Source organism: Lucilia sericata, unplaced genomic scaffold, assembly GCF_015586225.1.
Source record: "Lucilia sericata isolate MDLA Ls3-8-SP2 unplaced genomic scaffold, ASM1558622v1 Contig000344F_arrow, whole genome shotgun sequence".
NCBI lineage: Eukaryota > Metazoa > Arthropoda > Insecta > Diptera > Calliphoridae > Lucilia > Lucilia sericata.
In genome coordinates this window covers 60,838-182,733 of record NW_023994364.1, presented here as the reverse complement: position 1 = coordinate 182,733, position 121,896 = coordinate 60,838, and the positions used below count along the sequence as shown (strand labels likewise).

Sequence of the window (121,896 nt, the reverse complement as noted above, 5' to 3'; positions counted from 1 at the left end):
CTGTACTACAGATCAATTTATAGTAAAGAGTCCAAATTATAGATCAATCTACAGTAGAGGACAGTTTATAGCCTAGAGCCTAGGCTTTAGATGATACTATTGTCCAGACTGTAGATTAGTTTATAGTCCAGACTATAGATTAGTCTATAATACAAATTTTAGATTAGTATATGGTCCGAACTATAGTCCATACTATAGATTAGTCTAAAGTCCAAACTCTAGAATAGTATATAGTCCAGTATCAGTATATAATCTACACTATATTATATATAGTCCATATTATAGATTATTTTCCAGTCTAGTCCAGATTATAAATTAGTCTATAGTCCAAACTATATATTAGTTTAAAGTCCGGACTGTAGATTAGTCTTTATACCACTTTATATGTCATTCTTTAATGCAGACTATATATTTTTCTTTAATACAGATTATAGACTAGTCTTAAGACTATAAATGAATTCATATTTAAGACTATAGATCAGAATGTAGTATAAACTATTTGTTAATCTACATACAGTCCAGACTATAGATCAGTTTATTATTAAGACTATAGATCATACTGAAGTCCAGGCTATAGACAATCCTAAAGTCCAAATTATTGTCCAGATTGATTTTGATTGGATTATTTTCCCCATTATTTTCAGATTAATGAATCTATCATTATAAGTTTTATAAGATCAGAAATTCTTTGTAGAAGTCGTATTTTATGTAAGGCACGCAATACAGATGTTCAAACAAGAAATTATAAAGTTCCATATAGTTGCTAATTTTATCTTAATCTGTTAATAAGTATCGTAAACTAATTAAACACTAAGCTATTAATAGGAAACTATTGAATGTCCTTGAACATGTGCAGACAATCACACGCTTAACTTTTAGCATTGAAAATATTATAACATCCATTGTAATGGCTAAACCGCACCATCATACATACATGCATACATCCATAGATTTATTCAATACAGCATATTTTAGATTGTCATCAAACCAAGTGTCACCAAGCTAATTTATCATTTAAATTTAACCATTTGAGTTCTTGGCTTATACACGCACTCATACAAGTGCAAAACTGTCGAATGTTTACTTAACAACAACTCAATTTGAGGCATTGAGGACAAGCAGCGCACCACACCATACCATGCCACATAACCATCTACCCACCCTCCGTTTACCCTCTATAACTTATTTTGATCGCTATAAGGCTCTCGCTTAATTTAATACAAATCTAATCGAATCTTATCATCATGCATTAAAAATATGCTTTATTATTTTATGAAACAAAAAATAAATTTATTTAGATTTTATTAAATATGTGGTGGACCGAATGCCTTAGAAATAAACATTGAATATGCCAGTGCGTCATCCATTATAATGCACGCTTTAATCTGCAAATGCGGGCGATATTTGTGTGCAATAAGTGCGTGTTAAATTTCAGTTTTGAAATGGACCAACAATTGTTGGTTTCTAGGCCGGTAGAAAGGAACTTTGTTTTATTTAGCAAGTGCAAATGTTTTAAACCTAAATACATTTTTGTGTTGTTGTGTTTTGTTTGATTTGGTCCTTGTTGTGATAGTAGTGGTGTGTTGTGTGATGCGGCGGTATGGTCGGAATGGTGGTTGTGTTAAATATTTGCAATAGCAGTACATACTACTTATTGGGTGGTGTGGCATGGTGGTTTGTTATAAAACTTGTCCCTGTACTCGTACTCGTATGCGAGAGTATGCATATTGAATTTATAGTTTATGCGATTATTTTTATATATTAGTTTCGGCGTCAGTTGGTCGTATTCCCATTAAGCAACATACATATAGTTAACTTTGTTTTATTCTATTATGAAATCATGTGTTTTTAATAGAATAGCAAATTTGTCAATTTGTATCTAAATAGAATGACAAAGAAACAAATTTTGGAAGAAACATTAGTCTATTAATAATATTATTGGTTTGGTTTCATTGAAACTTAATATGCAAAAAGTTTTTGTAAGCAAATAATTGATGCAATTTTGAATATTCCTTCACATTGTTCATAGTATATTTAATCGTTTCTTCTTTATCGGTATATAATAAAGATTTCGTTAACAAAAATGCACTTATCTCGTTGGTTTTTATTTCATAGTTGTCTATACCATAGTTATCCAACTAGAAATATTATATTTTATTAGGTTGCTTTCGGGAATTATTGCCTCATTCCTACAATTACAATTTGATATACCTCCTTCTTTGAGCCATAAACTTTCAAAATATTCCGCAGCTGACTTTGCTCCGTGCAGGTTTTCCCGTCAATTCAAATTTCAAAGACTTTGTTGGCAGTATCAGGTTCTATTTTAACAATCGCTCAGGCGATATTAGCCTAACAGATCTGTAACAGCACCCCACACGAAAGAGATCAATGAAATCAAATTGCACCTCTTAAGTTTGCAATATTTATCAAGGTTGTCAGATCCAGAGTGATTCATATTCATTGTCAATATTTTGATTAGAAACATATACATATGATTTAAGAGAAAACGAGCAATTGTATCACTCTATGAATAGGAAATTGTGACCGATGAGTTTAAGGAGTTAAAATTCAAAACTTAAACTCGACAAGACTTTATACAGTACCGACACTTTGCATGCAATTTTCTTTTGGAGCAAACTGGGAGAGCTGACTAGACGACTCTCTACCGCCCCTTTGTGTTTCTTACACGCCGGTGGTAATTTTTGTACATGTTTCAGCCGGTCAATGTACAAGCACTTTGCTCAAGTACTCGAACTATCTAATCTCTGAATATTGCTGCACCGTTGTTTAACTTCCAGCACCTAAAGACGTATTCGGTAGATCGAAACAAGAATCCATCAAATAAACAGAGGACTTGTTTTTACTCACAGAGAACACAGTGTGGTAAAACTGGCACGAACAGCGTAAAGCCTGAACATATCTGGACAAGGAAGAAAAATTCAATGGTATCACTTGTATAAGATACCTTTAATCCATAACCATTCAACTCAATCAAACTTCTCATTCATTTGACACACTCATTGAGAACAACATCCGACACACTCACACTATGTATACGAGTGGGTAAGTTCCATATACCCTACATCCATCCTGTATCATATACATTTAACACCAACTCATTTCCAACGCTTAGTCCAACTCCTCTGTGGGAAATCTTTTGACTTCGGCAACAGCACCGAACTTATCCCGAATTATAGACTTTACCGTGCATCACCGACTTTCTCTTTCCGCGAATTTATGTTTAAACCACAGCCACCACGTGCACTCCGAAGGGACCTTTCCAATAAACGGGACAAGACAAAGTTCGAAACTCTGCCGTGATACTAGTTTATGTGGTTCTCTAGTTCGATCCAAATCATTCCAAGGAAAGGCTGAGAATACATCACTAGTTTATAGTCCCAGCAGATTAAAGTAGCACATCCCTGGGATTACAATAACATCAAGATGGATTCTTTTATAAAGTTAAAATGGCCCCGGGGGGAGGGATGTGGGTAAACAAATAGTAAATTTAAAATGGTTCAATGTTTCCAATATCAGAATTCCATTAATCAGCATTTCTGAAGAAAACAAGCTAATTTTAAATATATACATACAATATCTACAAAGCCGATTATATATTTTTCAATTCATCTGAAAATATTAAAAAAACGTTACTTTCTAAATTCCAATTAATGATGTACATTGAATTCTTATTAAAAAACTTCAAATACAAACTGTTTAATCCAAAAATCCAGATAAATTATCTAACCATATATTCCAACCCCACTCAATATCCTTGTCCTCTACATTCCTTTCACAAATTACAACATGCAAGTAAATTGGTTAAAACAACAAAACCTGTCGTGCTACTAGCTAAAAACCAAACGAATGAAAATTTCAAATAAAAAAGGACTTTAAATTAAAAACCAAACAACCCCATCAACATTTAGAGGAACAAACATACAAAACAATTAGATTGTATGTAAGTATTTTACGAAAAAAACAAATCTGCAACACCTGCATTAGTTTCTTTTGGGCTTTTTAATACAAGCCAAATAAAGCCAATTTCAGTGTAAAGGATCAGTTTAGCCAGGCTGCACTCCTCCCTTTTGCAATTGCTAACAAATACTATACAGAGAATTCTATGGCACTAAGAAATTATAATGATAATGACAATGATGTACTTGTTGTTGTTTTTTTTTTCTATAGAAAAAGTATTAAAAACAACAATACACCATAACCACCAAATTCACCACCATTCAAAGGAAAACAAAACAGAACAACACAACGAACTTAAATTCAAACCCTAATTCCTATATATTTTTCCCTCATGTATTTATACACGCACTTTTTTGGGTGATAGATACTGTTAATGTAGAATAGATGTCACTATAGGATGAAATACAAGGAAAAATATACAGTTGTTAGAGCGAATTCCTTTACAAGGGTGCTAAAATACGAGTTAAACTTAAATGTCTATTAACTTTTTGCCTTAGCAAGGGAAATGTACTAGTATTAATGCTACAATGAAAAACACTCAGAAAAAATGTGACTCGAAATGTTTCAAAAATGTAAATAGTTGTCAAAAAGTTTCTTAAATTTGATATTTGACTAGATATTGTTTTAGTTTAGTATTGTAAAAGAATATTGTTTTCAAATTTAATTTTTTTTCAAAATGAAGGTTTTGAAGGTTAATAAGAATTTGTTTAATCAGTGTTATCAAATATCAAATCTCGCAAAAGTTAACCTTAAAATTGAAAATTTTAGATTTTGAAACTTGTTGTATACAAATCGTTACTTCTTATAAAATCTAGCTTTTAACGTATACTATTTAAAGACCCTGATATTTTTTATATAGCAGCATTGTTCTTACTCTTTGGTTTTAGTTTTTCCCTTGACAATTTTATGTTTTTATCCTTGAAATTTTAGAATTTGTTAAATTTTTTTGATTAATATTTTTCATGAGTGTAGCATTCAGTTTTTTTAATAAATCAGACAAACATACATGAACCAACACTTTTAGGCCATGACTTGTTTTCGTTATTTTTTAACCAAGAGGACTTGCTTACGACAAACGAGGGTAGTCTTGAAAGTTAATAAAAACAAATATCATTTATTATTGTCTGTTAAATGTATCATTCGGTTATGCGAAAAAATCTGATTTAATATAAGAATAAATAGACCTTAGACTAGACTATTGACTAGACTTTAGACTAGACTATAGACTAGACTGTAGACTAGACTATAGACTAGACTATAGATTAGACTATAGACTAGACTATAGACTAGACTATAGACTAGACTATAGACTAGACTATAGACTAGACTATAGACTAGACTATAGACTAGACTATAGACTAGACTATAGACTAGACTATAGACTGGACTATAGACTAGACTATAGACTAGACTATAGACTAGACTATAGACTAGACTATAGACTAGACTATAGACTAGACTATAGACTAGACTATAGACTAGACTATAGACTAGACTATAGACTACACTATAGACTAGACTATAGACTGGACTATAGACTAGACTATAGACTAGACTATAGACTAGACTATAGACTAGACTATAGACTAGACTATAGACTAGACTATAGACTAGACTATAGGCTAGACTATAGACTAGACTATAGACTAGACTATAGACTAGACTATAGACTAGACTATAGACTAGACTATAGACTAGACTATAGACTAGACTATAGACTAGACTATAGACTAGACTATAGACTAGACTATAGACTAGACTATAGACTAGACTATAGACTAGACTATAGACTAGACTATAGACTAGACTATAGACTAGACTATAGACTAGACTATAGACTAGACTATAGACTAGACTATAGACTAGACTATAGACTAGACTATAGACTAGACTATAGACTAGACTATAGACTATAGACTAGACTATAGACTAGACTATAGACTAGACTATAGACTAGACTATAGACTAGACTATAGACTAGACTATAGACTAGACTATAGACTAGACTATAGACTAGACTATAGACTAGACTATAGACTAGACTATAGACTAGACTAGACTAGACTATAGACTAGACTATAGACTAGACTATAGACTAGACTATAGACTAGACTATAGACTAGACTATAGACTAGACTATAGACTAGACTATAGACTAGACTATAGACTAGACTATAGACTAGACTATAGACTAGACTATAGACTAGACTATAGACTAGACTATAGACTAGACTATAGACTAGACTATAGACTAGACTATAGACTAGACTATAGACTAGACTATAGACTAGACTATAGACTAGACTATAGACTAGACTATAGACTAGACTATAGACTAGACTATAGACTAGACTATAGACTAGACTATAGACTAGACTATAGACTAGGACTATAGACTAGACTATAGACTAGACTATAGACTAGACTATAGACTAGACTATAGACTAGACTATAGACTAGACTATAGACTAGACTATAGACTAGACTATAGACTAGACTATAGACTAGACTATAGACTAGACTATAGACTAGACTATAGACTAGACTATAGACTAGACTATAGACTAGACTATAGACTAGACTATAGACTAGACTATAGACTAGACTATAGACTAGACTATAGACTAGACTATAGACTAGACTATAGACTAGACTATAGACTAGACTATAGACTAGACTATAGACTAGACTATAGGCTAGACTATAGACTAGACTATAGACTAGACTATAGACTAGACTAGACTAGACTATAGACTAGACTATAGACTAGACTATAGACTAGACTATAGACTAGACTATAGACTAGACTATAGACTAGACTATAGACTAGACTATAGACTAGACTATAGACTAGACTATAGACTAGACTATAGACTAGACTATAGACAGACTAGACTATAGACTAGACTATAGACTAGACTATAGACTAGACTATAGACTAGACTATAGACTAGACTATAGACTAGACTATAGACTAGACTATAGACTAGACTATAGACTAGACTATAGACTAGACTATAGACTAGACTATAGACTAGACTATAGACTAGACTATAGACTAGACTATAGACTAGACTATAGACTAGACTATAGACTAGACTATAGACTAGACTATAGACTAGACTATAGACTAGACTATAGACTAGACTATAGACTAGACTATAGACTAGACTATAGACTAGACTATAGACTAGACTATAGACTAGACTATAGACTAGACTATAGACTAGACTATAGACTAGACTATAGACTAGACTATAGACTAGACTATAGACTAGACTATAGACTAGACTATAGACTAGACTATAGACTAGACTATAGACTAGACTATAGACTAGACTATAGACTAGACTATAGACTAGACTATAGACTAGACTATAGACTAGACTATAGACTAGACTATAGACTAGACTATAGACTAGACTATAGACTAGACTATGGACTAGACTATAGACTAGACTATAGACTAGACTATAGACTAGACTATAGACTAGACTATAGACTAGACTACAGTCTATTTCATCCAGCACCACTCAACCAGCACACTTCTCATTCTTTTGACACACTCATATATGAGCAATAGTGATAAATTTCATTAAAAATTCAAATTTTTATTGAAAATTTAATTTTCTCAAAAAACCTAGTTCGTCGCAAAATTTTCATTTTTTTTTAATTAAAAATTGATTTTTTACCCGAAATTTAAATTTTCACTTAAAATCCAAATTTTCACTAAAAATTAAAAGTTTTTGTAATAATTAGAATTTTGACCAAAAACCGAATTTGCGAATGAGATTAATAAAAAATAAGTTTTTCTTTGCTTACATACAAAAAAATCGAGATAACAATATGTTAGAATAAACAGCAAACTTTTCCGGTTGCCCCCGTATATATTAACTAGATATTGCCTAAATCCAATAGGGTGGTTGATTTTGTATACGCACTGCTTGCTTACAGTCATCATCATGTTAATTCAGTGAAGTGAGCCTGCACTAATAACAACATTAGAAACTTGTCTTACGAGCACAAAGTGTATGAATACAACTAGTGTTTGATGTTGCGCGCTTAGTTAAATCCAACAGCTGACGATTTCTCAGGCGATTCTTTAAGCTTCTTGTACTGACGAAAAATAAAAACATCCAAATTACACACAAACACATATAGTTGCACAAAAAAAAATTAAACAATCGAAAAAAAAAAACACAAAAATAAATTTTGTATTTTAGTAAATTTAATGTATATGTAACAAATTTTGTTGCTGTTTCAGTTACAAAATTTAAAATGTATGAAGAATTAAAACAAATTTATAAAACTTCTTCATTGATTTTGAACCAAACAAGACGTGAGGTCAATTTCTGTTACTCAAAGATGGCAGTTGCAGTTAACTGCAATTGTTCAAAATGTTCTGCTTTTATTTATAAAAAGGAATTCATTTGTGGCAGTTAAAGCAGTTCATCAGTTTAGTTAGACTTTGAAAGAAGTTTTAAAAGTTTATAGTAAAGTTTATTTAGTTGGAAATGAAAATAGAATGAAATTGGTAAAATTGAGTTTGTTTGTGCTATTAGTTGTCTAAACGTTTGGTTTTTTATTGCAGATTTATTTAATTGTTTTGTATATAACATGGATTGAAGCCAAACCAGCTGGTTATCCTAGAGGAGGACCACCTGCACCACCGCCTAGACCTCCACCACCACCACCACCGAGACCACCGCCACCCAGACCTCCTCCAAGACCTGCTCCCAAACCGAATTATTTGCCGCCAGGTGGGGGAGGTGGAGGTCCTCCACCTAACACTTATTTACCACCTGGTGGTGGTGGAGGTCCACCTCCATCCAACTCGTATCTACCGCCTGGTGGTGGAGCTGGAGGAGGCGGCGGCGGAGGTGGTGGTCCCGTTATACCTATTATTAAAATGGAATCGAAAATTAGTGTAGACGGATCGTATATGGTAAGTGATAAAAAATTTCGGTCTTATAATAGAACAGAAATAGTTTTGATATATAATAAAGAACTAGATATATTTCAAACCTAAACCCAAGTATTCAAAAATTGTAAAAATATGAGATTAAAAGTGAAAAAGTTGAAACATTCTCAAAAAGTAAAGCATTGTCCAGGTTTAGCCTATATATCGAGTTCTTTAAGGTATCGTCCTGTAAATTATAATATATATCGATTTATTTGAATTTTTTTTTTCAAATAGTACGAATACGAAACTGGCAATGGCATCAATGTAGATGAAAGTGGTTACTTAAAGAATGCCGGTGGTGGTGAAGATGAAGCACAAGTAGCTGAAGGCTCCTTTTCCTTTACCAGTCCCGAAGGTGATACATTCGTAGTGACCTATATAGCCGATGAAAATGGTTTTCAACCGTCGGGTGATCATTTACCCACACCCCCACCTATACCCGTAGAAATACAAGAAGCCTTAGATAAAATAGCAGCTGGAGGTGGTCATCCGGATGATGGTGGGGGTGGCGGTGGTAATGGTGGTGGAGGTGGCAATGGAGGTTATGTTTATTAAATAGTGACTCCTTATTAATGCTTCCACATAAAGAGAAAGACAGAAACCAATGGCCCATAAAAAAAAGAATTTGTTCTAGATATTTAAGTTTAATTTAGTGAAGAATGCTCGACTTTTATTTAAATTGAAAACAAATAAATTATGATTTAAAACTTGATAAATCTATGAACCAGTTGTTTATTGTTTTGTATTAAAATTAGAACAGAAATTCTATGTTGAAAGTTTTATTATAAGAGAAAATAACAATAAACATAATAGGTAGTAGTTATTATGGTTATAAAAAAGCACATTGTTCAAATATTTGATGAAATCATGACAGCACAAAAGCTCATTTATTTAAGAAATCTTTTTTTTGCTTTCGTTTTGATAAAGATTTTGATGTAGATAAAGCTTTTTTATTGAAAAAGTATTTTTGGTAAGAAAAGCTTTTTTATGTGAAGAAAGCATTTTTGCTCTGTTTTGTGTGGGTAAATGATCACCGTGGGTAAATGATCTCTTTTTTGAACAAAACATTCTCGTAGAAAAAAGGTTAAAATTGACTTTTAGGCGTGAAAAGCTCTTTCTGGTGACAAAAGCTTTTCGTTTAAATACGTAAGCTTTTTTTGTGAAGAAAGTAAGTATAGAAAATGCTCCTTTTATTGAAAAATCTATTCACGGAAAACCCTTTTAGTAGAATAAAGCTTTAACGCTGTTTTTAGCTGGTGAAAGCTCTCTTTCGGGACAAAAGTTTTTAAAATGCGTTCTTATGGAAAAAGCTGTTTTTTGAAAAATCTTTATACACAAAAAAATATAAGTCTAGAAGGAAAAGCTTTTTTTAAAGGTTTTTTAAATAAAGTATAGAAAAAGCTCTTTTTACATATATCGTGAAAAAAAAATAAAGTATAGAAAAAGCTCTTTTTACATATATCGTGAAAAGAAAAATTGCTTAAAAAAGCTGCTTTGTTATTGAAGAAGTTTTTGTGTGAAAAATACAAATCTTTTTTTTTTAGTAAAAAGCCTTTTCGTTAAAAATAAAATCTTATTAATTAAAAAGCTTTTTTTGTGGAAAGGCTCTTTTATGGAACAAGTAGCTTTATAAAAGTTAAAACGTTTTTGTAAGAAAGACTATTTGTTGTTAAAATATTTTAGTAAAAAAGCACCATTTTTAGTAAAAAAAGTTAAAAGCTTTTTTGTTAAAAATATCGCTTTCTTCTTGGTCAAAGAGACTTTTAGGTGGAAAAGGCTTTTTAATGAAAGATATTTAAAAAAATTCCAACATTTAAGTTGTGTTTTTATGCTATGATTTAAACCATTCAATTAAAAGAAAACACTCTATACTAAAAAGCTCAGCTCTATTCTAATATTAAAATATAAACAATAACTTTTTGTATTTAATATGATTAACAGTTTCTCTTTAAATAAATTATAAATTCATTAAAAACTTGGTTATTTAAATAAACAAACTCTTTGGGTTTGTCTTCTTAAACAAATATTCTAAGAAACCAAAGAATTTGTCATACAAAAAAAAATTATGACGTCATTATTTTTAAAATATCTTCTACAACAGAATTGCTATTTTTTGCGATGAAACAAAAACAAGCCCAACATATTTTATAAAGATAAAAATAGAATCAACTTATGTACCTTCTAGTTGGGAGTATTGGAATCAGTAGTATTTTGAAAACGTTACAGTAAATACGCATATTTCTCGAAAAGCGGGGTGTTGAAATTTAAATTTACAATTAATAATTAAAGGAATTATTAAACAAAATGAAAGTTTTAATAGTGCGTAATAGAATTTAACAACTAAAAATAATACGTTCATTATTAATTAAACAAATTAATATTTGCAGTTTTTGATAAGTTTGGCACTAATGCAGCTTTATGAGGTTCACATGGCGGCAATTGAAACAGAGGATGGTGAAACTTCTTTGCACTTTGAGTGGGTTTAAACATAAAATTAATTAAAATTTTTCAAATATTTTACACATTCTTTAAATTTTCCAGTTTTAAAACCGAAAATGGTCAACAGCGTGTAGAAGATGTTAAATATGATAATAAAAAGCTTAGCTCAAAGTCTTCAGAAGATGTTGATAATGGCAAGCTAAGACCAGATGAAGTTACCATGAAACCGGTAGAATTCCGTGGTGGTTATAGTTTTATATCGGCTGATGGTTATGAATATACTGTAAAATATAAGGCCAATAAAAATGGTTTCCAACCTTATGTTACGGCTCATAAATTGAAAAATCCTCCAGCAGCCGCCACTTTATAAAAATCTATATATTTTTTTATTCATTATTCATATTAGTTTTTAAGGTTTTTAATTCTTGTATTTAGTTGTAAAAAGACGAAAAAACCAAAATTGTGATAAATATTAAAAAGAAAATGAAATATAAACATAAAAATGTTACAAATACCATGACATTTAATGTTTCGTATACAAACATACAAAGGTTCTTAATTAATTTTAAAGTTTTATTAATTATCAAAATTTTGTGTTCTTTTTGTTTTAGACTATTTAAAAATTATGAAATATAGCTGGTTTTTATGTCATTCTAGAACTTGCTGTCATTAGTTAAGCTAAGTTTTTGTTCTTAATTAGCAGCTTAAAAACATTGAAGTAAAAGGTTGTTTAAATAGAAGCCACACCGAGAGAATTGAGAAAAGATTTTTAAATGTTTTTATATGGAAGAATAATATTTTATGAAAAAAGCTTTTTGTGGCAGAAACACACAAAATTTTTACAGAACTTTCTTGATGAAAGTTTTATACACTGAAAATTTCTGTAAACCATTTTTCTGCTGATAAAAGGTTTTCTGAAAAGAGCTTTATGGGATCATAGCTTATAAAGAGTATTTTTCAAAATAGCTTTAAGCTAGGATATGTTATCTAGGATCACTTTTGTTGAAATGCTTTCTGGTAAATAAAAAAAGCACTTGCTTGCCAAAAAAGCTTTTCATTAAATTAATGAAATAAACTTTTCTTAATTTTTAAAATAATTTCTAGATCAGTAGGAATTTTCAAAAAGGTGTTTCATCCTAAATGCTATTTGTTGAAAAACTTCATGTTAAAAAAAGCTTTGTAAAAAATTATTGTATTACTTTTTGTTTTAATTGAGTTTTTTCTCACAAAAGCTTCGCAAATAAGCATTTTGGTAATTTGTTGCAAAAAGCTTTAAAACAATCTGTTCTCAAAAAACTGAATATCATGAGGATTCTTAAATATATAATTTAAGCTTTATTTGAAGCTGATTTCATACATTTTAGTTTGTAAGCTTTTCCATATACTTATGTTCGTAAATTGAAAGTTTAGTTTGTAATACTGAAAGCTTGAAAGCTTGTCATTGAACACACTTATTGAAAAACTCTTATTAGAGAAAAACTGTTTGAAAAAAGCTCCTTTTGGAGCTTGTTTGTTGTTTTCATTGTAAGTTTAGTTCGTAATTCTAAAAGCTTGTTAACTCTTATTTTGTTGTTGTTTTGCTGCCTTTATTTAAAGATTTATATCCTTATAAATGTTAGTAGAGGAATTTACGCGTACATTAAAGTTATTAATGCAGAATTCCATCGTGTCATTAGTGTTTATAAGTTAATTTTGATCTTCAAGTAATTTTCTGAAGGTCAGTTTATATGGGGCCTAGGGTCAAATGAGGCCCGGTCATTATAAAAATCGGCAGTATAATTTAGACTTATGTATATAAAACTAAGTTTTGCCGACTTTTGTTTACAAACTAAAACCTTTAACATAATTATGAGCTCAAAAGCCCTATTCGGGGGTCACGGGGGTTAGGCGAAATAATGGACTGATATTAATCATTTTCAGTAGACTTCGTCCTTGGTCTAAAAGAAGAGTATGTGCCAAATTTCAATAAATTATCTTGAAACAAACTTTACTTGAACAGAGAGACTGACGGACGGACGGACAGCCAGACATAGCTAAATCTTCTTTGGGTGTTACAAACATCAGCATAAACGCCACCATACACCACTATAGTGGTATAGGGTATAAACATTTCAATTTCTTAAAAGTAACGGTTATAATTATTGTAAAAGTCTAAAAGTATGCTTCATAATTGTTCAAATATTTATAAACTAAATATTTAATTTCTTTTATTTTAACTTATTTATATTCTACACCATTTCCTATAGTATTTCAGAAATTTGCAATTTATTTCAGAAATTTATAATTGTAATTCAGAAGTTCCTAATTACATATTAGAGATTTGTTTTTGAAAAACTTTTAGAAAATCTGAAATAGAAGAAAAATAATATAAGTGCAAATGGAAATGGTGTGCTGCTAGTTGTATTGTCTCTATTAGAGATGGAAAATGTTGTTTATATAATTTATTCTTTAAACTTTTTTGATGTTGAAAAGAACTTCTTCAAAGTTATAAAACAAATATTTGAAATTGAGAAAATTTATTGAAGTTTACTTAAGCTATCACTTCAATACCTTAAATTTTACTGTCCTTAAGAGTATAACATTTTCCAAACTTTTTCTCTTATAAATCGTGATAACATCATTTGTAGAGACTTGTTTTTGGCCATTAAATGCAAAAATACTGTATTACTATGTTATAACATTTCCTTGTAGAGTTACTTAATACTCCTCATGCAACAAACTTTTTTTTTAATAATTGTTTGATGCTAACGGCAAGTGTCAGGTCAAAGCTGAGGTAATACACACTTAGTGGGCACACTATAGCAAAAAGTTAAAGCAAAAGAAACCACAAGAACTTGAAAACTCAATAGAATGGTGTGCTTCAAAATATAATGGTTTTAGAAAAGATTAAATAAAATATCGCTAAAAAGCTCTCTTGCTGCCACACTTACCTAAGCTTACAGATAAAGAGCTAAATTTTCATTCTCTTTCAATGTCTGCTTTAAAGCAGTGATTAACAAACAGCTTTTTAAAAAAGCTGTCTTGCTCTCATGCTTCTTTATTATTAAATAATCAGTAAGAGAGCATATTTCGCTCTCTGTTGATGTCTGATTTCAAATATATATAATGGAGAGTATTAACATTACTGAGAGAAGTGACAGGTGTTATAGAGAGTAATATTAATAAGCACTCATAAATCCTCACTTTAAATGAGCAAGAGAGAGAGAGAGAGAGAAAGAAGAGATAACAATAGGTTATTCCCTTCATTATGCAAAAATCCGTTTTTAATAGCTTTTATGTTTAATTGAAAAAAAATTCCATTCAAATGTGGCATCATTTAATAAAATTAACAACATAATTTAAATAAACTATTGATTAATTACTATGCATAGCGCAAGATTACAATGGAAATAAACAATAGACTGTCAACACTAACCGGCTTTTGAAATGAAACAAATTTTATTTAAATCTAGTTTGAACTTTTCCAAAAAAATAAAAGTAATTTGTATTGCACACCAGTCTGTTTGTGAATGAAAGAAACTATCATAGGAAATACAGGTAGTATGCTTGATTTAATCACCCTAATAGTGAGAAATGCTTAAAATGGCTCAAAGTTAATTTAAAATTTAAATATTTTACAAAAGCTTTTAGATGCATTTTGAGGCCCTTAACCAAGTTCATTACTTAATATGTTGTTATTCAAATTTCAATCATATATAAATTGATTTTTAAAACTAATTTTGTGTTTATGTTGCATATGATTTGATGAATATAATTGCCGACAGCTTTAACTTCTATAAAATAGTGGCCAAAATAAAAGAAACGCATTGTTAAGTAGTCACGATGAAGAGTGGTCAAAAACAAAATATATGTATTTGTTCAGCATGTTGATTTGTTTAAAATGCAAAAAAGAAAAAAAAAAACTAAAAATATAAGATAAAACAAAACACATGTTAAATAAACTTTAAGGTTTTCATGAATCAAATAAAATTCATTGGAAACAGTATTAAACAAACTTGCGCTGCAGACATATTGGATTTTTTATAAAATAAACAACAAAAATCAATAAAACTAATAAAATTATTAAACATTAAAATAAAAACAATTTGTTATAAATAAACAAAAAAGTTGCTAAAAAGAACAGCTGTTACTAAAAGTTTTAAGTTATAAAAAAGAAAGCTAATAAAAACAAAATGCATTACTTTGCAAATATAGTAAGTTAAAGAATTTTATATACATATTTTTTGTCAATAAATTTAAAACAACAATTTTATATTTAAAATAGATTTTAATATTAGCCCTATACCACACCTGTTATGGCCTGTATCCCACTTATAATTATGTACAACAACAACAACAGTTATTACAACATGATTTACTACAACAGCAGCAACAGCTATTGCAACAACAGCAACAATTGCTACAACAAAAACAACAACAAGGTCAAGGTCAACCAAATAGAGTTACAAATTTAAATATTGTTTTACCCAAAACAATAGTAGAAGATTTTGAATATATACCCACCATACAGGGTTACAGATATAGGTAAGTTTGTCCCATTAAAAAAATAAACTTCCTCTTAATTTATTACTTAATTTACCTTTATAAAATAGCTACCAACTGCCAGATGGTTCGAGACGTGAGGAAAATGCTTTCATAACTGGTCTACGCATGGATGACTATTCTCGTTTGGATAGTAGAACTACCGATTTTACTGCAGTTGGTGTTGGTGGCAGACCAAAAAAGAATCGTAAATTATCACCAGGTTCTTTGAAATCGCTGTCTGGTTAAAAAGTATATTTTTCTTTAGATATTGTTAGCATAAGTTATTTTTATATAAATATGAATTTATTATCATAGTATTTTTCTTAGCAACTTTGTTGCATTTTTATTATTAAGTATTTCTTTTTGTTGATTGTTTTGTTACTCAATGTTTTCTTTGTCTTTTATTAAATATTTAAGGTGTCATTTGTTGTTTATTTACAAATTTAATATAAACATATATTTTCATATGCATATGTATGTAAAACATAAATACATTAAAAGCTAATAAATTATTTTCAACACAATATTTGCTAATCGTCTAATAATCATGACATTTTTAGGTAGCCAAAACAAAAGACTTAAGAAACGAACATGTTGTTTAAGTTAATGTAATCAAGACTTGTAGCTAAATTATTATATTTTGCTGCATATTTTGGGTGTACACATACTAAACATATGATGGTTAGTTAGTTAGTTAGTTCGTTAGTTAGTTAGTTATTTATTTAGTTAGTTAGTTAGTTAGTTAGTTAGTTAGTTAGTAGTTAGTTAGTTAGTTAGTTAGTAGTTAGTTAGTTAGTTCGTAGTTAGTTAGTTAGTTAGTTAGTTAGTTAGTTAGTAGTAGTTAGTTAGTTAGTTAGTTAGTTAGTTAGTTAGTTAGTTAGTTAGTTAGTAGTAGTTAGTTAGTTAGTTAGTTAGTTAGTTAGTTAGTTAGTTAGTTAGTTAGTTAGTTAGTTAGTTAGTTAGTTAGTTAGTTAGTTAGTTAGTTAGTTAGTTAGTTAGTTAGTTAGTTAGTTAGTTAGTTAGTTAGTTAGTTAGTAGTTAGTTAGTTAGTTAGTTAGTTAGTTAGTTAGTTAGTTAGTTAGTAGTTAGTTAGTTAGTTAGTTAGTTAGTTAGTAGTTAGTAGTTAGTTAGTTAGTTAGTTAGTTAGTTAGTTAGTTAGTAGTTAGTTAGTTAGTTAGTTAGTTAGTTAGTAGTTAGTTAGTTAGTTAGTTAGTTAGTTAGTTAGTTAGTTAGTTAGTTAGTTAGTTAGTTAGTTAGTTAGTTAGTTAGTTAGTAGTTAGTTAGTAGTTAGTTAGTTAGTTAGTTAGTTAGTTAGTTAGTTAGTTAGTTAGTTAGTTAGTTAGTTAGTTAGTTAGTTAGTTAGTTAGTTAGTTAGTTAGTTAGTTAGTTAGTTAGTTAGTTAGTTAGTTAGTTAGTTAGTTAGTTAGTTAGTTAGTTAGTTAGTTAGTTAGTTAGTTAGTTAGTTAGTTAGTAGTTAGTTAGTTAGTTAGTTCGTTAGTTTGTTTGTTTGTTTGTTAGTTAGTTAGTACTCTCTATGTATTCTGTTTGACCTTTCCTGACAAAAGCGGATATTTCACATCAATGGCATTGAGAATGAAATAATAGTTCTACGTACATTGAGACCCCCTTTCTAAAAACTGGCATACATCATGAACGGATCGTGAACGCACCACACTAAACCTAAAATATTTTGAGAGTCAGTCTAATTTACGCATGCATGCACTTCACAATTATACAAAATATACTAACAATATTAATCGCAAATCCTATGTGATCGTTAAAAATAATCACTAGCCTAACAGTATGCAAGAAATATCAAATTTTAAATCAATTTGTAGACGATAGTGCTATAATTTGTAATAATATTAAAAACACTAGAAAATAACCCAGTACACAAAAAGCAAGCCAAGCTAGAAACTTTATTTTTACTAAATTTTTAAATATTTTTTGGGTGCTTTTCATACAAAATTGGAAAATAAAATTTCCAAACTTTAAAAACTTTTTCACTTCAAAATTTCGATAATGTTTGACATGGTTGTACGCTATTGAAACTTTTGTATATATTTCACACGATTAATTCTATATTAAAATTTTTGAAAATTTAGCTCAAGTTAGAAAATATATTTCCTATTATCTTAAAGAAATGCCAAACAGCTTGAAAATCCAATAATACTTAAGAATACGGAATAACTTTTAATTTACTTAATATATAAAATAAAATACATAATTATAAACTTTGATGAATGCAAATCTGTATTTAACTATAAGTATAACATTTGCATAAATATTTTAATTATTACTATGATAATAAATATTGATTTGAATAAGCATACCCAGCAAAAACTTTTATTACGAACTGAAATTTACTTACACAAAAGCACTTTAAGTATTTTTTTTAACACGAAGGTGTCATTCGGAAAGTACTTAATACAATAGCTTACCTGAAATTTAAAAAATGAATCAATGTAAATCATATAAAAAACTATAGCATCTATAACTTCATGGAGAAGATGAAGTATGAATTATAAATAACACGTTATTAGCATACATTTATATAATAAAGACGATATTTAGAAGTCATTAAAAAGTATGTTAATAAGTAAGGGATTACAATTGAAAGTCATTACTCAGTTTTTGCTGGGTAATATTCTAGTTTAAATTAAATTTCAAATCACAAGAACAAATTTTATAAAATAATCATAATCAAATATTTATTACAACAAATTTACATAAAAAGACATTATTTTACCGCGTTCTCGAGTAGTATATTTCTACAGAATTGATGTATGTAAATATGTACATCCTCCTTTAGAACTAACTAACTAACTAACTAACTAACTAACTAAGAACGAACGAACGAAGAACGAACGAAACGAACGAACGAACGAAAAGAACGAACGAACGAACGAAAACGAAACGAAAACGAACGAACGAAAACGAACGAACGAACGAACGAACGAACGAAACGAACGAACGAACGAAACGAACGAACGAAACGAACGAACGAACGAACGAACGAACGAAACGAACGAACGAACACGAACGAACGAACGAACGAACGAACGAAACGAACGAACAACGAACGAACGAACGAACGAAACGAACAACGAACGAACGAACGAAAGAAAAACGAAACGAACGAACGAACGAACGAACGAACGAACGAACGAACGAACGAACGAAACGAACGAACGAACGAACGAACGAACGAACAACGAACGAACGAACACGAACGAACAACGAACAACGAACGAACGAACGAACGAACGACAACGAACGAACGAACGAACGAAACGAACGAACGAACGAACGAACGAACGAACGAACGAACGAACGAACGAACGAACGAACGAACGAACGAACGAAACGAACGAACGAACGAACGAACGAACGAAGAACGAACGAACGAAAACGACGAACGAACGAACGAACGAACGAACGAACGAACGAACGAACGAACGAAACGAACGAACGAACAACGAACGAACGAAAACGAACGAAAGAACGAACGAAACGAACGAACGAACGAACGAACGAACGAACGAACGAACGAACGAACGAACGAACGAACGAAACGAACGAACGAAAGAACGAACGAACGACGAACGAACGAACGAACGAACGAACGAACGAACGAACGAACGAACTAACGAACGAACGACGAAAGAACGAACGAACGAACGAAACGAACGAACTAACGAACGAACGAACGAACGAACGAACGAACGAAAACGAACGAACTAACGAACGAACGAACGAAACGAACGAACGAACGAAGAAAAAAAATAACGAAAAAATAAATAAATATAAAGAAAAAACGAAAGAATAAACGAACTACGAAACTAACTAACTAACTAACTAACTAACTAACTAACTAACTAACTAACTAACTAACTAACTAACGAACTAACTAACTAACTAACTAACTAACTAACTAACTAACTAACTAACTAACTAACTAACTAACTAACTAACTTACAATTACAATTGATTTCAAGTAAGTCATTTTTAGAATACTTTAAAGTAATGCCAATGATATGTATCAATCATTGAAAAGTTTGTTGTTGATTTAGTACAAATCATTCTCAAGTTTATACTGGCACAGGATGTTACCAACAATGTTCGAACAATTTCATAGAATTTTGAAATCATTTTATTAGGTTTATTCATGAAATGTATAAAGCTCATGATTTAGTTTATTCCTGAAATCGGGTAATTGGAACTGATAATCTGATGCAATGACAGAAGAAAATTTGTCACAATAGCTCTTCATCCTCTTTATAATAAATTCAAACTAATAATAATCAAAATATTTACCAAACACGATACTTAATCAAACAAATGTGGCGAAAACCTTAAAAATCGAAAATAAAAGTGTTAAACTGACTTTAACAAAAGAAATTTGTATGAAAAAAAAATATATATTGATGATTGAACAATAAAAGCAAATAAATACGCAGAAAAAAAAAATTGCAAAGTAGGTTTAAACGAATTTCAAATTTAGTTTTTTTGCTGGATTATTAAACCAGCTTTTCGATTTCGTTGGTTTTTAGCATGACAGCGTTAATTTCACGGAACATATTGAGAAGCTTTAAGACGAGTACACAACTGATTTAAGTGTATAGTTTTAGCCGGTCTTCTTTTTTTCCCCCATGAGCTAGTAGTTATTAAGTCACAAGCAACAACAATATATTTTACTTAAAACTATCAACTAACAGACAGCAGCTCCGACTGCGTCTGCCACCACCAACACACACATTCATCTTGCTGACCAGATTCATGAAGAAGCTGCTTTAAAACGCAAGAGTAGAAAACATGTTGGACAAAACATAAAACAAATCACACAATTTTATGGCAGAGACAAGCGCACAAGAGTGCGGTGGGCACGTGTCGACCTTGAATTCGTAAAATGTTAAACCAGAAAAAGCAAAAGAAAATAAATTGTTACTAAAAAAATATGTATGTATGTGTGTATGTATTTTTTGTGTTTAATTAAGTGAGAGAAGAAAAAAATTATAAAAAACAGCAAAAATAAAAAACAAATCAATAAATAACATAAAAAATTAATACCTTAAAAATTTACATTTTTTTTAATAGAAAAAAACATGAATTTGAATATTTATGATTTCAAAATCCGGCATTAAATGCTAAAGAACTCACAGGGATCTTAAGAATACAGATGTATGATGCTGATTATTTTATTTAAACTTTAATAAAATGATCAGTTTTAGTTTTGGCCTTATTTGGTAAAAAAACAGGCTCCCAAATAAATGTTACAACCAAAACTCATATGTATAATGGCCAAACAAATATCTAAGAAGGTAAACGTGCGTTTTAAAATATATATTTTTTTTTTCGGTGGGATTTTTTTGTAGTTGCTCCCTCAATTTATGTGAAATAAACAAAAACCAGTTAGTTGTTGTCTTGTAAAGATTTTCCATTGTGTTGTTAGTATTTATGCTGTTTTTGTTGTATGTATTTCTATTAATAAGCACCCCATTTATCTAATTTGATGCAGTTTCATAGAGACTTCATCAACATTTATGCTGAATGTCAGGGACATTTTCAACACGATCGCTATCTTTAGCAACAGCAACAACTACAAGACTATATATTTATGTATACAATAACAACTACTGCTACACATCTTAAATGTTGAAGCACCGATCTTCGTTTTTTTTTTTTTTGAAAATAATGTTGTTGTAATAGTTTTTTTTTTTTTTTTGGTTTGTAACATAAAAATGTTTTCAACGATCAGTGTACAATTTGTCCACTTAAAAGTCATCAATTAGTGATCATCTCTAAAAATTTATTAACAATTCACGACGCAACTGATCAAATAAATCAACAAATTTCAAAGAATGTGAAGAAGTTAACAATTCAAATTAGACCCATGAGTACACTGTGCAATAAAGCACTGTGGAATTGTGGCTTGCAAGGCCGCAATTGACTCCTATGTGTATAAATTTGATTGGGTTTGAATTAATTGTGGTGTTTTTTAAAGATCAGTGATATTTTCTCTTAATACTTAATGTCGGGAGATTTATTCACCTATATTTTTTTCTCAAATTCGATTAGATATGAAAAATTTTGGTAGTTGGAAGAGTTTTTAACGATAAAAGCGATAAACTTTAGGTTTGGCCTAAATCCGTATACAGAATAGATTATGGAAGTAAAGAGTAGCAGGAATATTCCCACCAAGCCCGATCGTAGACTATTTGCGTGAGCTTCAGGATCATATTTTAAAGGCTATAGTAACTTTGACTACTCTCCAACTAAAGTATTTACACGATCAGTCATGATCAACGATCATTAGTGTAACAAAGATATCTCTACATGATCGTATCGATCTTATAAATTTTAAAATCAACTCTAAAAAGAGTTTTGCTCCATAACTTTTGAATTCAATGATTACGCAATTTGAAATCAATAAATGCTGAGCTTATGTATAGTATTACAAAATAATAATTTTTCTTGTTGTTGTCATTAGTCATAGTGACTTTTTTCTTATCTTTAAAAGGTTAATGGCACAATTACAACATCAGTTTATTTGTCAGTTTTTCTTAATTCTTCTTTTATTTTCTGAATTTTTACATAAATTTTATAAACTTGAGAACACATGTATTGTACGCATGATCATTTTTTTGTTCAACTGCCAAACAGAAAAAAAAAAACAAACAATTATTGACAAAATCGCCTTATGTTGTAATAAACAAATGAATTAAACTTTTTTTGAAAAAGCAACGTGTTTTATGAGTTTTTAACATAAGCATTTTGTAAAATTATTAAAAAGGAATAAAATACGTAGAGATTAAGGGTCTTATTCATAAACTTTTATCAAAGGTTTATAAGACAAATTTCCATACAAAAGTTGTGCTATAAACTATACCCACTTTTTTTCTGAGTCGATTAAGCTATGGCCGTCTGTCCGTTCGCCTTACTGTCCATATAAACTTTGTACAGGTCGCAATTTTCAATATAACTCTATGAAATTTGGTACACGCGCTTTTTTGAAGGAAGTCTATTAAAATCGGCCCATTATTTCACCTAGCCCCCATACAAAAGAACCCCCGAAAAGGGCCTTTGAGCTCATAATTATGTTAAATATACCTGTATCTCGATAAAAAGCAGCATAAATAAGTTTTATACAAGCCTTGATGCTCTTGCCAAATTTCATAAAGATCAGGCCTCATTTGACCCTAGCTCCCATACAAGGTCTCGTTCAGAAAATGACTTGAATGTCCTAAAGACACTAATATCGCTATAATTCTATTCACAAAATTATATCCGGATCGGTCCATATTTGCTCCAAGTGGCCCTCTTTCAGAAAATTAGTTTTTCGTCCATAAATTGCTTAAATGTATCGGAAACAAGGTTATATTGAAGATAAATACTTTATTATGAAAAATAAATCTCATTTAATATTCATAACTGGCGTAGGGTATCATATGGTCGGACACGTCCGACTATACTTTCTTACTTGTTTTCAACATACCTTTTTAATATTCTATGTGGAACGGATAAAGCAGATTTGAAATTTTCAAAAAGATTTTACAAAAGTTATATGTATATAATGCACTAAAATTCCTAGAATTTTGATCATATATTCGAAATGATCCAATATCTGGATACCGCTAATATGGGTCACCAAAAAGTTTCTTTAAGACAGACAGACTAGTTATTTTAGCCTTTATTCAATGAGTATTATTAAAACTTCTGCAGTGTCCTTTCAAAGATGTCATGTGTGTCTTCTTAAAGTAACGAATCAAACGAACATTAACGTCAAGCGAATCAATCATTATTTGACTCTAGCTCTCCAAATAAGGCAAAGGAATTAAAACTTCTAAGTAAAAAACAAGTTGTGTAATACTAAACGATATGACCTCAAAATCCACTTAAATGTGTGACCTCCGTTAAAGTTAAAGTATCAAAGTTTATGTATGTATATCTTTCCTCCCTTTCTCTCACTAACCACCAAGAGTTCTTTATATTAAAAAAAATATATATTTAAATATATTATTTTATATAAAAAAGTGCATATTTCAAATAAGTATTAAAAACATTAAAAAATAAACAACTTAAAATGACACCATACAAGAAATGCACTTTTACATTTAAGAAAAAATAATAAAATTAAAATAATATATAGAAAAACATGTTTTTCACCATAAAATACAACACTGTCAAGTCGCAAAGACAAAGAAGATGAGGCTGAAACTGAGCATCTGAAGATGCTACTGCCAAAAGTACAATAACAAAAATTAAGAAAAGTAAAAAATATATAAAATAATCGCAAGAAATAAAAATAATAATAAATAAACAAAACAAATGGAGAAAAAGAGGATGCTGATGGTGATGAGCTTGATAATAAATATGCAATTACAATTTAACTGGTTTTCGTGACACTCATAACCGACATTCCACAATCCAAGCAGCGAATGAGCCAAACCATAAGTACCACACACTTATCCACATGTGTGATACGATGGACATGGCAACAACTGACGCGTACTTGTATTATTTTTTTTGTTCATATTTAATATTACAAATTTATTTAATAAAAAAAACATGTTTTGGTTTTACGAATTTATCAATTGAGTAAAAACCCCAAATAGTAATTATTCTAAACAAACAAACACACATAGTTACAAACAAAACTTAGAACAATACTTACATAGAAAAAAACAAATACACAACATTGAATTGAAGATTAGGAACATTAACAACAAAATATCAGCAACAATAAACAAAATACTAAAAACTATTTTGTTAATATTGTAATATTTAGTTGTATGAGGATAAACAAATATTAACCAATAAAAGATACAGTCAAACACTTATGGAAACATACATACGTTCACATGCATGTAAATGTCATTTACATACTTACATATGTACATACTGTATGTACATCCATACCAGTAATGGAAAGTTAAGTACTTTTTGATATCGAGAAATACAGAGGTATCCCCACGCCCGCACTATTTCTGACTTATAAGCTTTTGATAAAAGAACCACTAGTCCATAGCCTAGTCAATAGTTTACTCTGTTGTTTAGTCTATAGTCTAATATATAGTCTAATATATTGTCTAGTCTATAGTCTAGTCTATAGTCTATAGTCTAGTCTATAGTCTAGTCTATAGTCTAGTCTTAGTCTAGTCTATAGTCTAGTCTATAGTCTAGTCTATAGTCTAGTCTATAGTCTAGTCTATAGTCTAGTCTATAGTCTAGTCTATAGTCTAGTCTATAGTCTAGTCTATAGTCTAGTCTATAGTCTAGTCTATAGTCTAGTCTATAGTCTAGTCTATAGTCTAGTCTATAGTCTAGTCTATAGGCTAGTCTATAGTCCTAGTCCTATAGTCTAGTCTATAGTCTAGTCTATAGTCTAGTCTATAGTCTAGTCTATAGTCTAGTCTATAGTCTAGTCTATAGTCTAGTCTATAGTCTAGTCTATAGTCTAGTCTATAGTCTAGTCTATAGTCTAGTCTATAGTCTAGTCTATAGTCTAGTCTATAGTCTAGTCTATAGTCTAGTCTATAGTCTAGTCTATAGTCTAGTCTATAGTCTAGTCTATAGTCTAGTCTATAGTCTAGTCTATAGTCAGTCTATAGTCTAGTCTATAGTCTAGTCTATAGTCTAGTCTATAGTCTAGTCTATAGTCTAGTCTATAGTCTAGTCTATAGTCTAGTCTATAGTCTAGTCTATAGTCTAGTCTATAGTCTAGTCTATAGTCTAGTCTATAGTCTAGTCTATAGTCTAGTCTATAGTCTAGTCTATAGTCTAGTCTATAGTCTAGTCTATAGTCTAGTCTATAGTCTAGTCTATAGTCTAGTCTATAGTCTAGTCTATAGTCTAGTCTATAGTCTAGTCTATAGTCTAGTCTATAGTCTAGTCTATAGTCTAGTCTATAGTCTAGTCTATAGTCTAGTCTATAGTCTAGTCTATAGTCTAGTCTATAGTCTAGTCTATAGTCTAGTCTATAGTCTAGTCTATAGTCTAGTCTAAGTCTAGTCTATAGTCTAGTCTATAGTCTAGTCTATAGTCTAGTCTATAGTCTAGTCTATAGTCTAGTCTATAGTCTAGTCTATAGTCTAGTCTATAGTCTAGTCTATAGTCTAGTCTATAGTCTAGTCTATAGTCTAGTCTATAGTCTAGTCTATAGTCTAGTCTATAGTCTAGTCTATAGTCTAGTCTATAGTCTAGTCTATAGTCTAGTCTATAGTCTAGTCTATAGTCTAGTCTATAGTCTAGTCTATAGTCTAGTCTATAGTCTAGTCTATAGTCTAGTCTATAGTCTAGTCTATAGTCTAGTCTATAGTCTAGTCTAGTTATAGTCTAGTCTAGTCTATAGTCTAGTCTATAGTCTATATAGTCTAGTCTATAGTCTAGTCTATAGTCTAGTCTATAGTCTAGTCTATAGTCTAGTCTATAGTCTAGTCTCTAGTCTGTCTATAGTCTAGTCTAGAGTCTAGCTATAGTCTAGTCTATAGTCTAGTCTATAGTCTAGTCTATAGTCTAGTCTATAGTCTAGTCTATAGTCTAGTCTATAGTCTAGTCTATAGTCTAGTCTATAGTATAGGTCTATAGTCTAGTCTATAGTCTAGTCTATAGTCTAGAGTCTATAGTCTAGTCTATTAGTCTAGTCATAGTCTCGTCTATAGTCTAGTCTATAGTCTAGTCTATAGTCTAGTCTATAGTCTAGTCTATAGTCTAGTCTATAGTCTAGTCTATAGTCTAGTCTATAGTCTAGTCTATAGTCTATCTATAGTAGTCTATAGTCTAGTCTATAGTCTAGTCTATAGTCTAGTCTATAGTTCTAGTCTATAGTCTAGTCTATAGTCTAGTCTATAGTCTAGTATAGTCTAGTCTATAGTCTAGTCTATAGTCTAGTCTATAGTCTAGTCTATAGTCTAGTCTATAGCCTAGTCTATAGTCTAGTCTATAGTCTAGTCTATAGTCTAGTCTAGTCTAGTCTATAGTCTAGTCTATAGTCTAGTCTATAGTCTAGTCTATAGTCTAGTCTATAGTCTAGTCTATAGTCTAGTCTATAGTCTAGTCTATAGTCTAGTCTATAGTCTAGTCTATAATCTAGTCTATAGTCTAGTCTATAGTCTAGTCTATAGTCTAGTCTATAGTCTAGTCTAGTCTAGTCTATAGTCTAGTCTATAGTCTAGTCTATAGTCTAGTCTATAGTCTAGTCTATAGTCTAGTCTATAGTCTAGTCTATAGTCTAGTCTAGTCTAGTCTAGTCTAGTCTAGTCTAGTCTAGTCTAGTCTAGTCTAGTTTAGTCTAGTCTAGTCTATAGTCTAGTCTATAGTCTAGTCTAGTCTATAGTCTAGTCTATAGTCTAGTCTATAGTCTAGTCTATAGTCTAGTCTATAGTCTAGTCTATAGCCTAGTCTATAGTCTAGTCATGTCTAGTCTATAGTCTAGTCTATAGTCTAGTCTATAGTCTAGTCTATAGTCTAGTCTATAGTCTAGTCTATAGTCTAGTCTATAGTCTAGTCTATAGTCTAGTCTCTAGTCTAGTCTATAGTCTCGTCTATAGTTAGTCTATAGTCTAGTCTATAGTTAGTCTATTAGTCTAGTCTATAGTCTAGTCTATAGTCTAGTCTATAGTCTAGTCTATAGTCTAGTCTATCGTCTAGTCTATAGTCTAGTCTATAGTCTAGTCTATAGTCTAGTCTATAGTTAGTCTAAGTTAGTCTATAGTCTAGTATAGTCTAGTCTAGTCTAGTCTAGTCTAGTCTAGTCTAGTCTAGTCTATAGTCTAGTCTATAGTCTAGTCTATAGTCTAGTTATAGTCTAGTCTATAGTCTTCTAGTCTAGTCTATAGTCCTAGTCTATAGTCTAGTTCTATAGTCTAGTCTATAGTCTAGTCTATCTATAGTCTAGTCTATAGTCTAGTCTATAGTCTCGTCTATAGTCTAGTTATAGGTCTAGTCTATAGTCTAGTCTATAGTCTAGTTATAGTCTGTCTATAGTCTAGTCTATAGTCTATTAGTCTATAGTCTGTCTATAGTCTAGTCTATAGTCTAGTCTATAGTCTAGTCTTATAGTGCTATAGTCTAGTCTTAGTCTAGTCTATAGTTCTAGTCTATAGTCTAGTCTATAGTCTAGTCTTAGTCTAGTCTAGTCTATAGTCGTCTATAGTCTAGTCTATAGTCTAGTCTATAGTATAGTCTAGTCTATAGTCCTAGTCTAGTCTAGTCTAGTCTATAGTCTAGTCTAGTCTATAGTCTAGTCTATTCTATAGTCTTAGTCTATAGGCTAGTCTATAGTCTAGTCTATAGTCTAGTCTATAGTCTAGTCTAGTCTATAGTCTAGTCTATAGTCTAGTCTATAGTCTAGTCTATAGTCTAGTCTATAGTCTAGTCTATCGTCTAGTCTATAGTCCTAGTCTATAGTCTAGTCTATAGTCTAGTCTATAGTCTAGTCTATAGTCTAGTCTATAGTCTAGTCTATAGTCTAGTCTATAGTCTAGTCTATAGTCTAGTCTATAGTCTAGTCTATAGTCTAGTCTATAGTCTAGTCTATAGTCTAGTCCTATAGTCTAGTCTATAGTCCTAGTCTATAGTCTAGTCTATAGTCTAGTCTATAGTCTAGTCTATAGTCTAGTCTATAGTCTAGTCTATAGTCTAGTCATATAGTCTAGTCTATAGTCTAGTCTATAGTCATACTATAGACTATACTCTAGTCTATAGTCTAGTCTAAAAAATTTCAATTTTCCATGCCTGATTCATACATATGTATGTATGTAGATACAACGTCATTGCAAGGTAACAGACGGGTACATACATACATTCATACACTTTAAAGAACTTTACCAAAAACTTTTATCAAACACCTATTGACGTAGAGACAGACAGCTAGTTGGTTGGATAGACTGACAATTAACGATTTATTCACTTTTGTTTTTCTTCGACTGCAACGCAACGCATTATTTAAACAAATCAAACATCTAACCCATAGAAAGAAAAAATAAGTAAATGTAGAAATCTTGGGTGACTCTGATGTTTCTAAAGTTCAAATACCCGGTTAAGTATGTTAAATAATTATTCGAACGAACTAGACACACTACAACTTATAAGATGTTGAATATTGTTCGACTTTTATTCAAATAAAAGATCAATTTAATCTGTATTCCAGAAATATTAATTATATAAATTTAGACAAACGTTTTGCCATAGTTCATCCTAAAACTATGTTCATACCAAAGAAGAAGATCTAAGATCATATTTAGTCAAAGTCCAGAGCCTACAAAAAAAAAAAAAATATATATATATGAACATTTTGTTACTTACTCTTACTTCTTTCAATTCAAGTCAGAATTTTTTTGTCATTTCAGGTGCGATTTTTTTAGAAGTTTTTGTAGAAGTTATAGTTTATTTTTACACTGAAAACATGATGTACATAAGGTGTCCCGTGGACCACTTTTTTTGTAGGAATACCTCTAAAAACTGAAAAAACCCTTTGTGGCCATATTTGAAATAACCCTGATGTAATGGTGGAATTATGAGACCAGATTCGGATTTAGCGATGATCAATCCCTTAGAAATGTATACTTTGGTATTGACCAATCGATTTTTAGTATTGAATCGGATATTCAAAACAATATACCATACGTAGGGTATTTCATCAAAAGTGATTATTCATATAATTTTATTTTTTTTATTTATTTATAAACTTTATAAGTATGAAACATATTTACATAAATTCACACGTACACAGACAGTGATTTGCAGAAGATAATATTTTCTGTAAATTGTGGCTTTTTACCGTGATGCAAATCTGAGTAATATATTGATTGATCCCCTAGACTTCAGAAAATTCAAGAGCTATTTTAACTGTCAATATCGTGTACCAAATCCATGATAAATAATCATAACCAAAAATAGCTGACTGATTTGTTTGTAGATCTTACCGCATATGGCTCATGACCATAAGGAAAACAATATCCATCCAGTTGCTGTCATTGAATACGTTTCTTTTTCCGCGTAGCCCTACGCACTATCCGATTGCAGAAAGCTTCTTATCAGTAAGCAGTACCGGAAAACTGATTACCAGTCACCAAATTATCACTGATAACTTATTACTAATATGATAAACATGTGACCCATTTGAAATTTTGATTAAAAATAGGTCAAATTCGGTTTAAAAATTGGGGGTGTAAATAGAAAATGTTTTTGTTTAACAGAGAAGAAACAAAAAATAGCACGCTTTTAAAATTGTGATCTGTCAAAGGTGCCTTATTTTAAACGCCAAAGCACGCAACCTCTTTGGGTCATTTATAGGTTTCGTTTTTTAAACTTATATTCGAATACTTCTTGGATTTCATTGGACGTTTATTTCAATAAATGTTTTGATTGGTCCACAGTGTGCTGTAAAGCTCGGTCAAACAACAATTAAAATTTTCCCATTCGCTGAAGTAGTTCTCGAGCTTAATAAATATTTTCTAAAACACTGTAGACTTTGCAAGAGCAAACGGGCAGACGACAAATGGACAAACTGACAAATAGACCAATGGTTATAATTTTTTTTTTGCATATATGGACACAAAATATTGATTTGTTAATTTTGATCGATGAATAGTTAGTTGGACGTACGAGAGTATCAACGGCTTAAATGTTAGTTGCATCATATTGGCACACGTTTCCACTTGTCGCCACCACCACCACCACCACCACCATCATCATCTCATATGCAAGTGGTTGTTGACTGGTTGGCTGGATGAATGGTTTGGTTGGTTGGTTGGTTGGCCTAACAACATTTATTAAAGGTACAACACACTTAAGTAAATGACTTTTTGGCTGCACTACAGACAGACAGTCATACAAAAGCTTTTTAATAAAAAAAGATCATGAAAATAATAATAATAAAAAACGACCACTGGCATTTAATATTGAATATTAGTATGAATGTATGTATGTATGAAGAAAAACAAAATACACATATGTGGCATATATACTAAAGATATTTACTTACATACTACATACAGACATACATACATGTAATTTAAACTTTTTTAAATGTTTCTATTAGCATTTAAGTTTGCCGGTACTGAGTAGTCTTATCGTTTAGAGTTTAAGAAGCTGCTTGCAGACAAACTAAATGTTAAAGAAACTAAAGGCAACAACAATAAGTTAGTTTATTGTAAGTACTAAATGTTAGTACATGTTTATACTTACTAGTTACTAGAAAAAGAAGATGATGTAGTTGCTATTTGGATGTTTCTATAAATGCATGTATCTATGTATGAGTGTGTGTATGTACTAGCTGAAGAGTGTTTTAATTTTGTTAGTGTGTTGCAAGTGCAAGTTAGTTAGGTTGCACTAAGTTACTGATGATGATGACGATGCTGACGGTTTAGTTAGTATTGGTGTGGATTGTTTTTGCACAGAAATAAACAAAAACAAAACTAACAAATTTATGACTTTTATCAATTCTTTGGTTTTTTGTAACTACACGGGCAAACGTATAAAATGCATCTTAGATGCACATCAGAAATTATTCTTACAGTTGTTACTTAACACAAGAGTCAATTTTGTCAACGTTTTAAAGACAATAATAAATTAATTTATTTTTTTAAATAAATCTTATACAGGAAATATTTTATCCTTTAAATAAACAACATGAAATTGGTGCGTATAGTTAAGAGAAGTTAAAGAAACATTAAAAGTGTGAAAGTTATATAGAGAAAGGATGTGTTTGCTACGAACACATTTAATAAAAGTGTTAATTGTTTTAATTAAATTTCTTGTTTGTTTTATAACAGATGCTAGTCTTTGGTTTATTCGCTTTTGTTGCTTGCACATTGGCTGCTCCTCAAAAAGATGTGGAAATTATTTCTCAAAATAGTGATGTGAACATTGACTCCTACAAGTTTGAGTTGAGTATTTAATAGTGTTTAAAAGGATTTTTGTAGATGATTTTAAAACTATATTTTATTGTTTAGTTTTGCCACCAGTGATGGTACTTCACGCACTGAGGAAGGTGTTATCAAAAATGCCGGTACCGACAATGAAGTTTTAGAGGTAAAGGGCAGTTTCACCTGGACTGCTCCCGATGGTCAAACCTATACAGTTAACTTTATAGCCGATGAAAATGGTTTCCAACCTGAAGGTGCCCATATACCAAAATAGACCAAACACTAACTTACCGCATAAAAAAAAATATCTAATTAAAGAAAAACAAATCATAAAAAAAGAATACTCTCTATATAATTTCCGACTTTATCCATCTATCGTACTATGTAAAAAAATAATGTCTTGTTATGTTTTTGTAAAAAATTATTATTTTTTATTTTAATTTTATTTTGTTTTTGTAAATATGTTTATCCTGTAAATAAAAACAATGTTAATTTAAGGAGTGAATAATTTCAGTCAGTGTTGAAAAAAAAATAAATACAATTGTGTTTTATTTAAAAACATGTTTTATAGAAAAATAAACAGGCATTATTTGGCTTTTAAGATTTTTACAATTTATTTTAAATGTCAGTTAAACATTTGAAAATTTTTATAAAGAAGCCACTTTAAAGACGTAGACAAAATAGCTTTTTAGTTAAAAAAATATGTCAACTTAAAAGTCACTTGATATTAAATGAACACAATGTCACTGAAAAAGTCGTACAAATGTTACGAAGTTGACCTTATGAATACTACCACAAATTATACTAGACACATAGAGATTTCCACTAAGATTGCTCACTATGGAATCTATAAATAGACTGTGGAGAATTTAGTCAGAGACTTACGAATGCTAACTTATAAAGAAGCTAGAAAGACAAAGTCGATTACCAAATAATATACTACAACTTGTTTTTTATTACCTGGTAACTGATGGAGATAGAAGGAATATTAGGGATTACGTACTTTAACGTAGCCCATAATTGCTTTATCGGCGGTGCTACGGGAGCTTAAAGAAGAATACCATTTTTCTTGACATCCGATTGTATTTAACAATTATAATTTCTGAGTTGTAGACATATTCAAAGTTTGTCATAAAAAAATATATCCTATTTGCCGAATATGTTTCCCCTACGATTATCCTAATTCGACCAATTTCTGTATAAGAACTTCAACCTTATTCCACATGTTCTAAAATCTGAAAGCTAGGATTGCAGTTTTGAAAAACCTTCATGTTTTCATTACTTATTTCTAAAGCAAATTGCTAGTCCCAAAAAAATATGGACTCTAGAATTGTATTATATTCTAAAGACGATGTTGACGGCATGATAGGTTCTAAACGCGAGAAACTAAGATGAATAACAACAGAAGGGAACTTTTCGTACCACAAACACCATTTAATCCATTTTGAAACGATGGAAATTCTTTTACTTGAAAATAAAAAACCAATCTTTACAAAATCATAATTATTTTTTTATTATTTTAAAATTTAAATAAAAAAAAATTAAAAACAGAAAAAAAAAAAATAAAACATAAAACAAAAAAGTTCTAAAAAATTATATACATCTAATAACAGTCTATTCTTTGTTTTTTTCAAAATCCGCTACTTAAGCAACTGGAAGATGAGCACCTTGGGGTTGGAAACCGTTTCTATCGGCAATATAGTTGACTTGATAAGTTTGACCATCATCACCAATGTAAGAGTAAGAACCACGTACGGCAATGGCTTCATCTTCGGTGCCAGCATTTTCAAGATGTCCCTCTTCTTGAGCACTCTTTCCGTCACTGGTTTCTACGGCATAGTTGTAGTTTTCAGGTTCAACATTGCTGTCGTAACGCAAAGTTTCAGCATCTTTGTTGGCCAAGGCAAGGGCGAAGAGAGCAACGAAAACAATGATGAATTTCATTTTGTTAAGAGTTTTTTTTTACAACTGCGTGTTTAAGCGTTGAATGTTTAAGATGTATTGAATACCTTTTGCAGTCTGCCTTCAGGTTTATATAGTCACCAAAAAAGTTGTCCAAAAAAGCAGCAACATAAAACTAAAATTGTAAATTTTTTTGGTTTTTAGTTTTATTGTTGTAAATTATGCATTCAAATGTCTTGCATTTATGTCAAATGTAAATAATAACCGGTGCAATGTTGTTGGAGTTGTATTGTTTTTTTATAAGTTGGAGTTGTAGAGATTTATAACTTGATATTGAAATAAAAAAAGCTCTTGGCTTCTTGTTTTTTTTTTGTTAAAAAGAATTTATTAAAAGAATGTACAACAATAAAACCAGAAGTTTTAATGCAGAATTTTTTAGAAAAAGTTACACTTAACTGGGAAAGAAAAATCTGTAACGCTTTAGGGAATCTCTTAACCTGCCACGAAGTACATATAGAGACCATTGGGTACTTCGTACCAGTTGTTATGAATTTACTATGGGAGAAGTTTAGTTATGTAAATAATAGAGAGATTCTGAATAGTTTAAACTAAGTAATAACTACTAACTAACAACTAACTAACTACAACTAACTAACTACTAACTAACTACTAACTAACTACACTAACTAACTACTAACGAAGCTAACTAACTAAACTACTAACTAACTACTAACTAACTAACTAACTAACTACTAACTAACTACTAACTACTAACTAACTAACTAACGAAAACTAACTACTAACTACTACTAATAACTACTAACTAACTAACTAACTCACTACTACTAACTAACTAACTAACTAACTAACTAACTAACTAACTAACTACTAACTAACTAACTAACTAACTAACTACTAACTAACTAACTAACTAACTACTAACTACTAACTAACTAACTAACTAACTAACTAACTAACTAACTACTACTAACTAACTAACTAACTAACTAACTAACTAACTAACTACTAACTAACTAACTAACTAACTAACTAACTAACTAACTAACTAACTAACTACTAACTAACTAACTAACTAACTAACTACTAACTAACTACTAACTAACTAACTAACTAACTAACTAACTAACTAACTAACTAACTAACTAACTAACTAACTAAACTAACTAACTAACTAACTAACTAACTAACTAACTAACTACTAACTAACTAACTAACTACTAACTAACTAACTAACTACTACTAACTAACTAACTAACTAACTAACTAACTAACTAACTAACTACTAACTACTAACTAACTACTAACTAACTACTAACTAACTACTAACTAACTAACTACTAACTAACTAACTAACTAACTAACTAACTAACTACTAACTACTAACTAACTACTAACTAACTAACTAACTAACTAACTAACTAACTAACTAACTACTAACTAACTAACTAACTAACTAACTAACTAACTAACTAACTAACTAACTAACTAACTAACTAACTAACTAACTAACTAACTAACTAACTAACTAACTAACTAACTAACTAACTAACTAACTAACTAACTAACTAACTACTAACTAACTAACTAACTAACTAACTAACTAACTAACTAACTAACTAACTAACTAACTAACTAACTAACTAACTAACTAACTAACTAACTAACTAACTAACTACTAACTAACTAACTAACTAACTACTAACTAACTAACTAACTAACTAACTAACTACTAACTAACTAACTAACTAACTACTAACTAACTAACTAACTAACTAACTAACTAACTAACTAACTAACTATGGACGGACATGGCTCTATCGTTTTAGAACACAATAAATGTACTTATAAAAGAAATGATTACATATTATTTTTAATGGTAATAATTAAAATGTTTCATAGAATTAAAATGATCACTTAAGAATCACAAGCTTTCATCTCTTGTTAATTCAAATCATCTCTTGTTAAGTTAAATTTACATTGCTTTGTAGTAAATCGTTTTAAACTTATAATTTGTTAATAAAATACATTATAATTTTTGAGTTAAAATATGAACTCAAATATTAATTGACTGAATTAATTGAATTGTTGATTTCTTGTTATTACTAAAAACAAATAAAACAGTTTCGATTACAGTAATAAAAAAATGTTGACACAGATATTTTGGCAAAAAAATACCGACAAAGCGTGAACTATATTTTTTTATTTAAGCAATAATTTACACAAAAATCAAATAACAATAATAATTTTAAAACAACATAAATTAACATACATACATGTACGAATATCATCATAGAAAAACCTAAAATCCAAAAACAAATTTTGAGTTTTTACACATTATATGTTAATGAAATCTCTATTTGATTTTGTTAAATTTCTTGCCCTGCAATCTGGAATAAATAAAACTTGATAAAGTTACCATAACTAATTTACACCAACAACAACAACAAAGTATTTACTCACTATCGATTGATCCAACGCAACATTTTAAAACATTTAACATTATCTATCCAATATTTGATAATAACCTAAAACATAAAATGTAACCACTTCACAAAAACAACATACAGCTAGATATTTGCAGGTGTAAATTTAAAGTATATAAACAAAATGCAAGGCAAGAGAAGATATTCACTTCAATTCACAACTTCAACGTTTAAACACACGCTGTAAAACGCTTCAAAATGAAATTCATCATTGTATTCGTTGCTCTCTTCGCCCTTGCCTTGGCCAACAAAGATGCTGAAACTTTGCGTTACGACAGCAATGTTGAACCTGAAAACTACAACTATGCCGTAGAAACCAGTGATGGAAAGAGTGCCCAAGAAGAGGGACATCTTGAAAATGCTGGCACCGAAGATGAAGCCATTTCCGTACGTGGTTCTTACTCTTACATTGGTGATGATGGTCAAACTTATCAAGTAAACTATATTGCCGATAAGAATGGTTTCCAACCCCAAGGTGCTCATCTCCCAGTTGCTTAAGTAGCTGAATTTTAAATAGAAGACTGTTATTAGTTGTTAATAAATTGTTAATTATAATAAAACAAATTAAGAAAACAAATTAAAGTGTGTAATGCTTACTGGGATGCATAGATATGGAGAAAATATTAAAAGGTCTTACAGTTATAAGAAAAGGACATTTGAAGGAATGGATTAACCATGTAATCGAATTTTGTTTTCAGTTTGCTATCAATGTTTTAGATACGTTCGGGGATATGCGTGATTACCTAATTGTCGTTTTTAGCACTTTTACGTCACTATCTAAGTAGTTAACTAGTTTATGCAGGGAGTTCTAATATTTTTTTGACAAATGATACTTTTGGTTTTGTGTTGTTATTGATGGTTCTATAAAGTTTCAGATCAAATTTCGTTACTTTAAAATATGAACAAAAATTTTCAAAACCCAGACCCCAGAAACATGGGGACATAGAGACAATTGATACTAATACAATTAAAATTTCTAGACTATGTGTGCAAAGGTTTATCGTCACACTATTTCAAGAGTAAATAACAGTACAAGGAAGACTTGACAATTAAAAGAGAACCTGAATCGGGTTGTGGGCCGAACTCTATAACATTTAAAAGATATACAGATCCAAATCCTTTATGTAGAATTATAACAAAATACTCCGGGTGCATGTTACCTTGATGAAAGACCCCACATGGTGCTATTGCAATCCCGTGGAAAAGAGGTCCTACCAGTACCTCTAGTCAGCCGAGGCTATAAACTGGTGATGATCAAATGTATCCTCAGCCCTTCCTTGGAATGATTTGAACTACATAATCTGATACCACGGGAACTGGTAACCCGAAGGACAGAGTATCTGGCTTTGTCTTGTCCCGGTTATTGGAGAGGTCTCTTCGAGGTGCACGTGGTTTAAACCCAAATTCGCTTGTAGAGAATGTCGGTTAAAAGACTGATGCACGGTATAGTCTATAATTCGGGATAAGTTCGGAGCTGTTGCCTAAGTCAACAGAGACGCCACAGAGGAGTGACTGTAAAACTAATCGTTCGAGATGAGTTGGAATTGAATGTATATGATACAGGATGAAAGTAGGGGCATACGGAACTAGGGTTCTATAGTTGAAACGAAAAGTCGACTTTTCGACTTTTTGCATTTTATGAAAAGTCGATCTTTAGTCTTTTTCATTTAATTAAAAGTCGACTTTTAGACTTTTCTACTTTTAGTATTTTATAAATAGTCGACTTTTCGACTTTTTCCGACTTTTTGATTTTTTTTTCGACTTTTTGACTATTTTCGACTTCTTTCGACTTTTTTCGACTATTTTTTAACTTTTTTCGAGTTTTCCGACTATTTTAGAGTTGTTGACTTTTTTCCACTTTTTTAAAATTTTCGACTATTTTTGGCTTGTTCTACTATTTTCGAGTTTTCGACTTTTTCCGGCTTTTTTCGACTTTTTACGACATTTCGACTTTTATTTACAAAGCCGACTTTTCGACTTTTTTCATAGACGATAGTCGAGTTATCGACTTTTTTCGACAAAAAGTCCATTGTTCGATTATTCGAAAGTCGATTTATAGAACCCTATACGGAACTTACCCCGCCCGTACGCCTAGAGTGAGTGTGTTGGATGTTGTTCTCTATGAGTGTGTTGAATGAATGAGAAGTGTGCTGGGTTGAATGGTGATGGATGAAAGGTATCTTATACAAGTAATACCATTGAATTATCCTCTCTTGTCCATGTGCAGAGTTTACTCTGTTCATACCAGATTTACCACAGTGTATTCCCTGTGATTAAGAACTAAGTCCTCGGTTTATTTGATGGATTCGTGTTTCGGTCTACCGAATATGTCTCTAGGTGATGTTGCCTACTCAACAGGGGCCCATCTACGTGGTTGTGAACGGAAGTAATGATTTTGCATCTCGGAAGCAACAGTCAGTGATTAGATAGCTCGAGTACTTGAGCAAAGTACATGTACATGGACCGGCAACACCATGTACAAAAATTGCCACCGGCGTGTAAGATACACAAAGGGGCGGTGGTGAGTCGTCTAGTTGAAAAAGTACCACCGTGAAATAAGCACTTCGACATCTTGTATCAAAATACGAAAATAAAATATAGGGGATAGGGTTAGTTATGAACCGATCCAAATTTTTCGATCCTATAAAATTTCGAATTTCCTCGCTATGAGTTATGACTGTTTAAGTCATTTTATGAAATGCAGCTTATATGGTGGATGTATCCACTAAAAAATTTTCCACAGATTTTTAGATAAAAGTAATTTTCTGAAGAGAATCTTATATGAGTAGTATGGTTAATTATGGACCGATTCTAATAAAATTAAGGAGATAGACGTTACTTTATATATAACTTGTGACAGACGGCCGGGCATGGATAGATCGTTTTAGAATTTAATAAGTACACAGTATATATATATTGGGGGTCTAAGGCCAGTTATTCTTTTTTAATGGTGGATATAAAATCAACGTACTCATATTTCTTTTGGGGTGACATCTTCTATAAGTACTTCTTATATATCAGATTTTAATTCAGAATTAATATATATTGAAGATACAGATGATGTAACAACTATGCTATGGACAAACTGCATGGGAAATTTCAAATAACGATACTTTCAGTCACAGTAGTTGTCATCGAATCATCAATCACTTTGAATAAATTCCATTTGTGAAAATATCACTCTTCTCTAATGATGATTATTTTGGAAATAATTTTCAAAAGTATTTGTAAACAAAAAAAAAAAAAACGATTTTTTTCAATTTATTATCCTTAAAAAACTAAGGCATTTTAACAATTTAACAAAGATTTATTAAGGAGACTTAAGCTTCGGGGGCAACGGGCAAATGAGCACCTTGGGGTTGGAAACCGTTTTCATCAGCAACATAGTTGACGGTGTAGGTTTGACCATCATCAGCAACGAAGGAGAAAGAGCCCTTGACGACGATAGCTTCTTCATCAGTACCAACGTTCTTCAATTGACCTTGAGCTTCAGCTTCAACACCATCGCTGGTAGCATAACTGTAAATTAAGAAAAATAGCAGGAGGTTAGAATTGATCGTCGTTGGTATTTGTTTAAGGAGTTTATTTCATAGAGAATTTTGAAATACTTACGCATATTGGAAGGATTCGGGACCAACTTCGGATTCGGATTTCAAGACGACGGCATCTTCAGGACGGGGAGCAGCCAAGGCTACGGCGAAGAGAGCAGCGAAGACAATGATGAATTTCATTTTGTTAAATTGTTATTCTATTGATAGTTCAAATCGAATGGATACTATTTGCTCGAATGTTTGGAGTTTTTATATTCTTCCAAACTGTTTTGCGCCGTAGCAAATTAAAATATGCTAAAAATCTATTTGAATATGTATGTATGCAAATTCTCATAAAAAAAATAAATATTAAAATTCGTATTGTATGGCTATTTTCAATTTAGTATAGTATTGATACAAAAGATGCTTAAAAGAAGAAGAAACCACATAAAAATTTGGACAAGTCTAAACCAGACCAGTATGACAACAATGAACAACTATCAAGTTGAGCGACTTTAATGTTTAAATTAAAAATTATTGAAATTCATTTTTTTTTATTTTACTAATTAGATGCGTGGGAATACAAAAGCAAAATAGTCTAAGTACTTAGTTTAACTACTTAAATATAAGAAGGGATTCTTGATTCATGGCAATTTCTTTAATGTTGTTAGTTTTACTTTCCTTTAGAATTTCCTTTATTATGGACCTCAAATACTTTAGATATTGCATATCACTTTTAAACTTTTACTGTTTTTTTTTTGCAACATATTCAATAAATTTGCTATTTTTAGCACTAGACATTTGCTAATATGGAAATTATTTCAAATATTCAAATGAAAGAAGCTCTAACTATAATTTAAATTTATGTACATATGCGTACACGGTTGTTTGGGAAAATTTTATAATAGAACTATTGTTTCTATTTTTAAATTCGTTAATTCGATTCAGTCAGGGTTCAATATTTTTGCGGATTTACGTAAGCAATTTAATGTTGAAGAAACATTTAAATTATGTGTAGTATTTTAGGTCTATATTCTGTGCGTCATTATGATAAATATGAAAATTTTATTTAAATTTAAAATAATAATAAAAATATTTAAAATAAAATTATATAATAATTAATTAATACATTTGATTATAAATTCTAAATAGAAGAATTATTTAATGTTTAGTTTATGATTTTTATCTTTTCAAAACATAGATTTCATATTTTTAATAAAACAATTGCTTAAAATATGTATATATACATATTTTATATATTAGGGTGTCCCATGGAGTAATACCTCTTAAAGGATGAGATTAATGCACTGAATACGAAAAAATTAAAGTCTAGTCTATAGTCTAGTCTATAGTCTAGTCTATAGTCTAGTCTATAGTCTAGTCTATAGTCTAGTCTATAGTCTAGTCTATAGTCTAGTCTATAGTCTATTCTATAGTCTAGTCTATAGTCTAGTCTATAGTCTAGTCTATAGTCTAGTCTATAGTCTAGTCTATAGTCTAGTCTATAGTCTAGTCTATAGACTAGTCTATAGTCTAGTCTATAGTCTAGTATATAGTCTAGTCTATAGTCTAGTCTATAGTCTAGACTATAGTCTAGTCTATAGTCTAGTCTATAGTCTAGTCTATAGTCTAGTCTATAGTCTAGTCTATAGTCTAGTCTATAGTCTAGTCTATAGTCTAGTCTATAGTCTAGTCTATAGTCTAGTCTTCTATAGTCTAGTCTATAGTCTAGTCTATAGTCTAGTCTATAGTCTAGTCTATAGTCTAGTCTATAGTCTAGTCTATAGTCTAGTCTATAGTCTAGTCTATAGTCTAGTCTATAGTCTAGTCTATAGTCTAGTCTATAGTCTAGTCTATAGTCTAGTCTATAGTCTAGTCTATAGTCTAGTCTATAGTCTAGTCTATAGTCTAGTCTATAGTCTAGTCTATAGTCTAGTCTATAGTCTAGTCTATAGTCTAGTCTATAGTCTAGTCTATAGTCTAGTCTAGTCTATAGTCTAGTCTAGTCTATAGTCTAGTCTATAGTCTAGTCTAGTCTATAGTCTAGTCTAGTCTATAGTCTAGTCTAGTCTATAGTCTATAGTCTATAGTCTATAGTCTATAGTCTATAGTCTAGTCTAGTCTAGTCTATAGTCTAGTATAGTCTAGTCTAGTCTATAGTCTAGTCTAGTCTAGTCTAGTCTAGTCTAGTCTAGTCTAGTCAAGTCTAGTCTAGTCTAGTCTAGTCTAGTCTAGTCTAGTCTAGTCTAGTCTAGTCTAGTCTAGTCTAGTCTAGTCTAGTCTAGTCTAGTCTAGTCTAGTCTAGTCTAGTCTAGTCTAGTCTAGTCTAGTCTAGTCTAGTCTAGTCTAGTCTAGTCTAGTCTAGTCTAGTCTAGTCTAGTCTATAGTCTATAGTCTAGTCTAGTCTATAGTCTAGTCTAGTCTATAGTGTAGTCTAGTCTATAGTCTAGTCTATAGTCTAGTCTAGTCTATAGTCTAGTCTATAGTCTAGTCTATAGTCTAGTCTATAGTCTAGTCTATAGTCTAGTCTATAGTCTAGTCTATAGTCTAGTCTATAGTCTAGTCTATAGTCTAGTCTATAGTCTAGTCTATAGTCTAGTCTACAGTCTAGTCTATAGTCTCGTCTATAGTCTAGTCTATAGTCTAGTCTATAGTCTAGTCTATAGTCTAGTCTATAGTCTAGTCTATAGTCTAGTCTATAGTCTAGTCTATAGTCTAGTCTATAGTCTAGTCTATGGTCTAGTCTATAGTCAAGTCTATAGCCTAGTCTATGGTCTAGTCTATAGTCTAGTCTATAGTCTAGTCTATAGTCTAGTCTATAGTCTAGTCTATAGTCTAGTCTATAGTCTAGTCTATAGTCTAGTCTATAGTCTAGTCTATAGTCTAGTCTATAGTCTAGTCTATAGTCTAGTCTATAGTCTAGTCTATAGTCTAGTCTATAGTCTAGTCTATAGTCTAGTCTATAGTCTAGTCTATAGTCTAGTCTATAGTCTAGTCTATAGTCTAGTCTATAGTCTAGTCTATAGTCTAGTCTATAGTCTAGTCTATAGTCTAGTCTATAGTCTAGTCTATAGTCTAGTCTATAGTCTAGTCTATAGTCTAGTCTATAGACTAGTCTATAGTCTAGTCTATAGTCTAGTCTATAGTCTAGTCTATAGTCTAGTCTATAGTCTAGTCTATAGTCTAGTCTATAGTCTAGTCTATAGTCTAGTCTATAGTCTAGTCTATAGTCTAGTCTATAGTCTAGTCTATAGTCTAGTCTATAGTCTAGTCTATAGTCTAGTCTATAGTCTAGTCTATAGTCTAGTCTATAGTCTAGTCTATAGTCTAGTCTATAGTCTAGTCTATAGTCTAGTCTATAGTCTAGTCTATAGTCTAGTCTATAGTCTAGTCTATAGTCTAGTCTATAGTCTAGATAGTATAGTCTAGTCTAGTCTATAGTCTAGTCTATAGTCTAGTCTATAGTCTAGTCTATAGTCTAGTCTATAGTCTAGTCTATAGTCTAGTCTATAGTCTAGTCTATAGTCTAGTCTATAGTCTAGTCTATAGTCTAGTCTATAGTCTAGTCTATAGTCTAGTCTATAGTCTAGTCTATAGTCTAGTCTATAGTCTAGTCTATAGTCTAGTCTATAGTCTAGTCTATAGTCTAGTCTATAGTCTAGTCTATAGTCTAGTCTATAGTCTAGTCTATAGTCTAGTCTATAGTCTAGTCTACAGTCTAGTCTATAGTCTAGTCTATAGTCTAGTCTATAGTCTAGTCTATAGTCTAGTCTATAGTCTAGTCTATAGTCTAGTCTATAGTCTAGTCTATAGTCTAGTCTATAGTCTAGTCTATAGTCTAGTCTATAGTCTAGTCTATAGTCTAGTCTATAGTCTAGTCTATAGTCTAGTCTATAGTCTAGTCTATAGTCTAGTCTATAGTCTAGTCTATAGTCTAGTCTATAGTATAGTCTATAGTCTAGTCTATAGTCTAGTCTATAGTCTAGTCTATAGTCTAGTCTATAGTCTAGTCTATAGTCTAGTCTATAGTCTAGTCTATAGTCTAGTCTATAGTCTAGTCTATAGTCTAGTCTATAGTCTAGTCTATAGTCTAGTCTATAGTCTAGTCTATAGTCTAGTCTATAGTCTAGTCTATAGTCTAGTCTATAGTCTAGTCTATAGTCTAGTCTATAGTCTAGTCTATAGTCTAGTCTATAGTCTAGTCTATAGTCTAGTCTATAGTCTAGTCTATAGTCTAGTCTATAGTCTAGTCTATAGTCTAGTCTATAGTCTAGTCTATAGTCTAGTCTATAGTCTAGTCTATAGTCTAGTCTATAGTCTAGTCTATAGTCTAGTCTATAGTCTAGTCTATAGTCTAGTCTATAGTCTAGTCTATAGTCTAGTCTATAGTCTAGTCTATAGTCTAGTCTATAGTCTAGTCTATAGTCTAGTCTATAGTCTAGTCTATAGTCTAGTCTATAGTCTAGTCTATAGTCTAGTCTATAGTCTAGTCTATAGTCTAGTCTATAGTCTAGTCTATAGTCTAGTCTATAGTCTAGTCTATAGTCTAGTCTATAGTCTAGTCTATAGTCTAGTCTATAGTCTAGTCTATAGTCTAGTCTATAGTCTAGTCTATAGTCTAGTCTATAGTCTAGTCTATAGTCTAGTCTATAGTCTAGTCTATAGTCTAGTCTATAGTCTAGTCTATAGTCTAGTCTATAGTCTAGTCTATAGTCTAGTCTATAGTCTAGTCTATAGTCTAGTCTATAGTCTAGTCTATAGTCTAGTCTATAGTCTAGTCTATAGTCTAGTCTATAGTCTAGTCTATAGTCTAGTCTATAGTCTAGTCTATAGTCTAGTCTATAGTCTAGTCTATAGTCTAGTCTATAGTCTAGTCTATAGTCTTGTCTATAGTCTAGTCTATAGTCTGGTCTATAGTTTAGTCTATAGTCTGGTCTGTAGTCTATAGACTAGAGTAATATTTGCGTTTGATTTCTAAAAGAAATAAGATAACATATACAGAAAGTTCCATAAGAAGTTCGAAATAGTACTCTGATAGATTTCGGAATTACTTATTGAGGTTTAATTTCATGTCTATATGCCTGAGGGATGTTTCCCTGCTCAATACATACATACATTTCGCTTATTTCCTACAAGACCGTAATCATAAAACTTTGGGTTTTAGTTGTATTTTATTTTTTAGTATTGTCGGCCTTGGCCACCAAAAATTTGCATTATTTTAATTCCGAAATATTAACATTTCTTTTTTTGATTTTTTGAAAGAGGGGTTATATTGGGTTAAAGGTTAATATGGGCCTATCCTTATAAACATTGGTAGAGGGATTTAGATTAATATTGAAGTTATTTATGAAGAATTTAATCGTGATAGTACTGTTTAATTGAATAATTTACTTTCAATTCATTTTCTGAAGGGGACTTTGTATGGGGCCTAAGGTAAAACTAGGCCCTATCATTACGAAAACTCATTTAAATCTTATTCAAAACTAATTTCTGCAATTTTTTATAGAGATATTAGAACATTTAACATAATTATGAGCAAACATAGTTAGCTAGGGGTTAGGGTTTCATAAAATTCTCTTGAAAATTGCAACTTTTATCGTGCGCACAAAGTTTTAAGTGGACACACAGACGAAAGGACAGATATGTAAATGGCTTATACTTTTTACTTTAAGTTGGTCGATAGACAAATATTTTTGGGTGTTACAAACATCAGTACCGCAATTCAGTAACTTTTTAACTAAAAAATTTTGTCAGTTCACGTTAATAATTTTATATTTTAAAAATATTTCAATACAAAACTTTTGACATTCTCATATTTTTCAAATCTTTGTCGTTAAAATATTCTAAGGTCGTTAAAAAGTTACAGAATTGAAAATTCGTTAATGCAACCGATATTTATCGTTACTTTACGATATCGGTAGTTAAAATTAAAAAATTACAGAATTGCGGTACGGAACAAGTCGTTTTTATAAGTAAGTCATTGTAAGAGTACTCAAAAGTAATGTAGACGCTGTGTAGTAATAATTATAAAGTACGTGGTTTTGTAAGTACATGCCATTACCGAGTTTGTGCTGGGTTTTTTTTAACACAATAAATTTTTAACAAAAAAGTTTAATCTAATTAATTTTTTTATTCAAATAGTTTTAACAAATCCATTAATTACATTCAACATAAAAACGAGATAAACATAAACAACTTAAGCTTCAGGAGCTACGGGCAAATGAGCACCTTGGGGTTGGAAACCGTTCTTATCAGCAACATAGTTGACGGTGTAGGTTTGGCCATCATCACCAACGAAAGAGTATGAGCCACGTACAACAATTTCTTCATGATCGGTACCTTGATCGTGTAATTCTCCTTCAGCATCATGTTTGCTACCATCAGAAGTTTCCGAAACGAATTTGAAGCTTTCGGGTTGGACATCGAGGTCGCGTTGAACAATTTCAACTTCAGCCAAAGCGATGGCGAAAAGAGCAACGAAAACAATGATGAATTTCATGTTGAAAGGATTTGTTTGGATTACTAGTTCGATTCTAACTAATGATTTCAGTAAAGATTTTTTAACTTTATATAAAAATTGTTGCTTTAGTCGCAAGACATTTCTTTTCGCTACGGTTCAGAATAACTAGAAAATTTTCAACTTTTGTTTTCTTTCGATCATCATTTGTTATTGTTGGTGGTGTTCATATGTTCATATGTATCGAACAAGAATAATGTGTTAGACGTGTATATGTGGATTTAGTATAACAAGTTATAATAGGGAAGCATGCGACAGACTATTATTCGTATATCTGTACATATCTTTTGTTTTTAATTTTAATCTCTTCCCATTATTAACAACATCATTTATCATAGAAATATTTGTATGTTAGTATGTATTGCTGTTGTTTTAATTTTAGATGAACTTGTTTACAATTTTGACAAATTTTCTATTTTTTATTGAAAATTTATTTAAATCTAAATAAATTGCTAAATCATAGAACAATGATTGATAGACAACAGTTTGGAAGTACTCTATACGATATTGAAAACTACTAAGAACAATTTATTGATTACTTCAACTACTTTTGCAGGCACTTTGGACTATATGAAGATTGTAATGAACCAGGTCCTTTTGTTTGATAAAAATGGGTTTAGATTTAATAAAGGATTTATATTAAGTACCGTTTGTTTTTATTTAATGAAATAGGAAGAATAATTTTAGGAGTATTACAATAGCTTCCAAGTTTCAAGCTTATCATAGAACCTAATTTGTATCATTAATAAGTAACTAAATATGCCTTAAATCGTGCAGTAGGGTGTAATATGTGAATATATTTTTTATTTAAAGTGACATAAGAAGAACTCAAACTGAAAAAATCATGCGTATTATAGTAAAAACATGTAGTAGGTATGTTTAGTTCTTATTTAAATATTAACAAGTTTTCGAAACTGGAATTTAATTTTCAAGTTTTAATTTTTAAATTCGATTCTTAGAAATAACAAAATTAAAATTAAAACAATATTAAGTACATACATACATATGTATCAGTTGCGCACATCTGATACATATACCATCAATATGCTGGTGTCCTTTTTGTTAAAGGTATGATTTTTTTGTTGACCTTTTGCCACATTTAGGTTATCCAATATTTGATCGCATAAACGCCTTAAACATAAGTATTTAATTTGTTAAATTTAAATATTTGTGGGCATGTGTATCTGTCAAAATATTTAATTTCAATTAATTATTAAATCAAAAAATCTAAAGATTGTGTCAAGTATTTTTAAATGTCAAAAACAAAATGAGTATTTAATTGTAATTAATTAATTACATTCTTTGTGTGTGTTTGTTTTTTAACACTAAATTTTATAGGAAATAAATGTTTAATTTCTTCAAGATTTTTTGTGTTATTTAATTGCCCTGCAGTTCGTGGTGACTGTATTGATCTTATAATTATATCCATCTCCTTCGTGAGAAGTGTAGATGTCGAAGTACTTTACGTAAACACATGTCTTATTTTCAGTTGGCCTTTTTTCACGGTGGTATTTTTTCAACCACTGGGTGAGCTGACTAGGCGACTCACCAATGACCCTTTGTGTTTCTTACACGCCTGTGGAATTTTTTGTACATGGTTCTGCCGGTCCATGTACAAGCACTTTGTTCAAGTACTCTGACCACTGATGCCCCGTTGCTTAACTTCCGAGATGCAAAAACATCACTTCCGTTTACTACCAACCATATGGGATGGCCTCTGTTGAATCGGCAAACAGAACCTAGAGTCGTAGACCGAATCAATCAAACAAGCCGAGGACTTTGTTCTTAATCACAAAGAACACACTGTGGTAAATCTGATATAAACAGAAAAAAACCCTCAACATACATCCACAAGGAAGGAACATTCTATTGAATCACTTGTATAAGACACCTTTCATCCATCACCATTCAACCCAGCAAACTTCCATTTATTCGACAACTCACAGAGAATAACATCCGACACACTCACTATAGGTACTTATACGGGTGGGTTAATTCCGTATCCCTTCGGCAACAACCGAACTTGTTCATAATTATTGACTCAACCGTGCATAAGTCTTTTAACCATCATTCTCTTCCCCCGAATATGGATTTAAATCACAGCTATCACGTGTACCCCGGAAGGTCCTTTCCAATAAAACTGCTCACTTCTCATTCATCCGACACACTCATAGATAGGTATACGGGCGGGTATGATCCGTATATCCTTACATTCATCCTGAATCATATACATTTAACATCAACTAATTTCCAATGCTTAGTCCCTCAGTCATTCTTCTGTGGGGTACCTGTTGACTTCGGCAACAGCACCGAACTTATCCTGAAATATAGATTTCACCGTGCTTGAGTTCTTTAACCAACATTCTCTTCTCACGAATTTGGGTTTAAACCACAGCCCCTACATGGATGCCGAAGTAAGCTCTTCCAACTTACCAGCCAGGACGAAGTCCTTTGGACAATTAGCCACCCGTAGTACCAGATTATGTGGTTCTCTATTTCGACCCCATGTCAAATCATTTCAAGGAAAGGCCGAGGATACATTTGATCATCACAAGTTTATAGTCCCGGCAGACTAGAGGTATTTGTAGCACCTCTTTTCCCCGGGATTGCAATCACACCAAGATGGCGTCTTTCATCAAGGTTAAATGACCCCGGGGGTGTGCGTGTGTATTTTGAAATCAGTTTTCACATATCTGGGATATCTGCGAGATCCGAATCTTCAATAATTCTATCAGACATGCTTTCGGTAGAAAATCTATTTAAAATCAGCAAAATCATATCATAAATAACGGAAATAAGAGTAAAAATTTTCGTTCTTCAAAAGGTACCTTTAGATTTTTTTTTGATATTGAATCAAGGAACATGAAATTAAGCATGTAGAGCCCGAATTAAACAAGTGACAACCTATTTAGGTGGACTTTTTGCTACCTTTTCATGCTTCAAAAGATACTTTTTGAATTTTCTATCATATTGAACCTAGAAATATAAAATTAAGTATCTAGAACCCGGAGTAAATGAGAACCTATAAAATGGGACTTCTTTTTGGTACTTTTTCGTTCGTCAAAAGGTATATTTCTTAATTCTAAAAGATTACTGCTTTATGTTATAAACCCCACACAATTTATTGAATATCACTGTCTTTTATAAAAATTATAGTTAATTTAACTCGTTTTTCTTCAATTTTTTTGGCAGAAGAAGAAAACAAAGTTTTTGACGCCAATCTGTTGTTAAGCCAAAAAAAATCAAATTCAATAAAAAAATAAATAAAATAAAACTCAACAAATAAATAAATATAAAAAATTAAAAAAAACTTGTTGGCTGCCTTATATCAGAGTGATTTTAGCAAAGGTGATCAGCTTTTAGGAGACATGTATGAATATTGTCGAAAAATACTCAAATACAACACCAATTGGAATTTGCTGGACGGAAGCAAAGTGAACAAATTCAATGCTTCGTGTTTTTTTTCATAGTTTGATAAAAAATATGGTGGTACATCAGAAAATTTATAAATTCAACAATAAAAGTAATAATTATGGTTCTACTATTATTAATAATTTCTTGGTATTTTAATCAGACAGTTATGGTTAAATAAAAATTGCATCCAGCCTTAGCAAACGGAGGCCAAATAGAGTTTTAACTTTTTTCTTTTAAACAGTTTTCTATGCTGACAGTTTAAATAAATATATAGTTTGAGCGCAAAAAATAAATGTTGAATTTTGTCATTTAAATGTAAATGTCATGGTTGAGGTTTTGATTTTTGACATATTTATTTCAAGTTGATTTTACCTTAAAATATTTTTAAATGGACGACAAGTAAGTAATTTTTGTCTAAATGATAGGACCGGTATTAAACACATTTGTTTCATTTTTATCGTTATGCAAATTAGTATATTTATTAAAATCACAATATTATACACACATACACATTAACGTCAAATCAACAAATATTTCGTTTAAACAATAATAAGGAGAACTCAAGACATTTTTATTTATGGGGATCGAATAATTTAATGGTTTTTAGGCAAAGGAGGCAAATGTTCACCAGAAGGTTGGAAGCCATTTTCATCGGCTACATAGTTGACGGTGTAAACTTTGCCATCATGTTCATCCTTGTAAGAGAAACTGCCATGGACTACAATGGCTGCATGTTCAGTACCAGCGTCTTTAACTTGACCCTCTTCATGACGGGAAGTGCCATCACTGGTCTCAAGACTATTTTCACAAAATATGGAATTACATTTTAAAATTACAAAATCCTTATAAACATTATAAGTAGGAGTTAACTAAACACTTACTCAAAGGAATAACTTTCAGGTCCCACATCGGAAGAGGATTTCAGAATTTCAGCATCTGGTCTCGCCAAAGCCAAGGCAAGTAGGGCAGCAAAAATGATGAAGGATTTCATTCTAAACACTTTTTTATTATTGTTGTTTGCTAAAAAGTTTAATACTTTTTGACTAAATCGAGAAAGTGGAATAGAGTTTTTATACTCGTTGCACTTAATTTCTCTAAGTAATTGTCATTGTTTCGGTTCTTGAAATTCAATTGTTTTTTTTTTCTTAATACTTAAATTTATTTTGTTTGTTTACTTTTTAGATAACGGTTATAAAAAAACTTGTTCTAATTAAATACTGGAATTATTTTCAAATAATTTTATTATTAACAAATTACAGATGTTTTTTTGAAAATGAAGTTCTCTTTAAAAATCCTGTCCCAGTAAATTAGTCAGACATGAAATACTAAAGTTTGATGACTTTTTAAAGCAAAACAAATTGTCTTCTATTCGCAGATATTAATTGGGTATTATTTATAATTAAACATAATTAAAAAAAAATTGTATAAACTTCCCGGTAGGAAATTTGTCAAATAAATATATTATGTTAGTTTATAGAATCGAACTTAACTTGTTCAGTTTCGCGACTTACGTTTGTCACTTTGCTTAAACGGTATTGGCACCTCTGATTGAAAGTACATCCAGTATACTGGATGAGTGCCTTCCATTAATAATAATATCCTTCCTAGAACATTGATCTTGAGATGTTCACGTTGCCTTGTAGAAAAGCTTATCCAGGCGACAACATGATGAGGTTTGTGTCCACTTGAGATGGGGAATAAATCAAGATAGGTACTGGGCACAGCCAGGTTTGGACCAACCAGACTGTTGCTTGATATCCAACATTCCCTACGAAAAATATCTGAGTCAATAACGTAGAAAATAGTTACGTTATATATGAGTACGTATATAACGTAACTATTTTCTCCAAATCCTTATTAGGATGGTCTCGTTGTATAAGTGCTAGGATAATTAATAATCCGATTCAACCAAGGGCTCGCTCTTGGACCAAAAGTATTGCGTGTGCCAAATTTAATAGAATTATGTTCAAAATGGCGACCGTACTTTGATTAGACTATAGACTAGACTATGGACCAGATTATAGATCAGACTATTCACTAGAATATATATGTATCATAGACTAGAAAAGATTTTTTAACTTAATAATATTAAAACAAAGTCCTAGTTTTTCTTTCAAATAAACAAATATTTATTAATAAATAACAATCACAACTTAAGCTTCGGGGGCAACGGGCAAATGAGCACCTTGGGGTTGGAAACCGTTTTCATCAGCAACATAGTTGACGGTGTAGGTTTGACCATCATCAGCAACGAAGGAGTAAGAGCCCTTGACGGCAATAGCTTCTTGTTCGGTACCAACATTCTTCAATTGACCTTGAGCTTCAGCTTCAACACCATCGCTGGTAGCATAACTGTAAATATATAAAAAATCAGAAAATTAGTTATGCTTCTTTTGATAATAGTGGGATAAATTAAGTAATAATTTCAAAATATTAAAATACTTACGCATATTGGAAGGATTCGGGTCCAACTTCAGATTCGGATTTCAAGACAACGGTTTCTTCGGCCAAAGCAATGGCGAAAAGAGCAACGAAAACAAAGATGAATTTCATTTTGATTGGATTTTTGTTCTTAGCGATAGACGTTAGATCAATGATAAAAGTCTGATACTGTGTGGTTGTTTAAATACTAAAATAAAATTGTTATATTTTGCATAATTTTATTTCACATAAACATATTTGTGCGTATGTTTATACATTTATTTAGGCATATTTTTTATATTGAAATGGGGTATTGTTGTAATAAGTATTTTATTTTAATATTTAAAAATAAAAATTATACTTATGTACGTCATTAGTTTTTTGTATGTTTTATAAACTTGTTTCGGTAAATGTATTTTTGTTTAATATGTACTAGAACGCGTGTTATAGGAAAGTAAGTCTGACCAAAGATTTCATGTATTATTATCAAAAATCACATTTCCCACGCCTACTCTACCTGTAATTATTGAGTTCTACTATGTATATTAGAAAAACGGACAGACAAATTGAATTACTATTGTGAATAAACGCTGTTTTCTCTATATTATCCTTAATTAGATTTGAGAATTTCTCTTGAGATTATTTTAATTTAAGAAAATTAACATAAACAGTTGATTTTTAGTAAAATATTTAAAAAAATGATATCTATGATTTGTTTTCCATTCGAATCTTACGATGTTATAACATATTAGAACTAACTAAATGGTTCAGAATACAAAAAAAATATTATTCGGAATTACTTAAAAAAAGCTTTTTCCATATATTCCATCCCTACTGGAGAAGACACTTGAATTAAAGTCTTCCTTTTGATGTTGGACTCTTTGGTAAAATTTCCGTACTTTATTTCTACTTCTGTTCTTTTTAATTTCCTCACACTCACGTCTTTCCATCTTCTTCTTTTTGCTCCAGAATAGGCACTTTTCCGCAATTTTTATAACATTGGTTTCTTGGGGGAGACGTTTGATGCCCAAGTAGAGATGTAGCAGAATTTTCCAGGCAATATGTTCACATTGTGTATCAATATCATCGGGACAAGGAGTGATTTAAAGCAATTAGGTTAATTTTAAGGAATACGCCGTTGCTATATTCGGCACCTGCAGATTAGCAACATTTAACATTTTCCGTGTCTCAGTTTCGTGACTTACGTTTGTCTCTTTGCTTAATCGGTATTAGAACCTCTGATTCAAAGTACATTCAGTATACTGGATGAGTGCCTTCCATCAATAATAATATGCTCAATCTGCTTCCTAGAGAATTAATCTTGAGATGGTCACGTTGCCTTGTAGAAAAGCTTATCCTGACGACACCATGAGGAGTACAGTGTCCACTTGAGATGGGAAATAAATCAAGATAGGTACTGGGCACAGCCAGGATTGGACCAATCAGACTGTTGCTTGATATCCAACATTCCCTACGAAAAATAGCTGAGTCAATTTTGGTATAGGTACATACACATATTTAACGTAACTATTTTCTCCAAATCTTTATTAGGATGGTCTGGTTGTATAAGAGTTAGGCTAACTAATAATCCGATTCAACCAAGGGTTCACCCATGGGCCAAGAGTATTGAGTGTGCCAAATTTAATCGAATTATACTCAAAATGTCGACTATAGACTAGACTAAAAACTAAAATATATATCATAGACTAGAAAAGATTTTATAACTTAACTAGCTATACCCAGTGTGCTTCGCTACCCTCATCGTAATGGAATAAAATAAATATCATTATTGTAAATGTATATATATATCTGCAATATCAAAAATTCCCCTTTTAGAGAACTCTTTAAGTTTGATTTTATGATTCTAGTCTCAATATTACAGAAAATTAAAAAAAAAAAAACAGTTGAAGAACGAAAAAGTACCAGTCAGTGCCTTTTTATATATTTTCATTAAATCAGGATGACGCATGTTTAATTTTCAACCAGAAACTAAATAAATCGCATACAGATTTTTATATAATCAGGAAGCTGCATGTCCAATTTTATGTTTTTAGGTTCAATATTATAGAAAAGTATCAATTTTCGTTCAATTAGGATACTGCGTGTTTAATTTTATGTTTATTGAATATTTTAGAAAGCTCTAAAAGTACCAGTACCAGTGAAGTACGAAAAAGTACCAAAAGACCTATTTTATTTAATTTCATGTTCCTAAGTTCAATATTATAGAAAATTCAAAAAGTACCAATATAAGAACGAATAGTACCAGAAAATATTCCAGTTTAAATTTTCATGCACTCAAGTCCCTCATTGCTTAGTTTTATGTCTACCAAAGGGCCCACTTTTATAGATTATAATTAACTCCACATGCTTAATTTCATGTTTCTAGGATCAATATTATAAAAAACACAAAAAGTACCTTTTGAAGAACGAAAAATTACCAAAAAGTGCCCTTTTATAGGTCCTCACTTAATCCGGGCTCAATTTCAAGTTTCTAGGTTCAATATTATACAAAAATCCAAAAAGTATCTTTTGAAGAACGAAAAAGTACCAAAAAGTCCCTTTTTATATGTTCTCACTTAATCCAGGCTCTACATACTTAATTTCATGTTTCTAGGTTCCATATTATAGAAAATTCCTTTTGATGATCGAAAAAGTACCAAAAAGTCCCCTTTTATTGATTCTCATTTACTCCGGGCTCTTATATTATACAACTCTACATATTATACAAAAATCCAAAAAGTAGCTTTTGAAGAACGAAAAAGTACCACAAAGTCCCCTTTTTGCTTAATTTCATGTTTCTAGGTTAAATTTTATAGAAAACTCAAAAAATACCAGTCGAAGGACGAAAAAGTACCAAAAAGTCCCCTTTTATAGATTCTCATTTACTCCGGGCTCTACATGCTTAATTTCATGTTTCTAGGTTAAATTTAATAGAAAACTCAAAAAGTACCGGTCGAAGTACGAAAAAGTACCAAAAAGTCCCCTTTTATAGATTCTCATTTACTCCGGGCTCTACATGCTTAATTTCATGCTTCTAGGTTTAATTTTAAAGAAAACTCAAAAAAATACCTGTGTAGAACGAAAAAGTACCGAAAAGTCCCTTTATTATTAATTTCATGTTTCGATTTCAATATCAAAGAAAACTCAAAAAGTACCAGATAAAGAACGAAAAAGTACCAAAAAATATCACTTGGTACCGGGGTTCCAAATAACACCTCATTAGCATATTTAGTGTTTCTAAATCTAAAAATTTTATCTAAATTGGATCATTGTGTTTGAATAAAATCAAATTTCCCGTTTTTACCCCTTTTGGTACTTTTTTTCTACCCATTAACGAAATAAAAATTCTATTCCAAAATGTTGCAACATCGTAGTGGGAGCCCGTTATTATGTATTTATATGTATAAGTTAATAAACCAAAATCAATATTTTATGAAAAAAGTACCAAAAATGGGTACAATTTTCACCCCTTAAACATCCGAATAACCAAAAAGTACTAAATTTATATTTTTATTTTTTCGTCAAGTTATGAAGGAGTCAAAAATATTGTTTGAATGTTCACTGGTTTAAAAGATACATGGGGTGCAAAAAAAGTACCAAAATACAGTTTTTACCCGTTTATTCCCTAAAGGGGCCGAAATTGAAAAAAGTACCAGACACCTGTCCGCTTATTTTTTAAATGAACGACGATAAGCTTTAAACTATTTTTGTATCTTTTCTAGTTTAGGAGATATGAGGTTACCGAATTTACCCGTTTTTACCCTTTTTTACCCCCTAAACATTCGAATTTCCAAAAATCCCGTCTTAGTGGCTCTATTTGGCGGGAGACCAACCTCCTGTCCAAATTTCAGCTCTTTAGCTTCAACCGTTTAGGCTGTGGGATGATGAATCAGTCAGTCAGTCAGTCAGTAACGTTAGAATTTTATATATATAGATAATAAAACAAAATCCTAGATGTTTTCTTTTAAATAAACAAATTTTTATTAATAAATAACAATCACAACTTAAGCTTCAGGGGCAACGGGCAAATGAGCACCTTGGGGTTGGAAACCGTTTTCATCAGCAACATAGTTGACGGTGTAGGTTTGACCATCATCAGCAACGAAGGAGTAAGAGCCCTTGACGGCAATAGCTTCTTGTTCAGTACCAACATTCTTCAATTGACCTTGAGCTTCAGCTTCAACACCATCGCTGGTAGCATAACTGTAAATGATAAAACAATTCAAAAATTTAGTTATGCTCCATTTCGTAACTGTTAGGAAGTTTAAGTAAAAATTTCAAAATCTTAAAATACTTACGCATATTGGAAGGATTCGGGTCCAACTTCAGATTCGGATTTCAAGACAACGGTTTCTTCGGCCAAAGCAATGGCGAAAAGAGCAACGAAAACAAAGATGAATTTCATTTTGATTGGATTTTTGTTCTTAGCGATAGACGTTAGATCAATGATAAAAGTCTGATACATTGTGGTTGTTTAAATACTAAAATAAAATCGTTATATTTTGCATAATTTTATTTCACAAAAACATGTTTGCGTATTTATTTAGGCATATTTTTTATATTGAAATGGTGTATTGTTGTAATAAGAATTTTATTTTAATATTTAAAAATTAAAATTATACTGATGTTCGTCACTATTTCTTTTTTTAACTTGTTTCGGTAAATGTATTTTTGTTTAATATGTACTAGAACGCGTGTTATAGGAAAGTAAGGCTGACCAAAGATTTCTAATAATACATTATCAAAAATCACATTTCCCGCGTCTACTCTACATGATCTTATTGGGTTCTACTATGTATATTAGAAAAGCGGACAGACAAATTGTTCTTAGTTTTTTCGCTTTCTGAATTACTATTGTGACAAAACGCTGTTTTGAGAATTTCTCAATTTTGAATTTTACTCGGAACACTTTTGATTGTTTTATTTTAAGAAAATTAACATAAACAGTTGATTTTTAGCAAAATATCTAAAAAATTATATCTATGATTTGTTTTTCATTCGAATCTTATGATGTTATAATATATGTATTAGAGCTAACTAAATGGTTCAAAATACAAAAAAATTATTATTCGGATTTACTTGAAAAATGCTTTTTCCATATATTCAGCATACTGGATATATCTGAAACGAGGTTTCTATTTCCACCCCTACTGGAAAAGACATTTGAACTAAAGATTTCCGTTTGATGTTGGACTCATTGGTAGAATTTCCGTACTTTATTTCTACTTTTGTTAAGAAGTATAACATTCTTTTCAATTTCCTCACACTCACGTCTTTTCATATCTTTCTTTTTGCGCCAGAATAGGAACTTTTCCGCAATTTTTATACCATTGGTTTCTTGGGGGAGAGATGTAGCAGAATCCTTCAGGCAATATGTTCTCATTGTGTGTCAATATCATCGGGACAAGGAGTGATTTAAAGCGATTGTATTAATTTTGAGAAATACGCCGTTGCTATATTCGGCACCTGCAGATTAGCGACATTTAACATTTTCCGTGTCTCAGATTCGCGACTTACGTTTGTCACTTTGCTTAATCGGTATTGGCACCTCTGATTCAAAGTACATCTAGTATACTGGATGAGTGCCTTCTATAGGAAAGCTTATCAGGCAACACTATGAGGAGGTCTGTGTCCACTTGAGATGGGCAATAAATCAAGATAGGTACTGGGCCAAGCCAAGTTTGGAGCAATCAAACTGTTGCTTCATATCCAACATTCTCTACGAAAAATAGTTGAGTCAATTTTGGTATAGGTACATACCAGTGACGAGAAATTACAAACTGAAAACTTAAAATTTTAAGTTTTTATCATAATAATATAAAACATTTGCGTTCAAAATTAAATATTTTTTTTGTTTCAATTCAAAAACAAATTAAAAATTTACTTAAAATTTCTTTTCAACAAAGTTTTAAAAAAATTTTGGAAAAAAAACTTTTTTTTATGTACAAAAAACGTTTTTATAGATAGACAAATTTACTTTTATAAGCATACATTTTAGACATTAGTTTAAAATTTTTACAGTTATACTAAGATATCTTTGAATATTTGGGACGCGTGGGTTTGTGATCGATCAAAATTTATACTTTTACTGTCAGATGATAGAAATGCAGGAAGATTTTCGCGCATATTTCTTAAAACTTTGAATTTGATATGTTCCTTGCAATGCTTAATCGCATAATAATCCAGAATATATGTATACATTCTTTAGGACTCAGATAAACGTTTCTAGGTTCTATCACCACTGATGGTGGAGTGTATAAATATTTATAAATGTTTTTTTTTTTTTTTTTTTGCGTAATAATCTTAAGAAAGTAGGGAATTTTTGATAGCCATTTGGATAAAATTAAAGAAATCATTTTTAGAAAAATTGTAGTGAGATCTGGATTACCAAGCACTATCGACTCTTTCAAAAATTTGTTACTTAACTATTACCACTTTCTGTCCATGGGACACTCTGATATACATAAGCTAAATGTTGAATAAATTTTATTGTGATTTTAGTGATAAATTTTTAGTATTATGAACGACGACCTAATTTTCTGAAGGGCAATTTACATGGGGCTATGGTCAAACTAAGGCCAATTATTATGAAAATCAACAGTATCATTTAGGCTTACATACATATACCAGTAAATTTAATATAATTATGAGCTCCAAAGCACTATTCGGATAAGCGTACTTTCATGAGACTATAAACTAGACTATGGACTAGACTATAGACTAGACTATACACTAGAATATATATCATAGACTAGAAAACATTTTTTAACTTAATAATAACACAAAGTCCTTCTTTCAAATAAACAATTTTTATTAATAAATAACAATCACAACTTAAGCTTCGGGGGCAACGGGCAAATGAGCACCTTGGGGTTGGAAACCGTTTTCATCGGCAACATAGTTGACGGTGTAGGTTTGACCATCATCAGCAACGAAGGAGTAAGAGCCCTTGACGGCAATAGCTTCTTGTTCAGTACCAACATTCTTCAATTGACCTTGAGCTTCAGCTTCAACGCCATCGCTGGTAGCATAACTGTAAATGGATAAAAATGAAAAAATTAGTTAAGCTTCTTTTTGTAATTGTAAGATAAATTAGGTAATAGTTTCAAAATATTAAAATACTAACGCATATTGGAAGGATTCGGGTCCAACCTCAGATTCGGATTTTAAGACAACGGTTTCTTCGGCCAAAGCAATGGCGAAAAGAGCAACGAAAACAAAGATGAATTTCATTTTGATTGGATTTTTGTTCTTAGCGATAGACGTTAGATCAATGATAAAAGTCTGATACTGTGTGGTTGTTTAAATACTAAAATAAAATTTTTATATTTTGCATAATTTTATTTCACATAAACATATTTATTTAGGCATATTTTTTATATTGAAGTGGTGTATTGTTGTAATAAGTATTTTATTTTAATTTTATTTTAATATTTAAAAATACGTCACTAGTTTTTCGTATTTTTTGTAAACTTGTTTCGGCAAATGTAATTTTATTTAATATGTACTAGAATGCGTGTTATAGGAAAGTAAGTCTGAACAATGGTTTTATTGTGTTCTAGAATTACTATTGTGAATAAACACTGTTTGCTCTATACTTTCCATAATTAGATTTGACAATTTCTCAATTTTTATTATTTCTCGGAACACTTGTGAACATTTCATTTCAAGAAAATTAACATAAACAGTTGATTTTAGCAAATATCTAAAAAAGGTTATTTATGATTTGTTTGCAATTTGAATCCTACCATGTTATAAAATTTTAGAACTAACTAAATGGTTCCAAACACATTAAAATCATTATTCGGACTTACTGTCCTATAATATGCATAAATCTTAAATAAAAATAAATTTTTCGAAACAAGTTTAGAAAAAGAAAAAAACTAGTGACGTAAAAGTATTAATTTCTTTTAAATATTAATAAAAAAAACCTATGTATTACAACAAAAAAATTATTCCATAATAACAAATATGCCTAAATATATGTTTTTGTGAAATGAAATTATGCAAAATATAACAATTTTGTTTTAGTATTTAAACAACCACATAGTATCAGACTTTTATCATTGATCTAACGTCTATCGCTAAGAACAAAAACCCAATCAAAATGAAATTCATCTTTGTTTTCGTTGCTCTTTTCGCCATTGCTTTGGCCGAAGAAACAGTTGTCTTGAAATCCGAATCTGAAGTTGGACCCGAATCCTTCCAATATGCGTAAGTATTTCAATATTTTGAAATTATTACTTAATTTATCTCACAATTACTTAAAGAAGCATAACTAATTTTTTGATTTTTTTTCCACTTACAGTTATGCTACTAGTGATGGTGTTGAAGCTGAAGCTCAAGGTCAATTGAAGAATGTTGGTACTGAACAAGAAGCTATTGCCGTCAAGGGCTCTTACTCCTTCGTTGCTGATGATGGTCAAACCTACACCGTCAACTATGTTGCTGATGAAAACGGTTTCCAACCCCAAGGTGCTCATTTGCCCGTTGCCCCCGAAGCTTAAGTTGTGATTGTTATTTATTAATAAATATTTGTTTATTTGAAAGAAAACATTTAGGACTTTGTGTTATTATTAATTGTTAATTAATTATTTTTCTAGTCTAGTCTATAGTCTAGTCTATAGTCTAGTCTATAGTCTAGTCTATAGTCTAGTCTATAGTCTAGTCTATAGTCTAGTCTATAGTCTAGTCTATAGTCTAGTCTATAGTCTAGTCTATAGTCTAGTCTATAGTCTAGTCTATAGTCTAGTCTATAGTCTAGTCTATAGTCTAGTCTATAGTCTAGTCTATAGTCTAGTCTAGTCTATAGTCTAGTCTATAGTCTAGTCTATAGTCTAGTCTATAGTCTAGTCTATAGTCTAGTCTATAGTCTAGTCTATAGTCTAGTCTATAGTCTAGTCTATAGTCTAGTCTATAGTCTAGTCTATAGTCTAGTCTATAGTCTAGTCTATAGTCTAGTCTATAGTCTAGTCTATAGTCTAGTCTATAGTCTAGTCTATAGTCTAGTCTATAGTCTAGTCTATAGTCTAGTCTATAGTCTAGTCTATAGTCTAGTCTATAGTCTAGTCTATAGTCTAGTCTAGTCTATAGTCTAGTCTATAGTCTAGTCTATAGTCTAGTCTGTAGTCTAATCTATAGTCTAGTCTATAGTCTAGTCTATAGTCTAGTCTATAGTCTAGTCTATAGTCTAGTCTATAGTCTAGTCTATAGTCTAGTCTATAGTCTAGTCTAGTCTATAGTCTAGTGTAGTCTAGTCTATAGTCTAGTCTAGTCTAGTCTAGTCTAGTCTAGTCTAGTCTAGTCTAATCTAGTCTAGTCTATAGTCTAGTCTAGTCTATAGTCTATAGTCTAGTCTAGTCTAGTCTATAGTCTAGTCTATAGTCTAGTCTATAGTCTAGTCTATAGTCTAGTCTATAGTCTAGTCTATAGTCTAGTCTATAGTCTAGTCTATAGTCTAGTCTATAGTCTAGTCTATAGTCTAGTCTATAGTCTAGTCTATAGTCTAGTCTATAGTCTAGTCTATAGTCTAGTCTAGTCTAGTCTATAGTCTAGTCTATAGTCTAGTCTATAGTCTAGTCTATAGTCTAGTCTATAGTCTAGTCTAGTCTATAGTCTATAGTCTAGTCTATAGTCTAGTCTATAGTCTAGTCTATAGTCTAGTCTATAGTCTAGTCTATAGTCCAGTCTATAGTCTAGTCTATAGTCTAGTCTATAGTCTAGTCTATAGTCTAGTCTATAGTAGAGGTATGAACATTATATTCGGTTATGCCGAACCTTTTGTACCCACCATCACAGAAAGTTTCGGAAATTTATAGTTGATCGCCTCAGCATTTATTGTTTTTATCACTTTAAACTAACAAAAAGAAAACTATATTTGAACTAAACTTTTTATTAACTTTTATTCATTTCATCATTTTACAAGCACTCTATTGAGCATCAGGTCCCACAGGCAAATGAGCACCATGAGGTTGGAAACCATTCTCATCGGCAACATAATCAACGGTATAGGTTTTACCATCATCAGCTACAAAAGAGAACGAACCGTGAACTGCAATACCTTCATGTTCAGTACCTACATCCTTCAATTGACCCTCAGCAGTGTGCACACTACCATCAGATGTTTCGACAGCAAATTTGAAGCCTTCTGGTTCGACACTGCTTTCCGAGCGTACAATCTGTTCCTCAGATGGACGACCCAAAGCAACAGCAAAGAGTGCAGCAAATACAATGATGAATTTCATATTGGTTGATATTCCTTAGAAAGTTTTTAACTCAATGGATGCTTTCTTTGAAATATTCTAGTCTTTTTATAGAGAAATTTTGTGGTAATAAAATTAAGAAGCAAAAATTTGTTCTAAAGGTGTATTGAAGAACCAGCTCAATTAAATCAAATTTAATTTTAAATGACTATTACAAACGAACACACCTTAAAACGGTTATTTTAGAAACTAGAATATTTTTAGAATAAAATGCACCACAAATTGTTAATATTTTTTTTGTTATAAACCCATACAAAAACCATTTCAAAACCAATTAAAAAATACTAATTAGATTATTACTTATTATTTGCCTTTATTAGGGAATGGAATAATACTTTCGATTTAGTCATTTTGAGGTTTTCAGTTTTAACAGCTCTTGTTTAGAAACTCTTTATAAACTTAATGACCAGTTGGTACATTGGGCAAATGGGCACCTTCGGGTTGGAAACCATTTTCATCGGCTATATAGTTGACGGTGTAGGTTTGACCATCATCAGCTACAAAGGAGTAAGAGCCACGTACAACAATGGCTTCATCTTCAGAACCAACATTCTTCAATTGACCTTCCTCTTGATGAGTCTTGCCATCACTAGTCTCCAAACTGTGAATATGCGTTTTTATGATTTGTAATGAATATTGAAATGTATAAAAAGTTATAGAAAATACTTACGCAAAGTTGTAACCTTCTGGTCTGACATCAGATTCCAAGCGTAAAACTTCAGCATGAGCGTAATCCTGAGCTGGAGCGGCCAAGGCAACAGCAAATAAAGCAGCAAAAATGATGGCGATTTTCATGTTGTTGTTTTTGTGTTTAATTATTAATCCGTTTGAAAGAGAAATTAAGTTTTGTTGTATGCCAACAGAATCGTTTGAGATTTATGATGTTTAATTTCGTTTTTCTAGCCATTTAAATACCAAATCATCAGTCCATTATTACGTTGTTAGAAACTTTAATAATAAAACATCACTTTTTTTGGCTTTTTTTCTATTTTTTGTTAGTTTTATTCATTATAAGCGTAATAATTGCAATTTGTCAAAATTATTATTTTTAATCTGACATCTTCTCGTCTTTCTATTGCTAGTTATTGTCTATTTTCTTTTCGTCAAACTTGTGTTAAAAACGGGTAAATTTTAAGAAATTCAATAATAAATCAACACAAATCAACAACAAAAATTTAACAAAGATAAAAGTCAAAAATTTTTCCATATTGCAATCAACCCTCTTCCAATTAAAGCTTTTGTTTTAATTTAGCTTTTTTAAGTTTTTAATTAATTGTTAAATGCTATTCTAATAGTGCATTATGCCACTGCATAGATGATTACATTAGGGTGACTACTATGGTAGTTGAACAGTTTTTGGAAATAATAATTGTTTTGTTCCGAAACTAAACCAATTTGGCTCTAACATTAGATCGTATTGCGATCACTTTGTAAAGCTTAACTTGATGGGACAATCGTCAGAAATAAAGCTAACTTAAATTAGATATCTTTATTATACAAATCATCAAATTCATTTCCGAATAGCATCTATTAAAGGCGTTATTCAGAAAAATACATTATTAAAAAGTTTATGTATTGCATCCAGTGATCGTTTATCTATGCTTTTAAGTTCCGTGTCTCTCGGAGATACTAAACATTATATACGCTTGGATTTGTTTCATTCGATTAAGCAGCAGCCTAATAATATTTTAAATTTACTCATTAGTTTATTAATTAACCAAAATATTTGCTATTTTTTGTTTATTTTAAACAATTAGCTCTTATAATAAGTTTTTTGTTGTCTTTTAACTAGCAAATACAATAATAAACGTTCACACCTAAGATGCGTTCACATCGTTGAAATATTTTATCAACTAAATATGAACACAGATATGTATATATCTAATTAATAAAAGTTCATCTACAGTTATCTTTAATGCAATCTTAATTTTCAGGGTAAAAAATATTGATCTATTAAATTATTCGAGACATTAAACTAATACTTTTGCTTGTCACAATAGAAATTTATTAAAGCCAACTAAAATATTATTAAGGTAAGCAAATGATTTGTATTTCAATAGATATTTAGTAATTATTAATGTAGATTTCTATCAATTTCATTATGCCAAATTGTTTTTTGCTTATTTTAACAATTATTTCAACAATGTGACTGAATCTGATATTTGAACGCTGAAATTATATACGAGTAATACACTATTTTTAAGTTGCATTTTGTTGTGTTAAATATTTGAATATTCATATACGTTGTGAGAACATTAATCAAATTAAAACAAAGATTAGAACTTGTTTTTGTAGTTATAAATCTATAGAATTATCTATTGAGTTGAAATCATTGTTTGTCTAGTTTCTGTTTAGTATCATTTGGATACGAAAGTCTATTAAAACAATAAAATAAGTGTATAAGAACAAATCACTCATGTCTAATAATTTTTGAAGGACTATAATAGAGACATTTGAGGAAAAATATATCAATGCTATAAAACAATTAAAGAAATTTAAGAATTTTTGAACTTCTATTTAAAGGCAAAGTTAATTATTGTTTAAAGAATATAAGAAAATGTACAAAATTTTAATGTGAAATTCAACAGCAATGAATTTAAGCAATTTAATTATTTGAACAACACTTTCTACTCGAAAGAACAAAACGATTCCATGACAAGTGAAGAAAATATGTCATAAGTTAAAAAAAAAACATACCAATAGTTCAGAGTGTTAAAACTAGCTCCGATCTCTACTACGATCAATTAATTCAAACCGTCGTTAGTGAAAAATGAAAAGGGAATAGAAAACAGTTTTCATTCAATTCTGTTCGTCTATCTATCTATCTATCTATCTATCTATCTATCTATCTATCTATCTATCTATCTATCTATCTATCTATCTATCTACTATCTATCTATCTATCTATCTATCTATCTATCTATCTATCTATCTATCTATCTATCTATCTATCTATCTATCTATCTATCTATCTATCTATCTATCTATCTATCTATCTATCTCTATCTATCTATCTATCTATCTATCTATCTATCTATCTATCTATCTATCTATCTATCTATCTATCTATCTATCTATCTCTATCTATCTATCTATCTTCTATCTATCTATCTATCTATCTATCTATCTATCTATCTATCTATCTATCTATCTATCTATCTATCTCTCTATCTATCTATCTATCTATCTATCTATCTATCTATCTATCTATCTATCTATCTATCTATCTATCTATCTATCTATCTATCTATCTATCTATCTATCTATCTATCTATCTATCTATCTATCTATCTATCTATCTATCTATCTATCTATCTATCTATCTATCTATCTATCTATCTATCTATCTATCTATCTATCTATCTATTTATCTACCTATCTGTCTGTCTGTTTGTTTGTCTGTCTGTCTGCGCATGTAAACATTATAATCATGAGCTAATTGTTAAAAATATATAAATAGAAACTACTCAAAGTTCAAACAAACCTTATTATTTTTATTTAATAAATAACAAACATTTTAAGCAGCTGCTGCAACAGGCAAATGATCACCTTTTGGTTGGAAACCATTTTCATCGGCAATATATTCTACACTAATAGTTTGACCATCAGCGTTCACATACATATAAGCCCCTTCTACAGCCAGTGATTCATTTTCCAATCCAATATTTTTCAACAGACCTCTAGCTTCGGCCTTAACACCATCACTCGTCTCATAGCTGAAAAATCAAAGGATTTAACACTATATATAAGTTTTTACCATTTTCGTTACACTTACGCATATTTAAATGATTCGGGTCCTACATCAGATTCGGATTTTAAAACTATAGCGTCCTCAGGGCGTGGAGCAGCTAAAGTAACGGCAAAAAGTGTTACAAAAACTATAGTTAATTTCATGTTGTTTTCTGTTCTTTTATGTTAAAGGATCAAAACTGTATGATGCATTAACCAACAAGGCATGAGTTTTTATAGGATTGCACTAGTGTGGCCCTTTACAACAATTGGAAGAGACCATATTTCAAGTACAAGTATGTAAACTGGTTTCCCTTTACAAGTACGAGTACTTCGATTGCTTGCAATATATAATTTTTTTTAAATACTCCTTAAAATTTTCAAAAATGTTTTCGAACCCATGTAAAAAGAAGAAAAAAAATTTTTGTCAGCTGAACCAGTTTCCCATTTAATTGTTCACTTTTTACTTTACACTTGTTAAATTCGAAGAACACTTATGTACATATATTCGTTAAATAAATGAAACTATTATTAAATTTCTTTGTCCTAAACAGAATATACATATATAAAATAAAATCAAAAAATGTATTTGCCTAAAAAGAATCTAATACAAAAATCTTCATAAGAAATTCACGTGACGTAAATGCTATGTTGTATATTTTAATATAATTAAATTGTACAGTTTTTATAAAAACTAAACTAGTTTAGGCTTAAATTATAAAATATGTATTATGTACGTCAAAAATATTCACCAAATATGAATAAAAATTATGCTAAAATTATAAGTTTTATTTTTAACAGAAATCGTATTTAAACCATCATACAGCTTTAAGCTGTTATCATTGATCAAACGTCGATCGTTAAGAACAAATAAACAAATCAAAATGAAATTCATCATTGTATTCGCTGCCCTCTTCGCCGTTGCTTTGGCCGCTCCCCGTCCTGAAGATGCTGTCGTCTTGAGATCAGAATCTGAAGTAGGACCCGAATCATACCAATATGCGTAAGTGTTCTTAGAAAAACTCATTTCAAAAAGGATATAGTAAAGAAAATTATTAAATAAATAATTTTGAATTACAGTTACGAAACTAGCGATGGCAACAAAGCTGAAGAACAAGGTCAATTGAAGAACGTTGGTACCGAAGAAGAAGCTATCGTCGTCAAGGGCTCTTACTCCTTCGTTGCTGATGATGGTCAAACCTACACCGTCAACTATGTTGCTGATGAAAACGGTTTCCAACCCCAAGGTGCTCATTTGCCCGTTGCCCCTGAAGCTTAAGTTGTGATTGTTATTTATTAATAAATCGTTGTTTATTTAAAAGAAAAATATTCTAGTTTTTATGAAAAGAAATGCACTAAAGTAGAAAAAGTGTTCTTAGATTCTCTTAGAGTTCAGGTTTTTATGAATAATTCTAATGAAAAGAAATGCACTAAAGTAGAAAAAGTATTCATAAATTCTCTTAGAGTTCTGCAACAAAAAAGTACCAAAATATTCTTATAAATATTTATTTTATAAGTTTAAGTTCATACTATAGAACAATGGAAAGGTATTTCATGGTCCAGAAAGTACCTTTTGAAGAACGAAAAAGTTCCAAAGAGATTCTCACTGTTAAATTTTATGTTTTTAAAATTGATATTGTAGAAAACTCTAAAAGTACTAACGAAAAAGTACCAAAAATGTATCTCTTATATATGCCCTGAAGACCCAGCATGTAAAATTTCATATTTCTAAGATTAATGTTATAGAAATTTCAAAAAGTGAAGATTAAAAAAGTACTAAAGAGTTTATTATTAAAAAGGTGAAATTTTTCCTTTTTAACATTTTTAACTGCTCAAGATAAATTATGCTTTAAAAAAGTACTTAACAATTCGCCCTAATTTGGTCCCAAATAATACATCAATAGCTAATTTTCTTTGACTTAATCAGCGGATTCGCGGATTTTGCTCATATCTCCGTTATTTGTCGATCCGGATTTTAAATAGGAAACTTTTCGGAAGCATGTTTGAGAGAATTTTTGAAGATTTGAATCCCGCAGATATCTGGGTTCTTCAGAAAATTGATTTCAACAGACAGACGGCATGTCTTAATCGACTCTGCTATCAATAAAGATCCAGAATATATATATATATATGACAAACTTACAAACTTCATGAAGGTGATGGGTCGTATTCATAAACATTTATCAAAGGATGTATAATCGGGTTTGGACGTTACCAGTTAAGTTGAATTTGACCATATTTCCGATGTATTTAAGCAATTTATGGCTTAAGAAGTAATTTTGTAAAAGTGTTTTTATATGGGAGTTGGGGTCAAATATGGGCTGATTCTCATAAAATTTGAAGTAAGATTTTATTTCAATATAAAGGTTAGCTGAATTTCATCGCGATACTATATGGCCATAAGTCAATTATAGCATTTTCTATAAAACATAGTTGTGCCGGTTTCTGAAGAGATACTAGTGTATATGTTTTAGTTGATAGCTAAAAAGCTCGAATCAGAGGGTCCGGTTGTATGGGGACTAAGTGAAATAATGGACCAATTTAAATAGGCTTAGTCCGGAAGAAAATCACATATGGTCCAAATTTCATCAATAGATCTTGAAAATTGTGGTCTGTGGACAGATATATCTTAATCAACTCAATATTTTTGTGCGTTACAAATATCAGAGCAAAAGCATTATACATATATAGGTACCCCACTATGGTGGTGTTGGGTATTAAAACGACTATTGAACTCCGAAATTATGATTTCTCATGCTTACAAAAATAGTTAGTTAGTTAATTACTTTGAAAGTAGAATGTACATCAAATCCGAAGAAATAAACCTAGGCCTCTGTGCGCTCCTTAACCAGTGCCTTAGGTCGGAATCGAACCCACCACCTCCGGTCTACCAGACTAGAACACTAACCACTAAACTACCGGAGGCCACAAAAATAAATAGATAAAAGAATTGGTAAATTAATGGTCATTTTAAAATGGAGCGAGACATATAAAAAACTTGTATTCCTGAATTGGGACAAATGAAATAAAACAGTACTTAACCATGAATTTCACTAAATCGGTTTTAGATACATACATATTACTTCAGATTTGACTGTAATATTCCAATTAATGATATTAATTTGTAATTTATACACATCAACTAAATGTATTTATGATGCAAATTACGTCATAATAGCAAGATACATTTTACTTCCGAAAATATTTTAATTTAAAGCAAATGAACATTTTGTTACATTCTTTACATAATCTAGTAACAACTGTAAACAAGTTCATAAATACATACATATGTACATCAAATAGAATCAATTAATAAAATGCTAAATCAACTTTACTAACAAATTTCGTACGACTAAACTTGGAAATATGAATATAAACATTAAATATGTATATGATCTAGATTTTGTATAAAAATTAGGGCGATAGATTTGAATGACCTACTTAATTGCGGAATAAATGTTATATATAACTTTATATGATTATAACCAATGAATTTTATAAAAAGGACTATACGTTAATAGAACTTACTTTACCAGCACACCCACCTACAAGTATTTAAATTTCATTTCCGATAATACTGGTTAAAAAGCCTCTAAATTTAAATTTCAAATTTATAGATATTATAAAGCACTTACAACCATAAATAAACGTGTTTAAGCATGAATTAAATAAGTTTTATTGAAAAAAAATAATTCATTCATACACCAACAAAATTTCTTTATCTTAAAATTATTCAAAAATTATTAGTTGTATTTTGGTGTATAAAAACTAACAGCGACAGACTGTAATCCACCAAACTGCTTCAAGCTTTTGCCTTTGATTAGTCGTCGATCGCTAAGAACAAAAAACAAATCAAAATGAAATTCATCATTGTATTCGCTGCTCTCTTCGCCGTTGCTTTGGCCGCTCCCCGCCCAGAAGATGCTGTCGTCTTGAGATCCGAATCTGAAGTAGGACCCGAATCATACCAATATGCGTAAGTGTATTTATAAAAACAGTTTAATTGGAATTACATATTAATTAAATATAAATAATTTTGAATTACAGTTACGAAACTAGCGATGGCAACAAAGCTGAAGAACAAGGTCAATTGAAGAACGTTGGTACCGAAGAAGAAGCTATCGTCGTCAAGGGCTCTTACTCCTTCGTTGCTGATGATGGTCAAACCTACACCGTCAACTATGTTGCCGATGAAAACGGTTTCCAACCCCAAGGTGCTCATTTGCCCGTTGCTCCTGAAGCTTAAGTTGTAGTTTACAGTAATTAGTAATAAAGTTAAAAAAAAAATATTTTATGCATTTATTTAAATTTCAAAGTAATAGTATGAAGAAATGAGGGTGGATTAAATCAAATTTTCGAAAGTTTTGTATTAGATCTCTTTTAGTAAATAGTTCTTCTTCGAATGTCTATTAACAAGACATTTGTCTAACAATTTTACTATTTTTTTACAATTTTTACATTTACTACAGACTGGCATATTCAAAAAAGTCTTTTCATGAAAAAAAAATGCCTGGAAAAGGCCGGATCTCCAGGACACTTTTTTCAATTAATCTAAAATACAACATACACCAGAGTTAGGAGCAATTACATCCGGTAATTTTCCAATACATTTAAGTTTTAAAAGTGTCATAAAGTCTATGGACAAGGTGTCAAAGTGCTTTACATGAACACCTGCCAAGACGGCCTTATTCCACGGTGGTCTTTTTTATCCCCATGGTGAGATTACTTGACAACTCACCCCCCACGCAGTTGGCAATTTTTGTACAGGGTTCTGCCGGTCCATGTAATATGCCCCCGGTGGGGAAGTCTATGAACATTAGGACACTTTTGAGAGTTATAACGTCCATGGACACTATGACTCTTTTTGGTGTGAAATAACGTCCATGAACATTATGACAAGCAACCAAAATATCGATCTTACACCGAATATAATAGACATACATATACATATTTGAAATACGATAAATCTATGTATATGAAAGATTTTTTTGTAGTCCTCAGTTAAAAAACCCGAATATTTGGTTTTACATAAAATTGTTAAAATTAGTTCATCAGCCACCAAAACTTAAACTGCTGAATAAGTTTTATATGGACCTAGATCATATTTTTGGTATGTTACTCAATGATCAAGAACATGGATATAAATGCTTCGATTCAACATTCGGTACATAATTGATCCCCCTGATAGTATTCCTGGTGTAAAATACTAAATTTTGGATATTCCCTATTATTATAAGGTTTTAAGATCATCGTATTTAAAATACATACTTCTATTAATTCCAATTCGATTAAAAACATAATTTTAGACTTAGGTTTATATATTATTTTTTTTTTTTATTTTATTACTACGGAACTACTTATATTATAATAACGATTAAACTTAGGCTTCAGGGGCAACGGGCAAATGAGCACCTTGGGGTTGGAAACCGTTTTCATCGGCGACATAGTTGACGGTGTAGGTTTGACCATCATCAGCAACGAAGGAGTAAGAGCCCTTGACGACGATAGCTTCTTCTTCGGTACCAACGTTCTTCAATTGACCTTGTTCTTCAGCTTTGTTGCCATCGCTAGTTTCGTAACTGTAATTCAAAATAATTTATTTAATTAATATGTAATTCCAATTAAACTGTTTTTTATAAAAAACACTTACGCATATTGGTATGATTCGGGTCCTACTTCAGATTCGGATCTCAAGACGACAGCATCTTCAGGACGGGGAGTGGCCAAAGCAACGGCGAAGAGAGCAGCGAAAACAATGATGAATTTCATTTTTATTTGTTTTTTGTTCTTAGCAATCGAAGACTGATCGAAGACAAAGGCTTGAAACTGTGTGGTTGATGATGAGCACTCGCTGTTAGTTTTTATACAAATTTTAATTTGTGCATAATTTTATTTAATCTACGTAAGAATCTATCTGCAGAAAATTTGTTTTTGTAGATTATTTGTATTTTTATTCATTTATATTTTATAATTAAAATTTTATTTATTTATAAATGTTGGAACGAACTAGTTTGTGTGGATATAAATGCAAAGAAATGTATTTAAATAACTTTATTTAAATTTATAGTAAAAAAGATGTGCGTCATAAAGAAAGGTGAACGATTTTAATGATGAAATGAAGAAATAAACAAATAAATAACTTAAGAACTACTGTTCCGAATATGGCAAATAAAAGTCTTTCTTGCTTCATAATGGTAATTTAAAAATTAATTAACTAAAAAAGACTGTTTTACATAAGTTTTTGCCCTCTGCGACATATATTTTTCTCATTTAATTGGATTCATAACTTATACGGTAATAACCATTTATTCAGTAGGTCCACTTAACGACAAATAACAAAGATTTTTTAAAAAAAAACTTTACCGTGCTTGAAATATGCAAAAAAATCATAATCCACAAGTTCAGAAAGCCTACTACGATTTCAATGAAATTATTTATGTTTGTTCATAAATACATTTTTATGTTAAAATCAATTTTTTGAAGACCTCAGATATTTTAAAATCGGCATAAAATAACAGAACAGCAACAAAATTTAATGGCAGGATAGAAAATCACCGCAAGCACTAAGTCTCCATATCGCGGTCCTACACCTTAAGTATACCAGTTGGCTTCGAATAACTACATTTTGGAAATGGTTAAGATCGGTCACTTATTTCAGCTATCCCCCGTACAACCGAATCTCAGGAATAGGGGGTTTGAGCTTATAATAAAGTTTCATTTACTTATATCTGGACTAAAAGCGACACAACTAGTTTTATACTTGCCTTGATGATCCTGCCAAATTTTGTAATGATATGCCCTCACAAGACCCTAGCCCTCATGCAAAGACCCCTTCAGAAATGAGTTAAATGTCCTCAGTTCGCTTATAAAGGCTAATGTCGCGATGAAATTCGAATTAATACATTTTATGTGTAAGCAGATAGATCCATTTACCAAATTTTATGAGCGTGGGTCCACATTTTCCTTCAGCCCGATATAAAGCCTCTTTCAGAAAAGTTTTCGTAAATTAATTGCTGATATATTTATAACAGAGGCAAGGCACAAATTTACTTAAATGCTTTATTATGAAAAAAATCACATTTTATTCCCTCAATGGTAATCGGGCGAGGCCTATTTCATATTATTTTAATTTTTGTATTTGTATTGAATTTTATGTCAACAAGACATTTAATGGAACTTGCGAATACAATGGAATAATTTAGCTGCTATTTAGATAAAAATCAATACACTTCTTAAATATCAATGATTTCAATTCGATTAGGATATTTAAAGTACAATTTTAAATCAAAATAAGCAAAAACGTTATAGGTGTTTATATTTATATTTTTACTTTATTACTAACGAACTACTTATATTATAATAACGACTAAACTTAGGCTTCAGGGGCAACGGGCAAATGAGCACCTTGGGGTTGGAAACCGTTTTCATCGGCAACGTAGTTGACGGTGTAGGTTTGACCATCATCAGCAACGAAGGAGTAAGAGCCCTTGACGACGATAGCTTCTTCTTCAGTACCAACGTTCTTCAATTGACCTTGTTCTTCAGCTTTGTTGCCATCGCTAGTTTCGTAACTGTAATTCAAAATTATTTATTTAATAATTTTCTTTACTATATCCTTTTTGAATTGAGTTTTTCTAAGAACACTTACGCATATTGGTATGATTCGGGTCCTACTTCAGATTCTGATCTCAAGACGACAGCATCTTCAGGACGGGGAGCGGCCAAAGCAACGGCGAAGAGAGCAGCGAATACAATGATGAATTTCATTTTGATTTGTATTTTGTTCTTAGCAATCGAAGACTAATCAAAGGCAAAGGCTTGAAACTGTGTGGTTGATGTTGAGCACTCGCTGTTAGTTTTTATACAAATTTTAATTTGTGCATAATTTTATTTAATCTACGTAAGAATCTATCTGCAGAAAATTTGTTTTTGTAGATTATTCGGTTTTTTATTAATTTATTTTATTCATATATGGAGCGAACTAGGTTGTGTATTTAAATTTATAGTAAAATGATGTGCGTCATAAAGAAAGGTGAACGATTTAAATGAAGAAATAAATAAATAGTTAACTTAAGAACTACTGTTCCAAATAGGACAAATAATTTAAAAGTCTTTCTTTGACATTGCCTAAAATCACCTTTCTTTATGACGCACAATAACAGAAACACTAAAAAAATAAATTTATTTTTACTATATGTAAATTTAAATACATTTCTTTGCATTTACAACTATACAAACTAGTTCGTTTCAGCATTTATACATAAAAAATAAAATTATTAAATATAGATGAATAAAACACAAAATTATGTCCAATAACAAATTTCCTACAACTAGATTCTTACGTAGATAAAATAAAATTATGCAAAAATTAAACTTTGTATAAAAACTAACAGCGACTGCCCATTGTCAACCACACAGTTTCAAGCTTTTGTCTTTGATTAGTCTTCGATTGCTAAGAACAAAAAACAAATCAAAATGAAATTCATCATTGTATTCGCTGCTCTCTTCGCCGTTGCTTTGGCCGCTCCCCGTCCTGAAGATGCTGTCGTCTTGAGATCCGAATCTGAAGTAGGACCCGAATCATACCAATATGCGTAAGTGTTTTTGTAAAAAACAGTTTAATTGTAATTACATATTAATTAAATAAATTATTTTGAATTACAGTTACGAAACTAGCGATGGCAACAAAGCTGAAGAACAAGGTCAATTGAAGAACGTTGGTACTGAAGAAGAAGCTATCGTCGTCAAGGGCTCTTACTCCTTCGTTGCTGATGATGGTCAAACCTACACCGTCAACTATGTTGCCGATGAAAACGGTTTCCAACCCCAAGGTGCTCATTTGCCCGTTGCCCCTGAAGCTTAAGTTTAGTCGTTATTATAATATAATAAGTAGTTCCGTAGTAATAAAGTAAAAAATGAATATAAAAACCTATAGTTTTTTCTTAATTTCATTGAAAATTATACTTCAAATATCCTAATCGAATTGGAATCATTGATATTTAAAAAGTGCATTGATTTGTTTCTAAATATCAAATAAATTATGTTGTTGCTTCGGAAAGTTCCAATAAATGTCCTGCCGGCATAAAATTCAATACAATTAATAAAAACAAGTAAAAAAAGTTAGTCGGGCGTGGCCGACCATATAATACTATATACCGGTTGAGAGAATAAAATGTGGTTTATATTTTATAATAAAGTATTTCAGTTAAATTGTACCTTGCCTCCGGTATATTTAAGCAATTTAATTACGAAAATCTGATTTTCTAAAAGAGGCTTTTTATCGGGGCTGGGCGAAAATATGGACCGATCCTTATAAAATTTCTTGAATGGATTTATATACTTTTACATAAAATGAATTAATTCAAATTTCATTGCGACATTAGGTTTTTTAAGCGAATTGAGGACATTTAATTCCCTTTCTGAAGGGGACCTTTGTATGGTCAAGTGAGTTTCTGCATAACGAAATTCGGCAGGTTCCCCTTTTAATGCGGATACGAGTATATGAAACATATATAATTCATGAGATTGGTTGTACGGGGGCTAGGTGAAATAAGTGACCGAACTTAACCATTTTGAATAGGCTTCGTCCCTGGAGCAATAAAAGTTCATGTACCAAATGTCATAAAATTATCTTCAAAATCGCGACCTGTAGTTTGATTACAATGTTTACATGATCGGACAGACAGACATAGCTAAATCGACGCAGAAAATTATTTCAAGCCTACTGGTATATTTAAGGTGTAGGACCCAATATACCCTCCCCGCTAAAGTGATGCAGGGTATAATTGTGTATATACATATACATATAGGGATATTTTCCTATTATATGACCTAGCTTATTATGAAATATATACCATTTTGTTCTTTCAACCGGTATATGGTATTATATGGGCGGTCACGCCCGACTAACATTTTTTACTTTTTTTTAACTTATGTATTTGTATTTAATTTTATGCCGGCAGGACATTTATTGGATGTTTCCGAAACAAAAAAATAATTTATTTGCTATTTAGAAAAAAATCAATGCACTTTTTAAATATTAATGATTCCAGTTCGATTAGGATATTTGAAGCATAATTTCAATTCAAATTAAAAAAAAACTATAGGTTTTTATATAGTCATATTTTTACTTTATTACTATGGAACTACTTATTCTATTATAATAACGACTAAACTTAGGCTTCAGGGGCAACGGGCAAATGAGCACCTTGGGGTTGGAAACCGTTTTCATCGGCAACATAGTTGACGGTGTAGGTTTGACCATCATCAGCAACGAAGGAGTAAGAGCCCTTGACGACGATAGCTTCTTCTTCAGTACCAACGTTCTTCAATTGACCTTGTTCTTCAGCTTTGTTGCCATCGCTAGTTTCGTAACTGTAATTCAAAATAAATTATTTAATTAATATGTAATTCCAATTAAACTGAATTTATAAAAACACTTACGCATATTGGTATGATTCGGGTCCTACTTCAGATTCTGATCTCAAGACGACAGCATCTTCAGGACGGGGAGCGGCCAAAGCAACGGCGAAGAGGGCAGCGAATACAATGATGAATTTCATTTTGATTTTTTTAGTTTTTTGTTCTTAGCAATCGAAGACTAATCAAAGACAAAAGCTTGAAACTGTATGGTTGACAATGGGCAGTCGCTGTTAGTTTTTATACAAAGTTTAATTTTTGCATAATTTTATTTTATCTACGTAAGAATCTAGTTGTAGGAAATTTGTTATTGGACATAATTTTGTGTTTTATTCATCTATATTTAATAATTTTATTTTTTATGTATAAATGCTGAAACGAACTAGTTTGTATAGTTGTAAATGCAAAGAAATGTACATATTTAAATTTACATATCGTCATATGAAATTCAAAAAGCCCTAAGTTACATTGAACAAATTTTTCAGGAGAAGCAAAAAAACCGTCTAAAATATTAATAAACCAAAAATATTCAACATTTTCTCAAGTTGAGCTTATTTCTTATTGACAAATTATTATTTGAAGAAAAATTTTCGGTTTTATGTTTTACTTACGGAGATATGAAACTTACGCCCTTGAGAATTTGTTTTTTCTGAAACCCAAAAGGGCGTAAGTTGCATTAAAAAATAGTAAGTTTTAACATTTTCAACTAAATTCAAATCGGGTTTTGTTGGTCAAATAGGCCGAAACATGGAAGGCATTAGGCTTCTTTGTTTTCATAAAGATTTTCGGAAATTGGAATTTTTCTTTGAAAAAATTCTAAAACTGTTAAAATAATCTCTAAATTACAAGGATTAACTAAAAGTGTCATTTTTGTTTTATTTGATGACAAATTATAACATTTCACAGTTTCGAAGTTAAAAATTCAGAGAATTTTAAAATTTTCATGAATTTTAAGGTAATTTTAGAACATAACCTTTTAGAATTTATTTGATAGGGACGTTGATTTTAATTGTAGGAGTGTAAAATTTAGCAGAAACATGTATTTTGATACGTTTCATCATAATCAATCAAAAAGTCGGTTTTGATTTTTTTGTAACTTAGGGCTTTTTGGATTTCATATGACGATATAGTAAAAATAAATTTATTTTTTTAGTGTTTCTGTTATTGTGCGTCATAAAGAAAGGTGATTTTGGTCAAAGTCAAAGAAAGCCTTTTAAATTATTTGTCCTATTTGAAACAGTAGTTCTTAAGTTAACTATTTATTTATTTCTTCATTCCTTCATTTAAATCGTTTACCTTTCTTTATGACGGACATCTTTTTACTATAAATTTAAATACACAACCTAGTACGCTCCATAAATGAATAAAATAAATTAATAAAAAACCAAATAATCTACAAAAACAATTTTCTGCAGATAGATTCTTACGTAGATTAAATAAAATTATGCACAAATTAAAATTTGTATAAAAACTAACAGCGAATGCTCATCATCAACCATACAGTTTCAAGCCTTTGTCTTTGATTAGTCTTCGATTAGTAAGAACAAAAAATTCAAAAAAATCAAAATGAAATTCATCATTGTATTCGCTGCTCTCTTCGCCGTTGCTTTGGCCGCTCCCCGCCCAGAAGATGCTGTCGTCTTGAGATCAGAATCTGAAGTAGGACCCGAATCATACCAATACGCGTAAGTGTTTTTATAAAAACAGTTTAATTGGAATTACATATTAATTAAATAAATTATTTTAAATTATAGTTACGAAACTAGCGATGGCAACAAAGCTGAAGAACAAGGTCAATTGAAGAACGTTGGTACTGAAGAAGAAGCTATCGTCGTCAAGGGCTCTTACTCCTTCGTTGCTGATGATGGTCAAACCTACACCGTCAACTACGTTGCCGATGAAAACGGTTTCCAACCCCAAGGTGCTCATTTGCCCGTTGCCCCTGAAGCCTAAGTTTAGTCGTTATTATAATATAAGTAGTTCGTTAGTAATAAAGTAAAAATATAAATATAAACACCTATAAAGTTTTTGCTTATTTCGATTTAAAATTATGCTTTAAATATCCTAATCGAATTGCATTGAATTTTATCTAATTAGCAACAAAATTATTTCGTTGTATTCGCAAGTTCCATTATGCTGGCATAAAATTCAATACAAATACAAAAAAATTAAAAAAGAAATGGGTCACGCTCGACTACCATTGAGGGAATAAAATGTGATTTATTTTTCATAATAAAGCATTTAAGTAAAATTGTACCTTGCCGCACAGTGGTATAGGAAAAAAAAAAGAGGGAAATAATTCGGTAACTTCTAAACGGTTAATCCGATTTTAATGAAATTTGGTATGCACAAAGAGTAGGTGTTGTCGAGTTTAGGTTTTGAATTTGGACCTTATAGGCCAACCAGGGGCCCGGCGGGGGGTCCTCAAATTAGGACACCTCGGCTATGTTAAATTTTTAAAACGATCCTATTTCTTCATTTGAGTTCCGATTTAAAAAAAATTTCGTATATAGAATCTCCTCATCGAGCACTATAAAAAATGTCGTCGTAGCAGTAAATTATCTCTTATAGTTTAGGAGATATTCGCATTTGAATATTAAAATTTTAAAATTTTTACCGTCCTTACTTTAGTTTTTTTGATAATAGCAGGTCCAAATATTTCCGATTTTCGCCATTTTTTTTTATTTGCTTAACAACAAGTTTATATACCAAGCAGTGAAAGAATTATGTAAAAATCATGACTGAGTCCAAAGTTATAGGCATTTAAATTTAAAAAATTAAAAAAAGGCGATTTTTTGTCATTTTTTTGGGAAAAAAGTATCTTTTTCTTTTTAAGTTATCTAAAAAGTTTCTAAGAAGATGTATATAGAATTTATACTTTTTGGAAAGCTGACTTTACATAAAATACGATAAATGAAACAAAACCTAAAAATTTTTGATACCGAGGGGACCAGGTCCATCCAAAAAAACCCTATTTTTTATGGAAAATTAAATTTTGAGCAAAAATTCTCAAATCGCATAGTCGATATCAAATTATAGTGACCTGTTTTATATGACCCAATAAGTTCTTAATCATTTTGTAACGGGTTTCGATAACCCCGCCCCTGGTATGGATATAATAGGCAAAAAACCAAAAAATCCCATTTTTGGGATTTTTTAAAACTTTTTTGGGAATTCCGGGATTTCTAATAAGAAAATTCGAAATTTTTATTTAATTTTGGATTTTGAGTAAAAAAATCTACCTAACTGTAAAATTTCATCAAAAAATATTCATAAATAAAATTTTTATTGCAATTTGAAAAATTTGTATCTTCGCAAAAACTGAATAAAAAACATTTTTTAATTTTTTTTAAAAAAAGTATTCCGCGAATTTTTTAATTTTCAAAAATTATATACAGTTTTGAAAAATAGACAAAATTACCTTTCCATTGATATATAACATGCCTACCTAATGTTTTTTAAGTGACAAATTAATTAGGGAAAACTCAACATCTTTTAGAAAATTTACCTAGCACTATTATTTTCATCCATATATGTAACAAATTTAAAAGTTAACCTTATGGATGAAAATAATAGTGCTAGGCAAATTTTCTAAAAGATGTTGAGTTTTCCCTAATTAATTTGTCACTTAAAAAACATTAGGTAGGCATGTTATATATCAATGGAAAGGTAATTTTGTCTATTTTTCAAAACTGTATATAATTTTTGAAAATTAAAAAATTCGCGGAATACTTTTTTTAAAAAAAATTAAAAAATATTTTTTATTCAGTTTTTGCGAAGATACAAATTTTTCTAATTGCAATAAAAATTTTATTTATGAATATTTTTTGATGAAATTTTACAGTTAGGTAGATTTTTTTACTTAAAATCCAAAATTAAATCAAAATTTCGAATTTTCTTATTAGAAATCCCGGAATTCCCAAAAAAGTTTTAAAAAATCCCAAAAATGGGATTTTTTAGTTTTTTGCCTATTATATCCATACCAGGGGCGGGGTTATCGAAACCCGTTACAAAATGATTAAGAACATATTGGGTCATATAAAACAGGTCACTATAATTTGATATCGACTATGCGATTTGAGAATTTTTGCTCAAAATTTAATTTTCCATAAAAAATAGGGTTTTTTTGGATGGACCTGGTCCCCTCGGTATCAAAAATTTTTAGGTTTTGTTTCATTTATCGTACTTTATGTAAAGTCAGCTTTCCAAAAAGTATAAATTCTATATACATCTTCTTAGAAACTTTTTAGATAACTTAAAAAGAAAAAGATACTTTTTTCCCAAAAAAATGACAAAAAATCGCCTTTTTTTAATTTTTTAATTTAAAATGCCTATAACTTTGGACTCATTCATGATTTTTACATAATTCTTTCACTGCTTGATATATAAACTTGTTGTTAAGCGAATAAAACAAAATGGCGAAAATCGGGAATATTTGGACCTGCTATTATCAAAAAAAACTAAAGTAAGGACGGTAAAAATTTTAAAATTTTAATTTTCAAATGGGAATATCTCCTAAACTATAAGAGATAATTTACTGCTATGACAACATTTTTTATAGTGCTCGATGAGGAGATTCTATATACGAAATTTTTTTTAAATCGGAACTCAAATGAAGAAATAGGATCGTTTTAAAAATTTAACATAGCCGAGGTGTCCTAATTTGATGACCCCCCGCCGGGCCCCTGGTTGGCCTATAAGGTCCAAATTCAAAACCTAAACTCGACAACACCTCCTCTTTGTGCACACCAAATTTCATTAAAATCGGATTAACCGTTTAGAAGTTACCGAATTATTTCCCTCTTTTTTTTTTCCTATACCACTGTGTGCCGCTGGTATAAATATTTAAGCAATTTATTTACCCGATATAAAACCTGATTTTCTGAAAGAGGCTTTATAACGGAGCTGGAAGAATAGGTCCACTATCGTGATAAAATTTGCTGAATGGATCTATCTACTTATACATAAAATGTATATAAGCTCATATATAACCTCATATATAACTCATTTTCTGAAAGAGTCTTTGTTTACAAAATGTGGCAGGATCATCGAGGCATGTATAAAACTAGTTGTGTCGCTTTTAGTCCAGATATGAGTATATAAAACATTATTATAAGCTCAAACTCCCTATTCCTGAGATTCGGTTGTACGGTGGCTATCTGAAATATGTTACCGATTTTAACCATTTTCAATAGACTTCGTCCCTTTAGCAATAGAAGATCATGTACCAAATTTCATTAAATAAGCTTCAAAATCGCGACCTGCAGTTTGATTACAATGTAAATCGACGCAGAGAATTATTCGAAGCCTACTGGTATACTTAAGGTGTAGGACCGCTATGGGGAGGGTTAGTACTTGCTGTGGTTTTCTATTCTGCCATTAAATTCTATTCACACGGAGTTTTCTGTAATGACAGCGAACTTAAAAGCCTACAAGAACTAATGTTATCCATATCCTATTCCCTGAAAATACTGTAAAAATCTGTCTAAATTTTGTTGTGAATTTAAAAACCATATATTTTGGAAATACATTTTTTTTGGATTATTCAGTTTGATGGCTGATCTCTTAAGCAAAACGCAAGGGTATCCCACGTTGGTTTAAAGGAAATCCTAGAAGTCGACCTATATCTTCATATAGGAAGCTGGAAATCTTTAAACACTTTAGAAATATTTGAGTTTTTAATGGTACTCCACCAGTAAAGTTGAAGAGTTTTAATGGTCTACACCAGGGTATAAACAGTTGAGTTTCAATGGTCTCCACCAGGGTATAAACGTTTGAGTATTCTATGGTCTCCACCAATAAAACATAACCTCACTTGAGGTGATGAAAAAAAGCACGAGGTTAATGTAGACAACATATAACTTTAAACAGTTATATGAGGTAATATGTACACTACATACCCCCAACTCAGACCTGAATTACGACTGGGAAATACATATATAACTCGAACATATGTGGATGTACATACATACATACATATTGAACATAGCATCCAAAATATATTCAAAATTCTGGAAATGTCATAGGTATTTTTTGGAATTTTGTTATATATGTTATTTATATGCTGATTTTAAGATATCTGAAGTCCTCAAAAAATTAATTTTAACATACAAACGATTAGACGGATGTCGTTAAATAGACCTCGCTCTATATAAGGATTAAGGGTATAACAAACTTAAATAATTTCTTTGAAGTCGTAGTAGGCTTTCTGAACATGTTGATTATGATTTTTTTAGTAATTTGACAACATGCTAAAAGTATAATATCCTGCGGTATCCTTCTCTTTTCCATTTTTTATAAAAAATCATCAACAGATAGCAATAATGAACACAAGTTTTTTGTTTTTTTTTTAAATAAACAAATATTTATTAATAAATAACAATCACAACTTAAGCTTCAGGGGCAACGGGCAAATGAGCACCTTGGGGTTGGAAACCGTTTTCATCAGCAACATAGTTGACGGTGTAGGTTTGACCATCATCAGCAACGAAGGAGAAAGAGCCCTTGACGACGATAGCTTCTTCATCAGTACCAACATTCTTCAATTGACCTTGAGCTTGAGCTTCAACACCATCGCTGGTAGCATAACTGTAAATTAAAAAGAAATCAGGAAATTAGTAATGTTGTCTTTTCCAATCATAAAGTATTTTGTGTATAATGTGGTTTGAAAATACTATTGAAATACTTACGAGTATTGGAAGGATTCGGGTCCAACTTCAGATTCGGATCTCAAGACGGTAGCATCTTCTGGGCGGGGAGCGGCCAAAGCAACGGCGAAGAGGGCGGCGAATACAATGATGAATTTCATTTTGATTTGTTTTTTTGTTCTTAACGATCGACGTCTAATCAATGTTTAGTTGATTAAAGTCTATCGCTGTTAGTTTTTATACCCAAAAAATTCAATTAATAATTTATGAATAATTTTATGATAAAAATGAGTTTGTGTAGATGTTGATGGTCTTTTATTTGCTTAAGCGAACATACTTTTTTTTTTAATAATTTAATGCTAAAACTAGTTTAGTTAAATGTTGTAAATGCGAAAAGGTTTTCGTGTTTTTTTAGTTTAAATTTCTAGACGGAAATAACTATTTGAGTATCTAGGTATATATATGTACATTAGTTTAAATTCTTAGGGATTTTTAAGAAGTGAAATATATAATTTTATTATTTACTATGTAAATTTTAAAGCCAAGATACATATTTTTCAAGGATTCTACTGAAGTTTAAAATATTTAGTTGTTGGTACTGGGGAAAACAGTATGTGTTTGTACGGAGATTAGAAGATCTTAAGCTATTTGCTTAAAAACAAGATTGCTAAATGTTTGAAAATGGTGAAAAGTTAACGGTATCGATATTTGGATTTATTTTGGTATATTAGCGATAACTTGAATTACTTCCTGATTATAATTCTTATAATTATAATTCCTCAATTCTTCAACTGACATTTTAAACCACACCCTTTCTATATAAAAATTAATATCACATTTCCCTCTTTACACCCACCCCCATAGCCCTCATACAAATGACCCCCCGAAAAACAGCTTTAACAGTCATAACTGTTTTAAAAATACATGTATAGCGATGAAATTCGACATACATACATAAATAAGTTTTCTATGAGCCAAAATCTCTCCACCAAATTTAGTGAGGATCGGTTCATATTTGACTCTACCCCCCATATAAATTTACCTTCCGAAAATGACTTTAACGCTTATTACTGGCTTAAAACTACGAGTATAGCGATAAAATTCAACATAAGTAAACTAGCCAAAATGTCCCTAATAAAGGAGGAGGAACGGTCCATAATTGACCCCACCCCCATATAAGGTCCTCTTGCAGAAAATGACTTTAACCCTCATTACTGGCTTAAATATACGAGTATAGTGATAAAATTCGACATAAACAAGTTTTATGAATATAAAGTTCCTTCAGAAAATTACTTTAATGCTAATTACTGCCTTGAAAATACAGTACAGCGATGAATTTCGCCCTATTCCAAATATCACCCTGATGTTTATAAGTGAGCATTCCTTTTACGGCATACGGGTAAGATTCTTACTTGTTTTGAAATGGGATGAATCTACCTCTCATCGAAAATTATTCAAGGCTAGTGTTTTGTACTGATAAATGGGACCTTTTCATTATGTTTTTTATAGGATTTCATTGTTTATTACTTATGTATGTCGGATTTTTCCTAAATTTTTATATATTTCTATTATGTATTGACTGCAAACTGATTTTCTGAAAGGGGCTTTGTATGGGATCAAAAATGGACCTATACCTACAAAGTTTTATGAATAACTAGATTTATGTTGATATAAAATAGATTTAAGCTAATTCAAAGGCATACTTATATGTATAAGGCAACAACTTGTTATGGACGTTAAAAGACTTTTGTATGGGTGCTATGTTAGGCTATGGACCTATCATTGATTTGTAACTTTTATTGTTATAAGTAAAACTTAGCTGAGTCTATTAAAGATACATGCATATTAGATATAATTATGAGCTCCAAAGCCATATTAAGGAGATGCTATTGTGTGGGAGCTAGGTGAAATAATAGGACGATTTCAACCAAAATCATCCTTGGTTTGAGTTGGAATGCGTATACCAAATTTCAAAGGACAGACGGACGGAAGGACAGGCGGAAGGACATGGCTTAATCGAAACTCGGAAAATGATTCTAAGCCGATTGGTATACAATAAGGTGGGTATAGAACCAGTATTTTTGTGCGTTACAAACGTCGTATAACACCCTCCACAAACGTGTGGGTGTTATAAAAAAGGGAAAAAACTGGTAAAACAGGTTTTCTTAATTATATTGCCTAATATTAGTGATACAAGAAAAATTTTAAATGTACATGTATCTACTCTTAAAATAAGCAGATGCGTGTCTGGTACTTTTTTGAAATTCGTACTTTTAAGGGGTGAAAATGTGTAACAAAGGTGATTTTGGTACTTTTTTTAGCCCTTTATAACGTTTTAACTAATAAACAAAATTAAATTTTTGTAAATATTTTGAGACACCTGTTTCGTACTTTTTTAAAGTTCAGTCCTTTTTGGATTTAAAAGGGAGAAATCGGTATTTTTGGTACTTTTTTAGAACATTAAGAAAGCCTTTTCGATTTATTGAAGTATTTCTATTAAATTACGGACTAACTCTGTAATATTTATTGAAAAAAATGTTTGCTATTTCATTGGGGAAAAAGATACCAAAAAGGGGAAAAACGGGAAATTTAATTTTATTCAAACTCATTGTGCCATTTTTTATAAAATTTTAAAAGGTTTATTTAAAATAGTTTATTTACTCACCCAAAATAAGATATTAGTATATTATTTTGAAATTCGAGTACTAAGGCCTTATAGGACCAAATTCGTGTAAATTGTTTGGTACCTTTTTGAAAGCACAATTTTTCTGAAACAAATGAATGCAGATTTGAATCGTTTGAGTTTTATCTGTAATATATAGATTTAAATACGGAAAATTTTGTAAACTTAATTCTCGAAAAAGTATATTTCTAAGCGAAAAGGGGGAAAAATTGTACTATTTTTTTAGTATTTATTCCACTTTTGGTACTCTTTCTTTCTTCAAATGATACTTTATATGATGTTTTATAATATGAATTCAAAACACATGATTATTAAACTTACACGGTCCTCATTAAATAAGATTCTTTAAGAGAGAACTTTTTAGTACTTTATATCTCATAAATGATACTTTCTGAATTTTCTAAAATATTCAACCTAGGAACATAAATTTTAACATACATGGTCTTAACTGAGTAATATTCTGTAAGTAGATACTCTTTAATACTTTTCCATTCTTTAAATGGTACCTTTTGGTTTCTCTATAATGGTTAACCGGAATACATGACAGACACATGGTCTTCATTAAATGAGAATTTATTGAGAGAGGTTTTTGTACTTTTTCGTTTTTCCGATGGTATTTTTTGATATTTTTAAGATATTGAACATAGAAACATACAATTTTAAGTGCAGACACTTTAGTGTATGAGAATCTACTGAAAGGGATTTTTGGTACTTTTTCATTCATCAAACAATATTTTTTGAATTGTCTATAATATTGATCACAGAAACATAACATTTTGGATTAAATGAGAATCTTTAAGATGTATTTTATAGTACTGTTTTTCAAGTAGTAATTTCGAAATTTTCTATAATGTGGAAGCTTCTCGTGATATTAAACGTAAAAACTGAAACATTAAACAAATTTTTAATCAATTTTATGTATATATTTAATTTTTGTTAGGGTAGCGAAGCACAAGGCAGAACAAGGTAATTACCTTTACTGGTATTCCTCAGATTAGTACAAAGATTAGAAGATTAGACTGTGCTGAATCCATCAAAACATTGTCACGTATCAGCATCAATATGATTTTTAGAAGAGAACCTATTAAGATTTCTTATGTCAATTATGGGCCAAAATCTTCAGTATTATAATTTTCAGTCTTCTAGCTTATTCCTTTTAGGCCTTTTCAACAGACAGACTGACATGGCTAGATTCGACTATAATACGTACTCATAATATACATATATACTTTTTGGGTCTACGATAGTCAATTATCTACATTAAATAATTCTATGTAAAAATTTTAAAAATCAAAATTTTTTCCGAAAAATTTAAAATTTTCTAAAGGTTGATAAATGTTTAATAAGATATTAAAAGCGCTTTCCAAAACACCATATTTGCTTTGCAAGAAATATGAAAAAAACGTGAAAACTTCAAAAAGGACTTTTTTTATCTCTTGATCCATCCAGCTCGCCAAATATTGGTATCAGTCAAAAAATGAACAAAATTTTAATTTTCGCCGGGAACTTCAACAGTTTTAATTTCCTGGTTACCCTAATGCATACTGTATATTCACTGAAGTCAAAAAAAAAAATAATTTTTGAAAAAAATTTTTTATGTAATTGAAAATTAGAACATTCTACTATTTAAATATTTTTAGCTAACCCAAATTCCTTTCATTCTTTGATCTGTCTACTATATTTAAAACTAATTTATAAACAAAAAAATCTCGGCATGTTTTTTTTTTCAAATAAACAAATATTTATTAATAACTAACAATCACAACTTAAGCTTCAGGGGCAACGGGCAAATGAGCACCTTGGGGTTGGAAACCGTTTTCATCAGCAACATAGTTGACGGTGTAGGTTTGACCATCATCAGCAACGAAGGAGAAAGAGCCCTTGACGACGATAGCTTCTTCATCAGTACCAACGTTCTTCAATTGACCTTGAGCTTCAGCTTCAACACCATCGCTGGTGGCATAACTGTAAATTAAAAAAGAAATCAGGAAATTAGTTATGTTGTCTGTTTAAGTATTTTGTGTATAATGTGGTTTTGAAAATTTTTATTGAAATACTTACGAGTATTGGAAGGATTCGGGTCCAACTTCAGATTCGGATCTCAAGACGGTAGCATCTTCTGGGCGGGGAGCGGCCAAAGCAACGGCGAAGAGAGCAGCGAATACAATGATGAATTTCATTTTGATTTGTTTATTTGTTCTTCTAATGTTTCACGTATTGTGTAACGATTCGGAATGATGTTTTGGCCATTTAATTCATGTGCTTTTATATGAGTTTCGATATTTTTGTTTAATATTCAAAAACTATTAAAACATACGTACAACTTTAAGGTAGAAATAAAGTTAAGATGTGTAGTTTTAGTTTTTTTTTTGTTGGTAGAATATAAATTTTTAAACAAATCTAAAGATAATATACATATGTATGTACATATCTATGTATTATATATATGTATGTAAAAAGTGTCAAAATATGTACGTCATAATTATTTTTTTCTTTGTATTATTTCTTCTTTTAGTTTTTAATCTAAAATCTTTTAAGTTCGTTTTGTTTAACTTTTCATCGGCATCATCTTCTTAATGACGTTTGAATTTTTTTTAATAAACCAGATTTAGACTTGACATGTTAATTCTATTTGCTAGCTTATTTTAGCTGGTTCTGTATATCTTTCTGTTGTTGTTGTTGTTTTGCCTTCTAGTTTTGTCAAGCATTTTTAATTTTATTATTAATTAATTATAATATTGGAATAGAACTAAACATATAGCCAGGGTTTTATTTAATACTAAATATTTTGTTAATTATAAAAAATAATATTTAATTTACTATAATGTAAACCCAGCAAACAGTATTTGAAAAAAAAATTATGAACTATTAAATATATAGTTTAAATTTTGATATAATACAGTTTAATTAAAAATTAATTCAATAAATGTGAATTATTTTAAAAATCTGTGAATAATTGCAATCTTATTGTTTGCTGGGAAATTGTATGTGTATGCAGGATAATAACTGTTCTAATAATACAATTTCATCCCAAAGGTCCCGTTGAACAAAAATATTGTTCGAAAATTATTAATATTTTTTCTAATATCACACGTTTTTGATAATATTATTATATTTTTAGAAACATGTTTTTTTGTATAATTTGGCAGTAATTAAAAAAAAAAATTCAAATATTTAAACAATATTACAGTTAAAAGTTTAAAGTTCATTTCAAAGTTATGCATAATATGCATTGCATATTCGCTACGGAAATGGTGTTAAATTTATTAATGCTAATATGTAGGCATCTACATATGTACATACATACATGTATGTATTTAATAAAAAAACAGCAAATAGTTTTTGTTTTTTTTTAGCAAATATTGTTTAAGTCTCGTTTTTTTGAAATACTTTTATTTTCATTAGATGTGTAAACTAATTAATTTTAAATAGTCATTCATATATGCTAATTATAATTCATCAAAAAACAAGTTCTTTTGTTATTAAAAATTTTGAGTTTTTTTTATTTCGATAATTTATGTAAAAAACTAAATGTAAAATGTTAAAGATTGACGTCAATATATAAAATTTAAACGAGAATTTCATAGGACTAAAAGACAAAGAAAAAATTTAAAATTTTAGATTTTAAAACTTTATTTAGAAGTATAATTGTTTCTAATGCAGAGCTGCTATACATGAAATGATTATAATTTTTTTATAATAAGATGATCTTTAAACTATAAATTGAAATACAACCTTCGTTAATATTATTAAGTTTCATCTAACAGGGATCAACAAACGACATTGACATTGTATAAAACTGATTACAATTATTCGGTTTTAATTGTTCTTACAGATGACCTGATTCTTTGTTTTGAGAATGCAAAACCACATTTTAGAAATCTCCCGTTATTGACAGTGGAGCAAAATCGAAATTGTTTGCTATTAAATGTGACATTTCTAAAGAAAATTTGTATTTTCTTAAAAGCTGGATATTTTTACCCCCATTTTCTCAATGTCTTGTTATTTTTTATCGAAATGATATTTTCACAGTTTTCATACAAAAAATATTTTAACCGGCAGAATATCTACCGGTTAAACGATAACGGATAATGAGATTATGGGCCTTAGATTTTTTTGGCTCATAATCGGTCGATTTTCATAACGATCGGACCACATTTGACCCTAGATGTCATACAAAGTTTAATCTCAGAACATTTAAGAAGTTGTAGCCGGCCATATGATATATTTTTCATAATGAAGCATTTAAGTAGAATTTTACCTTGGATTAGGATCAAATGGAACCCGCTCATCATCAACGAGACTTCTATTAAACTTAGTTGTGCAGATTTTTGTCGAGATACTTGTATACATATAATAATAATAAATCCATTCGGTGGGTTCGATAATATGGGGACGAGATGAAATTATCAACCATTGTCAATAGGCTTAAAAATTGCGACCTGCACTTTGGTAACATTGTTTAGATGGATACATAAAAGGACGGACATGGCAATTCAGATGAAACGAAACGATTCTAAGCCGATTCGTATACTGTAAGATCAGCACAAAACCAATATACCCTCCCTACTAAAGAGATGTAGGGTATAAAAACACTTAAACGTCCATAACTCACTTATAAGCAATAACATTATGATAACATTTATATTAGATCCTAGTCCCCATTCAACACTTGTTTTTTTGTGGAAAAATATGTCCCTTTATTAAGTACTCCTATTTTTACAAAATATACACCAGGTCACGAACGATCGTCTTTTGAGAACAAGATCTAATCAAGCTAATTTCGGATAGCGCGTTCTGAAGTAAAGGGTATCTCATGGAGAACGTCGGACCGCTCAAGGTCTGGACTTTAAGGCGGGAGTACAAAACTTCCCTTCATGTAGCTGATCGATATGAATGTGAATATTACGCTTTCATGTCTGGCCATAAGCCTATGATCGCTTCAAACGAATCAGTGGCATTCGTTGAAGGTTATGGTCTTACTATATATCAGTCCAAAAAAAAAACATAGCATTACTTTATGAAAACTTGGATTTAGTATCGATACAGCTAAATTGCTGAGCTTCATATACGTTCTATTACACTTCGGATCCACTCGGTTCAAAAATGATGTCGTTTTTAACAGTGTTCAAGCAGTATTTCCAGGTTTCCTGTCTTCAATAAGTATGGTATCCAATTTCACTGGTTTATAATGAATCCTGATGCTAGCAAACTTTTGGAATTTGTTGCTTTCTATTGCTACTTGACAACAATTTTAAAGGAGTAATGCCTCCAATTCTTGGTCTTCGATCTCCTGCAACAAATCATCTTTTGTAACCGATATGCTTCACAGGCAGTTTTTTACATATTAATGAATTAAAGCAAAACTTTCTGCATGTGACACTTTTGGCATAAAAATTCGAAATTTTCTAAGCTTAAAAGCTTTGTTATTTAAACAATGATGTTTTATAACGAAGTAAAAACTTCTTCTGTTTAAGTGACGTTTTAATTTCGTCTGGTAGATAGTTTTAAATTAAAGACAAAAACATCTAAACAGCTTAAAGGATAGTTATAAAATTTCAACTCCGATTCGAATTCAAAAGAATTTTGCATTTTTTTTTCGTCAAATAAACAAATATTTATTAATAAATAACAATCACAACTTAAGCTTCAGGGGCAACGGGCAAATGAGCACCTTGGGGTTGGAAACCGTTTTCATCAGCAACATAGTTGACGGTGTAGGTTTGACCATCATCAGCAACGAAGGAGTAAGAGCCCTTGACGACAATAGCTTCTTCTTCAGTACCAACATTCTTCAATTGACCTTGAGCTTCAGCTTCAACACCATCGCTAGTAGCATAACTGTAAATTAAAACAAAGATCACGAAATTAGTTGAGCCCTTTTTGATAAATTTAAGACAGTTGAATAATAGTTTCAAAATATTGAAATACTTACGCATATTGGAAGGATTCGGGTCCAACTTCGGATTCGGATTTCAAGACGACGGCATCTTCAGGACGGGGAGCAGCCAAGGCAACGGCGAAGAGGGCAGCGAATACAATGATGAATTTCATTTTGATTTTTTTGTGGTTCTGAACGATTAGAAGCTCTGAAACTGATTGTTAACTAAACGCTTGTCATAGATTAGTTTTTATAGGTTGAATACTGAGTTTAACACTAATTTTCACTCAAATGTGTGTGTAATTCTTATTTGAAACTGCTACATTTCTTGCTTATACAAATAATGACATTTGCTTGAATTTACATAAATACGTATGTTTTTTAATTTATGTGGTCTATTATCAGTGCATAATATTGAGTGCTGGAAATAATTTCTTTATATTTTTTTTTGTAGAGATCATTAGTCTCTTTATTACATTATTTATATTAATATAAAAACTTACTTAAACTTACGCACATTTAAATTTTGTAAAATATTTTTAAGATCAGTGACATTCTCATCTCTCTTCCAACGCAGAATTCCATTAAATGACTATGAAAAATTAACATAAAATTATAACTGAATATTTAAATTAGTTTAAAAAATGATTTTAATCAAAAAATATAACAAATAATATTCGCAACATGAATACGAACGTTTAAGAATAAGATGAGAGATACAAACAACCACAAGTACACATATATTTCTACGTCTATTTGGGCGTGAAAAAATGTATTCGTACAAGTTTTCAACCTATAAAAACTAATAGACGACAGCTTTTAGTTAACACACAGTTTTAGAGCTTCTAGTCGTTCAGAACCAAACAAAAATCAAAATGAAATTCATCATTGTATTCGCTGCCCTCTTCGCCGTTGCCTTGGCTGCTCCCCGTCCTGAAGATGCCGTCGTCTTGAAATCCGAATCCGAAGTTGGACCCGAATCCTTCCAATATGCGTAAGTATTTCGATGTTTTTAAACTATTGCAGAAACTATCCAAAATTTTACATATTTAAAACGGTTTAACTAATCTTTTGATTTTCTTCTAATTTACAGTTATGCTACCAGCGATGGTGTTGAAGCTGAAGCTCAAGGTCAATTGAAGAACGTTGGTACTGATGAAGAAGCTATCGTCGTCAAGGGCTCTTTCTCCTTCGTTGCTGATGATGGTCAAACCTACACCGTCAACTATGTTGCTGATGAAAACGGTTTCCAACCCCAAGGTGCTCATTTGCCCGTTGCCCCTGAAGCTTAAGTTGTGATTGTTATTTATTAATAAATATTTGTTTATTTGACGAAAAAAAAAAGAAAATTGCAAAATTATTTTTTAATCAAATTATAACAGAGAGGAAAATTAATTCAAAGGATTAATCGCCGGTTGTACTTTTAAAATTTGAGTTAAATCGGATTACGAAGACTAATTTGATTCAGAATTTGCGGTTAGACTAGTCTATAGACTATACTATAGACTAGACTATAGAATAGACTATAGACTAGACTATAGTCTAGACTATAGACTAGACTATAGACTAGACTAGTAGACTAGACTATAGACTAGGACTATAGACTAGACTATAGACTAGACTATAGACTAGACTATAGACTAGACTATAGACTAGACTATAGACTAGACTATAGACTAGACTATAGACTAGACTATAGACTAGACTATAGACTAGACTATAGACTAGACTATAGACTAGACTATAGACTAGACTATAGACTATAGACTATAGACTAGACTATAGACTAGACTATAGACTAGACTATAGACTAGACTATAGACTAGACTATAGACTAGACTATAGAGACTAGACGATAGACTAGACTATAGACTAGACTATAGACTAGACTAGAGACTAGACGATGGACTAGACTATAGACTAGATAGACTAGACTATAGACTAGACTATAGACTAGACTATAGACTAGACTATAGACTAGACTATAGACTAGACTATAGACTAGACTATAAACTAGACTATAGACTAGACTATAGACTAGACTATAGACTAGACTATAGACTAGACTATAGACTAGACTATAGACTAGACTATAGACTAGACTATAGACTAGACTATAGACTAGACTATAGACTAGACTATAGACTAGACTATAGACTAGACTATAGACTAGACTATAGACTAGACTATAGACTAGACTATAGACTAGACTATAGACTAGACTATAGACTAGACTATAGACTAGACTATAGACTAGACTATAGACTAGACTATAGACTAGACTATAGACTAGACTATAGACTAGACTATAGACTAGACTATAGACTAGACTATAGACTAGACTATAGACTAGACTAGACTAGACTATAGACTAGACTATAGACTAGACTATAGACTAGACTATAGACTAGACTATAGACTAGACTACAGACTACTATAGACTAGACTATAGACTAGACTATAGACTAGACTATAGACTAGACTAGACTATAGACTAGACTATAGACTAGACTATAGACTAGACTAGACTAGACTATAGACTACAGACTAGACTATAGACTAGACTATATTAGCGCATTATAATGTGCATTTGGGTAATTTTTTAGACCGATATAAAAACTATTCGACATTTTTCACAATCTGAGAACCATTCCAAAAATATTTTTATTTTTTCCTCGGTACACTCGGTACACGTAACACAAACAAAATCTAGATTTAAAGTAAATAACACTTTCTACCTAAATTTACATAAATTTTTATATAAAAATATAAAAAATACATTGACTTTATTTGAATTTGTTCAAAGACTTAGGAATTAAACAGTTAAACTAAGGATTACTTAACCTAGTTAACACAATGATTAAAGCAAGCACACTAATTGGTTACACGTTTAAAGACGTGGCAAATGATCACCTTCTGGTTGGAAACCATTCTCATCAGCAACATAGTTGACGGTATAAGTTTGACCATCATCGCCAATGTAAGAGTAGGAACCACGCACTACCAAAGCTTCGTTTTCAGTACCAATATCTTTTAATTGACCTTCCTCTTGATGAGTTTTGCCATCACTGGTTTCAACACTACAAAAGAAAAAAACAAGTTTGACATTGAAACAATCTCCCCGGCACAAGCACACAAATAAAATAATAAATCCTTGTTGGCCTTGATCAATTGACCCAGTTTAACAGGCAGTAATAAAGAAAGGAAAAGTATGGTTAAAAACCAGTTTATATGCAACTTAACAATTATAAAATCCACTACACACACGCTTAGTAGATACTCACGCAAACTTGTATCCCTCGGGTTGTACATCCGAATCGTAACGTAAAACTTGTACTTCTTGTGCATCCTGTGGTGGAGCAGCCAAAACACAACCGATTAAGGCAATAAACAATACAGCTACGCAGAATTTCATTTTTATTTTTCGATTTTTTAAAATTCGGATAAATTGTTAAAAAGAAATATTTTTGTTTTCTTAGTGGTTGTTAACCGTACAAGTACTCAACAATTAATGTTAACTACAACGTCTCATTATCGGCATTTTATTCATATTTCACGATAAGACTCATTTTCCCTTTATTATGGCTGAATTTGTTGGTGTTTAATAAAGACACAAAAAATAATTGTACATCAATACTTTGATGTTAAGTAAAAAATAATAAAAAAAAAAACATTTATACAAAAAAGAAGTAGATGTACTTCCATACATTGCTTGTATACATATACATATGTACGAGTATTTTACACGTAATTGTGTTTATTTACATTGAATTTGAAATACATACTTACGCACTGACAAAAAAGGGTTTAACCAGACAAACTGATAAACTTGTACCAAAAAATAATAATATTTATGGATGTATGAGCTGCAGAAATTTCATGAAGATATTTATTTTAGATTTGAATTAAAAACAATTTTGGTAATTGTGATCCCTATTTAAACGGCTGGTTTCAACGACGATTCAATTAACAATCGCGCAGATAAAATAAAGTTTTTCTCCAGAAAAGAGCTTCCAACAGAGATTTTTATTGCTTTATAAACATTCCACATATGTAGATCCTATGGGGTGATGCTTACGAGAGTAGGTTGAGAAGCATCCTTAAAATGAGCAAGTCTGAAGTTTATATGAAGGTACGTATTCTGAGTCAAAATGGAAGTGCGGATTCGGACGAATGTAGAGCATGTAGAGAAGACAGTGGAACATCCTCCTATCAACGTAATCTAAACATTTTGTGTGGCTTCTGGTTAGTTAAAGTTCCAGTCTTGTACAACAGAGGTCGTGGGTTCGATTCCCAGATTAGTCTGTAATCTAGACTGTAGAATAGACTATAGACTAGACTGTAGACTAGACTATAGACAAGATTGTAGACTAGACTATAGACTAGACTATAGACTAGACTATAGACTAGACTGTAGACTAGACTATAGACTAGACTATAGACTAGACTATAGACTAGACTATAGACTAGACTAAAGACTAGACTATAGACTAGACTATAGACTAGACTAAAGACTAGACTATAGACTAGACTATAGACTAGACTATAGACTAGACTATAGACTAGACTATAGACTAGACTATAGACTAGACTATAGACTAGACCATAGACTAGACTATAGACTAGACTGTAGACTAGACTGTAGACTAGACTATAGACTAGACTATAGACTAGACTATAGACTAGACTATAGACTAGACTATAGACTAGACTATAGACTAGACTATAGACTAGACTATAGACTAGACTATAGACTAGACTATAGACTAGACTATAGACTAGACTATAGACTAGACTATAGACTAGACTATAGACTAGACTATAGACTAGACTATAGACTAGACTATAGACTAGACTATAGACTAGACTATAGACTAGACTATAGACTAGACTATAGACTAGACTATAGACTAGACTATGACTAGACTATAGACTAGACTATAGACTAGACTATAGACTAGACTATAGACTAGACTATAGACTAGACTATAGACTAGACTATAGACTAGACTATAGACTAGACTATAGACTAGACTATAGACTAGACTATAGACTAGACTATAGACTAGACTATAGACTAGACTATAGACTAGACTATAGACTAGACTAGACCATGTGCTGGACTAGACCATTACTGGACTAGACCATGTGCTGGACTAGGCTATGTGGACTATTTATCAAAAGTTTATAACTTAGAAAAAGTATCGTAAATATCGTGGGGGTACCTTGGTATAAGTTGATATCAAACAGTTCTGAAAAAAAGTACTAAAGTGCTAAATTTTTTATAATTAACAAATAAGACGTACACTTAGGGAGTAGTTTAAATCTAAGCACTTACACCTTACTTGTACAATTAAAAATAAATCACAATACAAAGCCGCATGCAAAAAAAGTTCAAACTAGTTTACTTAAAATATAATTATTTAATCATTCCATTTAAGCAGATAACTCATCAGAATTTAGTAAGTGGATCTCCTTTAAAAATACTAGTTATCGGAAGAGAGATGTTACTGTTAATAAACTAAATATTATTTGTTTACGGTTTTGTTGCTAATGTTTGGCAGCGGTATTTAATTTTTTTCTGCTTTTTTTTAAAGTATGAATGACCCCAAAATCTCAACTTAAAATTTCGTGTATCTATCACAACACCAAAATCTTTATAATGAAATTATTTGATTTTTATATTTTGTTTGTGTGTCAAGTTCAATTTAATTTATATTTAATTAAGGCGTGGTTTTAATGAAATTTTCAAGCATAATTTTATATCAAATTTTTTCTTCTCTTTTTTTCACAAAATAATGCTAAAAATGCAATTTTAGTTTTTCGTTTATAAATAAAAAATCTCCAAAATAGTATTTTAGTAATTGTAGTTTTTGTTATTTAAGCATTTAATTAGCATAATAATTCTCACTTTCAATAATGCTTTCAGTAAGATTTGATTAATCCATTATATTGATTATAGGAGGTGGGAGTAGATAGTTTAGAGCAAATTACGTCTGTAGTGAATTTAGATTATATTCTAAGGAATGTTAAAAAAATTATAAGTTCTGGCACTTATATGTGTGTAAACACTGATGTTATGCATTGATTACTTCTTACTAGTTACCATACTGTCTTTTGGTAATCTATGGATCTCCTCATGTATGATTTTTAAAAATTTTAAATTTGCTTAAAGTTTAGTTGATTTGAAAAAAGTTGTGCGCTGAAAGGATTTTATTATTTTATTTAGTAAATAATTAATTCATATTTAATAAGTTGACCCTCGTAAAAACATGTTATTTTTAAAACATCATTGGTTTTCATCATCATCTTTTTTTCCTGTTTGGTTATTTTAGTTAAATGATCGTTATTTTTTTTCAAAAATTTTTTATTTAATTTCAAGTTTCCTGACTAACTGACTGCCATTGAAGAAGCGCCTTTATGCCATGAATATAACAAGCAAAAATTAAAATAAAAAAATTTTAATTTAATAAAAAAACAGCAAAAAAAACTTCCAAAAATAAAATACAAAACAAGTATTTAGAATTTCAAGTTTCACGTGCTCAACTAATGATCAACAAAAAAAAAAATATATATTAAATTAAATATGTTTAAATATCAAAAAAACTAAAAACTTGTCTTAGAAGTTGTCTTAAATGTTTTATTTAAATTTAAGAAAAATAAAGAATATTTTTGATATCAAAACAAAGAAGAAGGAATTTGTTATGCACGTGTTTGTATGTTGGTTAAAATATGTAAATAAATATTTAAAAAACTATAATTAAAAAACAGTGCTACAATAAAAATATTCCCTAAATTTTGTTTTAGGGGTATTTATTTATAATTATAATAATAAACAAAATCAACACTTAAAAAACAATTAAAATTTCCCAGCAAAAACTTAGATTGAAGAGTTATTACTCTATAGACTAGACTATAGACTAGACTATAGACTAGACTATAGACTAGACTATAGACTAGACTATAGACTAGACTATAGACTAGACTATAGTAGACTATAGACTAGACTATAGACTAGACTATAGACTAGACTATAGACTAGACTATAGACTAGACTATAGACTAGACTATAGACTAGACTATAGACTAGACTATAGACTAGACTATAGACTAGACTATAGACTAGACTATAGACTAGACTATAGACTAGACTATACTATATACTAGACTATAGACTAGACTATAGACTAGACTATAGACTAGACTATAGACTAGACTATAGACTAGACTAGACTATAGACTAGACTATAGACTAGACTATAGACTAGACTATAGACTAGACTATAGACTAGACTATAGACTAGACTATAGACTAGACTATAGACTAGACTATAGACTAGACTATAGACTAGACTATAGACTAGACTATAGACTAGACTATAGACTAGACTATAGACTAGACTATAGACTAGACTATAGACTAGACTATAGACTAGACTATAGACTAGACTATAGACTAGACTATAGGAACTAGACTATAGACTAGACGATAGACTAGACTATAGACTAGACTATGACTAGACTATAGACTAGACTATAGACTAGACTATAGACTAGACTATAGACTAGACTTAGACTAGACTATAGACTAGACTATAGACTAGACTATAGACTAGACTATAGACTAGACTATAGACTAGACTATAGACTAGACTATAGACTAGACTATAGACTAGAACTATAGACTAGACTATAGACTAGACTATAGACTAGACTATAGACTAGACTATAGACTAGACTATAGACTAGACTATAGACTAGACTATAGACTAGACTATAGACGAGACTATAGACTAGACTATAGAACTAGACTATAGACTAGACTATAGACTAGACTATAGACTGAGACTATAGACATAGACTAATATATACTAGACTATAGACTAGACTATAGACTAGGACATAGATAGACTAGACTAGACTATAGACTAGACTAGAACTATAGACTAGACTAGACATAGACTAGACTATAGACTAGACTATAGACTAGACTATAGACTAGACTATAGACTAGACTATAGACTAGACTATAGACTAGACTATAGACTAGACTATAGACTTGACTATAGACTAGACTATACTAGACTATAGACTAACTATAGACTAGACTATAGACTAGACTATAGACTAGACTATAGACTAGACTATAGACTAGACTATAGACTAGACCTATAGACTACACTATAGACTAGACTATAGACTAGACTATAGACTAAACTATAGACTACACTATAGACTACGACTATAGACTAGACTATAGACTAGACTATAGACTAGACTATAGACTACACTATAGACTAGCACTATAGACTAGACTATAGACTAGACTATAGACTACACTATAGACTACACTATAGACTAGACTATAGACTAGACTATAGACTAGACTATAGACTAGACTATAGACTAACTATAGACTAGACTATAGACTAGACTATAGACTAGACTATAGACTAGACTATAGACTAGACTATAGACTAGACTATAGACTAGACTATAGACTAGACTATAGACTAGACTATAGACTAGACTATAGACTAGACTATAGACTAGACTATAGACTAGACTATAGACTAGACTATAGACTAGACTATAGACTAGACTATAGACTAGACTATAGACTAGACTATAGACTAGACTATAGACTAGACTATAGACTAGACTATAGACTAGACTATAGACTAGACTATAGACTAGACTATAGACTAGACTAGACTAGACTATAGACTACTAGACTAGACCATAGACTAGACTATAGACTAGACTATAGACTAGACTATAGACTAGACTATAGACTAGACTAGAAAGTCATTTGTCTATGATTGTAAGTAAGTTGCTTAAAAGTAATGCAGAGTTTTTGCTGGTTTATTTGTATAAACTCAGCTAATATTATTAAGAATATTATAATATTCAAAATCATTCGTTGGTTATACTTCCCCACTTATAATCAATTTAGCTGCAGTTACCGCACTGACATTTATTAACTTATGCATGTATTTGATTTAAATGTTTCCCAAATTGGATCATTATACCGGTTAGAATATAACATTTCACTTCATTTATTTGAAGTGCAGTCAACATTCTAAATTGACTGACTGTTATTATTTGAAAAAAACAAACTTTCTTGCTTCATTTAACGGTCATTATTATTCAAGGAAAGAAGCTAAAATTTATTCTGTTGGCAAAATACAAATGAAAAAATAGAAGCCGCAAAAAAGTGATAAGAATTTTGTATAAAACTGGTCTAATTAAGTGGATACAACAACTATCGGTTGCTAGATTCGTGGTACTTTTTTTTACGTATGCTAAAGAAAAATTCTTTCTTACGGCTTACGTCGTCAGTCTTACGATTTACGCAAGTGGTAGATAGTGTGTTGTTTTTGTCTATAAAAACCCTTAAGCACGTCATTTAAAACCATAATAAAATAAAATCCATAGTTTTGTTTGAAAAAAAAAGTTTTAAAGAAATAAGAAACAAATAAAAAGTATATTTAATACACCATTACCGATTATTGTTCCTTACTTCTATTTTAAACCAAGAAGTACAACATTCATTTTGTGTTCAATTTAAACTGTTAGAATTATGAGATTCTTTAATAAAACTATTGGCATAATTCTAACATGTTTAAATCTCATAATATTGCACCTTGCTGGCTGTACGGCCGCACCACTAGACACAGTGGAGTCAACAAAAAGCCAACAGCAACCAACTGCCGATATGGTGAATACACTTAAATATGAGAATTCCAATATTGGTATTGATGGTTATGATTTTGCGTAAGTTTTTTTTTTCTCTTTTTTTTATTAAAATCATAAAATTATTATTTAACTTTTATTTAACTAAAGTTTTGAAACAAGCGATGGTGTGTTGCGTAAGGAAACGGCCACTGTTAAGAATATCGGCACTCAGGATGAGGCTATTTCTGTGGAGGGTACCGTTAGTTGGGTTGGTCCCGATGGTGTTCAGTATACTTTGAATTATTTGGCCGATGAAAATGGTTTCCAACCCGAGGGTAAACATTTACCGGTTGGTCCCGAAAGTTAATTTAGTAAAATGTTATTTGTTAATATTATATTATTTGTTACGTATTGAATTATCTGTGAATTTCTAGTCTGTATTATGTTGTTATGTTGAACGAAATATAAAGAAAATATTTTTGTAAAGAATTTTTCGTAATGGACTTATTTTAAAATAATAGATTCTCGAATGATTATTTTTGTAATACCCTGCAAAAGTTGAGACTACTTCTAATACGCGTGAAAAGATTATTTCTCAAAAAACATACGGGTTTCAACATTGAGATGCCCTAGCGTTTTGCATTAATCGAAACAAATAGTAGTCAGACGGGGTATGATCTGAACTTTGTAAAGATCGCCTAAATAGTTTTCAAAATGTGGTCGAACGTGACCTAGCGTTCTGCATTAATCGATACAAATAGTAGTCAGACGGGATATGATCTGAACTTTGTAAAGATCGCCTAAATAGTTTTCAAAATGTGGTCGAGCGTGACCTTGATAAAATATTACAGGTCTGGTCGCCTATTTCCAGAGTTAATCGTCTTATTCTCATATTCTACGAAGTAATCCCAAAACTATTGGAGTCCACAACATGGACCTACATATGTAATGCTGGGTATGAACAATGTTGATTCCAAAAAACTAAAGGTAATCCATGTCTGCATTACAAAGGATTACTAAACGGATCATGTACTCTAATAATGTTTACAGGGGAATAGTTTTGGGATTACTTCTTAGAATATGAGAATAGGATGATAAACGCTAGAAATAGGCGACCAGACAACTACTCGTAATATTTCATCCAGAGCAAGCTCGACCACATTTTGAAAACTATTTAGACGATCTTTATAAAGTTCAGATCCTACCCGTCTAACTACTATTTGTTTCGATTAATGCAGAACGCTCGGTACCACCGTAAAGTAGTTAGCAGTGCTGTAGTTTGTACCAAGATCATGGGTTCAATTCCTACCATAGACTATGTAAAAGAAGTACACAACAAGGCCAATAGCAACATCCTTCATCAACCTTACTTACTAATATTGAACAGAATATATGGAAATGGTTTGATTAGTTCTTGTTCTTAAAAATGTGTGGGTAATTGGATCTTTATTACTAGACGCGATAGTTTTATGGGAGTCCTATCAGGGAATCGTAGAGATATAATCTACTACTGGGAATAAGAAAAAACTGAAATTTAATAACTTAATTAAATTATTGTGTTACACCTTTCTCTAATTTCAAAAATAGAAAGTAAGTATATGAATATATAAAAATATTACCCGAAAAATTCATGCATGATTGATGTTTGAACTCTATACTTTGCCGTTAACCAATTTACAATAAAATACCACCCTAATTCAAAAATACATGCACATCATAAATTACATAAAACCTAATAATACAATATAATTCAATCTGATTTCAACAAGCAGCTATGATAAATGATGTTTATGCCACCACCTCTGAAGCAAAAAAAAAAAAAAAAAAAAACAACCTAGAGGTGTTTAAACAATAAATGATAAATAAAAGAGTAAAAACAAACAAAAAAATTAAAATAAAATTGGCAAAAATTGCATAATCGCCAACTACAAATTGCCACCTACAAAACTGAAGTACAAACAAATTAACAACACACTTAAAGAAACGCACTTACAGACAGACGGACGGACGCACGTTAGTTTCTAAAGTATCTATTGTATTAGTTGTGTTTATTTCTGAAATTTAAAAATATAATAATACAACCAATAAATCATTAGTTGAAATACTTCAAAAACCAAAAAAAAAAAAACGTCAAATCACAAAAATAATAAAAACAAAAATCTCAAAAATTTTGTCTGTTAATCATGTCTGATGTATGACTTGAATGACCGAGAAAACTTCCCTATAAAACTATGACGAATGATAAAATAAATTATTAGGTATTAGTAAATAGATGAAAATAGCCCTGCAGTGTTAATGGTATTAGGGACTTTAAGTAAAAAGAATGTAATTCAACGAGTATCTATTAAATCCCTTTACATTTACTTTTCCCTTTTGGCATCGTTGTTAATAAAGATCCCAAAAAAGCTGTCTGTGACTATAACTCCCTAACAACGGCCATTATTCACTATAAATTTCACTACTCCCTCGCTATGCAAAAACTGTTAATACATGCTCTTGTCATGGTAACTATCGACTGTCAAGATCTTAGAAATTTGCGTATGGGTTGGCTCCCAGTACTGCAGGGGTATATTTAACATAATTAAGGCATGTAAATAAACATGCTTAAACATAAACACAAGCTTATAATAAGCAACAAAATAAATAAAATTATTTTTAAATACAATACTATTAGTAGTACTGATTTAACTATACATTAAAATACTACACATATATATTTACGATTAGCTTAAAGGCTAAAATAACTTTATTGGATTAATAGAGTAAAAACGATTATAATCTGTACCCTGTTCAAGTTTTTAATAAAACATAATACTCATACTCATGTTACGTTTTCCACTTTAGGAAGTACCCAATAGTTCGAAAAAGAGTCAATAGACGTCATACAATAACACAAAAAGAAAAATAAAAGAAATAACTGCCCAAATCTGGGGATTTTATCCTAGCTATAGCATTTTTTGTTGGGAACGCCTATTTTTTGAATGGGAGGAGCTCCAAAGGTTAATAAATTACAGTTTAATCGCTTAATAAAGATTTCCTAAATAGCTGCAAAGACTATCTTCTCTAAATATGTCCAAAACGGTTTCCTTTTGCAACAGTCGACCTTGACCGGGCGCTCTTTAGAATAAATTCACAGCAAAGCAGGTATTCGATATAATCCAGAGAAAGCAATACTTGCGAAAAGTGAATTAAATCTGCAAATTTCTTTATTATTGCTTTCTGATCATTTTTGGGGAGTTATTTCATGACGCCGAGTCAATAAACAAGCAAGAGACAGTTATTTCCTATAATGTCTAACCACTTATTTGACACTTCGGTTATTCATCACCAATGTACCCTTCGTAATCGAGTACGAAGAAAGTTATCACTTTACTGTACCGTTTTGCTGCAGCCGACCTTAGAATGAATTCATAGCAAAGCCGGTATTCGATATTACCCAGAGATAAAAACACTTTCGTCGGGATATAGGCCGGCTTTCCAAAATATTTCATAAACATATGACTCCCCATTTTATATGTGAAATAATGCCCAAAAAAGTAAATTAAATTCGCAAATTTCTTTATTATTGCTTTCTGATAATTTTTTGGGGAGTTATTTCATGACGCCGAGTCAATAAACACGCAAGAGACAGTCATTTCCTGTAATGTCTAACTACTTAGTTGACACTTCTGTTATTCATCACCAATTTACCCTTCGTAATCGAGTACGAAGAAAATTATCACTTTACTGTACCCTAGGTAAACGAGTGCGAAGACAGTTGTTACTTTATTGTATCCTACGTAAACTAGAGATGGTGTCGATGGTAACCGATAAATGCTTTTTTCAATGTATATTATTTCTTAAAAAGGAGGATCTTTGTATAGAAAGTAATCAAAATATCTCTTTCCTTTGAAATAAGGATGTGATCTAACATTAAGTTTTCAGTTCATTACTGATATTTTTGTATGTATCTAGGTCCCATGGGATACTACGTAAAGCAATGTACGATCCAAGTATTAATGGCGTTCATGGATTAGACAAAAGGATTACAACTAGAATATAATAAGCGGCACTGTTAGTGATTAATCCCATTATTTCACTAATTAGCCATTCAAATACTCGGTGCTGCAGAACCTGTATCCTGGTACTAAACATGTTAACCTCATAAATTGAAACAATTTTATTCAGAAACTAAGTGCCTCACTAAAAATTGTAGGGTATTATAGAATATACACATAAACATTTAAACAATTTATTAACATCCCAACTACCTTCCGCAGCAGCAGCCTCTAAATAGTGTTGGAGTAACAACATCACAGTCAGTAGAATACCGAATTTTTTTCTCTGTGTGTATATTTGTATTTCTAATAAAACTTAATAAAATTATGATTGATTTATGTATTATGTTTATACAGGTATGTCTAGATTATGTTAAAAATAAAAATAATGCATTATGGTGTTGTTGGTTGTTGTTGTTATTTGTTATTATTATCTATTTGTAGATATTGTAGTTTTATTGTGTAAGGTCATCAACACATTAAACACAAGTTTTTTTTAATTTTGTCTTAAGTGTGAGAAATTCGATTTTTTTTATTTATTTCTGAAATATGTAGATGATCGTTTTATTTTTACGCATTTAAATAAAATTTCGATTTTTTTAGAATTTTATTTTTTTTGTGCAATGTATAAATGAGTTGTTTTTTGTTGTTATTATTTGTATTTGAGAATTTAATTGGAATTTTTTTGTTAATATTTAAAGGTCGCAAAAAGTTGTTTGAAATTTAGCAGTGACATTTGTGGTTTATATATTTTTTTCTTCTCACAATTGTCAACGAAATATTCAAGGTTATTGCAATTTAACATTGAAATTTTTGCATTTTTTTAAAACCTCACCTATATACAAAAATACAATGTATGCGTTACTCATTTCCTTTATTCTCTAGAATCAAAAGTTTAAAGGTAAGACGAAGTTAGATTTAAAGATGATGAGCTTAAAGAGTTCGATGAAGCTTATAAATGGCTCGTTTTATTTTCTACAGGAAAGGGATATGAATGTAGTAAAGTTATGGAGACTGCATAAGTTATGTATTAGAAATTCTTATGGTTTGAAAGTGATTTCCGGCAGTGTAAAGCCTTAAGTAATTTGATAATCTATGTTTAAGGGCTGGCAAAATATTTTAAGGATACCATAAGAATGACGAAGGTCGGCATGGCCGATCATATCATACCCTACACCAGTGATTATGTTAAAAATTAGGATTAGTTTTTACCTTAAATCAGAAATATTTTGACAATTTTTGGACAAAGAAAGAGATGTTTTCCATGCTTATAACTAACTAACTAACTAACTAACTAACTAACTAACTACTAACTAACTAACTAACTAACTAACTAACTAACTAACTAACTAACTAACTAACTACTAACTAACTAACTAACTAACTAACTAACTAACTAACTAACTAACTAACTAACTAACTACTAACTAACTAACTAACTAACTAACTAACTAACTAACTACTACTAACTAACTAACTAACTAACTAACTAACTAACTAACTAACTAACTAACTAACTAACTAACTAACTAACTAACTAACTACTAACTAACTAACTACTAACTAACTAACTAACTAACTAACTAACTAACTAACTAACTAACTAACTAACTAACTAACTAACTACTAACTAACTAACTAACTACTAACTAACTAACTAACTAACTAACTAACTAACTAACTAACTAACTAACTAACTAACTAACTAACTACTAACTAACTAACTAACTAACTAACTACTAACTAACTAACTAACTAACTAACTAACTAACTAACTAACTAACTAACTAACTAACTACTAACTAACTAACTAACTAACTAACTAACTACTAACTAACTAACTAACTAACTAACTAACTAACTAACTAACTAACTAACTAACTAACTAACTAACTAACTAACTAACTAACTAACTAACTAACTAACTAACTAACTAACTAACTAACTAACTAACTAACTAACTAACTAACTAACTAACTAACTAACTAACTAACTAACTAACTAACTAACTAACTAACTAACTAACTACTAACTAACTAACTAACTAACTAACTAACTAACTAACTAACTAACTAACTAACTAACTAACTAACTAACTAACTAACTAACTAACTAACTAACTAACTAACTAACTAACTAACTAACTAACTAACTAACTAACTAACTAACTAACTAACTAACTAACTAACTAACTAACTAACTAACTAACTAACTAACTAACTAACTAACTAACTAACTAACTAACTAACTAACTAACTAACTAACTAACTAACTACTAACTAACTAACTAACTAACTAACTACTAACTAACTAACTAACTACTAACTAACTAACTAACTAACTAACTAACTAACTAACTAACTAACTAACTAACTAACTAACTAACTAACTAACTAACTAACTAACTAACTACTAACTACTAACTAACTAACTAACTAACTAACTACTAACTAACTAACTAACTAACTAACTAACTAACTAACTAACTAACTAACTAACTAACTAACTACTAACTAACTAACTAACTACTAACTAACTAACTAACTAACTAACTAACTAACTAACTAACTAACTAACTAACTAACTAACTAACTACTAACTAACTAACTAACTAACTAACTAACTAACTAACTAACTAACTAACTAACTAACTAACTAACTACTAACTAACTAACTAACTAACTAACTAACTAACTAACTAACTAACTAACTAACTAACTAACTAACTAACTAACTAACTAACTAACTAACTAACTAACTAACTAACTAACTAACTAACTAACTAACTAACTAACTAACTAACTACTAACTACTAACTAACTGACTGACTAACTATGTAACTAACGAACTAACTAACTAAGGATTCGCCTCAGATAGTAATTCTGAGTTAATTACTTCATACCTTAAGACAGGCGAGGATCCAGCTTAAACTTTTGGTAAATTTTGTTTTTTTACTTGTATTATTTTTTCTTATTTTGTATGAAAAAATTTCGGTATTAGGGGGGTAGTTTCTCTATTCCAACCGTGGATCCGCGACTGCCTTAAGATGAGTGTAGGTCCAATATTTTTGGGTATTACAGACATCTGCACAAACGCATATTACCATCCCCATTATAGTGGTGTAGGGTGTAAAAGGGTATTTAGAATTTCTGAACCACTGTGGGACAAATAGTGGACATCGCTAAATCGGTCCTAAAGTTAAGCTTAGCACATCGAAGGATTAGGGTCGTTCAATGAATTGTTTCCAGCTAAAAACATAATTTTGAAAAAATTTGTTTTATCGAAATTTTAAAAATTTACTTAAGGAATAAAGGGACATTTTTCAAATAATAAGTCCATCAATTTCCATAATTTCTACTTCAAATTATTTGGTTTTCGATAAGTAAACACTAATAATTCTTGAAGTTTAAAAAAATTTAATTTAAAAAGTTTTAAAACCTGTAACACAGAGCGTCAATAAATAATTGCAACTAAAATTATAAACCAACCGTATATATAGTTTTAAAAACGATTAATGACATAAGTCAACCAACACATGACATATGTAATTATAAACTGTCTCAAGTGGAGGAGAAGCAGAAGACCTTTATTTTTTTTTCTTTACCTGGATTTAAAACGACCTTTGTATGATTTTAAAAAAAGTTGTGGTAGTAAAATCACCTAGAGGTGACATAATCTTATAAACAGTTTGCAAAAGGTTTGGTTAAAACTTTTAATTTTTATTTTATTTCTTGGTATGATGATTTTTTTTGTATTATCGGTCATAAGCTGAAGATGATCTTGATTAAGATTAAAAAATTTTGGGGTGCAGTCGTTAAAGATGGCCACAGGCGAGTATGGAATGGAATGTTGTTGTCGTTAACATTATATCACCGGAAAAAAATATTGAATTCATAAAAAAAACTTGTACTCTTATTAAATAAGTTTCAGCTACTGGTACAAATTTGTAAATTTTTGTATGTTTTTTATTAATAAATCATTAAAATATCATTTTATTTATTACTTTGAAAATAATAATTACTTCAAAGAAAGCCGTTAATTGTATTTGTTTTCAACACCCTGTCAACGTACGTACATGCAATTAAAGATTTTAATTAATTTGTAATTAATAAATATTAAATTTTTTTACAATATTTTATAAATTTTAGATTAAACATTTGTTTTTTTTGTGGAGGCTGTTATTGTTTTTTTTTTTTTTTTTGTTGCTGATTTAATTGTGGGTTCATTTCGAAGAATTTCAGCAGGAGTTTAAAACATTGCTACATTGTTATCGATTTTTTTTAACTTTTTTACGACTATGATATTATTTTTAAAGATGAGGACATTGTTAAATTTAAGTGTTAATAAAAATAAATAATATTTTATTTTTGTTCAATTTAAAGAAATTTTTGACTATATAAACATGTTGTTGCAACTTTGGAAATCAGTCAAGTTTAAACATCTTGCATTCATATAACAAATTTAAGGATTTCTACTAAATTTCTTTTAAACATGAAATATCAATTGATAGTATTGGCCTGTTTAATTGCTGTGGTTTTGTCAGCTCCTCAGCATTCGGCTTCTCAGAATCCTGCTCCTCAGCAGGATGATACCCATGCCGAAACTTTACGCTTGGAAACAGAAAATAATGGTGTTGATAAATACAATTTTGCGTAAGTTGTTAAATGATTTTGCTATTTTCTTTAATTAATAAATTTCTGGATTTTTTAAAAATTAGTTATGAAACCAGCAATGGCATTGTTCGCTCTGAGGAAGGAGAACTGAAGACTACGGAGGATGGTGCTGCTATTATTGTTCATGGCACCACTTCTTGGACTGCTCCAGATGGCAAGAGATACGAAATGACTTTTACTGCCGATGAATTGGGTTATCATCCCACTTTCAAACTAGTCGCTTAATTTTGTTTGTTTGATATTTTTTGTTAAAATCAATTTAATTTTTTAGTAGCCTACAGTTGTGTTCAATTTGTTAATAGTTTATTTTTGTTTAAATAGTTTGTTTTCTTATTAATTTCAATTTTGCTTTAATACTCAATTTAACTTTAATAAATAAAGGTTTTAGAAGAAAATATTTTGTTTAATATCTTTGATCCAATCCTTCTTTTGGTCAAAAGTATCTTTCGACTAATTTTTGATCTATTAACTCAGTCTTTTCATTAGTCAATGTCTATGGACTAGTCTTTTCAATGGGATAGTCTATAGACTATAGTTCATACATGGACTTCTCTATGCAGTTGTTTATGGACTATTCTAAGGGCTAATCTGTTGACTAGATAACTGACTAGACTATTAACTAGTATGATAACTGGTAGATGGATTTAAATATGGATACGTCTATTATGCAGTACCTAAATAGATTCGTCTATTGATTAGTCCATGGAGCATGAACTATTCAATGGACAGGTCTATTCTATGGACTTTGTTATGGACTTATATACACAGAGGGAAAAGGAAATATACAACGCAACGTTGTCAACATTGCAACAATTCGTTGTCGAATCTAAAGTTTATACACATCCGATGTCTAAATGTTAACAAACGTGGTAAGCTCACTGTTGGCAACAGATTGTTTGTCTAAAGTGAGCTTACCATGTTTGTTAACATTTAGACAACGGATGTGTATAAAATTTAGATTTCGACAATAAATTGTTGCAATGTTGTCAACGTTGCGTTGTATATTTCCTTTTCCCTCTGTGTATATAAGTCCATAACAAAGTCCATAGAATAGACCTGTCCATTGAATAGTGTCAATTTGGTAGCAGGCGTGTATATTTCTTTTCCCTCTGTGTATGGATATCTCTATGGACCATTCTACAATCTATTGACAAGTTCGATGGATTAATCAATTGTCCAGTTAATATATTAATGTATGTAGTTTTCAGTCTTCTGAATAGTGTTTGATCTAGTCTATTGACTTTTCTAGTCAATAAACTAGTCTATGGATTAAACTTTGTCCAGTCTATGGAATAATCTATTGACTATTCGATGGATTGAAAGGATTAGTCTATTCTATAGTATATTGATTTGTCTATCGATTAATCCATTGACGAGTCTATGGATTACTCTATTCTCCAGATTATGGACTGATCTATTGAGTAGAATTTATGTATAGTTCAGTCTCTGGATTACACTAGTCTAATGAATAGTCGATGGACTAGTCTCTGAACTACTCTGTGGACTAGTCTATTGGCTAGTCTATACATTAAACTTCCAGTTCACCGTCTAATATATCGACTAGTCCATAGAATAGTTGACCAGTATAAGGACTAGTCTGTGAACTAGTCTATTTATTATGCTATGGCCTAGTCGATTGATTGATCTATTGACTACTCGATGTTCTAGTCGATTGATTACTCTGTTGACTACACCTTATGGAATAATTTCCAAAATGATTGTTTTTGAAAAAAGTACATTTAAAATTCAACAAATAAAGATAACAATTTTATTTTTGAATATAAATTTAAAATTAATTCATACATCAAAATCTTGATTTTTTTTAATGGAACATATTTCTCAACCACCATAAAATTCAACAATTCTCTTAAATTCTAACAACTTGTATAAACATACGATTTCAGACATGGCAACAGTAAAACATTTAGAAAATATATTTTAATCGCAGCTTAAAATAATATGGAACAACATTGAACAACGGAAATCAAGTTAAAGTGACAATGATCCGCATCATCACTACATAGCAGCCGAAAATAAAACTGACCCTTAAAATATACATTCGATATTGTTTAATTTATTTAAAAATAGATTTGTTTAAAGTTGAAATCGAAATTTCTTTTAAATACATTTTAACTAGTAGAGTTACTTAAGTGCAAAGACCTCCGAAAGTTCTCTAACAAGTTGCGTCATACAAAAACTTAATTAATTTGCATAAATTATTTAGTTCATTTAAATTCTTTTATATAATATTTTATAAATAAATAAAATACATGAAATTTAATACTAATTCATGTAAAATAAAAACAAAATTTTTGAAAATTAGCCAGAATTTAATGAGACGTTTTAAATGTTCAAAAAAAAAACTTAAGAAGTTATTAGAGAAGAAAATAACAACTAAACGTTTTTGAACTTTAAAACGAAATATAAACTTGTTTTTTGAATAAACATAAAAAACGTTTGTGCAAATGTATACGTTCAAAGACGAGACTTGAAATTTATAGTTTTATTTTTTTGCTAAATTTTATGGTTTCTCAGAATTTTAACAAAAAGAAGAGATTTTTTTAATTGATTTATACATAGTTTTGCTGCGATAAAATTTGGCTAATGATTTTGCAAAATGTGGGAAGAAAAAAATAAACAATGACATAAATCGAAATACATATTGAATGGACCAATTGATTTTAATTAATTCTAACTAAAATTTGTATTTAAAAATATTTTACTTTAATCATTTGAATTAGAAAAGTTTATGGGAAAAAACTTAGTTGATTTTTACACAAATTACAGTGGCTTTATAGTGGATTCGGCCTAAATCAGTGGTTGGCTCAAAGAGAATGAAAAAAAACGCAGTTTCATTGCAGGACATGTTCCCGAATTTATTAGTGCTGGTGTATAAGCCTTAAGTTCTAGTTCAGTTCTGGTTCAGTTCTAGTTCAGTTCTAGTTCAGTTCTAGTTCAGTTCTAGTTCAGTTCTAGTTCAGTTCTAGTTCAGTTCTAGTTCAGTTCTAGTTCAGTTCTAGTTCAGTTCTAGTTCAGTTCTAGTTCAGTTCTAGTTCAGTTCTAGTTCAGTTCTAGTTCAGTTCTAGTTCAGTTCTAGTTCAGTTCTAGTTCAGTTCTAGTTCAGTTCTAGTTCAGTTCTAGTTCAGTTCTAGTTCAGTTCAGTTCTGGTTCAGTTCTAGTTCAGTTCTAGTTCAGTTCTAGTTCAGTTCTAGTTCAGTTCTAGTTCAGTTCTAGTTCAGTTCTAGTTCAGTTCTAGTTCAGTTCTAGTTCAGTTTCTAGTTCAGTTCTAGTTCAGTTTCTAGTTCAGTTTCTAGTTCAGTTCTAGTTCAGTTCTAGTCAGTTCAGTCTAGTTCAGTTCTAGTTCAGTTCTAGTTCAGTTCTAGTTCAGTTCTAGTTCAGTTCTAGTTCAGTTCTAGTTCAGTTCTAGTTCAGTTCTAGTTCAGTTCTAGTTCAGTTCTAGTTCAGTTCTAGTTCAGTTCTAGTTCAGGAAGTGTCTAGTTCATGTTCTAGTTCAGTTCTAGTTTCAGTTCTAGTTCAGTTCCTGTTCATTCTAGTTCAGTTCTAGTTCATTTCTAGTTCTAGTTCAGTTCTAGTTCAGTTTCTAGTTCAGTTCTAGTTCAGTTCTAGTTCAGTTCTAGTTCATTCTAGTTCAGTCCTAGTTCAGTTCTAGTTCAGTTCTAGTTCAGTTCTAGTTCAGTTCTAGTTCAGTTCTAGTTCAGTTCTAGTTCAGTTCTAGTTCAGTTCTAGTTCAGTTCTAGTTCAGTTCTAGTTCAGTTCTAGTTCAGTTCTAGTTCAGTTCTAGTTCAGTTCTAGTTCAGTTCTAGTTCAGTTCTAGTTCAGTTCTAGTTCAGTTCTAGTTCAGTTCTAGTTCAGTTCTAGTTCAGTTCTAGTTCAGTTCTAGTTCAGTTCTAGTTCAGTTCTAGTTCAGTTCTAGTCAGTTCTAGTTCAGTTCTAGTTCAGTTCTAGTTCAGTTCTAGTTCAGTTCTAGTTCAGTTCTAGTTCAGTTCTAGTTCAGTTCTAGTTCAGTTCTAGTTCAGTTCTAGTTCAGTTCTAGTTCAGTTCTAGTTCAGTTCTAGTTCAGTTCTAGTTCAGTTCTAGTTCAGTTCTAGTTCAGTTCTAGTTCAGTTCTAGTTCAGTTCTAGTTCAGTTCTAGTTCAGTTCTAGTTCAGTTCTAGTTCAGTTCTAGTTCAGTTCTAGTTCAGTTCTAGTTCAGTTCTAGTTCAGTTCTAGTTCAGTTCAGTTCTAGTTCAGTTCTAGTTCAGTTCTAGTTCAGTTCTAGTTCAGTTCTAGTTCAGTTCTAGTTCAGTTCTAGTTCAGTTCTAGTTCAGTTCTAGTTCAGTTCTAGTTCAGTTCTAGTTCAGTTCTAGTTCAGTTCTAGTTCAGTTCTAGTTCAGTTCTAGTTCAGTTCTAGTTCAGTTCTAGTTCAGTTCTAGTTCAGTTCTAGTTCAGTTCTAGTTCAGTTCTAGTTCAGTTCTAGTTCAGTTCTAGTTCAGTTCTAGTTCAGTTCTAGTTCAGTTCTAGTTCAGTTCTAGTTCAGTTCTAGTTCAGTTCTAGTTCAGTTCTAGTTCAGTTCTAGTTCAGTTCTAGTTCAGTTCTAGTATAGTTCTAGTTCACTTCTAGTTCACTTCCAGCTCAGCTTTAGTTGAGTTCAATAAAACTGATTTTTAAAAGGCAATTTCATTAGATTGTTTCTTTTTAGTCAAAATTATAGCACAGGTTAAATAAACGTACTGTTCGTCTACTTAACCCGGCCTTTAACGCCAAACACTAAAAGTGCACTTAAATATAAGCTCATAAAGAACAATATTAAATAACAAAATAAACATTTAAAATAATACTTTTTTAAAGTACTTGAATGCTTTGCATGTCAAATAGACTAACTTCCCACATAAGTAATTTATTTTTCATTTTATACATATTTTTTAAAAATAAAACTGCTCTTAAAATCACGAAATTTTGGTTATAATATTCTCAAATAAGAATGAATAAATGTGCAATTAATCTATTTAGCAAATAAAACCTTCTCAGACACATAAATGGTTTTTAATTTGTTTCAAATTGTTCTAAACACACAGAATTGCAATTAACACCAAGTGAAATAATTAAGATATAAATGGTAAAAACGGGTAATAAAATTTTATATATTTAGTTAAATTAAATTCAAATAAAAGAACTTTAGAAAATTAAATAAACAAAAGAAAATAAATAAATAAATACGTACAAAAAATTAAAAATTCACATATAAAGACTTTTTAAAAACTACCCATACAATTAAAAACAAAAAAAAAAGACTGACGGACGGACAGTCAGATACAAAATAAACACAAAAAGCTAAAATGGAATTTTGAAGGTCATTATAGCCAGATTAAAAGCAGCAGCAGCAGCAGCATCATTAATATCATCTTCAGTTTTAGCTCAGCATACATATAACCAAAACTTACTGGCTAACAACTGGTCACACGTTTTTTTATTTGGTGGACTGATGCTATGCTTTTTTTAATGTTTAAATGTTTTTTAGCTGTTAATTTATTTAAAACAGAAACAACATTAATACTAACAATACTTTAAAAAAAAAACTAAGTTAAAATATGTATGTTTGCATATAAAAGATTTACGTTGGTTTAAATTTGAATTTGCTAGATCACCCATAAACATAAGTTTTTTATTTATTGATTAGAATCTGTTGAAGATGTAGAAGAAAAAAACCGCATAAAATTTTCATAAATTTACTAAACATATCATTTAAAATTTTATTTTATGTTTTAAAAACTAAAACAGGTATTTTACGCACTAAAGCATGCCAATAATGATGGGTAAGACGATCGAACGACCAACCAAACAGACCGTTTGTTCTTATCATAATGCCCATTTTTTTCTAATTTATAGTGATCAAATTCAAAGAATATTTAATGCTCACGTAACTTAAGCAACGTTTTAACTTACGCACAAACACTTATCCCTCAAATAGCCATGAAGGTCAACTAAGTTTATAAACCGAACGGTAGCTGGTGTTAATAGTGGGTGTAATGTATTGTTAAATTTTAATCGTGGGTCGTTTGATAAGTTTATTGCAAGTGGGTTGAGTTGTTCGTATTTTATTGACAAATGTTGTATTTACATATATTAATTTAAAGAAAAACAAGTAATAACTCTGTATTTTGTCTGATTTCTATGTTTTCTATCAAAAAATTGATTTTTGAAAGGAAAAGTTCGTTTATCGATTTATATTTAATATTATATTTTATATATTTTATTAATACTATTAATTATGGGTGATCACAAAATAAGCTTTTTTATCGATTTAAATGCGATTACCGATCAGATGATCGAATTTTCGGGGGAAAATATAGGTGATCTTTTAATTTAAGCGCGTTTTAAAGCTTTTACAACCATTATAAAATAATATTGTTTTTATACCCTTCACCTTCGTAAGAAGGGTATTAATGTCGAAGTGCTTTACGTGAGTACCTGCCGTGTTGGCCTATCTTACGGTGGTCTTTTTAAACCACTGGGTGACCACCGCCCCTTTGTGTTTGTTCCACGCAGGTGGCAACTTACGTAAATGGATACCGGTCCAATATACGTGCACTTTGTTCAAGTACTTGAGCTATCTAATCTCTGACCATTGCAGCCCCGTTGCTTAACTTCCGAGATGTAAAACATCACTTCCGTTTACAACCACGCAGATGGGATGGCAACAGCACCTAGAGACGTAACCGGTAGACCAAACTACGAATCCATCAAATAAGCCGAGACTTTGTTCTTACTCACAGTGACACACTGTGGTAATTTAGATATGAACAGAGTTTACTCTGAACATATCTGGACAAGGAAGGAAAATTCAATGGTATCATTTGTATATGATGCTTTTCAGCACACTTCCCATTCATCCGACACACTCATAAGAGAAAAACATACGACACACTTATTCTAGGTAAACGGGTGGGTGAGGCCCGCATCCCGTGCCATATACAATTAACACCAACTCACCGCTTAGTTCAACAGTCACTCCTCTGTAGGGTATCTGTTGTTTCGGCAAATAAATATTGACTTTAGCTTACATCAGTTCTTTAACCGCCACTTACTGTTCCTGCGAATTTGGGTTTAAACCACAGCCACTACGTGGATCCGGAAGGAACCTCAACCAACTGACCAGCCAGGACATAGTCCTGCGGGCAACTGGCCACCTGTAGTACCAGATTATGTGGTTCTCTGGTTAGACCCCATGTTAAATCATACCAGGGACTAGCCGAGGAGTGAAGTGACATCACCAGTTTATAGTCCCGGCAGACTAGAGGTACTGGTAGCACGACTTTACCCCGGGATTGCAATACACCATGATGGGACATGGTACTTTTGTTTAAACTTTGTTCAAAAAAAGTTTAACAATTAAAACGTGTTTAAAGAAACCATGTTGTTTAAGGGATGGGTGTATAACAAACACTAACTAAATATTAAACTTCTTAGTTTTTTTGATCAACACAAAAACTTAATTGTGTTTCTGGTGATAAGACCTTAGAGCAAATAACAACTACAAAAGAAGAAGAAAAAACAATACAAAACCAAATAAAACTAAAAATGATCAAAACTTAACAGCCACAAGTTCGTATGATTTAAATTAACATGTTGTTTTATTAATTTAAATATATACAAACATATATACTTTTTTTTATATGTTTTATGGCTTTTTTCCATTTTAAAATTTTTGGAACTTTTATGTTTTTTATTTATGTTTTGTTCATTTAGTATCTTCTTCGTTTTGCACGCATCTTTTTTATTTTATTTTAAAGTTACTTCTGGTTTTTCGTTGTTTTTTGTTTCTTATTATTAATTTTTTATATATTTCTTATGATTTAGTTTTGTGAATTCTTTAAAGTTTTCTTAAAAATCTAGGTAATCTTCTTTAGTAGTAAAAATTATGCAAATTTGTTTCATTTTTTGGTTTTGCTATAAATTGTAACAAGACATCAACGAAGGCATCATTCAATCTTAGCAACTCTTCAAGTGAAGTACGCACTAGAAACCACAAAAACAAATCAAAATGAAATTCATCATTGTTTTCGCTGCTCTCTTCGCCGTTGCTTTGGCTGCTCCCCGCCCAGAAGATGCCGTCATCTTGAAATCCGAATCTGATGTTGGACCCGAATCCTTCCAATATGCGTAAGTATTGCAATATTTTCAAACTATCACTTAAACGCAATAAAACTGTAACAAATTACATAACTAATTATCTGCTTTTTAACTAATTTACAGTTATGCTACCAGCGATGGTGTTGAAGCTGAAGCTCAAGGTCAATTGAAGAACGTTGGTACTGATGAAGAAGCTATCGTCGTCAAGGGCTCTTTCTCCTTCGTTGGTGATGATGGTCAAACCTACACCGTCAACTATGTTGCTGATGAAAACGGTTTCCAACCCCAAGGTGCTCATTTGCCCGTTGCCCCTGAAGCTTAAGTTGTTTTAACTGTTATTACATTCTACGATAAACAATGCAATTTTCCCCAACATAATCCTCCTGTTAAATCTCAAAAAAAACAAAAATATCCCAATTTGTTAAATTATCACCATGTCCCCACCCCTTTGAAATCCTTCCTTATCCTAGTCCCGTTTGTCAACTGTTAGACGATCTATCATTAACGTTATTTGTTAGCGATAGTTTATCGTTAAAGCAAACAAACAAATTGTTATAAACATTAGGTTAAGTGAAAAAATATAGAAAAAATACGTTAAAAAAAAACAAAAATTTCCAAATTAGTTTTATTTATTGTTTAATATTAGATGATTTAAACTTAAGATTACTTTTAACACCGAATCGGGTTTATCCAAAGCAAAAATGAAAGGAAATGATCTAAAATAATGAGTTCATAATAATTTAATTATATTTGCTTTCTACAATTCTAACAATTAATTAACTGGAAATAAGTAAATAGCTTAAAAAGAAAACGATTTCAGTTAAGTCGACCAACAATTTAGCTTTGAAATTGTGATTTGTCAACAATAAGTTTGGTGAATTCGGTTAAAGATTAACAAAACTATTAAAAATTTCCACAACTTTTGTTAAAACCGTTTTAGTTAACACAAAATTGCCGATAACAAACACAGAATTTTAAAAATTTTAAATTTTTTCCTAATTTAGAAAAACAAATTGAAAAACTTTGTAAAATGTAAAAACGTATTAGCATTATTTTCTTTGACTTGTAGCTCCACATCTTTTGCAACACAATGATGAATTTCTGAAACTTTTCTTTATTCCTTTTAATATAATATATATTATATTTCATGAATACTTAATAAAAACATATCCGTTATAAACCATTTTTTTCAAGTTAACTCATTATCTCTCACATACTATAACGCATGTGTCTTAAGTCTTTTGTTTTCTACACTACATAACGTTTGTCGATAAAGTAAAGCATACTTCTTGGCTGAGCGAATAATATACAAAACAAAATTATTTATAAAAGAAAAATATTAAACTCATTATCAAAAAAGAAATTGTAGTCCGTACACTACAATTTCTTTTTTGATAATGAGAATATTAAGTTAACTTTATTTTACATCTTTTCATTAACAATTTAATTTTACAAAAATTAAATATATGACAACTTAAAACTATTTCCTATGATTTACTTACACTTCAGTAGAATTATTTGGGTTATGCGACTTGTTATGAAAACTTAATTATAACATAACGGAATAGTTAGTTGAAGAACTTGAAGCCGTCTCTATAGCTAAAATACTTTATATACTAAAAAAACAATTTTGTTAAAAACATTTTTCATTCAAAATGTAAGAATAACATATTTTAAGGCTTACCGCAGTTACATTTTGAAGCATTCTAATATCGTATACGATAATAACAATAATTTGACACTGTGTTCAGTTTATTTTGAGTTCTCAACCTAAAAATCAATATTTGAAGGGAAATATGGGTGATCACAAAATAAGCTTGTTTTTCAATTTAAACGCGTTTTAACGAAATTACAGCCGATTTAATGTTTTCGACCAAAAAATCAATTTTTGATGGGAAATATGGGTGATCACAAAATAAGCTTGTTTTTCGATTTAAACGCGTTTTAACGAAGTTACAGCCGATTTTATGTTTTCGACCAAAAAATCGATTTTTGATAGGAAATATGAGTGATCACAAAATAAGCTTGTTTTTCAATTTAAACGCGTTTTAACGAAGTTACAGCAGATTTTATGTTTTCGACCAAAAAATCGATTTTTGATGGGAAATATGGGTGATCACAAAATAAGCTTGTTTTTCAATTTAAACGCGTTTTAACGAAGTTACAGCCGATTTTATGTGGGTGATCACAAAATAAGCTTGTTTTTCAATTTAAACGCGTTTTAACGAAATTGCAGCCGATTTTATTATTTTATGTTTTCGACCAAAAAATCGATTTTTGTTTTCAATTTAAATGTGTTTTAACGAAGTTACAGCCGATTTTATGTTTTCGACCAAAAAATCGATTATTGATGGGAAATATGGGTGATCACAAAATAATCTTGTTTTTCAATTTAAACGCGTTTTAACGAAGTTACAGCCGATTTTATGCTTTCGACTAAAGAATCGATTTTTGATGGGAAATATGGGTGATCACAAAATAAGCTTGTTTTTCGATTTAAACGCGTTTTAACGAAGTTACAGCCGATTTTATGTTTTCGACCAAAAAATCGATTTTTGAAGGGAAATATGGGTGATCACAAAATAAGCTTGTTTTTCGATTTAAACACGTTTTAACGAAGTTACAGCCGATTTTATGTTTTCGACCAAAAAATCGATTTTTGATAGGAAATATGAGTGATCACAAAATAAGCTTGTTTTTCAATTTAAACCCGTTTTAACGAAGTTACAGCCTATTTTATGTTTTCGACCAAAAAATCGATTTTTGATGGGAAATATGGGTGATCACAAAATAAGCTTGTTTTTCAATTTAAACGCGTTTTAACGAAGTTACAGCCGATTTTATGTGGGTGATCACAAAATAAGCTTGTTTTTCAATTTAAACGCGTTTTATCGATTATTGATGGGAAATATGGGTGATCACAAAATAATCTTGTTTTTCAATTTAAACGCGTTTTACGAAGTTACAGCCGATTTTATGCTTTCGACTAAAGAATCGATTTTTGATGGGAAATATGGGTGATCACAAAATAAGCTTGTTTTTCAATTTAAACGCGTTTTAACGAAGTTACAGCCGATTTTATGCTTTCGACTAAAGAATCGATTTTTGATGGGAAATATGGGTGATCACAAAATAAGCTTGTTTTTCAATTTAAACGCCTTTTAACGGCGTTACAGCCGATTTTATGTTTTCGACTAAAGAATCGATTTTTGATGGGAAATATGGGTGATCACAAAATAAGCTTGTTTTTCGATTTAAACGCGTTTTAACGAAGTTACAGCCGATTTTATGTTTTCGGCTAAAGAATCGATTTTTGAAGGGAAATATGGGTGATCACAAAATAAGCTTGTTTTTCAATTTAAACGCGTTTTAACGAAGTTACAGCCGATTTTATGTGGGTGATCACAAAATAAGCTTGTTTTTCAATTTAAACGCGTTTTAACGAAATTACAGCCGATTTTATTATTTTATGTTTTCGACCAAAAAATCGATTTTTGAAAGGAAATATGGGTGATCACAAAATACGCCTGTTTTTTCATTTAAACGCGTTTTAACGAAGTTACAGCCGATTTTATGTTCTCGACTAAAGATCTGATTTTTGAAGGGAAATATGGGTGATCACAAAATAAGCTTGTTTTTTAATTTAAACGCGTTTTAACGAAGTTACAGCCGATTTTATGTTTTCGACCAAAAAAT

The 121,896-nt window shown here is 30.7% G+C and overlaps 30 protein-coding genes across 33 annotated transcripts; 14 read left to right on the top strand and 16 right to left on the bottom strand.

Annotated features, from left to right (window-relative positions):
- The first annotated feature begins 8,430 nt into the window (after nt 1-8,430).
- Nucleotides 8,431-9,496, top strand: LOC119603868 (endocuticle structural glycoprotein SgAbd-8). Its single transcript, XM_037956095.1, has 3 exons — nt 8,431-8,512; nt 8,570-8,923; nt 9,176-9,496. The coding sequence occupies exons 1-3, from the start codon at nt 8,504-8,506 to the stop codon at nt 9,494-9,496; spliced, it is 684 nt and encodes a 227-aa protein (XP_037812023.1). The 5' UTR covers nt 8,431-8,503.
- Nucleotides 9,497-11,129: 1,633 nt separating this feature from the next.
- LOC119603870 (larval cuticle protein 65Ag1) lies at nt 11,130-11,795 on the top strand. The gene is made up of 3 exons (XM_037956097.1): nt 11,130-11,260; nt 11,329-11,417; nt 11,483-11,795. The coding sequence occupies exons 1-3, from the start codon at nt 11,246-11,248 to the stop codon at nt 11,748-11,750; spliced, it is 372 nt and encodes a 123-aa protein (XP_037812025.1). The 5' UTR covers nt 11,130-11,245; the 3' UTR covers nt 11,751-11,795.
- A 3,127-nt stretch (nt 11,796-14,922) lies between these two features.
- LOC119603835 (integrator complex subunit 4 homolog) lies at nt 14,923-16,242 on the top strand. Its single transcript, XM_037956059.1, has 3 exons — nt 14,923-14,946; nt 15,645-15,904; nt 15,973-16,242. The coding sequence occupies exons 1-3, from the start codon at nt 14,923-14,925 to the stop codon at nt 16,148-16,150; spliced, it is 462 nt and encodes a 153-aa protein (XP_037811987.1). The 3' UTR covers nt 16,151-16,242.
- A 15,108-nt stretch (nt 16,243-31,350) lies between these two features.
- LOC119603865 (endocuticle structural protein SgAbd-6-like) lies at nt 31,351-32,103 on the top strand. The gene is made up of 3 exons (XM_037956092.1): nt 31,351-31,546; nt 31,681-31,793; nt 31,861-32,103. Exons 1-3 carry the CDS (start codon nt 31,538-31,540, stop codon nt 32,045-32,047), a joined length of 309 nt encoding a protein of 102 aa, XP_037812020.1. The 5' UTR covers nt 31,351-31,537; the 3' UTR covers nt 32,048-32,103.
- Nucleotides 32,104-33,261: 1,158 nt separating this feature from the next.
- Nucleotides 33,262-33,774, bottom strand: LOC119603862 (larval cuticle protein 65Ag1-like). The gene has a single exon (XM_037956088.1). It carries the CDS (start codon nt 33,715-33,717, stop codon nt 33,418-33,420), a length of 300 nt encoding a protein of 99 aa, XP_037812016.1. The 5' UTR covers nt 33,718-33,774; the 3' UTR covers nt 33,262-33,417.
- Nucleotides 33,775-36,326: 2,552 nt separating this feature from the next.
- LOC119603861 (larval cuticle protein 65Ag1-like) lies at nt 36,327-36,756 on the top strand. The gene has a single exon (XM_037956087.1). The coding sequence runs from the start codon at nt 36,378-36,380 to the stop codon at nt 36,675-36,677; it is 300 nt and encodes a 99-aa protein (XP_037812015.1). The 5' UTR covers nt 36,327-36,377; the 3' UTR covers nt 36,678-36,756.
- A 2,668-nt stretch (nt 36,757-39,424) lies between these two features.
- LOC119603855 (larval cuticle protein 65Ag1-like) lies at nt 39,425-52,233 on the bottom strand. 3 transcript variants are annotated; one of them, XM_037956082.1, is made up of 3 exons: nt 52,087-52,233; nt 51,826-51,992; nt 39,425-39,531 (listed from the first exon to the last, which is right to left on the bottom strand). In XM_037956082.1, exons 1-3 carry the CDS (start codon nt 52,191-52,193, stop codon nt 39,500-39,502), a joined length of 306 nt encoding a protein of 101 aa, XP_037812010.1. In that variant the 5' UTR covers nt 52,194-52,233; the 3' UTR covers nt 39,425-39,499. The 3 variants fall into 3 exon arrangements, with proteins under 3 accessions (XP_037812010.1, XP_037812009.1, XP_037812011.1); XM_037956081.1 differs by lacking the exons at nt 51,826-51,992; nt 52,087-52,233 and adding an exon at nt 39,792-40,053 and having other exon boundaries at nt 39,425-39,698; XM_037956083.1 differs by lacking the exon at nt 39,425-39,531 and having other exon boundaries at nt 51,746-51,992.
- LOC119603858 (larval cuticle protein 65Ag1-like) lies at nt 45,820-46,276 on the bottom strand. The gene has a single exon (XM_037956085.1). It carries the CDS (start codon nt 46,206-46,208, stop codon nt 45,906-45,908), a length of 303 nt encoding a protein of 100 aa, XP_037812013.1. The 5' UTR covers nt 46,209-46,276; the 3' UTR covers nt 45,820-45,905.
- On the bottom strand, nt 50,087-50,761 carry LOC119603857 (larval cuticle protein 65Ab1-like). Its single transcript, XM_037956084.1, has 2 exons — nt 50,522-50,761; nt 50,087-50,438 (listed from the first exon to the last, which is right to left on the bottom strand). Exons 1-2 carry the CDS (start codon nt 50,629-50,631, stop codon nt 50,234-50,236), a joined length of 315 nt encoding a protein of 104 aa, XP_037812012.1. The 5' UTR covers nt 50,632-50,761; the 3' UTR covers nt 50,087-50,233.
- Nucleotides 52,234-56,018: 3,785 nt separating the features above from the next.
- Nucleotides 56,019-56,516, bottom strand: LOC119603852 (larval cuticle protein 65Ag1-like). Its single transcript, XM_037956078.1, has 2 exons — nt 56,360-56,516; nt 56,019-56,264 (listed from the first exon to the last, which is right to left on the bottom strand). Exons 1-2 carry the CDS (start codon nt 56,464-56,466, stop codon nt 56,066-56,068), a joined length of 306 nt encoding a protein of 101 aa, XP_037812006.1. The 5' UTR covers nt 56,467-56,516; the 3' UTR covers nt 56,019-56,065.
- Nucleotides 56,517-58,851: 2,335 nt separating this feature from the next.
- Nucleotides 58,852-59,334, bottom strand: LOC119603854 (larval cuticle protein 65Ag1-like). The gene is made up of 2 exons (XM_037956080.1): nt 59,188-59,334; nt 58,852-59,094 (listed from the first exon to the last, which is right to left on the bottom strand). Exons 1-2 carry the CDS (start codon nt 59,292-59,294, stop codon nt 58,896-58,898), a joined length of 306 nt encoding a protein of 101 aa, XP_037812008.1. The 5' UTR covers nt 59,295-59,334; the 3' UTR covers nt 58,852-58,895.
- Nucleotides 59,335-60,129: 795 nt separating this feature from the next.
- LOC119603853 (larval cuticle protein 65Ag1-like) lies at nt 60,130-60,610 on the top strand. The gene is made up of 2 exons (XM_037956079.1): nt 60,130-60,275; nt 60,370-60,610. Exons 1-2 carry the CDS (start codon nt 60,169-60,171, stop codon nt 60,566-60,568), a joined length of 306 nt encoding a protein of 101 aa, XP_037812007.1. The 5' UTR covers nt 60,130-60,168; the 3' UTR covers nt 60,569-60,610.
- Nucleotides 60,611-61,937: 1,327 nt separating this feature from the next.
- On the bottom strand, nt 61,938-62,365 carry LOC119603851 (larval cuticle protein 65Ag1-like). Its single transcript, XM_037956077.1, has one exon. The coding sequence runs from the start codon at nt 62,303-62,305 to the stop codon at nt 61,991-61,993; it is 315 nt and encodes a 104-aa protein (XP_037812005.1). The 5' UTR covers nt 62,306-62,365; the 3' UTR covers nt 61,938-61,990.
- A 246-nt stretch (nt 62,366-62,611) lies between these two features.
- LOC119603838 (larval cuticle protein 65Ag1-like) lies at nt 62,612-63,225 on the bottom strand. The gene is made up of 2 exons (XM_037956064.1): nt 62,994-63,225; nt 62,612-62,924 (listed from the first exon to the last, which is right to left on the bottom strand). Exons 1-2 carry the CDS (start codon nt 63,116-63,118, stop codon nt 62,723-62,725), a joined length of 327 nt encoding a protein of 108 aa, XP_037811992.1. The 5' UTR covers nt 63,119-63,225; the 3' UTR covers nt 62,612-62,722.
- A 1,438-nt stretch (nt 63,226-64,663) lies between these two features.
- LOC119603837 (larval cuticle protein 65Ag1-like) lies at nt 64,664-67,379 on the top strand. 2 transcript variants are annotated; one of them, XM_037956063.1, is made up of 3 exons: nt 64,664-64,846; nt 66,854-67,055; nt 67,133-67,379. In XM_037956063.1, the coding sequence occupies exons 2-3, from the start codon at nt 66,937-66,939 to the stop codon at nt 67,329-67,331; spliced, it is 318 nt and encodes a 105-aa protein (XP_037811991.1). In that variant the 5' UTR covers nt 64,664-64,846; nt 66,854-66,936; the 3' UTR covers nt 67,332-67,379. The 2 variants fall into 2 exon arrangements, with proteins under 2 accessions (XP_037811991.1, XP_037811990.1); XM_037956062.1 differs by lacking the exon at nt 64,664-64,846 and adding an exon at nt 66,264-66,348.
- LOC119603849 (larval cuticle protein 65Ag1-like) lies at nt 65,730-66,217 on the bottom strand. Its single transcript, XM_037956076.1, has 2 exons — nt 66,099-66,217; nt 65,730-66,039 (listed from the first exon to the last, which is right to left on the bottom strand). The coding sequence occupies exons 1-2, from the start codon at nt 66,215-66,217 to the stop codon at nt 65,841-65,843; spliced, it is 318 nt and encodes a 105-aa protein (XP_037812004.1). The 3' UTR covers nt 65,730-65,840.
- Nucleotides 67,380-69,782: 2,403 nt separating the features above from the next.
- On the top strand, nt 69,783-70,339 carry LOC119603842 (larval cuticle protein 65Ag1-like). The gene is made up of 2 exons (XM_037956068.1): nt 69,783-70,028; nt 70,100-70,339. The coding sequence occupies exons 1-2, from the start codon at nt 69,910-69,912 to the stop codon at nt 70,296-70,298; spliced, it is 318 nt and encodes a 105-aa protein (XP_037811996.1). The 5' UTR covers nt 69,783-69,909; the 3' UTR covers nt 70,299-70,339.
- Nucleotides 70,340-71,360: 1,021 nt separating this feature from the next.
- On the bottom strand, nt 71,361-71,899 carry LOC119603844 (larval cuticle protein 65Ag1-like). The gene is made up of 2 exons (XM_037956071.1): nt 71,703-71,899; nt 71,361-71,631 (listed from the first exon to the last, which is right to left on the bottom strand). The coding sequence occupies exons 1-2, from the start codon at nt 71,819-71,821 to the stop codon at nt 71,433-71,435; spliced, it is 318 nt and encodes a 105-aa protein (XP_037811999.1). The 5' UTR covers nt 71,822-71,899; the 3' UTR covers nt 71,361-71,432.
- A 1,458-nt stretch (nt 71,900-73,357) lies between these two features.
- Nucleotides 73,358-73,915, bottom strand: LOC119603847 (larval cuticle protein 65Ag1-like). Its single transcript, XM_037956074.1, has 2 exons — nt 73,701-73,915; nt 73,358-73,623 (listed from the first exon to the last, which is right to left on the bottom strand). The coding sequence occupies exons 1-2, from the start codon at nt 73,817-73,819 to the stop codon at nt 73,425-73,427; spliced, it is 318 nt and encodes a 105-aa protein (XP_037812002.1). The 5' UTR covers nt 73,820-73,915; the 3' UTR covers nt 73,358-73,424.
- Nucleotides 73,916-74,384: 469 nt separating this feature from the next.
- On the top strand, nt 74,385-74,980 carry LOC119603843 (larval cuticle protein 65Ag1-like). Its single transcript, XM_037956070.1, has 2 exons — nt 74,385-74,646; nt 74,717-74,980. The coding sequence occupies exons 1-2, from the start codon at nt 74,528-74,530 to the stop codon at nt 74,913-74,915; spliced, it is 318 nt and encodes a 105-aa protein (XP_037811998.1). The 5' UTR covers nt 74,385-74,527; the 3' UTR covers nt 74,916-74,980.
- Nucleotides 74,981-76,159: 1,179 nt separating this feature from the next.
- On the bottom strand, nt 76,160-76,697 carry LOC119603845 (larval cuticle protein 65Ag1-like). Its single transcript, XM_037956072.1, has 2 exons — nt 76,496-76,697; nt 76,160-76,426 (listed from the first exon to the last, which is right to left on the bottom strand). Exons 1-2 carry the CDS (start codon nt 76,612-76,614, stop codon nt 76,228-76,230), a joined length of 318 nt encoding a protein of 105 aa, XP_037812000.1. The 5' UTR covers nt 76,615-76,697; the 3' UTR covers nt 76,160-76,227.
- Nucleotides 76,698-77,953: 1,256 nt separating this feature from the next.
- Nucleotides 77,954-78,491, top strand: LOC119603848 (larval cuticle protein 65Ag1-like). Its single transcript, XM_037956075.1, has 2 exons — nt 77,954-78,156; nt 78,226-78,491. The coding sequence occupies exons 1-2, from the start codon at nt 78,038-78,040 to the stop codon at nt 78,422-78,424; spliced, it is 318 nt and encodes a 105-aa protein (XP_037812003.1). The 5' UTR covers nt 77,954-78,037; the 3' UTR covers nt 78,425-78,491.
- A 4,314-nt stretch (nt 78,492-82,805) lies between these two features.
- LOC119603841 (larval cuticle protein 65Ag1-like) lies at nt 82,806-83,359 on the bottom strand. The gene is made up of 2 exons (XM_037956067.1): nt 83,161-83,359; nt 82,806-83,059 (listed from the first exon to the last, which is right to left on the bottom strand). The coding sequence occupies exons 1-2, from the start codon at nt 83,277-83,279 to the stop codon at nt 82,861-82,863; spliced, it is 318 nt and encodes a 105-aa protein (XP_037811995.1). The 5' UTR covers nt 83,280-83,359; the 3' UTR covers nt 82,806-82,860.
- Nucleotides 83,360-87,518: 4,159 nt separating this feature from the next.
- Nucleotides 87,519-88,147, bottom strand: LOC119603840 (larval cuticle protein 65Ag1-like). Its single transcript, XM_037956066.1, has 2 exons — nt 87,863-88,147; nt 87,519-87,766 (listed from the first exon to the last, which is right to left on the bottom strand). The coding sequence occupies exons 1-2, from the start codon at nt 87,979-87,981 to the stop codon at nt 87,568-87,570; spliced, it is 318 nt and encodes a 105-aa protein (XP_037811994.1). The 5' UTR covers nt 87,982-88,147; the 3' UTR covers nt 87,519-87,567.
- Nucleotides 88,148-91,392: 3,245 nt separating this feature from the next.
- On the bottom strand, nt 91,393-91,941 carry LOC119603846 (larval cuticle protein 65Ag1-like). Its single transcript, XM_037956073.1, has 2 exons — nt 91,737-91,941; nt 91,393-91,642 (listed from the first exon to the last, which is right to left on the bottom strand). The coding sequence occupies exons 1-2, from the start codon at nt 91,853-91,855 to the stop codon at nt 91,444-91,446; spliced, it is 318 nt and encodes a 105-aa protein (XP_037812001.1). The 5' UTR covers nt 91,856-91,941; the 3' UTR covers nt 91,393-91,443.
- A 450-nt stretch (nt 91,942-92,391) lies between these two features.
- Nucleotides 92,392-93,031, top strand: LOC119603839 (larval cuticle protein 65Ag1-like). The gene is made up of 2 exons (XM_037956065.1): nt 92,392-92,676; nt 92,776-93,031. Exons 1-2 carry the CDS (start codon nt 92,558-92,560, stop codon nt 92,972-92,974), a joined length of 318 nt encoding a protein of 105 aa, XP_037811993.1. The 5' UTR covers nt 92,392-92,557; the 3' UTR covers nt 92,975-93,031.
- Nucleotides 93,032-94,421: 1,390 nt separating this feature from the next.
- On the bottom strand, nt 94,422-95,247 carry LOC119603859 (larval cuticle protein 65Ag1-like). Its single transcript, XM_037956086.1, has 2 exons — nt 94,967-95,247; nt 94,422-94,762 (listed from the first exon to the last, which is right to left on the bottom strand). Exons 1-2 carry the CDS (start codon nt 95,095-95,097, stop codon nt 94,573-94,575), a joined length of 321 nt encoding a protein of 106 aa, XP_037812014.1. The 5' UTR covers nt 95,098-95,247; the 3' UTR covers nt 94,422-94,572.
- A 5,550-nt stretch (nt 95,248-100,797) lies between these two features.
- Nucleotides 100,798-101,849, top strand: LOC119603866 (endocuticle structural protein SgAbd-6-like). The gene is made up of 2 exons (XM_037956093.1): nt 100,798-101,459; nt 101,529-101,849. Exons 1-2 carry the CDS (start codon nt 101,266-101,268, stop codon nt 101,725-101,727), a joined length of 393 nt encoding a protein of 130 aa, XP_037812021.1. The 5' UTR covers nt 100,798-101,265; the 3' UTR covers nt 101,728-101,849.
- A 7,979-nt stretch (nt 101,850-109,828) lies between these two features.
- Nucleotides 109,829-110,409, top strand: LOC119603869 (endocuticle structural glycoprotein SgAbd-5). The gene is made up of 2 exons (XM_037956096.1): nt 109,829-110,049; nt 110,115-110,409. Exons 1-2 carry the CDS (start codon nt 109,889-109,891, stop codon nt 110,293-110,295), a joined length of 342 nt encoding a protein of 113 aa, XP_037812024.1. The 5' UTR covers nt 109,829-109,888; the 3' UTR covers nt 110,296-110,409.
- A 7,556-nt stretch (nt 110,410-117,965) lies between these two features.
- LOC119603872 (larval cuticle protein 65Ag1-like) lies at nt 117,966-118,603 on the top strand. The gene is made up of 2 exons (XM_037956104.1): nt 117,966-118,230; nt 118,324-118,603. The coding sequence occupies exons 1-2, from the start codon at nt 118,112-118,114 to the stop codon at nt 118,520-118,522; spliced, it is 318 nt and encodes a 105-aa protein (XP_037812032.1). The 5' UTR covers nt 117,966-118,111; the 3' UTR covers nt 118,523-118,603.
- The last annotated feature ends 3,293 nt before the right edge of the window (nt 118,604-121,896 follow it).

Excerpts from the sequence above, each read along its gene's own strand:
- LOC119603844 (XM_037956071.1), bottom strand. The coding sequence starts at position 71,821 with ATGAAATTCATCATTGTTTTCGCTGCTCTCTTCGCCGTTGCTTTGGCC. Across the intron at positions 71,632-71,702 it reads CCCGAATCATACCAATATGC|TTACGAAACTAGCGATGGCA; the intron begins GTAAGTGTTTTT and ends TTTGAATTACAG.
- LOC119603838 (XM_037956064.1), bottom strand. The coding sequence starts at position 63,118 with ATGAAAATCGCCATCATTTTTGCTGCTTTATTTGCTGTTGCCTTGGCC. Across the intron at positions 62,925-62,993 it reads CCAGAAGGTTACAACTTTGC|TTTGGAGACTAGTGATGGCA; the intron begins GTAAGTATTTTC and ends GCATATTCACAG.
- LOC119603848 (XM_037956075.1), top strand. The coding sequence starts at position 78,038 with ATGAAATTCATCATTGTATTCGCTGCTCTCTTCGCCGTTGCTTTGGCC. Across the intron at positions 78,157-78,225 it reads CCCGAATCATACCAATACGC|TTACGAAACTAGCGATGGCA; the intron begins GTAAGTGTTTTT and ends TTTAAATTATAG.
- LOC119603855 (XM_037956081.1), bottom strand. The coding sequence starts at position 39,910 with ATGAAATTCATCATTGTCTTCGCTGCTCTCTTCGCCGTAGCCTTGGCT. Across the intron at positions 39,699-39,791 it reads CCCGAATCCTTCCAATATGC|TTATGCTACCAGCGATGGTG; the intron begins GTAAGTATTTCA and ends CTTAATTTACAG.
- LOC119603869 (XM_037956096.1), top strand. The coding sequence starts at position 109,889 with ATGAAATATCAATTGATAGTATTGGCCTGTTTAATTGCTGTGGTTTTG. Across the intron at positions 110,050-110,114 it reads GTTGATAAATACAATTTTGC|TTATGAAACCAGCAATGGCA; the intron begins GTAAGTTGTTAA and ends TTTAAAAATTAG.
- LOC119603853 (XM_037956079.1), top strand. The coding sequence starts at position 60,169 with ATGAAATTCATCTTTGTTTTCGTTGCTCTTTTCGCCATTGCTTTGGCC. Across the intron at positions 60,276-60,369 it reads CCCGAATCCTTCCAATATGC|TTATGCTACTAGTGATGGTG; the intron begins GTAAGTATTTCA and ends TTCCACTTACAG.
- LOC119603859 (XM_037956086.1), bottom strand. The coding sequence starts at position 95,097 with ATGAAATTCTGCGTAGCTGTATTGTTTATTGCCTTAATCGGTTGTGTT. Across the intron at positions 94,763-94,966 it reads CCCGAGGGATACAAGTTTGC|TGTTGAAACCAGTGATGGCA; the intron begins GTGAGTATCTAC and ends TTTCTTTTGTAG.
- LOC119603842 (XM_037956068.1), top strand. The coding sequence starts at position 69,910 with ATGAAATTCATCATTGTATTCGCTGCTCTCTTCGCCGTTGCTTTGGCC. Across the intron at positions 70,029-70,099 it reads CCCGAATCATACCAATATGC|TTACGAAACTAGCGATGGCA; the intron begins GTAAGTGTATTT and ends TTTGAATTACAG.
- LOC119603868 (XM_037956095.1), top strand. Across the intron at positions 8,924-9,175 it reads GTGTAGACGGATCGTATATG|TACGAATACGAAACTGGCAA; the intron begins GTAAGTGATAAA and ends TTTTTCAAATAG.
- LOC119603846 (XM_037956073.1), bottom strand. The coding sequence starts at position 91,855 with ATGAAATTCATCATTGTATTCGCTGCCCTCTTCGCCGTTGCCTTGGCT. Across the intron at positions 91,643-91,736 it reads CCCGAATCCTTCCAATATGC|TTATGCTACTAGCGATGGTG; the intron begins GTAAGTATTTCA and ends TTTAATTTACAG.
- LOC119603840 (XM_037956066.1), bottom strand. The coding sequence starts at position 87,981 with ATGAAATTCATCATTGTATTCGCTGCTCTCTTCGCCGTTGCTTTGGCC. Across the intron at positions 87,767-87,862 it reads CCCGAATCCTTCCAATACTC|TTATGCCACCAGCGATGGTG; the intron begins GTAAGTATTTCA and ends TTTAATTTACAG.
- LOC119603837 (XM_037956062.1), top strand. The coding sequence starts at position 66,279 with ATGAGTTTTTATAGGATTGCACTAGTGTGGCCCTTTACAACAATTGGA. Across the intron at positions 66,349-66,853 it reads AGACCATATTTCAAGTACAA|AAATCGTATTTAAACCATCA; the intron begins GTATGTAAACTG and ends TATTTTTAACAG. Across the intron at positions 67,056-67,132 it reads CCCGAATCATACCAATATGC|TTACGAAACTAGCGATGGCA; the intron begins GTAAGTGTTCTT and ends TTTGAATTACAG.
- LOC119603861 (XM_037956087.1), top strand. The coding sequence starts at position 36,378 with ATGAAATTCATCATTGTATTCGTTGCTCTCTTCGCCCTTGCCTTGGCC.
- LOC119603835 (XM_037956059.1), top strand. The coding sequence starts at position 14,923 with ATGCTTGATTTAATCACCCTAATA. Across the intron at positions 14,947-15,644 it reads TTGATTTAATCACCCTAATA|ATTTTAATATTAGCCCTATA; the intron begins GTGAGAAATGCT and ends TATTTAAAATAG. Across the intron at positions 15,905-15,972 it reads ATACAGGGTTACAGATATAG|CTACCAACTGCCAGATGGTT; the intron begins GTAAGTTTGTCC and ends TTTATAAAATAG.
- LOC119603839 (XM_037956065.1), top strand. The coding sequence starts at position 92,558 with ATGAAATTCATCATTGTATTCGCTGCCCTCTTCGCCGTTGCCTTGGCT. Across the intron at positions 92,677-92,775 it reads CCCGAATCCTTCCAATATGC|TTATGCTACCAGCGATGGTG; the intron begins GTAAGTATTTCG and ends TCTAATTTACAG.
- LOC119603851 (XM_037956077.1), bottom strand. The coding sequence starts at position 62,305 with ATGAAATTCATCATTGTATTTGCTGCACTCTTTGCTGTTGCTTTGGGT.
- LOC119603852 (XM_037956078.1), bottom strand. The coding sequence starts at position 56,466 with ATGAAATTCATCTTTGTTTTCGTTGCTCTTTTCGCCATTGCTTTGGCC. Across the intron at positions 56,265-56,359 it reads CCCGAATCCTTCCAATATGC|TTATGCTACCAGCGATGGTG; the intron begins GTAAGTATTTTA and ends TATCATTTACAG.
- LOC119603857 (XM_037956084.1), bottom strand. The coding sequence starts at position 50,631 with ATGAAATCCTTCATCATTTTTGCTGCCCTACTTGCCTTGGCTTTGGCG. Across the intron at positions 50,439-50,521 it reads CCTGAAAGTTATTCCTTTGA|TCTTGAGACCAGTGATGGCA; the intron begins GTAAGTGTTTAG and ends TTGTGAAAATAG.
- LOC119603845 (XM_037956072.1), bottom strand. The coding sequence starts at position 76,614 with ATGAAATTCATCATTGTATTCGCTGCCCTCTTCGCCGTTGCTTTGGCC. Across the intron at positions 76,427-76,495 it reads CCCGAATCATACCAATATGC|TTACGAAACTAGCGATGGCA; the intron begins GTAAGTGTTTTT and ends TTTGAATTACAG.
- LOC119603858 (XM_037956085.1), bottom strand. The coding sequence starts at position 46,208 with ATGAAATTCATCATTGTTTTCGTTGCTCTTTTCGCCATCGCTTTGGCT.
- LOC119603865 (XM_037956092.1), top strand. Across the intron at positions 31,794-31,860 it reads ATTGACTCCTACAAGTTTGA|TTTTGCCACCAGTGATGGTA; the intron begins GTTGAGTATTTA and ends TTTATTGTTTAG.
- LOC119603862 (XM_037956088.1), bottom strand. The coding sequence starts at position 33,717 with ATGAAATTCATCATTGTTTTCGTTGCTCTCTTCGCCCTTGCCTTGGCC.
- LOC119603866 (XM_037956093.1), top strand. The coding sequence starts at position 101,266 with ATGAGATTCTTTAATAAAACTATTGGCATAATTCTAACATGTTTAAAT. Across the intron at positions 101,460-101,528 it reads ATTGATGGTTATGATTTTGC|TTTTGAAACAAGCGATGGTG; the intron begins GTAAGTTTTTTT and ends ATTTAACTAAAG.
- LOC119603854 (XM_037956080.1), bottom strand. The coding sequence starts at position 59,294 with ATGAAATTCATCTTTGTTTTCGTTGCTCTTTTCGCCATTGCTTTGGCC. Across the intron at positions 59,095-59,187 it reads CCCGAATCCTTCCAATATGC|TTATGCTACCAGCGATGGCG; the intron begins GTTAGTATTTTA and ends ATCCATTTACAG.
- LOC119603843 (XM_037956070.1), top strand. The coding sequence starts at position 74,528 with ATGAAATTCATCATTGTATTCGCTGCTCTCTTCGCCGTTGCTTTGGCC. Across the intron at positions 74,647-74,716 it reads CCCGAATCATACCAATATGC|TTACGAAACTAGCGATGGCA; the intron begins GTAAGTGTTTTT and ends TTTGAATTACAG.
- LOC119603870 (XM_037956097.1), top strand. Across the intron at positions 11,418-11,482 it reads GAAACTTCTTTGCACTTTGA|TTTTAAAACCGAAAATGGTC; the intron begins GTGGGTTTAAAC and ends TAAATTTTCCAG.
- LOC119603841 (XM_037956067.1), bottom strand. The coding sequence starts at position 83,279 with ATGAAATTCATCATTGTATTCGCCGCCCTCTTCGCCGTTGCTTTGGCC. Across the intron at positions 83,060-83,160 it reads CCCGAATCCTTCCAATACTC|TTATGCTACCAGCGATGGTG; the intron begins GTAAGTATTTCA and ends TTTAATTTACAG.
- LOC119603847 (XM_037956074.1), bottom strand. The coding sequence starts at position 73,819 with ATGAAATTCATCATTGTATTCGCTGCTCTCTTCGCCGTTGCTTTGGCC. Across the intron at positions 73,624-73,700 it reads CCCGAATCATACCAATATGC|TTACGAAACTAGCGATGGCA; the intron begins GTAAGTGTTCTT and ends TTTGAATTACAG.
- LOC119603849 (XM_037956076.1), bottom strand. The coding sequence starts at position 66,217 with ATGAAATTAACTATAGTTTTTGTAACACTTTTTGCCGTTACTTTAGCT. Across the intron at positions 66,040-66,098 it reads CCCGAATCATTTAAATATGC|CTATGAGACGAGTGATGGTG; the intron begins GTAAGTGTAACG and ends TTGATTTTTCAG.
- LOC119603872 (XM_037956104.1), top strand. The coding sequence starts at position 118,112 with ATGAAATTCATCATTGTTTTCGCTGCTCTCTTCGCCGTTGCTTTGGCT. Across the intron at positions 118,231-118,323 it reads CCCGAATCCTTCCAATATGC|TTATGCTACCAGCGATGGTG; the intron begins GTAAGTATTGCA and ends ACTAATTTACAG.